At 41.4% G+C, this 144,179-nt stretch overlaps 1 protein-coding gene across 1 annotated transcript; it reads left to right on the top strand.

Annotated features, from left to right (window-relative positions):
- The first annotated feature begins 48,179 nt into the window (after nucleotides 1-48,179).
- Nucleotides 48,180-135,750, top strand: NCK2 (NCK adaptor protein 2). The gene is made up of 5 exons (XM_032997083.2): nucleotides 48,180-48,513; nucleotides 81,105-81,176; nucleotides 102,881-103,122; nucleotides 123,848-124,569; nucleotides 134,354-135,750. The coding sequence occupies exons 3-5, from the start codon at nucleotides 102,897-102,899 to the stop codon at nucleotides 134,546-134,548; spliced, it is 1,143 nt and encodes a 380-aa protein (XP_032852974.2). The 5' UTR covers nucleotides 48,180-48,513; nucleotides 81,105-81,176; nucleotides 102,881-102,896; the 3' UTR covers nucleotides 134,549-135,750.
- The last annotated feature ends 8,429 nt before the right edge of the window (nucleotides 135,751-144,179 follow it).

Raw genomic sequence — 144,179 nt, 5'->3', positions numbered from 1 at the left:
GAGTGTCTCATCATTCTGAATACGCTGCCAAAGGAACGGAAAAAAGAACACTTTTTCAATCATTTTAGTTCTTCAGGAAATCTGGAGTCGTACACAGACCTTTCAGTTTTCTCAGTATGTGTCCTGTCAGTTTGTCTCCTCTGAGAGAGTCCAATTATGTGTGTGTTGCAGTCATATTATAAAACAGCCATTTCACAAAATAACTGATTTCACAATGTGATCGCAACATATTAAAAATACCATTTGCAGTAATTACGAATACTGACTGCTAACAGGGGCACTCACGGAGCAGATGGGCATCTCTTCAACTAGTGTTTACCAATGTGGGGTACTTCACTGAAGAAGAGATTTTTGTAAAGCGATGGGTAGCTCAGTGCTGATGTTATGTAGGAGGATGGCTTTTCTTGAGTAACACAGTCAGATGTAGTCCTAATCATGACAATTAAATAGCTCATCTCCTGGCACCTAGTAGCGGTGAAAAAGTTGCAGATAATATTCATCACATCAAAGTAACTGGAACTAGTGTGGGCCGCAGATCCTGCACATGTTACATCGGCAAAATGGCAACAAAGGAAATAATAAAAATTTTGGCTGAACTGTGCCTCCTGTCATCACATGGCTTTGAAATCTGAAAATCTAAGGCTTGAGTCCAATCATTCACACTCATGCTCTGAATGGGAAAATAAATGAACATGTAAATAACGGCATCTTCTCATATAAACCCGACTTCTCTGTACATTTTGGGTTCTGTGCATTTAAACAAAAGAAAATACAAAAAACAGTCAGAGTATTACTATATCTAAGAAGCTCAAATTTTGAAAAATCATTGAAATAAGGTATTGTTATTGTTGTATTAATATCATATAACAACAGTGTTTACAACATGATGTTATTACATCATAGAACAACATAGTAACCTATATGATGTAATACATACGTAATATATATCTTATATAAATTATTTAACTTTATATTACTTCTTCTATGGCAGTTTTCACCCAGAGGTATCAACATGCTTTATAAAGAAGACCAGTATTAGTATTTCTATTATAATTACTATTATCATTAGCCAACAAGAAATGTGCATGTCTGCACAGTGCAGATGAATCCAATCAATGTATGTGTACAGAGCAGAAATGCCTATAAATATTAATCTGAAATATTATTTCACTAGCGCATTACATATCAACAAAATTGAAGCTATTTTTGTAAGGAGTGCGGGGAAAGTATTTTCTACCAGTTTATTCACTCAGTACAGATGACTCTGGAGAAAAGGACAATGACCATGAAACTAGCATTAAGCTTCACATATGATTGATCATTTAATTGTAGTAGTCTTTCATGAAGCTAAATAATCACTAGTTGATACAGAATTATACTCAAGATTTACAGGGTAAACACCCATCACATTTTAGACATCACACAATAGCCCAAGATATAATTATCAGTTCATCATTAGTATTGTTAAACATATCACGTAGACACTGGAAATAAATCCCAAAATACCAAAACCTCAAGCAGCATCCTAACTGAAATAAAACAACCTTCATATTCAGGTTACTGAGTGATTTAAAATTAGTATATTTAGCTGCAACTCTTGTTCTGCATTTAAAATAGAAGCATGATCCAACGTTTTGGGGTAAACTATTATGTTGCTGTGAAGAAAAACTGTCAAGATAATAAAACACGGGAAGCAACAGAGAGACGAACTCCAGCAGTGGTATTGCTAGACTATGTTATTAATTTTGGATTAGGTGTGAGTGATGGGTTTAACATTTACACTAGAGATCGGGGTGGAAGGGTTTCATCCAATTCTTCTTTATCAAAAAATGGCCCCCTTTATGACCTCTCTGAAGAGCAATATGTGAACAATTTATAGCTAAATTATATGATGCTGCTAAAGCTCTGGCAAATAACAAAGGTTGTTGGCAATGATAAGTTGCAGCACGCAGTAGAGAAATCTTCCTTGTCCAGAGTTTACCCCCATTTTTTAAAAAAATGGTGGGAAAAAAAACTTGAGAGAAACGGGGAATATGTTTGAGAGCAGAACAAGTGATTACCTTGTTCAGCCAAAATCTTGCCCAGAATGCTACTGGTAACCATCTGCCTTTGTACTATTTGTCTGTGGCTCTGGCTGTGCCTGACCTACATGTGACACTTCTGAGCAGATGTGCATCAGGATACAACAGATGAGAGAACGTCAGCCCCTGCCAAAAGGACGCCACACATATTGGGAAGGATGAATACCGATAAATCAGGATCAGCTGGGTTGCTTTGTATGGCTTTTTCAGAGGTGAGAAACTGTTGAATTGTTTTATCTATTAAATGAATCAATAAAGAATTTAATAGTAATATGTCTTCCTGCTTTATTTGTCTTAAGCAGTAACATAGTATTTGCATCCACCCAGGACCTTTTATTTTCAGGGCATTAGAGACTGAAACACAGGTTTGATGCCTGGAAATCGAGATCCACCAAAATGACATTAATTCCATCCTATTACCTCCCACTTACCTTCTATTCATACCTCATTTAACTTGTATGAGTGAGTGAGTGAAGCATAATATCAGAGTTCACAGGCTCAGAGTATATATTTATTACAGGAAGTGGATAAGGAAGGGGGAAGAGGATACTTGAAAGGATTAAACAGAGATGAGTTGAATGTATGTATGTTGGAAGGGGGACTGTACACGGAACCTACGTGACAGCTGAAACAGGAGAAGTGCTGTGCTGTCAACAAGCATCACATAGAAATGTAGATAACTGCATGCTCAGCTAGTATTCCATATCTGTATGATACAAAGCAGCCTGTAACTCTTCATTTAAATTGTGGGAAATGGCATTTTGTGGTAGGCACTTGTCATTTGGAAGAGGTGTTGCATTTCGTTGGCCATGGAGAGTTTTTAAGGGATAGGCTCCCTGGTGTTAAAAATAACAGTTAGGGCTATGTATGGGACTGAAACTTCAATTTCACTGACTTTCCAATATTAGCTTTACAGTTCTACAAAGTTATTCTTAATGTAGTAGGGTCTTTAGTTGCTACAACATCTTTTAATGAAGCTTCATAGAATCATAGCATGGTTTGAGCTGGAAGGGACCTTAAAGACCATGAAGATCCAGCTCCCCTGCCCCGGGCAGGGCCCCCTTCCCCCAGCCCAGGGGGCTCCCAGCCCCGTCCAACCTGGCCTTGAACCCTTCCAGGGAGGGGGCACCCACAGCTGCTCTGGGCAATCCGTGCCAGTATCTCACCACCCTCACAATAAAAAATTTCTTCTTTATATCTAATCTAAATCTACCCTTGTTCAGTTTAAAACCGTTACCCCTCATCCTACCACTACACTCCCTGATAAAGAGCCCCTCCCCAGCTTCCCTGTAGCCCCCTGTAAGTACTGGAAGGTCTCCCCGGAGCCTTCTCTTCTCCGGGCTGAACAACCCCAACTCTCTCTGCCTGCCCTCCTAAGGGAGATGCTCCAGCCCCCCATCATCTTCATGGCCTCCTCCGGCCCTGCTCGAGCAGATCCATGTCTTTCATCTGAGGATCTGTTTAAAACTGGACAATGCCTCATTAAAAGTATTTTGTATAGTGACTTCTTTATACAAAGAACTAAAATAGTTTTCTCATCTGATATCTGGGTGTCATACATCATCGGTAAATATATCACAGGCAATTCATAAACATTTGTATCAGCTGGATACACAATGCAGTTATATCATTTTTCTTAAAGAAAACAAGTGGGCAAAAAATAGAAGCAAAATTGTTGAGAAAATTGAATACATTTGATTTAATAAGGGTGCATGCATCTTTTCAAAGACAGCTGAATATATTTATAACAGAGGGATTTGCCTCATTTTTGTATATTACATTTATTAATACCAATAGTATTAATTTAGCTCAATGTTATTTTAATCCCAATATGTTTTCAGAATCAGAGATAAGTCTTTGATGTCCTTGAATGTCCGTAAAAGCTGTACATTTAGAAATAGCATGTTTTCCCTAGTATTGAGTTCCCCACTGTATTAATACGCTCTCACAGATCCCTGCAGTTCCCACTCCCAGTTCAGTTTTGCACCTATTGCAGAATTTACTGAGAGCCACAAATCTAAATGCTGTGATCTGAATGGTGACTGCTTCAGCACATTATGTTATGTTATAGTAAGCTGAATTTGGACTCTTTCCCTGGAGCACACCCTTCCCAGGGCCACCACGTTTGTGTGTGCTGTCTCGGCCCTTCTCCAGTCATGTACGGGCACCAAGGGGAGACGTCGCTCTCTACACATATGTTCAAAGAGCAGAAAAGATCTTTTTGAATCGTGCTGTTTGGATCACACCCTCTCGATCTCTCTGAGTGCTGGCTGGTCATGTGTTTCTGGTTTATCCTTTTTGTTACCAGATGATTAATACGCAGGTAAAACTTGAGTAACACCGTTGGTATCTGCCCTCAGTTGGTCAAGTGGCTATCTATCTCCCACAGGCTTAGCTCATATAAAAGGTGAGGTGGGAGGAATTACCGTGTCTCGTTCGAAATTCCCAGGCACCTTGCAGCTGAGACAGGAGCTCCCAGCAATATTTTAATCCTGCATTTTTCACGAAAGCTACAAGACCTTCTAGTTAACTTGATATTTAAAGTAAGCAGTAGCAATTTGTAGAACCCAGTAATAAAATTACATCAAAATGACAGTCTTTAAGACAGAGCAAGGAAAAATTGTAATGCTTTCTTCTGCACTAATGATTTGAGAGGTATAGCTAGACTTTCGGGAATTAGGCTACGTAAATTAATTCTTTTTTGTGTGGCTTTTATTGGCACGATCTTCTTATACATTTTCATTATAGCATTTAAGCTACAAGATTTCCTTAAAAATCACAGAACAATAGATTAATCTCCGCACTAAAGAAATAACCCTTTTTTTCCTGGAAGTTTCTTTAGTAGGCTAACTCTTCTGTCTGGAGTAGTACACACAGAGAAACCAGAGCCTTACCTTACCAGAAAAGTTTTGACAGAACCCCAGCAACCACTGCCAAACTGCCTAAATGGTTTCAGCAAAGTGGGTTGTCCTTGATATTTTATGGAATTAGTGCCGTACACGAATTCCTGACCTTTCTGACTCACCTCACCTAAACGTAGGCATCTACAAAGGAGTTGTCTCCATCAGAGCTATTCTCTCAACCACTTTCTTCTTATCAGCAGAGAGAAATGAGCCCTTCTGCCTTGTGATTCATCTTGTCCTAAGGTAATCATCCAAACCAGATCAGATGACTCACGAACTAGAAATGCATGTTTCTATCCATTAGCCTAGGAAGGGAACCCTAGTCTAGCTCAGGTGGAGACATCTACCTGGCAGATGCCTCAGGTTAGGCGAGATGAATGCTATCAAGCGTCTCTCCAGCGTTTCTGTGTCCTTGGTAGAGTAGACAGGAATAATTTGTCATAAAAGAGGAAGTCTGCATTCAAAACAGGATCTTCCCATGTAATAGCTCGCTACAGGGCTTGATCCCTTTCTTTCTAGAAGGAAGAACTGAAATAGGGCAGCTTCTCCTGCAGTGACAAAACACAAAAGACAGAAGTGGTCTCCGTAAAAAATGTAGGGATTCAGTGAAATTGCACCCAGCTGCTCTAACAGATGATCCATCTTTCTGTATTCCAGGAAGAAATTAAAGGAAACCATTGCAGCACCATTCAGAACAAAGACCCTCCGTACCCCTCGCAGCACACTGCTCATTGCAGGGAGGGGGGGCAGGTGTTGTCAGGGATTTGTGTTATCTGAGTGAGTGGGAGGAAAAGAAACAACAACAAGACATTTAAAACGGATTGATAAATTCCAGGTGTGTCTTTGAAGAATACTAAAATACTCTATTTCCTTTTGTTTACAGTATATATCCTATTCTAAAATAGATCTGATGGGAAAAACAGAGCGTACCTCCACATTTATTGCGTTTCTGGAAATGCATCTGTATTTATTACTGGCATCTGCTGTTGGTGACAGATCTTGAGTAGAATCCAAAAGTCCTGAATAACACTTGGCTTTCTTTATTATGGTAAAAAAATTGCTTTTGTAGGCTCACTGCAATTAGCAGAAAGATTGTATTTTGTTCTGCATGCCCTTTACTAGCAGTAATCCAATATTGAATTGCCTCAGAGGGTCTCAGCAATAACTGGGTCAAACTCTCTCATAACTCTTTCCGCTTGACCTGGAAAATTGACACTACCATAGGAGTGCACAGTATGTATGTATACTGTCAAAATACCGTGTGTATTTCAATCTTGCACTCAGTTCTCCATTTATTCACCTTCCTTTTATGATTTATTTGAAGTTTGTCCATATCTCAATTTTTTTCCAACCTATTTAGCCTCGAGATAAAGACCACTTAGCTGCTAGCAGAAGCAAAATTCATCTTCACGCAGCATTTATACTGAGCATGTTCTAATTAAGTCAGTTAAAGTAGCTATCTGCAATTCAGCATGTCTGAACAGCTCTCCATTCATCAGTGATCTCCTGTAAACATTTAGGACATCTTGACCTTGACTAGCTGTGAGCGTAGAAAATGCAACATGACTGAAATTCACGGGCTGCTTCTTGGCAGCAGGGTGGCAGCATTTCGAGCTGCTACTCCAAATTATTCCCAGTCACGAGTGCAAAGAGCCAAGAGGAACGGCGGCAGCTCATGGAGACCACACTGAGGTCCCACGGCAGGAACAGGGTGCCAGGAGAGGGGTGTACATACCATCAACGTTTCCTCAGTATCACAGTCTGAATGTTTCACAAATTCTATCTACAGCACCCGTAAATATTTCCCATTTTGGAAAGTCCATACATAATCCAAGGTAACGTTTTAGTAACTGTTAATATCTAGGCTTTTGAACCAGCAGAACAGGTTATACTGAAAACCAGATGGTTTGTATGCATGAAACCATGACAGAGAAGAAAGTATTGCTGCTCACGTTCCCATGTTTTGCCCAAAGTCCAGAGATTAAAGCAGTCTCTAGAATATGTGAAACCCAGTTCTTATTCCTGTCATAACCAGAGTGGATCTGAACCTCCGTTTCTTACTTCCCCAGAGTGCCTAAACACCAGGCTGTGTGATATAAGGATGCTCCTGTCAGTGCCACTCCTCTTCATACCGAAAAGGTTACTGGGGTGGGAACTGGTGCCCTGGTATTACAAGTCCCAGATGAATGCCCTGACCTTCGCTCCATCCATCTTTCTCTCCTTGTCTGCCTCTGGCTCAATTTATATTTAACCACTGAGCCTTTGTATAAAACAAGCACTACATTCTTTACTTCCTTCCCTGCGTTTTGAATGCTGTCTGTACTTTGCACTTCATTTCATGAGGGATTAAAATGCTTGAAATAGATTTGATATGTTTTCCTTCAGCCTGAAGTGATAATTGTTATCATTTGCTTCTACAAGAGAAATTTTTCAAAGTTTTAAATTTGGTTCAAGTTTCATAGCTGCTGGTTTTAAATTTTTCAGTTTGAGAGATGAACTGAAGAATTAAATTTTTCTAAAAAATTATAATTTCTCTTTGTTCTGATCATTATACTATCTGCTGTCAACTGCCTTGAGGTTTGGTAAGGTTTCAGACACTGAATGTCCTTGCCAGTGGAGACTAAGCTTAATAATTTAACAGCATTTTTAGTGTTCAAAGCCAGGAGAGTTTGAGCTGTTAAGCCTGCTAGTTGTAGTTGCACAAAGTCCTATTACACTGTATAAAATGCTCATAATTTCCAATCTATTAAAGCAGTCTCTGCATTCTGCTCACTGATGTTAAAAAAAAAAAAAAAAAAAAAGTGCTAATTAAGCAAAATTGGTTCAACTCCAGCTTTATTTAAGGGAATTTTGCTTAAATTTATCAAAAACTGCCCCAGACAAAAACTGTGGAGGTGAGGTAAAGTAAGATATATTTTAAGTCTCGAGGAATGGATAGAGATACAATCAGGAGCTTTTTATGACCTAGATATTTTTGGCATTCGTATACAGATAGAAGATAGGTTTCCTGTATGCCATCCCTCTAGCAAAAGACAGTTGAAGAGAGGTGGACTTTATAATCCCATCCTTACTCCACTCCATGAAAGCTAAGGATCACAGTGAACGAAACATATTTTTCATGCAGAGCAATCACAGTAAGATACTTCCTCTAGCAGCATGCTTTCCCTCTCCTCAATTGGCTAAGGATACCTCTGCCCCTCGAGGGGTGAAGTTAGGACACAATGGGGATCCAGAGAGAGGTAGCAGCTTCAGTCTCTTCTACAAAGAAGTCCTGATGAACATCCTGTGCTTGGCCTATTTTTATCTCCATTGTGCTCAAAAATTTCATAAAAGCCTCTATTAAACTTCAGCACAAGAGCAGCTATAGGCAGGAAATGAAGGTTTGATGACAGTTATGGCCAGTCTTGTGAGGTGTGGTGACCCAGGATGAAAAGTGAACCTTATATGCACTCATAAAATAATCACACATACATATAAAGCCCCCCAAAAAACCTCACTGACAACTATTTGCATAAGTATTTCTTTTTAACAGAAAGAAGTGATGTGATTATGCTTTTGATCTCGCTGACAAGTAAAGGCTTCAGATAGCATCCCTTAAATGCAGTAAAAAAATAGCAAAAAAACATGATGAAGGCCTTGATGAGGAAGACGTGGTGATACCCAGAAGCCTGCCACCGGTGCAGGTGGCATTTTCTGCTGCCTGGGTGGCTGACACCACATCCAGGGCATGACCAACTGGCTACTAGGGAACTGATGTCCTGGCATACATATCAGGGTCTCATGCCATCTGAGAAGCCTTGAGGTCCCTCAGCATCTCCAGCTGCTGCTTCAAAAGAGCAGAGCTCTTCTGCAGCCCAGTGTGATATCTCCCAACCCCACATTTTCTATCCATCCACATGCTTCCAACAGTATTAGGCTTCTAGAGAAGCCTAGACTACCACTGACTGCAATGGTAACTGCATGTAACCAGTCATCTACATGAAGACCTCCAAAATGTAGTGGTCTTCACCAAGAGTCCAAACCTACACCAACCCTCAAGCAATTTTTATGAAGCTAACAAAGAACAGCAAGATGTTAAGGAAGCTAATACCATTTATAAATTAAAGGGAATCCTATTTGACAACTAAATCCTATTAAAGTAAGCATGTGGATTACAAACAGCATGGTTGATAATGAAATGGGCATGTGGAAAATGTTCTGTAGGTCAAAAACAAGTGAACACAGAAGAAGTCTTAACACAAGATGAGCGTTAAGGCTTATTAACAGTTCAGTTCTGTTATTGTGGTGACTGGTACTGCACATGATCATACTGGAGAAATGACATGGCAGACAAAGCAACTAGTCCTTGTATACGTCTTATTTTCTTTGCAATGGCAGGAGCATTAGTCACCAAATGTAGGATTCATCAGATGTCCATACTGCAGCCATCTATATGTGATCTGGTCACCCTGCGTTATAAACCAACACGTCAAGTCCCCTCACTTTAGATATTGCCCCCAGGGTGGGAAAAAAGAGGCCCTGTGAGTTCCTGTTCCCCTCCAGCAGCCGTACGGGGTGGCCTGATGAGGTGGGCAGAGGGGTCCCACCCAGAGCCACCTTTGTGCTGCACAACTTGGTGCCCTCTTATACTGGCGAACACCAAATCCAGCGGGACAGTAACAACGCAGCCGGAGAATTCAACCTTAAGGCTAAAAAGGGGGATCTCACAAAACGTTGGGGTTATTGCCTGCGTATTTCGGGCTCCTGGCTCTCGAGAACTGTCTCTGCTGGGCAAGCAGATCTGCTGGGGTGCTCAGTGAACCCGCGTTGATCCAGCGAGCTCAGGCTGCGGTCCCACGGCCGTCGCACCTCACACTGCCGGGCGGGAGAGCACCCTCGCTGCGGTGCAGGGCCACGGGGCGCCGGCTGTCCTGGGCTGAGGACCTGAGCTTGTGCCACCACCCGGGGCTGCGCCGTGCGGCGTGGACACCCTGGGCTGCTCAGTGGTAGCACACTCTCACAAGCTTTACAGACACCCTCTGTCACAAATGGTGTCCCACCGACTGTGTAAAAAACAAATGCCACCTCCGAGCCATCAGAAGAAAAAAACAAACCCAAACCCCAGCAGCCTGACATTTTTACAGCATCCCCACCTAGGAGTGTGCTGCAGCAGACAAAAGGCAGGCTCAGCAACTGGTATTAAAGCAAAGGGACACTTGCAATGCTGTGGGAAAGGAAGACAGATGGGACGTCCCACTGGGAAAGTGCCCCGCTATGACAGTGCACAGCCATTTCAGCGAGACAGTCACAGACATTAGATGCCGAGGAGGAGGAGTTACAGTCAGCGAAGGGGAAGTTAGAAGATATTTGTTGTATTATTTTCTCACTCTGTATGCACAGAAAGCAATGTTATGAGAGAAACTCATTCTTGCATATTATCTACTCTCCAAACCAAGAGAGAATCAACAAAGACTGAAACAAATCCATAATGCATATACTACCTATCCACGTTCCAAATCAATATTAGAGATGGGTTACCAGTGTGAAAAGCTGGAGATCCAGACCAGAGATGCATGTAGTATTACCGGGACAGAGAGAAATCTATATGTTTAGTGTATTTATCTACATTCTAAGCCAATATTAAAGCTAGTTTACTCAGGTGAAAAATAAGTGCTACATAGTTCAGAGGGGAAGAACACATCAATAGCTGTACTGTGGAGACATGTGCTAAATAACAGAGACAGCCTTCATGCCATGTGCCTATCTAGTGCATCTGTATTGTGCAGAGAAATTCCACAGTCCCCCAAAATACTCAAGTTGAGCAGTCTTTTTTTTTTTTTTTTTTTTTTTTTTTTTTTTTTAAAGAAGGATATTTATGCTCTCTGTTAATTTTCTTCCAAACTTCATCAGGAGCTGCTAAAAGTTGCTCTCTCAGCACCCTCTCTCCACCTCGGTGCTTTCTACAGGGCTAAGCCCGAGGAGAGCAGCACTGCTGTGTCTCCACAGGGACCAGCCCTTCCCTCCACTGATTTCTTCCCCCGGGACCCGCGGTGGCTTCCTCCCTCCACGCTTCGCTGCTTGCCCTGCCTTCGCTCCATTTTACTCCTAACTGTTGAGCTTGACAGTTTTGCAGCCAGTGAAAAGGAGAGGCGGGTGAAGTCCGATCCACCGTATCCGATTTTCTGGGATTTGGTTGTTTAGCAGTAATACCTGCTTCTTTTGCCAGCAGTCACGGCAGCACAGCTGGCGCAGGGTAGGCAATAGGGGAAAAAAAAGGTCTCCTCCTTACACAAGGCTTGCCCAGTCCCAGGTTTCCCTATCACTGACCCTTGCAGCCCTCACACACATGCTGTTTTATTGTCTGCTCACACAAAGGCTGCCTCCAGCAAGCACCGGGCTTGCACAGACTGCCCTGCCCTGCTGTTCTCCTTTATCCTCCCTCTGCCTTTGCAGGCATTTTTTTCCTTTTAGCTTATCAACACCAGGAGGGGCCAATTGAGCTAAGCCCTTACACTTTTCTAGGGCTGCAGTCTCACCCCCATCAACACCTGTCTCTTTCATAAATTAATCCCAAATCAATCAATAACCCAATCAAATAAGCTATGTCCCTTGCTTTGCACACACATTTATCTTGCTCTGATTAATATCCCAACAATGAGTCACCAGCCATTTAGCCTTATTTTTGGAACTCTACAATAGACCAGCCTGTTCTAGAGCTCTCTGTTTATTTTCCATGTCAACAAAAGCACTGTTTCTTTAGGAAAGGAAAATGCCTCAATGCCCCTCTCAACATATTCAGGTGCTGATGAATAATTATTCCCAAGTAAGGCTCCTCCTTACCAAAATAATGTTTAACATAAGCATTTGAGGGCTGCTTACAAGAGTACCTTGCAATCATGTGCAATATCAGCAAAGCGCAGCAAATCTGTAAGGAAAAGGCATATACAGGCACCCCTGGGAACGTTGTATGTAAATTTTGTTGGGTATCTGATCCAGGCTTAGTCCTGAACCTGAACTTGATAAAACTGGCACTTGCTAAAGATTCAGGTACAGCTCTCTCCTCTTTGCTTCTAAAAAAAGTTCTTCTGCATATCTGCAAATGAAGGTAATCAAATCCCACTGTTTGCATGGCTCCTCTGAATCCTTTTTACAATTAATTTCTTCCCAAGAGGACTGTCAGATCTGTTGGCTGGTAACGTTGCAGCTGTGAAGCCAGGAAAACTGATGTCAAAATTCCAGGAAAACAGACTCTGTTTTTATAAGTCTGGGGAGATGTGGAGATTTTTCTCAAGAGCTGTAAGGAACGGGCAGGTAGCAGTTCGTGTTTTCTGCCACAGGCGCTGCAGGTAATGATGGAGAGAAGTGTGGTTTTGGAAAGTGCCAGACTCGTGTATGATACTATTGGAAATGTGGTGGCGAAGCAAACAGGCACCATTTACATGTGGGCAACATCTTTTTGTTCCAAGTATGTTTTCTGAGATCTACCTTATGCGGCCGTATATCTCCAAAGACGGCTCATTTTCCGTTTCTTTTAGAAAGCGTTTGATGGCTTCATGCACCGGACTGAGATCTGAGCTCCCGGAGGACAATTTCATGTCAGGTTCTCATGCTTGGTGCTTCTGTGGCTTTGGGTGCGCCCGATCCTACAAGGTGCCTGACGTTGTGCAAGACCCAGGTCCCAGTCCACTGAAGCTCTTAAACATATGATTAATTTTTAGTTCCTTTGACTTTAGTGACTAAACTGCTTAGCTGGATTCACTCCTAGGCACTTAATCTTCCTACTTGAATTTCAACATTAGCAAAATGAGGATAACTCTTTCTTTAATATAGAGGGATATAGCAAGCATTAATTAGTTAATATATGTGGAGTGCTTTGGAGATATAAAGGCTATCTGGATGTTAATTTATGCAGATAGTGGAAGAAGCAGAGGGAAATAATTGCTGTCTCTCACCTGTGCAGGGTTTCAGAACAGCATTCATTCCCTCACCCGCTGAAGAACAGAAACTAAGCGCTGAGACAAGCCCACGCTTAGGAGACACTCAGAGCACGCTTATCAGATTTAACACACTTTCCCATTTAAGGGAATGCAATCAGCTCTGTATTTGCATTTCCCTTGCAAATGAGCTTCACTGACTCCTTACAGTTGGCTTTGCACTAGCTGCTTCTCCTGCCTCAGTGCCGTGGTAGCAAACTGCCTCAGCACCGTAATGTGCTTTCATCTCCCGTGTATCTATATTTAATTATGAACCTGGCAAGGAGACTCCAGTGCTGGTGATTGTTTTGAGATGCTGAATTTGAGCCATGCGAGAGCTTGTTTTGGCCAAGTGCTTATCTTGGATCTATAGATAAATAAATAAAGCACATAAAAGGGTCTGGTTTATCTCACCTCATTTTAGAGTTGTTTGTGCAAGGTTTGTGTTCTAACAAGTACTGTAAAGTGGCTTTGGTGAAGATGCCCTTGCCATTGGCTCAGGAGCCCTGTGAATAGTATTGTTATCTCTTCAAAACTGGAAAGCTACAGCAGCCCCTAGATCCCTTTCCCACCTGACAGAAGTAATAAAACACTGTGAACCGTAGAGCCAGGCCTCTCCTCTTATCAGTCAGAGAAAAGCTGAATAACTGAGTTTCTGGAGTTTCCTTTGGGTCATGCTCCTGGGATTTCTGCCCAGAATTTCAAGCCCACCCTCTCTTGTTGTGCCACAGGTCTGGTTGTTCTGCCACTGAGAAACTATTTCCCCAGCTGAAAATGGAGAGTGAATGTAAACGCAAGGCTTTATACTCAGCAATTCACCGGCCTGCGGACCTAAGGAAAGTAGGAAGAGACCTAAACAGGGCTAAATAAAGAATAAGCTAAATAAGACTCCAGGTAAATCCCTTAGAGATCAAAATCAGGAGATGCTGTAGTACCTGCTGCGTGTCAGCTGGGGAACGGCTTGAAACGTGAGGCTGGGGGGCTGGGGCTGCCCCATTCATTCGGCGGGATCTCATTGCTGGGCAGGGGGGTGAGTGGTTGGGGGGCACGGGCTACAGCGAGAGCCCTTCATACATCTCTGGGCAATGTGACAGCTCTACTGAGTTGCAAAGATGACTATAAAAATCACCTTAAATAAGGCTACTACTGCCTGGAAAATGTTGCTGGTATGTCAGAACAATAGTGTATAAAATCTCAGCGACAACCGTATGTACCCATACAGTCTGATTTCCATCTTCTCTTTCCCTAATGAAACATCATCAAGTGAGGTTGTTGATAATGGAAAACAAACACTCTGGATGAAGATGAGGAGAATAAGTTTTTCTAATTGTTTGTCTTCCTTGTCTACCAGTGCACGTTAGGTTCTGAATTAACTTTTATTCGCTCCCGAGGTGAATGCCAGCTATCCAGAATTACATCACTAATGAAGAGAATCTATGCAGCTTCTGACTGATACGTTGCGACTTTATGGAAATTTTAATCTTGCCAAGAAGAAGGCTATCACCAATGAGGTAATTGGCACCCAGTTCATGGAGATAACAGCCACATGTCAGGGATTAGTGCTTACACTAGAATTTCACCTGTGGACAGCTCTGCTGACTGTTAGCAAAATCAAGTTTACAGTCCCTGAGCATAGAACTTTGTTCAAATATTTAAATGAAGCAGACAGAGCTTACAACTTTAAAAACATTATGTAAAAATCCATATAGTAACACCATAGGAACCTCTGAGTTAGTGTTTGCATTACAGCAAACCCATTACATTGTTACAAGCCAATCTTTCTTAAAATTTACTACTGGCTCATCAGAAGCAAAACATTTCAGAATTGATTATTTTATTTTTTAACACAGAAGCTTTCAGAAACTCAGTTGTGTCTGTTGTTTGTGTTATGGTATCACCCATAGGCTCTGCTTGAGGTTGCTGGATGCAGTACAAACAGAAACAAATCAATTCAGAGACAAATACAAACAGAGGGAAATCAGAAATCAGAGGTGGTCTGTACCTCACAGAGTTTACAGTCTTGGCGGGTGGGGCAGGCAGAGGAGAAAGGGGAGACGGAGTAGTGCTAGAAAGAGGAGGAATCCATGTAGTAGTGGAGAAGCGGTGGCACAGAGAGATGAAGTGACTTTGGCCAAGGTTATACAACAAGACTGAGGAGAGCTGGAAAATGAGGCCGGAGCTCCTGAGACCCTCAACCACAAGGCAATGCTTCCCACACTGCACATCTCCTCTCCCGTTCTCTTCCTCTCTTTTTAAGGCAGAAAATGTTTCAGCTGAACATCTGTAGTTCCCCAAATTCCTCCTATTGTTTTCTGTTCTGGGATTTTGAAGCCAAATAATCACCTCTTCATCTGGGCTCACCCTCACGTAGTCTGCCTGTGTTCGGCAGGTTTATTTTCAGACACTGTCCTGATGATAATCATCACAGTGAGCTTTTCAAAGCAGGGATGAGACAGTGACAATTGACTTGGCTCAGTTTCTCTGCCTGATCTAGTAAACAAATATTATCCTTGCAGATGTGAACAGGAACTGCGTAGTCTCCCGTTATGTAGCATGCAAGTTCCCACCATGGAGAGTCACGCCTTTTGCAGCTTTCGTGATTTCTAAAATCCGATTTAAACACCCCATCACTGGGACAGGTGACTGGGAAAAGCAGCCGGTACTTTGGGTGGTGGGGAAAATGCACCATCCAGCATGGGAGGAATATTCCCAGCTCCGCTCATCCCTGCGGTCTCGCTCTGCTCTGTGCCCAGGCAGCAGAGCGAAGGCGTCCAGCTCCGCTTGACAAGCCGAGAGGTGCCCGTGTCGTGGGGTGAATGAAGGAGGCACAGTACCTGCAGCTGGGGAGCTTGAAACTGGGGCCAGCTGAGTGAAGCTTGACAGGTCCAGAGCTGGCTGGGAGCAAGCCTGCGCCACCACCCGATGCATGGCAGCAACACGGAAGCAAGATGTCATCCAGCTCAAACCATCTTGCAGATGACTTCTAGGCTTAGCTAAGCAGTTTGGAGGGAGCAATGGGACAACGTGATTACAATGCTTCTGGGATCAAAGCTGCTTGCACCACTGAGACATACTAGCTTGTAGCCCAGAGAGCTCCAGCACGGCGCGGCATGCACTGGATAGGGCAATCCCTGTCTTGCAGAAATGCATAGGTATGCATGCATAATAGATGCTGTTATGTAGGAAAGCCTTGCAAGAACCATACAGGCAGCCAACGCAGCTCTGGATCCCAAGCCATGCGGGTGCTGCGGTCGCGTTGCAACATTCACTTTTGGGATAAATAAAGGCACTAAATGTTTCAGCATCTTGCAAGTGACTGCAGAGAAAGCCTTTAGGATTCATGTTACTCATCTATTCTAAATGGTTGTGGAGGATCAGGTCAACTAGGAAAGCAAGGCGTTCCCAAGTGGGGGGGGAGGGGAAGGCATTCAAAATAAGGCTAGCTAATATACAAGAGCAAAAAAAATAAAAAATGTTTACATGAATTAACAACTTAAAATCATGTTCAGGAGATAGGTAAGGAGAAGGGTTTACTTCTGAATGCCATATTAGCAAACCCCTGTGGGGAACGTTGTGTGCAGGTTTGTTATTGATATTTGCAGTGGGGATGCTGAAGGATGTCAATGCAAGGGCACCAACTGATTCAAGATTGAAAGCCAGTGGAAATGAGAACCAGGAGAGAGACCACAGTGCTTGGCTACAGTGACTTTTGGATTTCATCCTCTGCCAGTTAATCATTGAGGGGGTTCAGCGACCTCTGGGCCAGGCTGCATAAGTACTTATGGATGGAAAAGGTACCTCACAGGGAAGGCGTTCACTGTGGCCAATAAAAGATTTGGGACAGTGCGCTTGAACAAACTCAGCCTGAAAGAAGAATGTAATTTCTTAAGAGCGTAGCTGTTCCTTTGTCTCCTCGTAGTGTACGTGTGTGATTATAAAGATCTCTCAGTTTAGTAAACACAATGACTTGGATCCCACTTTCTCCATAACACTCTTGATAGAAAGCTGAAATCACTGGGGCCTCAAGCCCACAAAAGAAGCCCTTGCACAAAATCACGGGCAACAAGGGGAGGAAGGGAACACGACCATTACTTGAACAAGGTTGTTTGCACCCCCCCCCAGAGCACTGTCTGAGCATCTACAGCTCTGCACATGAACAGTAATGCTAATGAAATCTCACATTTCAGAAGTTCACCGGGATCCCCAGTAGACAGCAGTTATTTAACGCGTTGCTGTCAGCATTACTATCGTTTTGACTTCCCCTGAAACGTAAGAAGTTGACTTGCTAGATCATGGCAGTCGGACGAGTAAGGAGGCTGGTGAGCCCCCCACGCCGTTTCTGTGTGCGCTTGGAGACAACCAGCAGCTGTAACTCTGCAGCCTGTTCTCTGGGGCTGGCGCACGCTGCCGAGCTTTCAGAATTGCTCCTTTGCAAACGAGCTGTACGCAACTTCGCAAACACCTGCTCCGCACAGAAGGGATTATTTTTATACCAAACTTCAAGCTTCAAAAGTCAGGATGTGTCTACACAAACAGGTGCGGATGAGTGCATTTGCTTTGCATATTCTTAAATGCAGGTGGAAGAGGAGCGCACCTGCCTGCACCCAGTTGGGCTACATATTCTTAGATATGTTCAAACCATTGCCTTTCTCCTTTCCCCTCCGAAGAAGGCTGAGCAAACCACACAGTCAATGCTAGGGATGTGGTTTGCTCAGTTTATTTACTATTTCACCCTCTTTTACCTCAAAAATATCAAAATAATTTATTTCATATTTGTATCCTAAAGCCTCCCCAAAACCAAAATTCATTTTTTGGATGAGTTTTCATGCCTTGAAGGGAATATAGCTGCAGGTGTTTGTTACATGTACGAAAAAGGGAAGTTGTCTGGTGATTTTTTGGCAGCCTTAACTTTTTTGTTGTAAAACAGGGTAAATACTGAGACAGCTGGTGCACTGCGGGGAATCTGTGGCTGACAAAACTTCGGTGTAAGAAGGCTGATTAAGTGATACCCACAGTACTTCTAATCTTGATGGTGGCTGAAACACAGCAGCAGGCTCAGCTGGAGCATGAGCCTCCCTTCAGTGGCGACTGAGCAACCCTTTCTGGATCGGTTACTGTCCTGTATCACGTGAGTAACAAAGCTGCGGAATTGTGACTATTTGGTTTACTTGGTCAGATAAACTTGCAGGGAAATGATGGTCATCTTCAATTAGATAGGTATGAGGACTGCAGTATCATACACTGGCTCGATTTACCCTATCTTTCAGGCAAAGAAACTTCATGTTAGTGCTTAAAAGGCGAGACAGCCTCTATTAGCAAACCACGGTGCCTGAGAGAAAAGAGAGGGAAAGGTGGATAAAGGGAAGAGAGTGTTGCATTTCAGGCCACTGCAATAGGCTGTGCTTTTTAACAGCTTGCAGCTTTGGAGCAGGCTGTATTTTGGGGTCTTATGTTCCTACCCATAAATACAAAAGATGAAAAAGCATGACCTGCTTCAGATAGCAGGTGCAGCGACAAGTGCTGAAAATCCCAAGGGCAAGGCGTGAGTTGGCTCCTGTGTTGCTTTTAGTCTGTCATTTCACCAAAACAAGGGCAGGGTACTGAAGCGCAAGTCTTAGTGAACTCTGCCAGGACACAGCTCGGTGCACAAAAGGCTGGGTTCTCCCACTCCGCGGGCGGCAGCCTCCTTGGCTTGAAAAGTTCAGTTGTGAAATGAGAACATGGCTCGAATGAGAGAAGCAGGATCTAATCCAGAGAAAATAGTTTCTTACCTTCTCACTCTCTTTCTGAACTCCTAAAAGTAGACGGGGTTATGTCACCTCTCAGTGAGCCATCACTTCAGGGGGCCAGATGGGCTCTTCTTGAACCAAATACTACTTGGTCTCAGCAAAACGTGCAGAGTTTACACTGCCTCTTTACGTGCTGGAAAGTTTGGTACACTCCCAAAAGGTATGAAAATTATAAAATCAGTCAAATTTCATTATGAAAGGGGTTACTAATTTAGCAAACTATGGTTGAAAACTTTCCAGACTAATGTAATATCTCCTCCTTGCCAAATTCATAACTGTGTAAGAGCAGTGACTTAGAAATATATTAGTCTATTCAGCAAGAGTGCAGTCTACTGTGCTTCCAATTAGTAAAGGTAGGTAAAACACAGAAACCTTGTGAGAAAGCACTGCCTAACAAAACTATGACCAGAGAAATGCTCGTGTAGACGCGTAACAAAGCTGAGACCCTGGAGCCAGAAACTGGAGGACAAATACTGGGCTATTACCAGGCACCAGATGCCCATCTGCACCTTCACACCACTTCTGGAATCACAGCAGAGCCCTTGGGGATTAAACCAACAAATCCGACTTCGCGCTTGCAAGCTCAGCTGGCATTTTAAAGTACCTCTGCAAGCTTGCTTCCAACCCAAACTCATAGATACTGGATGCTAAAGCCTGTCACATTAAATGTGTCTCTGCATTTTCTGTCCACAGTATGACTTGAAGCATTTTCTTCCAAGAGGCTGATACATTTCAACTAGACACCGCAGCGCTAACTGCCATGCTTGATTGAATAACTTGTCTCCACTATTAAAATGCAGGAAGAACTTAGACAAGCATTTAGAAGCTTTGTCCTTAAATAGTTTTCTTGTCAATTGATCTATCTGGTGGAGGGAAGACAACTACTAGATCCATCAATTGCCAGCGAAAACTTAGGAACAGGTCTTAATCAGTTAAGTGGGCAAGTATAGCTTGACAGCTCCCTTTGGGAGGCAGCTCATTCGGGGCCTGACCATTCAGCAGGATTAGCAACTTCAAGCACCAGAAAGTTGACCTTAAGCGAAGGTGAGCTCACGTCTGCAACGTGTCAGTGGAGCTGCAGCGTGAGAAGGAGCAGCACAAACCTCTCTCTGCTCCCCCGCTGAGGTCTGTAAGACCTTTTGTTTTCTTTTTTTCCCCTGAGTATCTCACGCAGCTTTTAAGTGGCTTAATTGTTTCCGGAGACTCAGTCTTTTCTCCTTCTGTTGATTTTCTATTGTCACGCATTTCGTGACTCGTGCTGCTCAGCTCAAACCCCAGTAGCTCTTGCTGCTCCCCGGGTGCCGTGCCTTGGCCGAGCAGCAGTGCGTGTGGTTGGGGGGGGGGTCTGCGGGGGTGTGCGCTGAGATGGAGTTGGGCACCGACAGCTCACTGAGTCGAAATGGCTCTTCTTAGGGATGAACGACCAAAAATGACCACGAACACAGTGCAAGGGGATCGCCAGCTTACCCACAGCGGCATCTCATCCAGCCTGTGTCTCCGCCGTTCCCACTCCTAATACAAGTTTTAAGCTTTCACTGCACACTGGTTTTCCCAGAGCCCCCAGGTGTTACAGATGTCCCAGGACACCTCTGTGTCGGAGAAGCCTGGGGTGGCTGTCACAGGCACATCCCTGCCGCCGAAGCACCCTGCTGCTTGGGAAGCTGTTTCCATCTCCTTCAGGTTTAGAAGAGGCTTCTCCTAACCTTTTCTAACGGTCACTGCTTACAGTGCTGCTCACAACCCCTCCTCAGCACAGCCTTGTGTCTTGGGAAAGAGGCAAATATCTTTCGCTCATTTTACATATAAAACTCCCTAAAAGTTCCTCTGTCTCTTCAGGACTATGTACCAAAAGCTTGATTTCTTCGTAGGATTAGCTTGTGCAGAACGCACTCGGAAGACGCCAAGCACTGAGCAGGACTCTTTCACACACAAATATTGCCAACCCTGTCACTTCACACACCTTGACAAATTTGTTTGCTTCTACTCCATGGAAGCAGAGTAACTCTCCCTCGCTCCCTGAGCTACGTCTTAAGTGCTCTTAATACACCATAAGACTAATTATTGTGCTTATAAGTAAGGTGGCAGTCAGTCAGATGCTGTACTTTAGGTAAAGATCCCTTTGAGATTCAGCCAGTGCGTGGGAACATAGCAAAATTTTCAATGTTCCCACTTTTCCAAAGCTACAAATCAACGTGGAAACTTAGATGAAGATCACACCCACTTATAGATGCTAAAGATTGATAAATTGTATTTGTCATCCTCACAATCAGTTTGAGTTGCATTTAAGTAGAACGGAATGATCCAAGTATTCATTTCAACTACAGGTGTGTGGATTCAGACCATACAGTTTATACGTCCAGTTTTACCTTTCTTACATTCTGCACCAATTCATACTCTAGAATGATAAAAGTTACAGAAAATAGTATTTACAGAGGGTGTGCTCCAGTAAATTTGAAATTCTGATGTCCATAAATATAAGCGGATGGTTTAGAAAACAATTTTTCTATGTCCTAAATTAAAACTAGATCGGTGCCGAGAGTTCAGTTGGCTCTCACTTAATGACGTCGTCACCGACACCAAGGGATGTTCCTGGCCACTGATTACAACATTGCGTTCACAAGGAGCCTACGTGGAGCTGAGAAACACAACGGCCGCTCTGTGGAGGGAATCACTGTTGGTTGTCCCATTGCCTTTACAGAAACCGATGGCAACAAGCTAAGCAGAAATGCAGAACGCTTGACAGCAACCACCCCTTTAATTTATTGCAACAGAACTGCAGCAACCCACCTTTTGGCCAGGGTGGTGGCTTTTGATGTGTTTTTTCCTCTTGCCCAGCATGGCGTGGCTGTGCTCCAGACGGGGGGCTCCCTCGGCGCTACCTGGAAGGCTCCCTCCCCCGCCCCACGCCTGGGGTGCTGCCGGGGGGGCTCCCTCCCACCCCCCGGGGCAGGGCGGCCTCTGCCCAGCACGGAAAGTTTTGCTGGGGAGGACTGGTTTGGGGAAAACCTTTGTTTTCAGGCTTCTCATCTTTCATGAAGGTAGGACTTATGCATCTACAGAGAGATAAAATATATAAATTTTTTAAAAACATAGATATATAAAAATATATATTTTTTATTATTTTTACTTCTTAAAGATCTTTTTTTTTTTTAATAGATTAGGAAAGCTCAGCAGCACAGCAGTCCACAGGCAGGAGGTCTGCAGGATGCCATTACATCCCCTGCCCAGGTTTTGGGGGTGGCTAGCCGATGAGCCCAGCCACTCACCCCAGAGGAGGGAGAAGGTGACCAGGCTGGGCTCGGGGTCTGAAATACAGCTAATGGTGCCCCAGTTTCTTCCGTCCTGGGGCTGGGATGTGGATGAAGGGTGGCTTGCCACCTTTCCACCCACGGGAATGGAGACGTACCCGGAGTGAACCTGGGGGAGGCAGAACCCTGGTGAGACACCAGCTGCTGAACCCACATCAGCTCTCAGACCCATCTCCCAGGAGCTGCAGCTCCTGGATGTTGGTGGCACAAGACCTCCGGGGAGGCTCCGCTGCAGAAGCAGAAACGTTCCTGCTCCTCATTCAATGTAAAATAATTGCCTGAATCCATGGGAGGAAATCCTGTCCCCAGAGCAGCTTGGGGGATATGACAGAAGGCGTGCTCCACTTCTGCCAAAGATAAAGCAATTTATCCTCCTTTTTGCTATTTCTTGCAGCAGAAAGCCCTGAATTTCTTCCAAGACATGACAACACCATACATTAGGACGTGATGAGGAAAGAAATTGGCTGGGGTGGCTTAGGCTTTTTCAAGGGGGGGGACACCACGGTGCTTTTTCTAGCTGTGGAGTTGTGTCAGCAATTCTAGTGACTTTATCCCCACTCTGCTGTTGTTGACGTTGTTGGTGCTGTAAATCTGCCCGAAAGGCACTGCTTGCAGAAGTGGCGCGTAAAGCAGAAATTTGTCCATTGTATTTTGAGCAAATTGGAGACAGAAATTACATCAGCTGGCTCCCCAGCTCTGTCAAGACGGTCAGGAATCTGCTTCACTGTCTTCTCCCCTGGCAAAAGTTTTGGGGTTGGGGTGGTATTTATACACCACATATATATCCACAAGCACATATGAAAATACAGGTATATGCATATATGTGCGTGTGTGTGTGTACATTTCAGAGGTAGGACAGTGTACCTATAGTTATCATAGACTCCTTTTGTAAAAATGATTGTACACATTATAATCTGTATTACATAAAGATTATACTGACTGAAAGTACGTTTTGTTTCTTTTTTTCCCCTCTTTAATTTCTCTCATTATATTTTTGTGTTTTGTTCTTTCTTTCCCTCTCTCATTTTTTCCCCTTCCTGTTCAAATGTATTGGAAAATAAATAGAGACTAAAAATGCCTTGGCAACAGTTGTTTTGCGAGATATACTTAGGGAGGACACATCTTTTGAACGTTTGTATGTGACAGAGATACATCCGAACATGTACTCTGTATCTCTCACCAGCAATGTTCATCCCATGTCTCTACAGCTTAATGTATGGATACGGGTGTGCTAACATGACATGTTATGGCAGCATGGTATGTAAGCACACACAGAAACATGCAGTTGGAAAGATCACTGAAAATAGGTATTTGTTAGCATATTTAAAATTAATGCATATACTTCAGCACTAGCGTGTTTTCGCGTGGGTACATGTGTTTTATTTCTGTATGTATCAGCCAGCCTTACTACGAGCACATATGTGTGGGAGGAAAGGATATGATTATGGATTTGCATAACATCCTGCATGAAAGTAGACTGAAACTGAAAACATGGAGGGAATTATACAATCTATTTTTAAAGTCTACATTACTGCAAATGTTGCTTCATCAAGCTCTTATCATAGCTGATTAATTATGTAGAATGAATGATGATGAGTTCTCGCCTTATCTTCCATCTCTGCACTGTAGAAGAAATTTAAACAGGCTGTTTTGGGACACTCGTAAGGAGGTGTTTAGGCAGACAGTGGAGTGAGTACCACAACCTTATTTTTTTTATCCTCCGGACATTCTACAGATACCAGTATCTCTCCTCACACCTGACATTATTGATCTCTGTGGCAGTAATGGAAGATGAAAAGGTCAATTTTTGAATGCGAACAGTAGGAACCACTTGCTACGTCAATGGCTAATGTAGGAAATGTGTGCCCTTGCCCTTTGTGAAGATCTTAGTTATATTAACAATATTGATCTACTGTGGGAAGATCTTGTTTTCCTATCTTTTCATCTTCATACCGCTTCTGTCCGGCACTTCCAGAACAAACCCACTATTACTTTTGATAGCTCCCCACCTCCTAATTTTCTTCTTTTCCAGCGCACGAGGCACTCATACCAAGCTGCCTGACTCATACCAAACTCCAGACGGCTGTGCTGGACGTGTGTGCAGCTCCCCACTGCAGCACACCAACCTCCCCTTGCAGCCCCCAGGCAGTGTCAGAAGGTGCCAGCACAGAGGAGAACCCCTACAACTGTCATCATAGGTGTGTGGGGTGGCTGCTGGCTGCACGGGTCCCTGCTCGGCCGCTGGAGACAGAGGTGGGACAGAGGACACTAATGCAGTTGGGTGCAATCAGATAAGGAAAGGGGCAGCGGGTTATGGGGAGTTAGATTACTTTTATTAGGGAAAACAAAGAATGGGTGCAGGGGGTGCCTGGCAGAGAGGGAATCCGAGCAATCCCAGGACCGACAGCCAGGGACCACCCCGTTCCACCCTGACATCCAAAGCATGATTATTATAGCTACTGCAGACACCAAGGCATTTCGAAGTAGCAGCCACAGCTGCATCGTGATTCAAATAACAGAGTGCTTCAGAGTCGCCAGCCACTTCAGCATCATCCCTCCTGCCCTCCAGCCTTCCCTTTCTTTCTCAGTGCAGTGAAAAGTGTAAAAGGATGTCCCACAAGCTGAAAGGACTGAAACACAACCAAAACCTGATTTCCTTCCATGTTTCCTTGACCTACCGTGTTCCCTTCTATTTTTTTTTAACAGTATCACGCAACTGTAGACAGGAAGGTTGATCTGCAATTTCTGATTTTTTGGAGTTTGGCTCAGCTGGAATTCTGTCAAGGAAGATGTTAGCCTGGGGTTATTTCTGTTCAGCAAGGAGGGGAATTAGGCATGTGAGAGTAGTAGGAAAGTTTGATGCTGATCCTCACAGTGATTCAAGTTCAAGTAAGCAAACCCCAAAAAAGCATTAAACAGGAGGCTGCCACTGATAACCAGAAGTTTTGGATTAAATGTTTAATACAAGAGATAAGAGGTGTGGAAGAAAATGTGGAAGGTGTTAAAAAAACCCCGTAACTATGATGGAGTGGTGTGCATCAATGAACAGACCAACCAACATGAGTTTCTAAAGAAGCTGGAGAACTCTAAAAGAAACCACAGTCGCAGCATGTCTGTCTAAAGTTCCTCCCCTCCACCCTGAAAGAGAAAATGAAATGGAGGAAGAAGCAGTCAGTGTGCCTCTAGAAAGCCTGCTTGCCAGGCTCTGCTGAAGTCCCTGGTCCCTGGAAAAACATAAAACCATCAAGAAAACAGAAGAGGTGAAGGGAAGCCAAAGGGGCATCAGATAAGAGGAGTGCTGTGCTGAAGAGGAAGCAGACCCCTTTTTAAAGAGGGAAGTAAAATAAATTGTTACAAAATGGGAATGATGCAGAACTATATTCAAACATGGTTTTATAGAAAGAAAAATGAAGATGGAGTGCTGGCAATTAGGAAGTATTGACAGCACTTTAGCTGTTGATAAAAAAGGATGCGAGAAAATATTTGTTAAATTAACTGCCCTGACTGAATTAATCCATAATATTGAAGGGATTATTATTGAATTGCATATTAATTCTTATGTCTCAGAGAAACAGAAGAATACATTAAGACAGGGGAAAGAATATAGGGAAGACTAAACTTGCTGATTTAAGACACCCATAAACAGGGAGACATCTACACATGACAGAGGCATCAAATGTCCCATTATAATCAGTGGCAATTTAGGGCTTCTTTCAGTTGCTCACGCACAGGCATGGCCTGATGGCCCTGGGGGACAGCAGAGGTGCACTGGGGACCGACAGATATATCACAGAAACCACAGGAAACACACGTCTCCCTGGGGCACAGGGCTGGAGGCCAGGCAGGACAGAACAGGCCTTGGGCATCTCAAAAGACACAGGGCACCTGTGGTTTAACCAGCCGAATCAGGAGCTGGGAGTGGGAAGTAGATCCAAATTAAGGTTCCAAATACCCATCTCCGCATATAAGCTAGATGTTAGGTCTCCTACTGTATTCCCACTGTGGACAAACATTTCAGAATAGTTACTGGCACCTAAACATTGTGTCAAAAGTCAACTAATTGCTAATTTGAGGTATGGGCACACCTACGGCACTGAGAGAAAAAGGTGCAGCCCGGCAGTGGGGCCGTGTGAGATGCGGGGAGGCCTCCTCCCAGCCATCCTCAATACCCTGGTCTAACTTCAGACGTCTCCCTTAGAGAGACTTGTGATGGAGCAAGCTACTCCCTCCACAGCTGATGAAGAGAGACAGGCACGGAGATGCAATCCCTCTCACACCAAAGCAGACCTCTGAAATAGGAGGGATTCCCATTCTCAAGCGCTTGTTGCTCCTGCAGAGAATGATATTTCTCAGCGTTTCTGCTGGTGCGTGCAAAAGAAAAGCAGCTCTTTTTTTTTTTTTTTTTTTTTTTTTTTTTTCTCTCCAGGGTTTGGAATTGATTTTTCCTGAAGAAATGCTAGGAGGGCTAATTATACATGGAAAAATGAAAAGAACTGTAACGTGCTCCAGTTTCCTCCCCGGCACGTTGGCGACTGCACCCAGCAGTGAGCAGAGGCCTCGGCTCCCCCCCCCTGCAGAGCTGTGTCTGCCCCAGTGCCTGTCCCGGGTCCAGCTCGCCCTGAGACTGTGGGTCCCATGGGGAGAGGCACCCGTGCCCCACGGGGTGCAGCACGGGTCCCCGGCGAGGATGCGACACCCAGGGCGAGACTCGCCATCCTGAGTCACAGCAACAGGGACCGGGCTTAGGAAATGAGTCAACTGCTTGCCTTCACCCTCCGTGGCCTGTGCGGGGCTTGTTAGGTGAGGTAGCTTTATTTAAAAACAAACACCACATCGGTCTGCAAATGCATCATCACTGAAATCCATGGCACAGCAGCCCCGGCCCGTAGCTCTCTCCACTTGTTGGCTTCTTGGGGTGAGCCAAACCCCAAATCCTTCTGGGTGCGGGCTGCAGGAAGCGTGCTCACACCAACACGGTCGGATTGGCTGGTAAGCTGGGAAAATGTGGGGTGATTTTTCGGAGGGGGAGTGGAGAATACTCCCTGCTCAGAATTCTGCGGCCCGATGACATACGGCATCACATCTCTACCGCTCCCACCGCCACGGAGGTCAAATAAAATGCCAAGGAGAAGGAGGGGATCCCTCCAAGAGGTATACTGGAAGAGATTCAATTTGCAGAGATTAAGGTGAACATCAGAGCAGAAATTCCATACGGATGATGTCTATGAAATTACAGAGAGGAATTTGGAAAACTGCTTCTTAAGCACAGAGGGGAACAACAGTGCCCTGTAAGGCATGGCATCTCTTATAGGTAATAGCTGTGTTACAGTGATGCAGTGTTCATGCTATAGTTTAACATGAGTCACAGCACCGACTGATGCATAAATACCATATGATTTTATATAGGCTATATATGCATCTTGTTTATGACATTATTTTCATCTGTCCCTATAATGCAAGTTTAAAATTTCTCTGAGCTAGTCCCTAAGAGTTATGTATGGTACTTGGTAAAACACTTATGAAGTTTAACTTAACTAGTGAAGTTTAAGGAATGTGCTAATTACATTTTTTGCATTAGCAAGTAAATAAAATTCAGGAGTACCTCTTTACAGTTAACATAATTTTTTTTTCAAGTGTTTTTGGAATACAGTGCAGTACTTGTAAATGCAGCTTGGGAATGCCAGTAGTTATCTGACAAGTGACACAGACTAGGGTTAAGAATGTGACCATCCACTATGAATAGTTCCCACTTACAGCTTCAGTACATATATTTATAGAACTACTTATTTTAGCCTTAATACATTTAGTGGTGGGGTAACTGGAATTTTTTTGTTTCTGGGCCCACTTTCTTTTTAAAAAACAGCATGGACTGCTGTCTGCTTGGGGTCTGACAGGACACTGTATTTAAAATTTATCTTGCTTACACCTAAAAATGAGGAAACAGTGAGTTTGGTATCTACAGATCTAAGCATTTGCATGTAAATTTGCTAGATGAACATTCAATCACAGAAGCTGCACAAACAAATTAGGCATACAGCTATACAAACCTAGTTTAAAAAATTGGACCATGCGTGGGTGTGTGCATCTAAATATTTTACAAGCTGAACAATCACTCTGGAGTATTTTAGGTGAGCGATAAATTATATCTCCATCCAAATTTTCATGTAAACAAAGATTCAAAGGTGAATATGCATAAAATCTTTCAATTATCGTCAGGTTTGCAGGAATGGTGGGCGTCCCTCCTGCAGGGCTGTGCCAGGCCGAGCTCTGTGCTTTTGCAGTTCTGTTCTGTGACACAAAGGCAGCAATAAGGTTGCTACCGGAGTCCGGGTTACCTAAAAATATTTCTAATAATCTATTCCACTGATGCGGTATGGCAAATGTTATCGGTGACACCAGCCCAGGCAGTGGAGTGACTGAGGCAGCGGGACGCCCAGCCTGCCGCGATGGGGGAGGTCCCACTGCCAGGCTCAGGGTCTTCAGGGGGTTTCGCTGTCCCTCCACAGCGCCGCTTCAGCTCAGCCCACAGGTGCCCGTGGGGTGTCAGGGGCAGCCCGGAGCCGTGACTCCGTACCTCAAACCGAAGAAGCACCGGCGGCCTGGGAGCAGGCAGCAACACCCCCTCCGCGCAGCCGTACACCGCCCAGCGCGGCCATGCTGTGTCCCCCTCGATGGCTGCACCTCCTCCTCGCTGAGGGCACGGCTCCAGCGAGAAGGGTGACGAACCGAACCGCTGCCTTTCCTTCCTGAAGCCACCCCGCTGAACCTTTTTTTTTTTTTTTTTTTTTTTCTTGAATCTGGGGGCTTTCTTTTTATGCTTGAGGTTGTAATTACAGAAACTGAGCTACAGGCCCGGGAAATGGACTGTCAAAAGCAAGCCTAGGGCTAAGCTGTGAGGAGAATTTGTGGACTGGGGAACAGGCATTGGCTTAGACTGAAGGACATCGTTTGTCTTCCAGGTGCAGACAGGTAGCTTAGTCTCGCCGTTTGAGACCGCTCGCAGGATTTCCCGGGTGACTAACGTTACCTCCTGGCATTAAAGGCTTCCCTGCTGTACTCAGTCCTACTACAAGGCCGGTATCCCATATCCATTTAAGATAATTATTGCTCGCGTTGAAACACTCCCTTCTAATTAATGGGAGGGTTGATGATCTCATATGTTTATCTGTTAGCAGTTTTGTTAGTTTTTAATCACTAGAGGCCTAGAATGATGCAAACCCACCACATCAAACGACGTCGGCCGCCTGTCACCTCAGATGGTAGAGAGGCCCGTGGTTTGGGGAAAAAGCCCCGCCATTTGGGGCTGCACGGTGGATGATGTGCACCGCCAGCTAACACCTGCTCTGAGAGGCCCAGCAAGTCTCTTCGAAGGACACACGATGGAAGAGGAAAAAGCAAACCAACAACAATAAAGTAGCAGCCTTTTTACATGACACACCTACAGGTGAGTAGTCCTCATTCCTAAGGTGCTGGCAGATTACCACAGCGATTCTTGCAGCTGGCGTTTCCTGTCAAAAATTATGAATTTCTATGATTTTCTTTAGTGGACATCTTTTTTTTTTTTTTTTTGTCTGCTGACTTGAAGAAGCATCCCAGAAATATCTTTCCATTTCAGTTTCTGCTCCTTTTTATCAGGATGGGGATGCAAACGAGGAGAGAGGAAGGAAAAGATAAGGCAAATATCTCCCCATGTGTATTTTCCTGGTAGTGCTGCCTCAGCCAGTATACATCAAGCCCAAAAAATACAGTAGAGAGAGCACACCAGATCTGGCCTCAAACTATCAGCCTTACCATTCTTCCAACAACACTGCCAACTTGACATTTGTCTGCCCAGAAAGTCCCCAAACCACCAAGGCTGGGAGACCCTGCAGGGAAAGCAAAGCAAGCCCAAGCCGCCTTACCTGCCCTACGTGGTCCCTACGGGCAGCACCCATGTGGGTGCCTCCCCTCCACCCCTCCCTGCCCCGCCGGCACCGAGATGCTGCGGGTTGGTGTCCGTGGGGCTGTGGGGTCGAACAGGGTGGAGGGCTGCGGAGGAGGCTCAGCCTTGCTTTGGGGCGTGGGAGGAACGTGGACTGTCCGGAGAAGATCCCTCCATGTACAGATTTCGGGAAGTGTGTTTTCTTCATCAGTAAACAAACGATGAGTCACTGGCTGTCACATGGGAGAAAATTAGGTTACGAAGAATGTATAAGTAAATAAATGAGTTCCCTTTAGTCATTGCAACAACTCAGTGTTTCCACCCAAATGTTTTATTCAAATTCATCTTTCTTCCTTTATTTTTCAACATGGTTGCCCTTGTATTTTTTGGGAAAAAAAATTCTAATAGGGTTCATTCGGAAATATATTTTTTTAAAATGTGGTTCTCGTATTGGACTGCATTTGAAGAGGCAGATTTTCTGTTTTTGACATTTAGGTCCAGGGATGGAGCTACGGGGGAAGGAATGGAGCTGCAACCCCCTCTGCCCTGATGGTACTCCAGGTCTTGATGTGGCATTTGTCACTTGAGCTGCGAAAGGACCTTTTACCGTACGGACGTCTCTTGCTCAGCCCCCTGCCCCAAACGTGGGTGCATTACACTTTAGCTGTTTTACAGACGCCATCCAGAAGAAGAGCTCTGGAGGTTTGCTGACCCCTGTCCCCAAGCACTGATGCCAGAATATTGCGGTCTAAAGGGCCATGTCTCTATGGGGATATCTCTATTTAAAAACACGCTTCTGCTCCCATCCTTTCCATTACATCTGCATCTTAGAGCAGTCGAAGCAAAATCTTTTGTTTTCCCCAGATCCTGCAGAGATGGAAATCTGGCAGAAGGGCTGTGTTTCAATCCTCGGTTTAAGTTCTGTTCTTTCAAAGGCCATGTTTTGCTAATAGATAGTAAATAGCCTACAAATTATATAAGGTGCTTTAAAATTGTTTATGTGTTACAACTCCTATAGCCTCAGTCCATGCCAAAAGAGTGCTCTCCAAAGCAGGGGAAGTTGGAAATTTTTCTAATCACATCTTGATTTATATGTCTCTCAGCACAGTCTTCATCTATAGGTTGCTTACAAGTGGATGTTACCTTTTTCACTAAGAGGAGAAAAAGACTTCGGAGAGCATTCCAGAGAACTGAATTATTTAAATACTACCTTTATTCGTAGATTCCCCCAAAGCTATTTTCCTATTGGTTTTGTCCCTTTTTATGTGAGATGGAAGGAACTTAGGTAGATGGCACAAGCACCTTTTCTGGTACACTCTTCAATGTTTGCAACAAAGGAAATAACTTATTTAAAAATAGTATCAAAAAGCATTTTTCCCCTGATTACAATTATTTTTATATCTGAGTGATGTTGTTGCATATATCTGTTCTAATTGTAAAATTCACTTATGCTATTCCAAGCTATGAAGGTGATGGCATTTTCTTGGTCAGGAGAACTGCAGAAGTATGCATGCAGTCAGCATCAGCAGTATAAATCTCCTCGTATTATACATGAATTGGTTTGATTTGGTTTGAATTTTCAGGGCAGCGGACCAAAAATGTACTTTGACCTTTTGTTCTGCTGTATTTCCTGCATCTTCAATGGCAACATTTTATTGAGAATTGACTTTAGTCACTCAGCAGAGATGATGAGTGAGGGGAGCAGAGGGAGGAAAGCAGCATGGAAGGGGATTTAGCCCCCGAATGCACCATCAGGTGCTGCAGGGTTTGCAAACACAGCAGGTAGCTGGTCTGGAGCTGCCTCCTCCCTGATGTTTAGACAAGGACTCTTCTTACTCCTGGTCTTGCAAAGAACTTTAGGCCTCAGTAAATTGAAACTGCCCTGCCAAATTCTCAAGGCTCTCAAAACTTGGAGACAATGTTAGCAAAGATTTAAAATAGGGGACATCACAGATTACTCGTGCAGGCAGCTTATAAAAGGCTGTGGGATTTGTTCCAGTATAGCAGGGAAGTTTTTCATTATCGGTGGTAGCAATACTCATAAGATGAGGTCTGTGATTCAGTTTATGGTGGTCTTAAATTAAGATGGAAGACTTTATTTTTTAACAATAAAAGTGAGGGGATAGAAAAATTCTGTTAAAGGTAATTAACTCCAGGGATGCAGGACTGAAGGCCGCTCTGAGAAGTAGAAAAAAAAGATCTATATGGGTGATGGATTTTATCCTCTTTCTTCCCAGCAGGTTAACATTAAGGTATCTTTTTTTAATTGACAGTCTTGATGAAACAATTTAAATACTACAAAACTATACCTAGTTCCTGTTACAGCTGTTGTCAGGGACATTTCTACATGAAATCTGAACAAGAACAGGTCAGGCGAAGCAACGTGTAGGTGAAAGCACTTCCTCTACACAAGGTATAGTAAGACAGACTGTAAATAAACAAGTACTGATTCATGGTCTTGTCTTTGAAAGAAAAGAGCAAATTTGGTTCTAAATTCCTCATCTTTGTTTCTGAGTGAAGAACTGACTCTCCAATGCTGAACTGAATAAATCACAGCTCATGCTCTATTTGGTTTTTGCTTCTATTTCGATATTTTGGTTTGTTTTGTTTTTTTTTTTTTTTCTTTCAGGGGTGGAAAGCAGATCTTTATGAGAGTCTCATGGAGAAAAAATAAATTAATTCCTTTCAAGCCAATCCATCTGATTTGAGCTGTTCATTTAACAGAGAGGAAAGTGAGATTAAATACAAACTCTTCAAAGGCTGGCTCTGGTAGAGCAAGAAGCTAAGACTTTACCCATCTTCACCTGCCAAGAGCTGACGCTATTAGACCCTATGCTGCTATATAACATATATGTAAGGTTAGTGGTTAAGGGATGGATTTTTTCATTCATTTAGAATATAGGTAAGAAATTGAGGGCTGGGTTTATTTATTTTTTTTTTTAATACTTTTGAGACACTTGAAGCAAAAGAATTTTCTTCTTTTATGAATGTAAAAATATTTATTTTCTTGTTGAGACAGTGGGTGGGAGCAGTGGAATCAGCAGCTTTGTGCTGAATTTCGTCTCTGATAACGAATTGCTTTTTGATCAAAGACAAGTTTCCTAACTGCTGTATGATGTAATTTCTTTGTCCTAAATGTAGCTGTATATAAAACATACCTGCCTCATGGGATACTCCAGCAATAAACAGAAGTGTACATATTGAAAGTACTACATAATGCAACTACAGTTGGTATTTAGGTTGATATTTTACAGCCTAAGTGTCTGAAACACTTTTCTCATTACCTCATTCTTTTATCTTGCGCTTTTATGTGGCCTGTCCAGGCAGAATGAATTAAGCAGGGATAAGTAAAGAGGCAGAAATGTTTATGGTCAAGTCACCAAAAAGTCCAAAGATCTTGTTCTTTATATATTTAAAATCATTTGCAGCCAGAGCTGGTGTGGGGGAGGTTGGGGTTTGGTGGGGTTTTTTTGCTTTGTTATTTATTTATTTATGTATGTATGTATGTATGTATGTATGTATTTATTTATTTATTTATTTAAAGACTGAGATATTTTCAAATGTTTGGAAGGGTTTTGTGGTTCCCAACCGTTGCTATCTAAGATATAAATGTACCAGCTATTTTCCGAGATTCTTGGGCAGTCACAACAACAGGCAAAGGTTACCATCAAAGTCACACTAGAAATATAAAAACTTGTGTGTCCAAAGTATTTATTTAGGTGAGGAAAGTTTATGCAGCTTATGGAAGAATTACTCTATGAGGAAATTCAATTTCAGCAGTTTTTTCTCTCATTTCCTCAGTTCCCCTGTCATCCCCAAAGCTAGACCATTTTTTTAGGAGCCCAGAGGAAGCAGGGAAAAATGCACTGAATTTAATGGTTGACTTAGGAAAGTCTTCCCCAAAGGACTGTTTGTCCATTATAACCGGCTGTCCCCTGCATTTATTTTATTTTGTTTTACTGGCTGTGAGGACATGAGTACTTACATTTACTCCCTTTCTCAAAATATTGTGGTTCGGCTGAGTGGTTTAGACTAAACTGAAGAGTTATATCAGTACTAGAGAGGAGTGGTTTATTTTGGTCTTTTTACCTGTGTGTTTTCAAACTCCATCGGGTGCTGCGAGCATGGGGCTGCGCGTGGGAGCGGTGGGAGGATGCACAGGAGCCCTCATCGCCCGTCCCTCTGCACACACACACACAGTCGTGCTCTCCCCAGCTGCTCTGCCCTGTTGTAGAGGGAAACCCGGAGACGGGAGCGAGGCCAGGGCCCCCTGCGCAGCAGGCTCCCTGTGTTGGGGCAAGGCAGGTGGCACAGGACCTTCCCACCCCGTCCCTCGCGAGCGCTGTGCAATTTAGCCGTAGGCAAGGCAGTGTTGACCACACTGTGATTTGCATTAATCGTGCCGTTCAGACCGAGCCAGGCCGCTGGCAAGGTCAATCGGGGCTGTCCTTCCAGTCACCCCGGCCTCCCCCGCAGCGCAGGGGACCTGCACAAGCCCCTCGCCGCCCCTTCAGCTCACCTGAGGCGCGCCGCCGCTCCCCGAGGACCCCACACGCCCTTCCAGCTGCGATGCCCGGCTCTGCTGCTGTTCCGGCTGAAGAAGGGGACAACGGCGTTTCACCGGCATCTAGTCACTTCGCTAAAATGGTTTTTCAGAGGGACAGGCAAGACCCCTGAGCCCTCACAGCTTCCCCAGCGGCTTAGCCTCCCCCTCCAGGACGCGCACCCCGGCGCCCCGTCTCCCGTGGCCCCGGTGCCAGGACGCCTGCTCGCCCACAGACGGCCGGCAGCAGGCCAGGCAGCGGGGCTCGGCGCCTGGAGAGACCTGTCTGCAGTCCGGCAGGCTACTGCTTGCTCTTTCTCTGGGAAAGACTACGCTTAAGAGCCCGGCAAAGCAGCTCTGGTCACACGCCGAGAGGGGTTTGGGTTACAACTCTCCAGCTGCGCAGGCAGCCCAAGTGTCCCGGCCTGGTGCAAATGGAGTGGATTTTGCCTAGTGATCTATTTTTTCCCCTCCGAGAGGACTTTCATTCGAGGAGACGGTTGTTCAGAAATTAATTCATGCTGCACTAGTAATTGTATTATTATTGCTCCCGTGCTGCTATGGTTATAGATGACATTTTGCAGGAAATCATGAGGAAAAGACGATTGCTTTGAGTGGGGCTGTAATAAAGTTATCCAGACAACGTGACCCATGCTTGTATCCTCACCTCTACAGTGCTGCTGTGGTACAGTGCCTGTCTAGTCCAGCTGATGTTCTGACCTAAGTTTTTAACACATACATGTTTATTCTAATTGATAGGTTTAACATTTTAGATCTGGTTCACCACCGAGCTAGTAAGCACTTAAAGCTGAAGCAAAATTTCCCTGTGTATGAATAAGAGATGCAGGATTGCAGCATGTATCCTCAGTGTAGAGATGCCTTCTCTCTTTACCTGCCTGGGTGATACGAGACTTATCTGTACTTCACGGTTCTGTTTTATAGAAGGTATATGCCTCAGACTTAATGAAAATGAAGAAATCGGTAATCATATTTGATTAGTCTAAATGGTATCACTGCATCATTTACCTAGGAGGCAAAATAGCTAAAAGTGTGCCAAAGTAAATTGCTTCTTGCATACATACTATTTCTTTTAATGCTGTCTTAGTGTCACATCCCCCTTGAATTCTTTCCTGTGTTGGACATATTGATTACACCGTCTGTTTAGCAAGAATTAATGGAACTGTTATTAAAATAGCATTTGGATAGGAATACATCTGTTCCCTTGAAAAAAGAAGGCTGGGAAGAGCGTGTAGGAACAACAGCAAACACATAAATTCAGGAGGAGCAGTTTGGTCCAGGAGCCGAAGGCAGGGGCAGTGCTCCCGCGTCTGGCACTGCCTGGGCTGGCCACGGCCGCAGGGCAGGACGAGCCGCGGCTTCTACTCTGCGGGGCTGGGGGTGTTCCTGGGAGCAAAGGGAGCCGGGCGGAGGGGGTAGGGTCACCGTGTGCTGCCCCTCCTTACCAGGATTAGGGTCATCTTTGTTCCACCGATTTATTTGCAGGAGAGGAGTTAGGGGGAATTCCTTTGCTAATCCTACACCCAGCCTCCCTCTTCCCTGGCTGCAATCTTCCAATAACTTCCCAATATAGATCCTACCTCCCTCTCTGCAGCTGTCCGTTATTTGCTATTTTTAATAACAAAATCCTGTTGCTTAAGACTGATGCTCGGAGACTTTTGTTTCTTCATCAAATCCACTTCCACCTAAAGGTACATAAAGGATTTGTTCCTAATACATAAAAATCTGTAAAATAAGCCACTAGATTTTTCCTTGTCTAAATACATCTACCAATTTAATCTGAAGAAATTAGACACCTGTTCAAACAGTAAATGAAATGTTCAAGAAAATTAGGGAGAATTGGAAGGCTGATTCTCCAATCACTCATAAATCATGAACGTATACTTTACTTTTGAGTAACCATGAAATAGTTTGCAGGAATCGTTTTTAGGTGGCTAAGGATGGCTCACCACACTCCTACAGTTGTTCAGCAGGGACAGTGTGGGGGCAGTGCCTCTACGTGACATCACTTTACCTTCTCGATTGTGTGACTGCAACTTAATGAGCTGCTCAGGGCTTGACCCAGTGAAAGGTTTCAGTGACTAACAAAAGACTTCTGTATTATTAAGACGCCTGTGCTTAACATCGCAAATCCATACCTTCCTGTTTGACTTCACAAGTCTCTAAACACCGCCAACTCTGTGCCTGCATGTGCCCGGGACCGTCCCTGATGCTCTTGTTATGTCTGGACTTGACTGCAACCCAAAAATACAGCGCTCGTTTGCCTTGAGGGCCTGTCACAATGGGCTTGGCACACAACCGCAGGATGGATCCACCACAGGAGGCAGCAGCAGTTATGGAGCAGCTTTGACTACAGATACCCTCCACCTTTGTTGTTGAAAGTAAAGGTGAGATTTATGGGGCTGGGGAAACGGTGTGTAGTGTCACTGCTTAATGTGTCAGGCACTCATGTGGAAAGGAGGGAGTCAGTAAAATCCAGAGGTGTCCATCTCCTAGTCAGCAAAGCAAGTTCCAGATCCCTTTGTCCTGGCCAGAGAAGCAGGGGTGGGATCTCTAAGAGATCCCCACGTACCATGTCTCTTGGGCTGCAGGCACTCCCTGCAGAAGGTGCCGGCTGAGGGTGTTGTTACTCTGAACCCTCTTCCCCCGAGAGTTTGGTTTCCCAAGTCCTAGGGAGTCAAATAACCATTTTGTGACCCCAAAGCTGGAGGACCCAGCCATGTCTGATGCCCTTGCCACCGCACAGTCCCACCCTGTATCTCACAGTGACACTGGTACTCGCGCGTTGGCTTTGTGCTTGAACCACCTCAGTTCAGCAACCCAGAAGAAAACAAACAGCAACAAAATCTACATAGCTCTGTGCCACACTAGTGAGTCAAAGGAGAGGGTCCAGTCAGGGCCAGAGCTGGTGTAAGCGGGACACAGGATTGGAAAAGGAGGAGAGAGCCACTTGGCCTCTCCTCTTTGTCCTGAGCTGAGCATTTGAGTGTCTGCATCCACAGGCTCCATGTGTGCTCTCCAGGGAGCACCATGCCCGGCTCTGGGCTTGGGTCCTGCTTGCGTGTAATGAACACCCGAAATATTAGCAAAGATCTGAGGAATGAAGAACTTCGTCAGGAAAAGATTAATCAGTATGAACATAGGCGGCTGTCCCACTACTCACATACAGCCTAAATGGTGGCTGCTGGGGGCATGCTCGTACTAGATACATGCTCTCCCAGCTTTGAATTGATGCTTTCTCCCAGAGTATAAAAATTTATGATTTAATCTAGGAATTAGCCTTAAGGAAGCCACAAATGTCTATTTACATTTGTTTCACATAATCAACTGTTGTTGATCAGCCAATAATTCATCTGAATTAAAGAGGACTCGGGTGACACAGGTCAAACACACACACTTCTGCACTGCTGCAGGAAAAGAACTGAGACTAAAATATAGCTCTGAACAGGACAGGTTGCTTTCTTCTGGGCATTAGCTCAGCTGATGTATGTAGGCAGCAGACAACGAGCAGATTTACACTTTACCAAGACCTTTCTGCCCATCCTGCCCTTCAGAAGGCAAGGAACTGCCAGGTGAGGGCACATAAGCAGATCATAATTTGACCCAGAGACACATAAAAACAGTACATCATTTATCTAACTGAGAGAAATTAATTGGCAGATATATTCCCCAAACTTCTTTTTTCTTCTTATGCAAAATGTTACCTTTAATTCCAGGATATCTGCATGCCTGCAAGTCTATTTTTCCAATATTTAACCAGCACTGATAAAAAACATTAGCAGGAAGAGCCTGGAATATTACAGCTGAAAAGTCAAGTGGATTTGCTATAGGTCTAAATCTTAAATTATAGCAAAAAGACATACAGGCCTATTTGAGATAGAAACCATTTTCTCTATATGTTTCTGTATTAAAGAGAAAGAAAAATATATAGGAAAAGAGAGAGGGAATGAAAAAGAGAAAGAGAGAAAAGGAAAAGGAAATAAAAAAATCTTTTGAGAGTTAATTCTTCAGCCATTTTCCTCTCTTTCTGAGCTGGCACTCCATGACAACATTTCCATTATGTGCTGTCTCTGGCGTATTGCTATCAAAGCATACAGAATTTTTCCATTGAGTGGAAAATTGGCAAGGCTTTCTTGTTTACAACTGTGAAGGTAACAACTCTTGTAAAGTAATGGACATAATTATGCCACTTTTAGCCAAATTGTGGGAAAAATAACTTTCTGTTCCGTTAGCCTGTCCAGTGCACCTGAATGTGTTATTCTTAAAACCAACAGTAGCATTGCCTGTTAGCAGCATCCCCGCTCAGAGAGGGCTGTGCTCACTTAGTGACTTCCTGGCTTCAGCAAAACATAAAAGCAAAAGGGTTCTCCCTGCAAGTGTAGTTTAAGGATTTTCGCTGTAATCGGTGCTCTCAATAGGCTCAGCTTTTGCAGAAGAGTGTGAGATTGACTTTATTTCTACCCCACAGGTTTGAGGCAGCAAGGGAAGCTCTGGGCTAGAAGGGGACTGGGAGGTTGTACGCAGCTCAGCAGATTCCCTCTGCGGTCCTTTTGGGCTCCGCTGTGTGCTGCTGCTTCTTGCCAACCGCCCTTGAAAGATCAAGTCAGGTCTAAAACTGAAATAGAAATGGGTAGATGCTGCACTGCTGTAGTGATCATGCCATCCCCATTATAAAGATTCACAGGCAGAGCAGTGAAGGGCAAGCCCGGTTAAGAAAAAAACTCTGAATGAAGTTGGAAGTAGACCTAGGATATTTAGAAGCACTTAAAAAACACAGGAGTACTATTCTTTCAATGTTTTCCCTCTGTGGATATCAAAGTGCTTTACAAACATTCATCAAGTCTCACCACCGCCACGTGAGGTGTTATAACATCACTACTTTCCAAAAGGTGGGTAATGTGATTTCTGGGTGCCCACATGGAGATATGTGGAAGTTTCAGAGATCTCAAACACCCAGAACTGCCAGCTGCCGGCATGCATAACTCGTGACCCCAGTTAAACACTATTAAAAGTGCCATGGCAAGCTTATTTTTATTTACCTCTTAGTAAAAAAGAGCTTAGGAGTACACATTTTCAAGCATGTCTCCACAGCTTTGAGAGCAAGAAACTCTGTATTTTCTTTTTTTTTTTTTTTTTGCCTGAAGAAAGCTGAGAGTAGACGACCTAACTAAAAACACGAATTCAGGCAGTCTGATCTGTAAGTAAAACAGAGTACACACCATATTGGATGACTCACAGTGAAATTGCAAGAGCAGATGAAATCAGTGAGAGCCATGAGCCTTTCCATAAACAAATTCGAAGTTACAGACACCAAAGCACAAGGCAGCGCAGCGTTAGGCACCTGTTAGAGGAGGACACCATTAAAACACACCGCACTGTGAGGCAACGTACTGCACTGGGCAAAGAGCTGTGTGGGGACCAGCACAAAGCCTGGTTTGCAACGTATTTAGACCTATATGAACAATAAAATCTTGACCTAAAAGCACAATTCATTCCCTCTAGCTTGGATACTTCCCAGGAATTCCCCTCCCGAAGGTATTTCGGTGGAGAGGGCCCAGTGACTAGGAGGTTTGGGACAGGAATGGGGAGAATGCAACCACTCCCTGTTATCATTTTTCCCACCCGCCCTCCCACGGTGCAGAGATTTTCTCCCACCCCAACGCTTTTGCAGGAACTCCAAAGCCAGCAGCTGGCAAGGGGGAGGCGAGCCAGCTACCACTGCGCTGGCGGGCGCTTTGAGGGGGCTGCAGAGCCAAAGGACCTCGAGCTTGACCCTCTGCAGGGTTCCCTACAGAAACTCCCATGGTAAATGAACCTCTTTTGTGGGGTGTGGGCAGAGGAAGGGTTCTTTTCCCAGACTGATCTGCAAAAGAACCGTCAGGACCTACCAGTATCAACACAAAGTAAATGAGATGCAATTAAAGTTGCTCATACAATTTGCCCTGTCAGCTAAGGACCTCACCCACCAAATTTAAAATCTCAGGAGAGCAGCAGGATACTGCAGCGCTGAGCTCTGCAGAAAACCCTCCAGGAAACAAGGAGGAAAACACTGTGCAAAAAGTTTGAAAGAATTAAATCGCTCCACATACGTTTAAATGAAAATGTGTAGGTAATTTCAAACCCAGAATAGAGCTGGTTGTTGATATTGGGTCACATAACTCATTGCATTTGGACCACTGCATTTTCGTGCGGCAGCCGAGCAGCACGTGGCCGCCCGCTCCCCGTGCCTGGCGGCAGAGTGTGTGCTCACAGCCACGGCGAGCAACCTCCACTCAAGAGAGGGTTGGCAATGAAAGAGCTGCAATATTTTAAATTAGGAATTTGGGGTACTGTGCAGACCCTTGGACCGAAATAGCCTGTTTCTTGCCAAGAGTAGAAATTGCTCCTACTTTTGGCAGATGGCACTGACTCAGATGCTCGTCCAGAGTCCTCTGCTTCATATGCCCATGTATGTTCGCAGACTACAGATAAGCATGTCTTGACTTATGTGAGTATGACAAAGGTATTTGGCTAGTGAGCGTCAAAACTATAGACACAACGGATCCACCCAAAATTTGTTGAAAAAAAAAACCAGCACCTGATACATTTCAGCCGAGTGCTGGATTTTTCAGCTAAATCAGAACTGACTTCGCTGCTGTGAGTCATAACACCAAGATATACCACCTGTATACAACGCCCTCTGTGCTTTACATCTACAAATTAGCCCTCCATCATCCCAGTGAACTATTACTATAATAGTGTAAAAGATAAGGATGCTAAACTGCCAAAGCTTTACCGACTAAACTAAAGCTATACAGCACTTGGGTGACAGTGACAGATAGAAAACAAAGGCTGGGAACACTGATTTTTGAATTATTTTTCTTGTCTCTAGACAATATCTGTATGTAATAGAGATCAGCTAAAAGAATGGTAGTGGAGCAGATCTGAGGTTAGATATACTCAGTCATTTGCTATTGCCAGGTTGCTGTCTTTGTAATAGCTGCTTAAAAATGGATTGCTTTAAAGCTAAAAAAACCCACCCAATACCAAGAAACCTGTAACTGTATTTTGCAACCTGATTAGTTTTTCCGAGCTCTTTTGTCACAACTAAAAAGTAAGTTTGTTCCTTAAATAGATAACTGTACAGAACATGAGTCCTGTTTAAAATACAATCAATATTTAAAACAAGTTTTACTTTATCTTGATTTCTGTTAATGACCCATATTTATAAGTTTCTATAGTTAAAATTTTCTCCATCTCTGATTCAACAATTCAGTGTTTCCAGATTCTTTATGTAATATTTGTATTTGACCAGTGATTTTTACACTGCTGTCTTGTATTCAGTTTTTCTATTCTGTATAACTGTTCAGCAATTTCAATTATAACCGATGGAGTCACAGGACAATTTCTCTTTCAATCATGTTAGTTCTTAATACTATTTTTCTTTCAGCTAATTCTAATTTTAATTAGTTAGAGCAGCAATTGATTGTACTGATGTACTATTCAATTAATTCCACAGTGGTGACTGAGGTTACTTGCTGAGTGACAGCAAAATACGAGAGTATGCCATATTTCATAATAATTACATACCAGTTCTACTGGAAACAGTGGTCCTTCATCTTGTATATACAAATGCCAGTTTTAAAGTCACACCTGTTTACATCTTTTTAAATCTATTTCCCATTAGAAAACAAGGATGACTTCACTTGTCGAGTGTAGAGATCATAAGCTCTGTAACATTAAGCAGGAATTTTAAAAACTGACTGTAAAAAACATCTTGAAGTTTTTAATCAGAAGCAGGTGGGGTCTTGGTTTATTACTGTACGTCCATTGTGTTTTACCCCCTGTTACTGTAGATCACGTAGATGCAGGGAAAACCAGCTAGTGATCGCCCTGCTGTTATGGTCTTTTTTGTCTTTTAATTCCAGATTGAGAGGTAAAACAGAGACTACCTCTGAACCAGACAAAGCAGATTTGGTTGTGACCTGTGCAGATTGTAGATGATGTTTGGTCTGTGTGGACTGTACATCTGTGTAGACTGTAGACTAAAACCTTGTGTACTGATCGGTAACAGTCTGCATTACCTATTCAAATAGGAAATGTTGCATGAAGGTAAACTTCATGCCAGAATACAATAGCAGAAAACTACGTACAGTATCTGACCTAATTCAGAATCACCAACCTCAAACATTCAAAAATTCAATCAGGACACCAACCATGAAACTAATGTAAAATCCCAATTTAAAAGCACACCGATTTTCCTTTTATCTACAGGTTTCGAAGTTCACAGGGATCAGGCTTCCAGACTTCCCCTGGCAGTCATGAAGGATGAAAACATTGTTTGAAGGTTGAGCTTCTCGCATAGCCTTACACTTCTTGGAATCAGTACCAAATATTTTGTATATCAATGACAATACCATAATTGGCAATATAGTTTTCAAAGGCAGGGCCTATAATTACTCATCAGTTACAAGAAAATAAATGGGAGGGCTAATAAGAAGCATTTGTTTCCTTCTCTGCAGTCAACTGCAGTATTGTTAGCTTGTGGAACTCTGACACCAGCTAGAGCTCTGAAGGGTGAAGTCACCGCTTGTGTATTTGATAATTGATTGCGTAGTTGATAATTAAGGCTGTAGACTCACAGTACAGAGCCGAGTAGGAACTTAAACCCAAGTCAGCGTCATGTTTACAGGATTTTCCTGTTGCCTTCATTCACAACATGCAGCTGCTTTCCCAGCCTCTTGGCCCGAAACAGTGCCACCGTCTCTCTACTCCGTTTGCCCAAGGTCTTGGGTTGACAGGATCCATCAGCGTAACTATGGATCTGCAGCAAGTCCCTTTGCCCCCACCTCCCCAGACCATGCTGAGCTGGGATGGGCCAGAGAAGAAGTCCTGCCCCATGCACACAGATGCTGCAAGGTTGCGGCTGGTGGGTCCCCGAGGAAGCTGCCATGGAGGTTGACCAAGCGGGTTGAGCTCCCCCCACCATCAGCAGAGTAAAAAAATACCATATAGACTAAAAAAATGCTCCTTCCAAGCAAAGAAGGCACTGGTCCCCGTGCTTACGCAATCTATAAACTGGTCATACAGACTACTGGATCTCCAGATAAGAGAAAACCTTCTCTGTTTCGCTTCTGTTGCCTCTCCCTGCATGTTCTTCCCCCTGAGAGGGGAGTATCAGCTTGCAGTCCTGAGCAAAGTCCAGCGTGGGTAATTACATTTTGCTGACACAAGCGACCTCGGCAGTGGGACGCTCTATCCCACGCCGCTCGCTCTGCACTCTGGCAGGGCCCTGCCACGTGTCTGGGGGTTGTGCTCCTCTCTTGAGGCAGCTGCACCTCATGGCTGGAAGACACAACGCCCGAGCCTCTGCAGTGTGCAGAAAGGCCAGCTCTGGACAGAATTTGGTATTTAAACGCAAAATAAGAGATTACGCTGCAGGGTCAAGCCATTTAGCAGCAATATTTGGAATTTCAAAACTGTACAAAAGATCAGTTGTAACCTTTCAAGAGAGTTCAAAAGATGTCCCTCAGCACACTTTCACTTTTAAATAAACAGGAGAACCAAGGGCCCTGACATTTCTAAAGCCCAAAACACCCGTTTGTTTTCCTTACATAAATACTTTGAATCTTAGCAACTGTCTACAAAAGATAACGATAGAATTTGTCATAATAAAATGCGATCTGCTGATAGATTTAGCTTGCAGTTTTACAGCACCTTTGGGTAGCTTTGGCCCATTGAAGAGAAGAATTTGGATGTATTTTGAGCTCTAAGGACACGTTCTTCCCCCTCAACATTTTTCGGAAATGTCATTGAAGATGCAGCAGCCATGCAGCAAGTGGGAAAAGCAGCTGTGTTACCATCAGGCTGAATTAGAATCATTGTGCAAATACACTTATGTGACTCAGCAGTAACTAATTGAGTATTTGGGTTCTATTCTCCCCTGGTAGTGGTCATGTAATTCCCTTTCATCTACATGGGAATAGCGTATATGCTTTAAGCAGAAACTAGATGATGTGTAGTGATGTAAACCCTTTAAGAAAGAGATTTTTTTTGAGAGAGAAAAGACACCAACAGTGGTTTCAATGTTTTAAAATTAATGGATTCGCAAGCTGGGAAGTTTTCTGAAAGGTGTTATTAAAATGAACATTTTTTTTCAGATTAGAGAGAATTAAAAATCACCTTTTTTTTTTTTTTTTTCCAGAGTACCAGTGTTTCTTTACCTCTCCATCTGTTAGTGACACTGTATTACAACCCCATGTGTATAAATGGAGCTTATTACAACGATGCCTTTAAAAGGCCGTTCTGAAAAGCAGGAGTAGTGATTTTTTAAACAGGTTAATTTAGATTTAGGTATATTTTCTCCCCAATGAACTAACACTGAGTGGTGAAACACCTTTGCTGTCCACCTCTGAACGGGACAATGCCGTTTTCCAGATTTTCAACCAACTTCACAGTCCCTTCTTCTCCCATTCCCGCTACAATGTCTCCCAGTGGTCTGTGGGAGTAGGTAAGAGCTCATACTCTAGAGCCGCTGGTGAGACGACCTGATGCACCTGGCAAAAAGATGAGGTATTTTTGCGGAAGGTGGAAGGAGCCCATCTAGGAGGTGGCAGTCCTCTCCTTGCCACAGTGGGGTGTAAATACCTTAGCGTGGTTTGGATCCGTACGGCTGGGATCCGTGGAAGAGATTACAGCCGCGTGTCCGTCTGGAGGAAGCCACCGCTTCTCCGGGCGGGTGGTAAGGCACAAGCAGCATCACACAGGGGACAGAAAATGGGTGGTCACAAAAAAAGAAAGGTGAAGGAAAGCACGTAAATACAAACCGTAAGACACGACACGATCTTTTAGCCTCTTGGGCAAGGTACAAATGTCAAGTGGAATTGACAGCCACCATGCAACTGCGATGTAAGTCCGTCACAAAACCTCTGCGTTTGTTTGCGTGTAACTCTGTTCGAGGTAGCAGCACGAGGCAGGCTGTTTCTCTAACAAAGACAGAGAGGCATCTTTCTATTGCTTAACCATTTCTCCTTTTATTTTTACTATACAGTTACAGCCTTTGGCTGGCAGCAATATTCATGCTCTTCTCTCCTGTGTATATATTTTCTAAGGACTGCATCGCTCTTATGCATATGTAAAAGCGCACGCTTTGCATATTTACTTTCTTTATACAGCGTGCCTGCCACATCATGTACCGCTTTCACTTCTGTGCAGATTCCCCCAAATTTGTTTTCTCATATTTAGAATTTAATTCTCACTCAAATCACAAGCAGTCAGCTTTTCTTAATAACAGTTATTCCAGAGATAACAGCTAATTATGACATTTCAAAAAGCATACATTAATATTTCAGTAGGCTCAACGTTTTGCAATACTACTCAGGGCAGCATCTTGGTCTTTTTTGCTGGTGAAACATAAGGATCCACTCAGCAGACAGGCAGTTAAAACACCCTTCAACATATCCTTGAAAACCCCTTCTACAGTGTCTTCTGTTCATCATAAGCCACAGTTTGGAAAAAAACATCTTTAATGGATCATTTCTTAATGTAATTAAATATATTTAGTAACAGTATGCTTCAGAGTCCTTAAATTAGTCCTTTGCTTGAAGACAATGTATTTATCCAAATCCCTCCCTAAAACATTCTTCTTCCATAAATCCTATTAACATTAATCTGCTAAAGCTAGGCGCTTTATCATTTTTTTCCAGATACCTGCAAGGCTTTGAGATCTACCACTCACGCAGCATCTTATGGTGTCGTAACACTTCTGGAGTTCTAATTCAGCCTGGAAATGTTGCAGGGCCATGTCATCTTTGCCTGGACACCCTCAACTCCACAGCATTGCAGGGAAAACAACAAAACGAAAGGTTTCTGTAGGATGGCATTAGCAAGGGTATGGTAAGAAGGGACAAAACTGAGACTGAAACCTAACCGTGTATTATAAATGCAGAGGAGAGCAGGGATAATTCACCTCTCCTTTATCGCTCCCATGGTGCATTTTGTTCCAGGAACAACAGAGACTTCTATCTGAAAGTCCTTGGATGACCGATCCGATTTAAATTCAGCCTAAGCCTCTGCAGGCCAAAGCGGGGCCTGACCACACACGGTGAGGCAGGGGCGGCGGGGACCCCGAATGTTTTCCAGCTCTAAAAAAACACGGTCAGATTATTATTATTTCTAAAGGAAGATTGTTAACACCTCTCTGAATGAAAGTCAAATACGTGCACAAAAAGCCTGGAATGGAAAGGGACTTTGTGTTCCTCCCTGAGGTGCATGCAAAGTCTTGAAAGAAGGAAGAAGCTGCCTTTTGCTTCCAGGTTTCTCTCACAGGCACGTGAAAGGTGCATGGGGCTTCCCAAACCATCAATTAAAATGCTGCAAGAATTAGTAAAAGTTAACAAGGGGATGAGGGTGTCATTTGAGGATTTCTAAACTATTTTAAGCGGGTGCATGGAAAGATCTCCAAGTACGCACTTTTTAATCATTGTATTTAGAGTTGAAAATCTTTGTCCTAAGTTCTCCCTGCTACTTTTACCTTGGCCAGAGAAAACAAGACAGCGGGGCCGCGGCTTTTATTTCGGATTTATTCGGGAGAGGTGGCGCGGCACAGCCTCACCTCCCAACCCGGGAAACGCGCCCTGAGGGGCGGCTGCGCCAGGACGGGTAACGCCGGCCCCCGCCCGTTGGAAGCCGCCATGTTGGGAAGGGTTAATGGTTTTACGACGTTTCAGGGCGGCTTCCCCCCCGCAGCGGGGAGTTTTCTCTCAGAACGCTGCGGGTTTCTCCGGGGAGGGGACGGTCTCTCCGTCTCCCCACAGCCCGGGGAAGGACCCGCGCCGCGGAGCCGGCGGGACGGTGGCCGCCCGTGGCCGGTGAGCAGGCCACGAGAAATCCCGGCCCCCGCGGGGCAGCTCCTGCCCGCCGTCTGTAGTCCCTCGTGGGGAAGCCCGCCTTTCCTACGACCGGCGGGGCGGCCCGGCCCGGTCACGCACCCGGGGACAGGGCTCTTATTTCGGAAGAGATGGGCGGCTCGGGGTGGCTTCCGCGCCCCTCCTCAAGGAACGCCACTCGGGCGGGTACACACCGAGCCCCCGTGATAAATAAAAACAACCCCCCCCCAAAAAAACTACCGCCCAACCCGGTCGGCGCCCGGGGCGCCGAGGGTGAAACTTTTCACTTTTCCCCCCGGGACGGGAGCGGGGAGACGCGGGGCGGCCCCGCGCGCCCCGGCGTGACGTCACGCCCCGCGGCCAATGGGCGGCGGAGGCGCCCTGATGCCACGGCTGGAAGTTCCCCCGTGGCGGCGGCTCCCCCGCCGCGGCCCCGCGCCCCCCGCCGCGGGGCTCTCCCCCTCCCTCCACACCCCCCCACCGCCGCTTCTTTAAACCCCCGCCACTACTTTCCCCGGCCGGTTCCGGCAGCTTCTCCGGGAGCGCCCGGGTCTCCCGGGGGCTGAGGGGAGGGCGCTCCCGCCGGACAGAGCCCGCAGCCCCGGCGGCGCGGAGGGGAGGAGAGAGAGAGAGGGAGCGGCCCGGCCCGGCCCGGCCTCCCTGCGCTGGGGCGGGGAGCGGCGGCCCTCAGCGGGCGAAGGGGGGAGTCCGGGGAGCTCCTCCCGCCCCTGCGATCCCGGCAGCGGCAGCGGCAGGAAGGGCAGGGCGGGGGCGGGGGCTGTGACTGTGCCGGGGGGGGCGGGCGGTTGGCGGGGGAGGGGCCGCCGCCGCCGCCGCCGCCGCCGCCGGGCGCAGCAGGCTGAGGGCAGGCAGGGAGCGGAGCCGCCGCCGCCGCTGAGGGCCGGGGCCTTGGACGCGTCCGGAGCGGAGGAGGAAGAGGAGGAGGAAGCGGGGGGGAAGCCGGCCGGCCCCTCTCGGAGGACGCGGCCCGCATCCGCCCGGGGAAGGGCAGAGGGAAGCGGAGGGGGGAGCGAGCGGGCGCCGCTGCCGCCGCCGAGGAGACAAAGAAGCGGAGCCCGCCCGGGCTGGGAGCCTCCCCGCCGCCGCCCGCCCCGCTCCCCGCCGGCCGGAGGTAAGCGCGGCCGCGGGGGGGCCGGGGCCGGGGTGGGGGCCGGGGCCTGCCCTAAACTTGTGGCGGTCGTGGGGGGGGGGGAAGGGCCGCCGCGAGTGGGGGGGTGGGGGGAAGGGCAGGGGTCACCTGGGCGGTGGAGGCCCCGTCGCCGCCCCGGGGTGTGCGTGTGTGTGTGTGTGGGGGAAGGTGTTTGTGTGCCACGTCCAGCTGCGGGGGGGGGGGTGTGTGGGGGGGGTGTCGGGGGCGGCTCCTCCTCGTCCTCCGAGTTGCTGGTGGTGAGTGTGTCTGCGTGTGACAGCCGCCGCTTTGTGCCGCCCGCCGTTCCGCCGGCGGGCCGGGACACCCCCAAAAACACACGCTCCCCCCCCCCCGCGGGGCTCCGCGCCCGTCCCGGCGGGAGAATGGGGGGGGGGGGGGGGGGCGGGGGGCAGCGCCTCCCGGCCGGAGCGCGGCACAACCGGAAAGTTTCCCGGGTGGGAGCGCCCGCGGTGCGGAACGCCGCCGCCCCACGCGGGGACCGGCGGGGCTGCGGCCGAGGGCACGGCCGCCCGCGATCCCCCCTCCTGCCACACTTTCTTTCTGTTCCCGGATTTGGGCTTTTACGAGAGCTGAAACCGGGGTGGGGGTGGGGGTGGGGGGTTTCTTGAGGAGCGCGGTGCAGTGTGTGCCCGGTGGATGCCGATGTAGGTAAAGGACGTGAGGCCAAAAAAAAAAAAAAAAAAAAAAAAAAAAAATTATACCTCGTGTAGTGACTGTTCAGAAAAGCGCATCCCTGGGTGTTGTGGGAGGAAAACTACTTCAGTTTGTAAGTGTTTTCACCCGGTTTTTAGTGAAAAATATGCCGACGTTAACGCATACCCGTTGCTGGCCGGCTGGACGCTGTGGCCCACCTCTGCTAAAGTTGTTGGATCAGAATTCAGGTTTGTAATTCAGGTCTGCCCGGTGACGGGCTAATGGTGTGTGCCTCTCAACTCTAGTGCCGACGTTAACATCTCCCACGGCTGCTTTTTTTCACAGTGCATGCGGTCCTCTGCATGTATCGGGGTTATTCGGTGATTTCCATGTAGCATTTAACTTGGAACTGTCTTGTTCTTTTGTTACTTAAAAACTTGAATGCTGACTGAACCTCAGCAAGAATTTCAAGCGTTCTTTAGCTGAGCCGGGTTTCTTCCCCTTGCTGCAAAGCAGTGTTTGTTTCTGAGGAACGTACTGCTACTGTTGTAGCAGCTCAACGTAGGAGATTTAGGTTTCTCTTAGTGAAAAGCTGTAGTGGCCTTTGTAAAAACAAATTTTCATGGCCTAACCACGCGTAGTTTGTATCGTCCGGAGTTTGGACTGGTAACTTAATATGGAGGAATTTGAAAGGGCTCACTGGGTAGGAGCTTATGAAGAATTTCTGTTTGGAAGTAGTTGTTTTGCCACTGCTTTTTAGGAATCTGAAGCAGTCAGCACCATGTAGATGATGTTAATGGTACTGTGTTTTCCTTTTTAGGATTACAACGTCTGAAGTAAAATATTGTTACTTGTTAAAAATACTGATTTCACAACTCTGGAAATCAGAATCCTGTGTCTGACCCAAGTCAGTTTAAGCAGTTAGGCAGATTGCTTTGTCTTTGTAGCTGCCTTGCTTCTTAAGATTTTGACAGAAGATGTCACTTTTGGGAACAGTCAGTAAATGTAAAGGTAGACGGCACTAGTACCAGAAAGATCAAGACTGTAATTTGCAAAAATTTTTATATAGGCCATGAAACAGATACAGACTCGTTACGGTATTAGTTCTTGTTGCCCTCGTTCTGTCATTGCAACACTGGCTATTGTATTGGTCTTTTACTTCTACCAGGTGACATTTCTGATTGCTGTTGTGATATAATGGTATACAAAATCTGTTTTGCTTTGTTTTTCCCAAACCAACAGCAGAGGTAGGCCTTGATGGTCTGGATGACCCTTTATATTACGTCCTTGCTACTGAATATATAAATTAAAAACTTCGGCTGTTGGCTTGTGACTGCAGTAGGAAAGGGAAGTTATTATCTCCCCTTCCTCTCTTTTCTTCTATAGTTTCCTGGCTAGCTGGGTAGGAGCATAAGTAAAGGGATTTGCTCTCTTATGTGTCACCTCGCGTCTGCTGTCAGCTAAGGAAGAAGGATAAGGTCAGCGGCATCTGCTGCTTTTCCAACCTTTTTTTTTTTTGTACCTTGTGTTGCTTTTGGTACGTTACTCCTTTTGCAGTCCTCATGTGTTTCCTCGGTAGAAACTATAACAATAGCAACTCAAAAAGCGATGCCCACATATCTTTGTTTGCTGTTCACGGTCTTGAGCAGCAGCAAAACTACCCGGAGTATCTGTGTTTTTCATGCTCCTTGAGCATAAAAGCGACTTCCAGGCTCATGGAGACAGGTGCTGTATCAATTTACTAGCTGCAGGTTTGAAATCAAAACCAAGGCATCTTTGAATCCGAAGCGTATGTTCTGGAAAGTTTTTCCTCTTTGCATCGAGGGACTGATGGCTTCTAAGCCATGGGTATTTCCCACACCCCCTGCTCTGCATTTTGAGGAAGAGGGATTGTCGGTGGGGATTTATTAGAGCTGGCTGTGAAACCAGATGCTACTGTGTTTCGGTTACTTTAGTCAGACCCAGGGTAAGGTGCTGGGTGCTTGTCGCTGGACACCCTGCTCCTCTGAAGTAGGTCGTCCGGCGTGTTGAAGAGGCAAAGAGTTGAGGTGCTCTGCAGGAAAGCTGCTTTCTACTTTGGCTGAAATAACAAAGTTAAACGCAATACGCTTTATCTTTGTATTTTCTAGGTATACAGAAATGTTGCAGAACAGTAGTTTCCACAGAGTGAAAGTCAGGAATCCTTATTAGTTCCTGGAGTGGAAGACCTTCAGAGAGAACTGGGCGGGTGTTTGTAACATGGGAAATAGTGTTGTTCCTCCTAAAGCGTGTAAGGGAGGCCTGTACTGTGCATTTAACCAGAGCACCCTTGTCCAGTCTTCTGAAAAATGTACTAGATGAGATCCTGGTGATTTACACCTTCTGAAAATGACTTTTCTGTTTATTTTGCTTTGCAAATTCATGAATGTTGGCCCAGGTATCCTAAGCTCATTTCTGTTTTAGGTAGTTCCATTTAAATTTTTCTTGCAGATTCAATTAGGCCCGTAAGTTTCCTCATAATAATGTAGTTGTCTGTGTTCTGCCCAATTAAACCGTTGCTCTGTTCAGTGGTGGGTAAAATAATTCTTTCAAGTGTTAAGTTGTTTTTTTCTCGGAGTAATCTTTTTTCCCCCATCATAAGGATTCTTAATTGTTTCATAAATGCTAATGAAATGAGTAAATTGGAAGTGCATTGAAATACATATTTTTATATTCCATTAGATATATGTGGCACAACAAATGAATTTGTTTCTCACCATTAATGAAGTGAGTTCATATTTTAAACCCAGCATAAATAACTTTGTGTGCTATGAGGTGGCCTGGCAGTGTATGTTTTTAAGCTTTAATAGAGTATTGTAAATTTTAAGAATTCAGGTGCAGAGGAATAAATCTTGATTAGAGAATAGCAACGTACTGCATTTTAAATTGTTGCAGCTATGTACAGTAACCCGGTGAAGTTTTGGAAATACTTGTGCTGAGAAAAACATGTGTGAGAATGGAAGCTCAGATGTCCTGGTATAGCCAGTATTTGTTCCAAGTCATAGAAGCAAAGTTTGTGGCTTACAGGCTTTTTTTTTTTTCTCTCTAGGTTTTTTGTGCTGTTTTTGGTCCTGATCTTGTTAACAAGTATCAGTATGGTAACATGTAACTAATATTGATTATTCTGTGAGGCGGTGGGGCGAGCATGATGGGACTCTCTAGATACCTAAATTCTCAAAAATGCTGCTTCTCTCCTACAGTCATGACAAAATACAGATGCAAAATAAAATGCACTATAGGTGTGTCTTTAAGCTGAAGAAACTTGATCCATTTTTCCTCAGTTTATCTATGTTATTGACTGTAGAGTACACACAACTGCATAAATAGATGTGAAAACAGTGAGATACACCACAGGTAGAGTAGAGCTGAACCTTTGTTAGACAAAACCTGGTATATTTAGTATGTTTGCAAAATCAGGTAGTAACCTTCTTGGGCAACAACCTACTTTTTTTTTTTTTTTTTAAATAAATCAAGTGGGAAGAAAATTTGTTTCAAAGAAGATATTTAATTAAAAAATAAAAAAACAAGCCAGGCTAGTTAGATGGTAACTCATTACTGTTATGTTTCAGCAGGTTGTGCTGTTCTGATAGGTAGAGCTCTTTCTTCAGTCGCTGCAGCAGGTGTCTGATGTGTGGCGTGGTCCTGGGGAGCGGTGTGGGTGTGGGTGGTGTTTGCTGCGCCAGGGCTGGGCTGTTTAGCCAAAGTGGATCAATAACCAAAAATAAATGAGCAGGCCTTCAGATCATTACTACTTTTGTAGAAAGGCAGTGTTTAGCCTTCTGAGCCATTTAAAGTTTTGGATTTCTAGAAACGATCAGAGTATTTGTGAGGGCCTGAATAAGGAGTAGTGACAGGGGTGTGAAAGCAGATACTGAAGTTTATCGAGAGGCTGGAGGCTGCAGATGCTCTTCCTGATGCAGGGGCACGTCCTCCCGTGGTGCGAGAAGCTGCTTTTAGCTGAGTGCTGTCTCTCAGCTGTCTTTCCCTACAGGTTACACTGAATCAGCTCCATGCCAACACAGAGGAGCTCTCAGACCCTGCAGGAGAATGGGAGGAGGGTTAGCAAAAGCAGGTGCTTTCTGCTTGTGCTGAGGTGAGATTCTGGGTTCTGCTGGCATTGCAGCATTTAAAAAAAAAAAAAAACAAAACCAAAACAAAACCAAAAACACCTATGCTTTTTATTCTTAAGAAAGTAAAAGTAAGCTGTTTAAAAAGAATTAGTCCATTTCTCTTATATCTATACTGTCCTTATTTATGTTATTTTTAAAAAGTCATTAAACACTGTTTTAAAACCTTTCCTTCAAAATGAGAATAGATCCTTGCAGGGTGAGAAGGTTTAGAAAGGAGTGGTGGTGTTCATTAAGCATACAAACTACCAATTAAATATATTGGGATTTTTCTAACTTGTTATTCTTGTCAAATTTAAGATAGCTTAAATAGCCCTTTTAGTATACCGATCAAGTTTGTAGTTAACTATATAGTAAAATAGAGCAGTTCATGAGCAGTCCCTTCACAGGTTTAGGAGAGAAGAAGAAAACTAGATCCTGTTAAAACTTACTCGGTATATGGAGAGTTAAATTGGTGTATTACTCTGAATTTCTTTAGGGCTTTCTGGGCTAATAAAACATTTCAAGGAACAGCAATAAATTAAGCCTCCTGTTTAGCAAACCCTGGCACTGATACCGGCGGAGAGGAGCCCCAAGCATCGATCTGACTGATCTCTTGGTTTTAATGCAGTAGGAGCCCCCCCAGCATAGCGTGCCTGCGAGGTTTTTCCTTCCTGTTCTTACAATAGCAGTGTATTCATCACACTTGTTTTCTCCCACATCCTTTGTGTGTTGGACTTGGCTCCCAGTGCTATCCTGGGCTACCACCGTTCCAAGGGAATTGACTTCTTAGTTGACATCCTAATGATGTTTCGGATGATGACAAGGAAAGTATTTTTCAACCTTTCAGTGCAGAAGGAGAGGTACGTGGCTGCGTGATGTGTTCTCGGGTTGAATTTTGATAGCTGTCATGACAACAAATCACACGTTCATTCCCCTGAATGGATGGTGTCCCTCCAGACACACACAGAGCGTTATCAAATTTGACAGATCTTGAATGATGACATGTCAAGGATTCTGGATTCCATCCACCACAGGAGACTCGGGCTGCTGCAAATGCATGCTGCCACCTGGCTTAGTTACTGTAGGCTTATTCTTGGTTTTGAGTTCAGGTAGAAAAACAAGTGTCCTTTGGGGTTTTGTTTATTTTGTTTTAAATAGATGTAGTGTTTACTGAAACTTTAATTGGTAATTTTAGATTGGAAGTTTGTTTGCTAGGTTAGTGGAAGAAAAAAAGAAAAAGGTAGTTGGACTTCATCCAGTCACTGTAAAGCTGCGTATGTCTTAGATCCTTTCAGTGTTTTTAGTAGGAACTTCAGCAAAACCACAAGGACAAGTGTTGAGTATTTTTTAGGTCGGAAGTGGGCACTTTATTCACTGATTTTTTTTCGTTTTGTGTTAATGCTATCAGTTAGTGATGATACAGACACCCCGTGCTCGTTCTGCTGCGGAGTGCAGGGATGGGAGCTGGCACCTGTGGAGATGGGCTGGGAGCAGGGGCAGTGGCACAGATGGTTTGTTTGGCTTATTTTTAGCCTTGGCTGTTGTTTATTCGTCAAGTTGCAATTTCAGTTGGACAGCTGCTTCTGGTTTAACCAGACTTCAGAAGTCTCGTAGAGTTGGATAAAAACCTGTAAATACTGATTTTTGCGTGTTTTGTATGGGAATGTTAGGCTGGGTTACGGTCCTTCAGTATCTAGTGCTCTGGTAACTAACTTAGATGATCTGCAAACAGCAGTTTTACATGAGTGGTGCAGTATTTATTTGAGTTGTGAATTATTTTTGTTAGCAATGTTGTCTGGCTATACCTGTAACATAAGTGAATTAAAAATTGGTACCCTTTAGCTGCTGGAAAAAAGATTCCAAGTTTGTATCTTTAATTAGTCCTTCCTACCAGAACTTCTTGAAATCCTGTGGATGTAGCAACTTTGGAAATCTGAGTTAAGACTTGGCGCTTTTACTGGCAAGTACTGACATTTTGTAAAAGTCCCTGCTATTTTTGCAGCTTTGTGGTTTTAATTAAGAATGGTTTTGTTCCATTTGTAAAAGAAACTGGCTATGGTATATCTTGCATAAACGTGTTTTCCTTTAATCATTACATCTTGAATACAAAAATATGTAGATGGAATTTATAGGTATAAAGGCATATATTTTTATATCAGAAAAGAGTGTAAGCTATTTAGAGTATAAACATATTGAGCTTCACCTTTTCTGTCTTTCAGAAAAAAGATTAAAAGAAAAATTGATGATCAATCTGCTTCCTTTGCGTTTTCAGGTCTGTAGGCAGTCTTTCTGCTAGTGCTGCAGGGGTAATATAGAAATAATTATATTGTGGACTATTCATAAATTCACACTGTTTTGAATTCCATTTAATTCAAATAGAGAAAGAAATTAATGCTAATATCCCAAATAATTAATGCTATAATAAAGGATCTGCCTTCCACTTGACACTGAATGACTTATGTTCCATTACATCAAAAGACTTAAATCATTTTGAGCATTCAATATTAAAAATCAAGTTCATGAATATTAGAAATTTAATCAGCTACCTCAGCAAGGACTGTGTGGATTGTATTGGGTTTAAACACTGGTAATAATAAAGCTTGTGTTTAGCACAAGTATCAAAATATGACACATCATTTTTATGAGCTCAGAGGCTCTTAAGAGATGCATGGGGAATTGTAACAAACTGAAATGTTATAGACCTCCTATGACAGAAAACTATTAAGCTCCGTGTAATGTTGTTACTGCAGTGATGTGTGTCTTCTGCCGTTAGTCCTGTCTTGTAATACTGATGGTTGTATTCCTTTAGGATCTTTGCTGGTTTTGCCAACTAGAGATCCTGGATGTTTATGTTGTTCAGATATTCCTTTCATCTCTCTGGAAAGTCAGGAAGATACAGTGTTCGTTGTTTTGTATCGTCACTTTTTCCACCGTTGCCATGGCCCGGTGAAAAATTCAAGCGTGTGCTTAGTACCACGAGTGGTCCTGTTGGAATGAAGGTCTTTTATTTACAAAACACGAAGCTGAGCCATAAGTACATCTTTTCAAGATAACAACTACAATTACATTGCAGGTCAACTCTTTTGTAGTTATACATTCTTTAACTTGTCATGACGTGCATGTTAAATTACATGTTGAACTTCTGCCTACAGTGTCACATAGCCAGCTTGTTTTTACAGACAGGCTTTACACCTATGCGTTGTGTATTACGCTACTCCGTCAGCAGTCCCAGAAAGCCAGTGGGCCTGCTCGAGGTTTAGCGTTGTTTAATGACTGGTAATACTGAGATGTTAAAGAACAAAGGGATGGATCAGGCAGTGCTTGATAAAACGGCTGCTGAAGTTGATAGAAAAAGGAAGTTAGTTCCTCATGGGGAAAACAAGGAATGGTTTAGTTTGGTGTTTAATTTTAAAATATGGAAACCTCGTATTTAAAACAAAAACCCGATTGTGTGAAAGCAGAAAAAAGGAAAAACGAAAATGTGATGCAAGAAAAGCCCTTAAATGCATTTAGGGTTATAATACCTGTTTTGGAGGAATCAAGATTTGAAGATAACTATATTAATGCAGATTAGTGAAATAAACAATTTTAAAAACTCTTTCTCCCCCATGTTTTTAGCTATAATACACTGTTTAACGATGCAGCTAGACTTAGTTTCGGTCTTCTACAATAAAAGTTTTCAGCTTGCCCTTGTGATTTATCTGTTCTGTTATTTGATTATTTTTTTTTTCTTCTTTCTGAATGGATAATTTTAGCGGTTGAGTAGTTGGTCATTTGGATTCCTTTGAGATAATATAAGTGACATACTTGTGGTTAAAAGAAGATACCACACATAACTGCAGTCTGCATTAATGGACATTGCTTTACTCTGCAGCAATGGCATCTGTACCATTACTAAGTGTACACAGCATTAGAAGCAGCTTGGTATTCAGTAGATTATACTGTGCTTGCTAAGCAGGTAGTGAATTTTTAAATGTTTAATTCTTCAAAGATAACAATCCTGAGTCTGATGTCAGCAAATCATCAGTGCCGGTGAGTCAAGGTGGAGTTACATTAGAGACTGACTGGCAGTAGCCCTTGGCTCTTGTTTCTGCCCTGTTTTCCTGGGACTGGCGTTTTAAATGTAAGGGATGTGCCCAGCTTGCAAAATGCTCTGCCTGGTATGAAGGAGCTGCATTTCAATGGGTTGTTTAAATTGATGACTGTCCTTCTAGAACTGTCGTAAGAAGACCCCAACAGACCCAACCCCCAAAAACTCAACAATAATCAAAATCCCCAAAGCCAGTAAGAATACTTGTATCAGGTACCAATATAAATCATAGTTTTGATGATAGTGTAGATGCACCTTTAGATTTTCTTACAAAAATGCCATTTTATTTTACAAAGTCTGTAAATATTTGATTTTCATTCTAGAAAAATTTTAATTTAGTTGGTGCCTACCTTGATTGTTGTGTTACCTAAAGAGATGCCGATCACCTCTGCTTTGTGTCTTTGTTAGTCTTTTCCTTCCTCCGTTTCCATTTTGCAGTGTTTTGTACATAGTTAGGATTGGGAATAGCCTTGGTTGTGACTGGATGTGTTTCTGGGTTCTCTGGAATCCATTTGCATGACAGGAACATTTCAGCAAATAAAACCCCCAAATCGTTAGATAAAACTACAAAGCCCTGTATCCTGCCTGGCACGATTACACTCATTTGGGAATGAAACGAGCAAGATTGGACTGAAATAGGGCAGTTAAAAATGATTGTTCAAAAGTACGGAAATACTGATGATGAGGTTTCTGACACGAGGACAGATTATTCACACTTTTGAACCCTCTTCAAACAAGTTTGTGTCATTGTTTTAAGCTTTCTTCCATGAATATGTTCTGGCATTGCATTAGGATATTGGGGGTGGGCTGCCATACATTTCAGGCAATAAATGTTTTTCGCTAAATCAAAAGAAGCATTTTCACATTGAGAAAAGTAGTGAGTGAATGTTTTGCATTGTTTTTGTATAATTTTCAGTGCAATTGTTTTAAAATACTGTAAATTTACGGCAGGCTAAAATGAACGTGTGTAACCAACCTGTGAGAAGTCTGTACATTCCTGCAGCTGCTGTGTGACAATGATCGTTGTCCTGAATCCCTCAGCTCCTTGCTGGAATCCCTCTCTCGAAGCATCTAAATCCGCATCCTTCCCCCCACCTTCTTTCTCCCTTTGCAGTACCAGGGGGACGCTGGTCACAGGAGGACACGTGGCCTTAGAAATACACATCTTCTGATCAATTCACTTCTTCCAAGTGACTTAGAGGCTGCCAGGTAGCTGAACAGCACCCAGCTGCTGTGCTGTGAAGCCCCTTCTCTAAGTTGCTGTGGAGGCTGTCACGCGTGTATTCTTCATGTCGAAAGAGTCTTCTCATGAAATTAACAGCTGTGAGTAGGATTGGGATGAAGATGTTTTTGTTCTCCTTTTGTTGGGTCACTATTCTAAGCGTGTCTGCTTAAGCTGGGAGTGAGCCTTACAGGTTATTCTGCCGAATATCACGTTTGCGTTTTCTACCCTACATATGTGTGTGGCTGCAACCTGGTATTTGGGAATGATCCGTTAAATGTGAACTGAATTTATGAATACCACTGTGGTCCAAACTGGGATAGGCTTTACAGGTGTGGACTAGCTTTGAACTAAAATGAATTGTATAAAAAGAACACCGTACTTTCCTTCCCTATGCAGTGTCCTCCTCCTGCTTGTCTGCTCTTTATCGTGGGAGAGGGAGAGCTGCTGTAGTGAGAAATGTGTGATGAGGTCCAGTGCTGGATCTCAGTGTGATAGGGAGTTGGGGGAACAGCAGAAGCAATCTTCCATAAGTTTTTCTGTTTTCCAGTAGCTGGATATTCTCTTTTTAGTAATATTTCTCCAGAGCATTGCTGTTACGAAAAGTGTCTGTTGTTCTGTACTGAAATGTAGCCCAGGGTTTTCAGCTTGTAAATGTGTGTGTCATATAATCTGTGACAATCACTATTTGGCTTTTATATGCAACAGCAATCTGAAACTTGTAAATTTCTAAGGGTAGGTAAAGGAAAGTGAGTTGGAGAATAGAGATCCTGAGTTTCAGGAGAGTTAAGACAAGGGATGCATGATTTATAGTTAGTAGTATTGAATGTGTATGTAGCTTTTTCAAAAGAAGGAAGTTTCATTTGAGCATACTTCTAAGATTGTTTTTTTAAAGTTGATTCTTTGTGCCTAGCAGCTTTTGCTGCAAAGTGGACATAATGCAGGTTGCTGAGTCATTGACCCTTGTAATCAACAATTTATATATCTTCAGCTTGTTTAGCTTCATACCAAGAAGAAGCAGTAGGAAAGTGATGATTTTTTTTTTTTTTTTTTTTTTTTTTTTTTTTTTTTTTTTTTTAAAATCACTAGGTGAATAAACTTGTTCACGAAGGAAGGGCTTTAATTTTTCTCTGGTACGTCTAATTTTTTATCATTATGTGTGGACTTACAGAATGTGCTCCACTGAGATTGATCACTGGTGTGTGAAATGACCAAATTATAACAATGGAGAGTTTTCTGAGGTGGGTAATATATTTTCATATGTAGCTCCCAGCAATGAGTTTAATACACTGAAGGCCACATTTTCAACACTTCTGTTATTGAAATGTAGTGCTCTGATCATTTTTCTGCTGAACTTCAATTTAGAGCTTCATCTGGAAAACATCCAAGGGAAAAAAGCATCAAAGCAAAATAATAAGAATTGTCTCGGAATGCAGGAAGATCTTTAAGTATAAAATTAAAATATGCAGCGAGAGCTTGAAAAAGTGCATAGAACACCTTAAAGGCTAAATCTGTAAGTAAGAAAGCAAAATAGCTTTACTGGCACATACCTTAAAGTTGTAAAAGTTTGCTAACCTTGGCTACAGGAAGTAAACTTTGGCGTTCTTGCTCTCTATAGCTTCATTTCCCATCTTCAATCTTTTGGCCTTGCTTCAGCTAAAGGATTGTTACCATTTTATTGATAGGTCCCGAAGGAGTATATTACCACCTGCAGAGCTCTGGTTTGGTCCTCTGCTCCACTTCCAAGCCACCAGGTGAACTCTTCCTAATATTTAATCAACTGAGTCATTATACTCAAGCCACTTATGAATACGTTTAGTTAACTTTTCTGAAGCTTAGGTTGTGGACTTTGGCGAGAAAAACACATATGTGAAGAAGAAAACCATGATTAAAAGAAGTGTGTGCATAGTTGAGAATTGGTTCTTCTGTCTCGTTAGCATTTTAGTTGTACACAGTGTGAGAATCGCTATTCTTGAAACTTTTGTCCATCTAAGATAGTTTGTTAGGATGTAGGCAAATCCATGATTGCTATCTTAGATCTGGCTACTCTAGAATCCTGTCATTGGCAGTGCTTGCTCACTTTTACTTCAAAGGGAGGAAATCCTACAGACTAAAACCCCATTGTAACAGGAAGACGGCAGTCCACCTCCTGTGCCAGTCATATAGTAATATGACTGTATTCATTAAATGTTAATACTACAATCAAAACTTTTTAAGCATAATTTCTTAAAACTTTGCCTTGCTAACCTTATGTTGTCACTTCAGAGAGCGTGACGGCGGGTGTAAAACACGGGCTCCCAGCTCCATGGATGTTCCTATGCGGGCACCTCCAGTGACAGCTATTACTGTTGCCAGTGTCATAATAGCAGTGGGAGGATGGTAGAGTGTGTGCAACTTCAATAGCTGACTGTTTTCCTGTTTTCTAGACCTAGATTCAAGAATATGATAAAAATTGAATTTCGAACTGATGGCCAGTATATTTTCTTGTAAGAATAATTAAAGGAGTTTCTTCTGAATCACCCAGGAACATCTCCATCTATCGCACTGATGTCATTCTCTTGGGCTTCACGTTTGAGATTTTTCTTTCTTTGCAGTAGGTCTGGACCTGTCAAGCACAGACTTGGGTTCTTCTTGAATTGTTCTGGCAGCATCAGCAGGTGGCTTCCATGCAACCTGGAAAAGATATAAAAAGTTCTGTAAAGCGCAGATATTCTGGGGTTATTGTTTGGTTTTATTCTGCCTTGCAGTGAATATTAACATGTTCAGGAAATTCAGCATGCTTTATTTGTCTGCTGGGCACAGTAGAATTTTTCTGTAGCAGGTGAAAGCAGCTTTTCATCCGCCCCCCAAGCTCAGAACACCTAAAAAGCCCAGGTACTGGCTGCAAGGGGTGATGTGCTCATCAGTCTAAATCTTAGCAGACACGGGGATTTTCTTCACCTCTTTTGTTACATGGGACTCTTCTGCTTGCTTTAGTTTCTACATTGTCTTTCCAGCTCAGCCCACACATTTTTCTTGCTTTTCTAGGGATGCCTTCCCTAGACGGTAGCACCAGTGGCTGGCAGCTCTGTGCTTGTTACGCCTGCGGAAAAAGCCCTGGCTTGCTCAAAGCCCACTGCCTCCAGCAGCAACGAGCAGATCCGCTGTCATCATTAGGAGATGTGAGTGGCAGATGTGCGCTAGTCTTGTCTCTGGATGGCTGAAACGCTCATCAGCTGGAGCAGCTGAATGGATCCCGGTCTTGGAGGAACATGATTGATTAGTGTAGTGGAACAACGTCTGTGCTATGTTAAATATTCCAGTGTCTGCTGCCGTGTGGGTTATTCTCTGCCAGTTAGGGTGGGAATGCTCTTGATTTTCTTCCTTATACATAGAAACCTTGCAGTAGGTCTGGATTAGACTCTGATTACAGAATCACCTGTATTTTCCTGCAGTCTTTCCAGTCCCCTCCCCGTTCTGGATAAAGTGTATACATACACTGTCTTGAAAACAAATTTTGCTATGGAATATGCACACGGGAAATTCATCAGATTCTCTAGGATACACCCCCTCTGGAGTAAGATTTTTCTTTATTTCTGCGTGTGTTTCAAAACAAAGTACAGCCCCCAAAGCACGTCTTGTCAACAGAGTTACTACTCGCAGTTTATTTTCATCCTTGGGGTAAAAAGATGTGTGCCAGGAGAACTTAGTTTCAGGAGGCAACATGAGGAGAAAAGAGAGGAAGGTAAAACTGAGTGCGCCAGCAAAAAGGTGAATGATTCTCTGTTTCTCTTTCCCTGTATCTGTGTCAGAAAATACTATGATCTGCTATTCAAGCCTTGAAAAGAAAAAAGCAAGGAGGAAAGTTGTTCTGGTCATGTAATGTCATTTGATTGCAGCTTGCTGTTTTCTTTCTTACAAAAAGGATCATTTCATCACAGATTGCGAATAGCAAGAAGTACATGTCTTTGGAAAGCAGAAATTGTAGTAGAAGGATGAATTAGTTGCCTTCTGCCTACAGCACACGACTTGCTCATTTAGCCAACAGCAAGGTGTTTAGCTCAGCTCTGCTATTTTTTTTTTTTAATCTCACTAATATTCTGAGTTTGGAGACTGTGTGTTTATTTCAGCCAGCAGGAGAGACTTACTTCTTTTTCAGGTTTTTTAAAAAAATAAGTCTGTTTGATAATTGTTTTGGGTTTTTTTTTTTTTTTGAATGTTACTTCACAATGTGGACCATTAAACTTTGAATGCAGGAAAGGGAAGAAGTAATTATTTCTTCTTCAGTTAGTTCACACTGAAATAGCCATAAAACTCTTGATCATGATTCTCCACTGTTTTGCAGTTTGTAAATCATTTATTTTGTGCTCCAAGTGCACCATGTTTGTATAATTCTCGTATTGATGTTGATGTATTATTTCTACTTCAGTCTCACTTAAGGCAATTGTAAATAACTTTACAGAGTTGCAAAACAGTAGGGAAATGAGCCTCCACAAGCTAAGGCATCAAATTATTTTCTGGAGCAAATGAAGAGGTTCTTTGAAGCCTGATCAAAGCCCGGGCTCTCCAGTTGCGCGTAGTATAAAGTTGGTGGCGTTTGAGCAGAATCTGTTGGCTTTGGGAGGTTGGTTTTTTTTTTTATTGGTGCTTTACATCTCTGGAACCCATATTCAACATATTTCTGGAAATGACAAATGTGCTGCCATATGGCACGCCAGATTTCAAGCCACTCTGAGGTGCGTGTGTGAATTTTAGAGTGCCTGGAAGAAATGAATGAAAACCACATTCTCAATTTTATCTATTGCTGAGCTCTGTAGGCAGAGGAGGGGGAAAAGCTTTGAAGTAAATTCTGCTGGAGGGATTGCATGCTTATTTCTGAGCCGCTGTCCTAATGCAGCAAGGTGTAGACGTTATTTATGCTTCAAAATACACACTAATTTCAGCAAGACTGGCAGTTTATGTGCTGTTGTGTTTATTCTGGGAGATGCTAAGAAATACTGAGCATCCTTTTGCTACTGGCAACTCTGTTACCGTTTTCAGTCCTTCATTTCCAACCTTTTTTGTGCCTAAACCTCTCTTTCAGACTTTAATGCCTGAACTTAATTCTTCCGTATTGTTGAACTGTTATTTTTATATATGCTGTGTCTCCTTAAAAGGTTCTGTATCGATTGTACTTCACGAGTAGATTTCTTAAGCTGTTGTTGGTTAGTAAAAGCTGAGGAAGCATTACTGGAGATATTCGTACTAGGGTTATTTTTAATCCTGGAGACTCTGAAAACTTTTTAAATGCAGAAAAGATGTTTGGGGAATTTGTGTCAGATTTTGGTTAGAAAAAAACTTTCCTCCTTGCGAAGGGCAAACTAGTAAGCTAGTTCCTTATTAAGATTAGTTGTGTACATGTAAACTTAATTCTGTGAATTTTCTTCAGAATCAAAGACAATGAATATTGAATTTTTCTTTATATTGACAGTGGGGGAAAAGACTTACTTGTGAGATAATTTGAATGATTAATATATTGCCACAGTAGTTGCTTAGCTAGTAGAATTTGATAAAATTAATTCTGTCTTCCTGTAGCAATAAGAGAGAGTTCACAGGGGAAATCATGTTCCTCTACTAAATCTTTTCCCCAAACTTTTCTTTTAAAAAGTGTTGGACCTTGATACAGTAATTGTTCCTAACCTCTTCCAACCCACAGCCCCTTACGCTCTTCGATTTGTATGAAACCCGAAGGCTTTGGATGAGATTGTGGGTTTCCTCCATGTCAGATGGTCTCCGTGGTTCAGTTCAAATTGCTGTGTGCCAGTTAATTGCCGTTTGTGACCTTGAATGAAAGCGTGTGCTGTGCGCTCCAGTTGCAATAAAAACGTGACGGCGAAGGGATGGTATTCAGTGATGTAAAGCAGCAGCTTTACACATGTTTATAATTACCAACAATTCTGATGTTCTTAGTCACACAGCCTTCTGGTGGAAAGATGTTTTCCTTCCTCCTGGAAAATACCGATTCATTAGGCCTATGGTAATTCATAAATCAGTTTGACGAGGATGGATCTTCTTTCTGGTGAGAGTCAAGAAGCAGGAAGCCGTGCTTCTCGCCGGCAGCGAGCGGGAGGGCAGGAGCTGTGCTTGGGCTCAGGGTGGGCAGGGTCCCGCTTTGGGCCACAGGGCATCCCTCCCCGGGTAGCGGTCGTGGTCAGGAGCGTGAACAGACACAGGATGGGGGGGTTCCTCATGCTGAGAGAATGTTCTTTTGTGGGGAACAACGGGGAACTCTGAAAATTCAGGGAGATTTCTAGGAGGGGAAGACTATATCCTTCCTTTCTCTTTGAATGGGCTGCTTTTTTTTTTTTTTTTTTTTTTTGTGTAAAATCCATCTTCAAATGATCTTTCTGAGATGAAAGATTTTTTTTTTTTTTTTTTCCCTAATTTAAGAAAACTTTAATACAGACTCTCAGTTCATATCTGTACTCCACTAAAAGACGTCTGGAGTATAAATAAAAATCCCCAACAGTAAGACATTGTACTTTGCTCTTGAATATCTGTAACACCACATGTAGCATTAAGCATGTACTCAATGTAACGTTTATTTGTGATCAAGAATTTGGCACTTCTGAAACATATCTTCTGGTTTTTTTTTTTTTTTTTTGGTAGAAATAAGTTTAGATTTTTTGGGTTTACCTGTTGTATACACAAAATAATTTTTAAGCACAGAGGTCTGTGTCAGAATGGTAATACATGTCTCAAATTTTCATCCAAAGAGAAACTGGTTTTGAAATGGTTTAAGAGGGGAGTATTAGTACATTGTGGAATTGTTAGGCTTCTTTCTCCATACTTTCACTTGAAAACTCTTCTCCCACTTTTTCTACAAATGCTGTGTGTATTTGCTTCTTTAAAGAAACTTTGGAAAGAAACTTGGAAAAATCACGAACATGAAGTCAGAGGTTTTGAAGAATCCCTGTATGCTGAACCTTTTCATCTTGTTTTTTTGACTTGGATCAGAATTAACAACAAAAACCTTGCAGTTCTTCCCCTTCGGAAAGACTGGCTTGAATTCATTTGTACTTTATTTTATATTTCAGGATTAGAGTTTAAGCTGTCAGTTACAAAGCCCTGACTAAAACCTGAGATCTTGTGGTGTAATACTCCGTGTAGATGGTCTGTATTTCCTTTAATGTTTATAGATTTCCTTAAATTTACTATCTCTAAAATTTCAGTGTGTCAAAAAGGATGTCTGCACCTAGGCTGTTAACAGCCAACCCTTTTTTTCTGTCAAATTGATCCAAATACTTTAAAAAATCTGTTATAATTAATGGTTGTTTGTCATCAGCTTAGTTAAGAAAACTAAACTCTGCATAGCTCTTCTCTGTGTGTTTTTCCTTCCCTGGGTATTGCTAATCGCGTAAAATCTTTATGCATCTCTTTCAGTGTTGTTCCTCTTAACGTTTTGTCTGCTCTTGTACTGTTTCTTCATCTGTTTTTGCACTGGTCGACCTTCTCATGTGAGTTATCACACCAGCCTCCCACTCCGTATTGTATATGCAAGATGTGGAGTCTTTACCAGCCACTTACTGAAAGACTACATCTGCTATCCAAGCTCTCATTTTGAAGACACCAGTGGGGAGCAATTTGGCAGATCTCTCTGCAGTAAAATTAAGTTGTGATTGCATACCCATCCGAGCTTTAATCTAGATATTGCAGGTAATGGCACTCATGAAGATGTGATAGCATGGTCTAGCAACCAGGATATATCCCTGGTAGAATTGTACTTTCATTTACACGTTGGTGCTGTTTGGAGAAGCTCTGTAGACCTGCAGCAGAATTCGTGCTACCCTCAGGCCACGAATTTACACGTACTTTTAGTTCTGCAAGTTTTCTTTGAAACCATAGATGAATGGGGGTTTTGTTTTGTTTTGTTTTTTTCTTTTTTTTTTAGTGAAGAATTGTGTCTTAATGTTTGGTGGTTGTGAGCGAAATTCTGCCCTGCTGAGAGTTACAGAAGTCCTGTGGGTGCTTTTTGAGGACCCCACAGTCTCATTCCATTTCTCAGTAAAGCTTTTGTATAGATACATGAGATGCCTTCGGAGTTTGTGGACGTTTATGTATTAGTCTGATGGCTCATTCTTTAATTTGACATCATAAATTTGAGTAACACCTGCCAAGAACTTCTTAAAGCTGGTGTTTATGTGGGATTACCTACTCTTCTGCTTGCCAGCGTAACTCTTCTTCACGTAGCAGGTCTGGGCAGTCCTCCTGCCTCTCAGCTCTGCGGAGAGCATTGATAGGAAAGAACATTTTGCCTGTGGGTGTATTAAAAGGCTGGAAGAAACAATACCCACCCTCCTTTGAGGTGAACCTTCTTTCAATAATCTGAAGCTTTATTCAAACAGGAGGTATTTTCTCTCCGTGACAGCTTTGGGTTTGGTTCTCAGACCCAGTGTGCATATCTGAAGTTCACATCAGGTTGTATTCTTCAGAAAACAGGAGTCATGTTTCTGTGGTGAAGCTGGGCAGCTGTTTTAGGTGGCAAAGTTAAAATTGGCTTCTGAAACATAAGTTATGCAAAGTATGGTGTAGCACTGTCTTCAAAACTTCGTTACTGATCAATAATGGGCCCAGAACCCCATTCCAGGGAATTTTGGTGAATGTGTGTTGCTTTTTTTCCTGCCTTCTGTTTCCTTTGCATCTCACAAAGTGAAATAGTAATCTGTCTCTAATAAAAATAAGTAGGCCTGAGTTGCTTTGTTCTGTGTATATTTTGAAATGCTGAATATTGATCGACCCTTCTTGAGATCATTAATGCCTGTCATCAGCAGAAAGGGTAAGGTAATTCTAGTTGAACAAGTAAGATGGCACATGTAAAGTTACCACAAGTTAGTAAAATGTAATGTGAGAGTAACTTTTGAGCTAAGGAATGAATTAATGTTGTACCCCATAAGGGGGCAGAACCAGTACTGGATGATGCATCGTGCTTTTTGTCCTTGGTATTGCTTCAGTGTGTTATGTTTATTTCTGACTGTTGGACCGTCACCAGAATTCTGAATCCTGTTCGCACAGGATGTCTGTTCCTGGATTGATTTTTAATTTTTTTTTAATATCTTTTTTTTTTTGCTACCATATGTCAAATGTGCTAAGAACTTGAAGCTTGTTGTACTGCTTTCTTAAGGTACCTAGTGCTTCTAAAAATACAATAGCTAAAATTTAAGCACTTGATATGTTCATAGTCTGTATTTAGGCTCTAGTTTTGAAAATTCCTGATTTTTACTGGGAACTGTTACTTTATATTTGTCAAGAAGAAAGCACTCATGGCATCTGTGATATTGCTGATTTAAATGGAAGGTTGCTATAGCTGATTTTTCAAAGCAAATTTATGTGTATGGTTTTAGCAGTCGGCAGTGGGTTTCTGAGACTGTTAGTCTTAACGTTTCATGGCAATAGGCTTTGTGTTCTGAAGCATGTGGGTTGTTGTGCTCTTTTGCAGCTCGAGAGGTAGAACTTTCCTAGAGGATAAGTTCTTGTTATAGGATCTGTATTTTCCATCATAGTCTACTGAAAAGAATGATAAAATACAATGAAAGCAAATATAGTTGAAATCCTGTAGAAAGGAGGGAAATCGTTCCGCCTCCCTGACAGTAAACCAGAATTTTATTTAAGTATACAAGTACAGTTTAGTGTTTTCAGTTCTTCATTCGCTTTAAAAACAAAGAGGTGATACTCTTAGCTTCATTTTCAGGCAAAGACATTTGGATCATGAAGCTGGCATCTTCACATTTTTGTAAGTGAAGCTTATGTTCCTAAAGATGTGTTATATTGCTCAAAGTTACAGGCAGAGTTAATGCAGGGTCTGTGGTCTTTGGCTTTAGTTCTTCCCTAATGGGGCCTGCCCATAATTTTAGTTATGAGATGAAGATAAATGGGAAGGACTTAGATTGCAGCACAAGATACGCAAAGCAGTGGGGAAGGCATTTTAAGGAACATGCGGAAAAATCCCGTGGAAATACACTAGAAAACACCATGTGATTGAGTAATATGCATGGAAAAATGCCTCTGCCTCTTGTTTCCTTTTCTAGCAAAAAGAAAAAAAAAATCAAGAATGTTGCTGTCTTTATAATCTCCTCCACACAGAGAAAAGTCTGGCCCAGATCTTCCTATGCTAATTAGAGAAATGGAGCACAAACCTTGCAAATAATTAATTACCCTCCCTTCCCCCATCATCATCCTCTCTCCCTCCACCTGGAACTTACCTGTTTCTCATGGTTTTACTGACTATAGGCAGTAGGCATGTAAAGGACAAAATTTAATAAAATTATAACTAAAATTGTTTAATGGAATGGCTGAAACATTTAAAAGTCAGTTCTTGAAACTTTGAATCTTTCTGTCCTAGCAACAAAGTTTATGGGTAATGTTTGAAACTGGACAGCATATGTTTTCCTGGCTTTTGTTTTTTAACAGATCATGTGCTTAAATGTCAGCATGACATTTTGATTTCTAGTCTGCACGAGGAAGATGATTTAGTCAGGTCAGCTACTGAGAAACCACTGTTCAACAAGGCTCTTATGCATCCTTCAGAGAGAGCTTTGACTGGTTACTGCTTACTACAGATGAAGGATTTTTTTGTTTCTTTTCTTGGTGGTGTTTTGCATTCCCAAAAGAAAGGGCAGACCTGGACACATCTACACAGTAGTTGCTGGGTAGTGAGACAAATTTGTGAAATAGCGTAATGAAGGTAGAGGGGCACATGATTATAATATATCCATAAATTAACTGCACTGGAGTGGTGAAGTATTCAGAGCTTCTGAAAGTTGTGCAAAGTTACATTGCAGAATTTAGCAAAGATTTTTTTTTTTTACATCCAGATAGGGTAAGAGCTTACTTAAAAATACCATCATCTTTTCAGTACCCTTCAGATTGGTGGGGGTTTTGTTTTGCTCTCCCCTTGCTGCTTCCCAGCCTGACATTACCCTGTGTCAGAGGGTTCCTCACCCAGGAAATCTTTGGGGGGTGGTGGTGGGGGAAGAAAACATGACACCTTTGGATTAAATGTTGAATTTCCTAGGTGTTGGTTGGTAGGGTTTGTGTGTGTTTTAAGCCCAGAGCACCAGGACAAACTTCTGTGCCACAAGCAGAAGGCTCAGGTGTTTGAGAAGCATGAAATAGTGATGGCCAACTGGCTTCTTCAAGGGATGGTTGGATGAAGCAGCATTTCCCAAGTCTCCCTGAAATGCCTGGCAGAGAGAAAATTCAGAACTACCTTCCTTGTAAATGAAATTTTATTAAGATGTGATTGCCATCTATGTCATACTGTAAAGATGGTTGAAAAACATGCTGATGCTCATTTTGTTCAGTTTATTGCCATACCGTATGGGATTTAAATGAGACCTAATAGAGTAGTAATTGGATTTGCAGTGCCTGCGTGACACAAAGGAGGATTCATGGTACTGTGCTCAGTGTGTTCTGGACAGCAAATGCAAAAACGAAATCTCTTGTAATAAAGAACTGGCAACAAATGGATTCTGTGTGTAGATTCTTTAAAAAAAAAAAAATTAAAATTTTAAGCTGAAGAATTTTGCTCTAGGCTTTGCCAGAAAGTTTTTGACAGCATCATTGGCTACATGGTTCAACTGGAAGCTATTTTAAATAAATTATATTTTTTCATGATAGGAAAATACTCACAGTACAGTATATTATTAAGAAGTTTAGTGAAAATTATTGTGTCTGATATTCTAAATTATGCTTTGACAGTAACATGCATTACTGATTTGAATTTGGTCCAAACTGGTAATACCCAAAATTGCTGGCTTGCAAAGGCATCTCTGTGCATGCCTCTCAAAATTATTTTGAGATTAAATGCCCTGAGCGGGTGAAGATGGTAGCTGGTCTTCATTGACACTGCTTTGAATTAAGTCTGTCTCGAGTTGTGGAGTGCAAAGTGTGCATTTGTGTGTTACCCATTAATTTGAATTTCTTTTTGAATTAGCTGTACACTCTAGAACTTACTTGATTTTGACCAAAAAACCTTTGTATTTTCAGACTTTTTTGAATCTCCCTAGTGACTGTGCTCAGGAAGACCAACAACCCAACAGAAATAAAAAAAACCCACCTCAAACTCTGTGAGTCTTTGTGTAAGAAGCACAACCTGGAATGTGCAATCCTAAATATAGGCCCATTCATAATGAAGGCTTTACTCTGCTGAATTTGGTATTGTGTTGATTGTTGATAGCAGAAGCATTTGCAATATATGTACAGTGAGTTCTGTCCTTCCCTTTGAAAGTGTTCTCTCCAATATATGGACAGATCGGGATTAGAAACTTTGTCTAAATCAGAGTATGCTAATTTTCATCATCATTCTCTTATATTTATTTAAGGATTTATTTAACTATTCATAACAGAGGTAAATGTTTCTTATTATAACGTAATTACTAACCAATATATATTGCATCAGTTATTTGGCGTGTGCAGCTTTTTCTTTATTTTCATAGCCGTCCCTTGAATAGTTTCATTTAAAAACAAGCTAAAATGATATTTATCTGTAGTTTCAAAAGCAGTTATTTTAATATGCCTGCAGAGAAAGAAAACACAAATCTTTATATTTTTTCCTTTGTTGAATGAAAAGGCTATTTTTCCCCCCGCCTTGATCGTTGTCTATTTTAGAAACCACAAATAAACAGAATCCTGTAGCAAGGTTCAGCGAACTGAATTTGCCATGTAATTAAGCAGTAACATAGACACTTCCAAGGCAAAAGGGAAATTGGTGGTTACAGTGGTTTAAGGAAAGCAGCAAAAGCAGAAAGAAATCATACTTCTGAATTAAAAGCCCTGAATGCTATTTGTCACCGATGCCTAATATTTAAGTGAGGGAGAATATTACATTCTTTTATGGAGGTTTTAGATAAACTTAGTTTGTGTTTCTGGGAAGTTGACATGTTCTACTACTGCTGTTAGTATTTTGTTAGGAAAAATAAGTTTTGGAAAAAACAAAGTGGCAGTGGAGGATGTAGAGGTAAGTAGAAATCTTTTTAATTACTGGAGTCAATCCATGTTTTTTTGAAGAAGTGAACCTGGAAGCTATTCTCTTGGACAAGGTAATTGACTTTGACCTTTTGCCAGATGTCTAACCGTTCTTTTTCCCCTCTCCCTTGTGTCCAGATAAATGTCATGCCTTGAGGTTTTTGTTCCCTTGTTCTGGTTTCAAGTGTGGAGCTGCTTATGTAGCTAATCTGCGCTTAAAATTATTTCCACTTCTAACCCCAGTAGGACTCTCTTTTGGGGTATTCAGACAGAATTGACATAATTGGATTCCTGCCCAGATACTGTATTTAGATAGCTTTGGAGATGTCATTAATTTGACAGCTGCTGTAGGAAATCTTTGTTTTGACTATTGTTACAGGGCCTGCAATGTTTCTATTACATTTTCATTTGTAGTCTGCCACTGAATTGGCGTGATTAACAGGAGTAAAATAAGACACCATCAAACGTGTACGAGACATGAAAGGGAGAAAATCGGTGCTGAAAACCTCAGAAGGCTGGCTGTTGCCAAATTTTATTTGGGTATTACGAGATTTTGGAATATCTAGTTATCTTTCAAACAGCAATAATAGCAGCGCCTGCAGCTAGGGCTGCTGTATGCTGTGGTGAAACCAAAACTGCGTTAACGTTTCTCTTCTTGTTGTCAACCCGAAGCAGATTTTCTGGGGCAGTTCAGACAAAAACTACTTCAGCAGTTTCTGATGATTAACTTGGGGAAAAAAATAATCAGGTGTTTTGGGGGACTGTGTTCTTGGGAGGTAGCAATCCTAGCAACTCGGGCCTACTTTCCTTTTCATGGATCTGAGGAAGCTAGCGGTTTTGTTCTGACCTGCACACTGAAGGTGCAGACCCTGGGGACAGCCACTGTGCCATGTCCAAAGAGGATGGTTGCAGTGCCACCTTACCAAGTCATGTAGGAACCTAAGCCACTTTGAAATTCCAAGTGTTTGTCTTACACTTACCTTTGGCTCGTAGTTGTGAACCCCTAGTTATGGTAGTTTTGTGCTTGTGCCGTGTGAATTTTATTATTTTTTTTCAGCTGGGTCATCAGAGGAGACTCAGAAAAACTTTAAATATGGAATGCCAGTTTTTCCCAACCTTTGGTCTACAAATATATTAGGACAAAAAAGTCTTGCCTGTCCCAAGAAAGATCATTTTCATCAGTGCATTAATGAATTCTAACATCAGGTACTATTTAAGCATATTCCAGTTTCAATATGGGATTTTGTGTTTGGGTTTTGTTATTTTTTGTTGTTTGTTTTTTTTTTTTTTTTTTCCCCCCGCCTCCTTCAATTTTACTAATGTGTTCCAGTTTAGTATCTGTTTACATGAATTCTGCAGCCTTGTCCTTTTCAACATTGTAAATGAAATACTGAGTTTGTGTAAACAATAAATCTCTCTGGTCTTTCTGCGGGTGGTGGTTGAGAGGGATTTCTTCAACTTGCTCCCTCAGCTGAAGCCATTATAGATTTCTTTCTGCCATCCCTTCAAAGTGAAATTTTATGCTGACAGTACTTCGTATGTAGTTTCCCTGAACAGAACAGGACGGAGTTTGCGTGCTCTTCGGAAAAAGATACTCTGCTTGGACAGTAGTGCCTGCAGCATCATTGTGCAGAGGGCTGGTGGCCGTGCACCTGGAGGAAGGGGAAAAACCAAACACCCTCAGCAAACCCAGGTTCAGGCGCAGGGAGCGGTGGGTGCGGCTGTTGGGGAGGACAGCAGTTACAGCAGCTGGGGCGTGCCCAGCCCAGGCCTTGTTCTGTCATAGCATGAATGTTCTATCTACCACAACGTGTTGAGTTGCCATTTTGCAGTTTGAGAGCTGTCAAGAAGTTTCTGGTAATGTTTTCCTTGAAGACATCAATCAGGGCCTGCTCTGTGAATTTCCTCTAATGCCCTGTATCTGCCTGGTGGTTTCAAAGACAACTACTGATCCTGACCTATCCCTCTTAACATCACCTTATCCATATATTTTAGCACCAAGACGGTAGCGATGCTATTATTTCAAATTCAGACAGTGCTGTGTTGAATGTACACATACGAAAGATCTTCTTTGGACTAGGAAAGAATAAATAATTTACCAGAAGAGGAGCTCTAATAAGGGTTGCAGGCAGCCTTTAACTGTGAATTGCCAGTGGGCTAAGTCTGCCTTATTTCACTCTACTGAATTAGTGATCTGTGGTCTCTCTGTAGCCCCTGTTACGGTACATTTTCTGTAACGTGTCACCCCAAAGCAAAGCTTCTCTAACTGTGTAGATGTGAGATTTATTTGCTTGTTTTAAACATTTGTCTCCCCAGCCAGCAGTGGTAACCAGGAGTCTCTGTTTAGTGTTTCTCTGATAGTGAGTTAGCATTGCATCCTTCAATGGTTTACTAATTCATCGGAATCTGTGGTTTTCACTTCTCCAAAAGGCATCTGTGAATGTCTTGTTTTCCAGTGGAGGTGTGCGTTTTCAGTAATTTGCATGTGCAGATTACTAGATTACTGTAAAGAGTATATTAATATGCTGTTTGTAGTCATTTTCACAGCCCTGAGATCCACAAGAATTGAAATAAAAGCTGTGACTCTAGTAGTGATGTTTGGAAGAACTGATATGATTCAGTGGGTCGTATATGTCTTAATGTAAATCATTTTAATGGCAGAGGTGCAATAGGAAAAACAGATTTGTGAAGGAACTGTTTGGGCAGATGAGTTGTTAACCATTCAGGTCCTCAAAGATTCTCAGCCGATTTTACTTAATGGAAGAAGCTGACATCGTACAGTTTTTTACAAACAAAAGATTAGAAGTATCAATCAGAAAAAGTCCGAGGTTCAACTGGAACACATTATTATAGTCTGTGTACAGAATACTGCTTTGTAGAGTGCTGAAGAAAGTTACCTATATGTGCTAAGATGTTTCTAAAAATCAAATCTGTAATTTGAATGATAAGGTATCCTATTAAGGAAACCAAAATAATTCTCTTGTGTTCAAACCATGGCCTGAGAAGCTGGCTTAGTTAAGTACTACATGAGGGTGAAGTCTAATCCTTTCCTTTCCTTAAAGATCCTGTGAGACAAAGTTTAAGAAACAGTCTTGGTAGGTATAGTTTAGTTTCTGCTTATGTATCTGTAATTATAATTGGTAATTCTGGTCTTTCAGCATACATTTGTAAGGGTTCTTGAGGTACCTAGAGCTGTCCTAAGCATAAATCAAGACCTTTTTTGCTTCTTCTGTGTGGGCTTTAGTCATGTTTATACATGAGCTTAGAAAGTCAGGTAGTAAATGCTTAAATAAGGAAAATCAGAAAAATTGTAAGTTCCTGTTGTAAATAGAAAAGAAAAAAATAGGGCAATTGAGATAAAAATGGAGTTTGAATACTTCACGTTTCACAAATTGCTCTTGAATAAGGAATGCTTAAAAAACCTGGGGCTATTTTGGTAGCTCAGTACCGTTGTTGTGAGCCTCCTTCAGCTTGCAGAGTGACTGGACATGGCTTGCATTTATTTTGATACTTGATTATCAGTCTGAAAGACAGGTGTGTGGGGGTTTTTGTTGGTCGTGGGTGTTTTTTTTTTGTTTTGTTTTGTTTTTTTTTTTTGGGGGGGGACGGGACTGCAGTATTACATGTTGTCTCACAGAGTTTCTAGCCTTGCTGTGGGGAGGCTTCCTGGCATCCCATTCGTGGTTCCTCCACTCTGCTGTTGGGGTTTTTTCTTCTCATGCAGGGACTGCCCTGGAAGTTTGAAGCTCAGCATAATAAAATTTGAATTAGGTCAGTATCAGTAAGTGTCAAGATGGAAAATGCTGCTTAAGCCAGGAATTTGAAAATTTGCATATTACAGTGAGTTTAGTGGTAATTTGGTATCAGCGTTAGGTTTTTTTTAATAGATCAGACTTTTGGGGGAAACTTCTAGCTGAGAGAATGTAAGAAGCCTGTGATTCTTCTTAATAAAATAATGTGAATCTGTACAATACATATTGTAGAATTCTTGGCAGATGCAGTCACTAACAGCTGTAAGCCTCCTCATTTCTTTCCAGCTTAAAAAGATGCTCATCATGCATGTACTTGGATTTTAACTACAGGGGAAGCTGGTAATGGAAGTTGGTTTTTGAAACACAGTACTTATTTTAAATATTGGTGTTGTTTAGACAATTAACTACTTGTGTTTCATGAGTAGACTGGGAGTTGGTAGTTGTTCAGGTAGATGTAGAAAATGTTTTTGTTTTTTGAAAATGTATACCAGAGTCTGCAGAGGATATGCATTTGACTGACTGCAGGAGTTAAATGAGAATATAGGTCAGTGTAGCCTCTTTGATTGCATGTGGTTAAAGTGTGAGCCATTGCACGCTTTCTCTAGCTGCCTTCCTCTCCCTACCCTTCCCAAGTATATGTTTATTTAAAAAAAAAAAAAACCTAAATAAAATTGTTTGAGTGACCAATGATACGTGTCTAATCACTTCTTTGATACAGACAGCATTGCCAGGAGGTATACTACAGCTCCTGCACTCCAGTTAGGAGCACAGACAAGATACACAACCTCCTGCCCGTGCACTGTTCAGAAGAGACCCAAATTTCTTAGGCTAACCCTTACAGCCTCCAGTGATGGCTCTAAACCGGGACCACTTAAAAAAACCTATTTAAACTCAGAAGTTTGTCTTTGCTACGAGGGCTAGTCTCATTTTCACAGCTGGTGTACAGGCTTAAATCTTTTCCAGTGTTTTAAGTATCTGGCAGTCTTTTCTGCATGCAAGGCAGTGAACCTGTTCTTGTGCCCCATTTCACTTGCTTCCTTGATGTTAAGGAACCACAATCTGAAGAGAATAAAAGCTTAATGTACAGTATATAGCATGAAATAATTTTATTCTTTTGTTTGTTTTCAGGGTGTAATACACATTGTAATGCAACATTGCAATTTGCTGCCTTTTTGAAACCTTAAATACAATGTGAATCCAGCCTTGCTTTCTGTTTTCTCCCTTTGTTTCGTATTTAGTTTTAAAATGTAGTATTCAGTGAATGCCTTAACATATCAGAGGTAAAGAATAGTTATTCATTTTAACATTACTGTTTTCTTAGCTTTAAGTGAGTTTTGTGAGGATATATATGACTAGGAAATTAAAACACTAAATGTACACTAGAGTCTTGAATAAACTTGGTGGGTTTCTTTTCCCTTTAAGCAAATTCAGGCATTGAGCTTTTGAGTGTTTAGGCTGATCTGTCTGCTGCTCTGTGGGACTGGATTGTGCTTGCCCAATTGCCTGCATAGTTAAAATATTTTGAACACAGCCCGTTTTGATGTAACTTCATTTGAAATACCTGCCTAATGGACAAGTCTTAATGGAATATTTTAATAGCCCAAAGTGGTTACCTCCAATTGCTCCAGCGTATTTCAGTCAATTACAAAGGAAGGCAATATTTAATGTTGGAGTGGAGCTGGATGGTGTAATGAACTGGCAGATTGCCAGCTTGATCTTCTCCACAGGAGACTTTGTATTAATGTGATGCTTTTCATTTGTTCTCCAGAAGGTCACCAGTAATACGTCAATTGTTGAATTTTATTCTAGTTATTGGAGTCACTTGAATGCCTTGCCACTGGAGTTAAAATTCTCGCTCTGTGCAGTACAGGTTTATGGTCAGATCATTCTTGTCTATTAGCATATTAAGTATCAAAGAGATTATTTTAGCTATTTCACGTCAGAATTTAAATAGGAGGTGGTCAGGTATTGGGAAGAAAGCCTGAGAGAATTGTCAGTGAAACAGTCATTGTAAGGCTGAATCTGGCTTTTAGCCATGGGAATAAAGAAAAATGGGGCACTTCAGAGCTATCAGTGAAAGGAAAAGTGTTTAATAACTTTGGATGTTACTTGTAATATAATCATTACAAGAGCACTAATTTAATCTTTAGGATGTAGTCTTTAAAGATTACATGGTGAAATATAAAGCGCTTAATATATTAGATGTTACTGATATTTATCTTCTTATGCTTGTTTGCAAGCACGAAGTTCAAACTTTTATTTCTGACTCCTCAAAAGTGCATTTTACTGTGGGACTTGTATACTCCTTGTGTTTGGAATACCTCAGTCTAGGAAACAAATGAGAGTGACTGAGGTTGCTGTTCAAATGTAGACAAATTTGTCTTTCTACCTTGTATGTTTGTAATCACGTGTTCATCCAATTCCTTGTTGTTGTCTTCTGTTCCTCTGCTTTGGGCCTCTCAGTGAGCATAGGATATGAAAGCAGTCACGAGCGGTAAGGAACTGCGGCGTTTTGCATGCAGCAGGGCTGAATTTACTTCAGTAGTATTGGTGTTAGGATTGAGACAGGATGAATGGATGTGACACTAGATGGTACAGAAGTGATGGGCACGGATACCATAGGACGTGACTGCCCAGCCCTGTGCCTCTGTTTGCCTTGCTGCCTTTCAAAAAAGTTGTTGACTTAATTTCCCAAGTTTTCTAATGTTGTGCCAATTTGGTTTTTTGAGTGGACAGTAAGCATCTGTTGTGTGCGTTCCAGGGCTTTTGAAGGTTGATGGAGATTATTTTGTATTCTCAAAGTTTTAACTATTCATTCTCCCAGCCTGGCTTTGCTATCAAATACAGCTGTCTTGGGTCCTGCCTGGCAGGACACAGCAACAGAACCAGAAAACCCCACCTTCAGTACAAACCCTCTGCCTGGGGACAGATAGTCCCAAACCCCGATGACAGTTTCCATTTACTGCCCTTTGAGAAGAAAGAAGTTGAACTTCTATAACTGAAAGATTGTTTCAAGGAACATATTTAAAGTATAAGCGAATTATTTGCGGTCCAGGTTTCCATCCTGAGTTTGAGTCACTCTCCAAGTCACGGCGTTGCAGGCAAAGCTTTGGGCTGTGGGGGTGTGTGATGGAAATTGGTTACTCTTCTAGGGAAGTGACTCTTAGTGTGACTTGTAGCAGAAAACTTCCTCTGGCTCCTTACATAGCAAAGTGAAGACTTTTACCAGGAGAAAAATAGAAAAAGAGGTCACAGTGCAACAGAATTGAGCCCAGAGAGGACAGAAACCAGTCTGCATCTTGTGCTCCTGTGTCTGTTAGATTAACAGAGTTTTATTTCAATCAAAGTGTTGGTAGGAATGAGGTTTTCTTGTGCATGTTCTTCCTCTGACTCTTTGCACCATCGCTGGTAACATTCTGGGCTACATTTGAGCTGTGAAAATAAAACCATTCTTGCTGTATAGAAGGAAGTTTAGCATTGTTATATTGAGATAAACACGTGACTCATTCTTTTCTCATGTGTTTAGATGGAATTTGGACTCTTATTTTCCCCAACTGTACTTCCTTTCCAGTTGACAAATACAAGGTTAGTTTTTCAGGTATTGATGATTAACAGTACTGTTTCTCACCTCACTTTCAAATGCAAGTTCTATATGCAAATGTGTGTTAATTGAGGTGGAAGCAATAATTGAGAGAGGTGTTGGGTTTTTCTTTAAGGAACGAAACAAAATCTCCAAATGAAATCAGAAGCTTGGTACAGTACTTCAGTGGTGGACGGTAATGGGCAGTAAATGATTCGTGAGATAGGAAGGGGATGGATAGTACTGTTCAGAAGATCTTGTAACAAAAAATGAAGTGACGTTTATTTTCTCACTTTTTTCCCCTTAATATTAAAAATGTTCTTGAATTATTGACAGGAGAAAAACATGTGCTACAACACATTTAGCCAGCAGGAAGATAGATCTGCCCTACCTCATGGTTTTAATGTTGCTTCCTTTATTAAAATATCTTTCCCATTTACTTGATATTTGCCATATGATTTCAAATATGGAGCAGTTTTCAGTGAGAATACACTTAAGGTCTGTAACTGGGTAGGAAAATTGGTATAGCAAAGTGTGGTTGTCTGTGGTCTGTGTCTGCAGAAGGCTCAAAACCCCAGTTGGGTGTCGGGGCAGCAAACCTTCCAGCCAGCAGCCAGGCAGAGGAGAAGGGGGTCGGTCACTCTGCAGTCCCATCTGCTGTCACTGGCATATCTTCATTCAGGCACTGTGCTGGATCAGGAGGCTCCTCTGTTTGAATAACACTTCCTCACATTTGCCCGTCTCTGTTTTGGTTTGGTTTGTTTATTTTTTTCCCTTGTGTGTTTTTTGGGAGGGCTAGCAATGCTCTGGTTCCCCTTGCAGCTGCCAGGCAGGGACTCTCTTGTGCTTTACCCCCTAACAACATGTTTATGCTTAAATGTTTGTCAAACTGTGGTTTTAGTAGTTCTGTTACTCCACTTATTAATGGATTGAAGTCTAAATCTCACTTTTAAACATCTGTGTAAGATATTTATAATACCTTTGTCAATACTTCCCCCCCCCCCCCCCCTTTCATTATGATGCACAGGATCATTGGATGAATTGCTCTTTTTAATTGAATTTCTTCATAGGACGTTTGTGTAGAGTGGCAACTGGTTGGAATCTGTTCAGAGAAGACTTGGAAGAGAAACATTTGTGTGTGAGTGGCGTCAGGTTGAGTAGGAGTTGTAATATATCGTCCTTATGAGCGAGGGGCTGCAGCACAGGAAGACGCTCAGAATTTTTTCCTTTTCTTTGACTCGGATCTTAATGGGTTTACGCTGCTTGACTTTGTCAGACATCCTGTGGAGTTAGAAGCCTCATTACAAAACAGAAATGTTTAAATACTTCAAAGTCCCTTCTGAAAGGTTACTTCTGTGGCTAGGAATGGAGGAACGGGAGGGGCCTCTGGAGGCTTGTGCCGCCCGGCTCCCGGCAGGGCTGAGGCCGCGGCTGGGGCCTCGTCCAGGAGAATTAGAGACGCTCCCAAGAAGAAGGTCCATCACTTCTCAGGGGGCACGTGGCTGTGCTCGGCCACCCTCGTGGCTTCTTCACCTCTAGCCAGCAGTTCCCTTAACAGAGTTCTCCAGCCCTACGGCCAGCTTCACCGCCTCGGTCAGGCCTCGCTCGTGTTGGGCCGGTATCTCGTGTGGCAGAGGGCCCCGAAGCACAAGCGGCAGTAATCCAGTGGGATTACACATCCAGATGTGTGAGTGCCTCCTGGGTGGAAACAGCTGTTGGCCCACAGAACTGCTGGCTGTGCTTGTGCTCAGGTATCTCAGTTTTCCATGTGTAGCAGCGTTCCCCTTTTCTTAGGAGGTACAGTCTCTAAACTGAAGGAAACGGTAAATAATGGTGCTTTAAGAAATGTAATCTTTCAAAAGCTGGGCTGAGTTTTTAATTCCATTTCTTGACTGATTTTTTTCTGTATTGTGATGGCTGGGTTTGTAGTTGCTTTCTTTCCTAGATGGTTTGGATTGTCTGTGGTTAAACTGCCCTTGTATTCACCGAGAAAGGTTAAATATGAAGACAGATTCTGTTTAGGCTAAACAGGTGGATCAAGTTAGAGCCATTCTGCCTGCTCTTCAACATCTCAGGATATTTTGATAGTATGAAAACTAAATTACCTAGCTAAAGGTCTTCCAAGTTTGGTGCTAAAAACTAAAATATGTGTTGTTTTTTGTTTCAGATAGTGGTGTAGATAACTTTGTTGGAGAGTCCTGCCTTTCACTGCCTGGATCCTTTTAACAGTGTGCCAAAGGTGAGTGGTTCAAGTTTAGCAGTTATTTTTGTAACTAAAGCTAACCAGTGAACTGGAGATACTGCTTGGTTTTTGCTATTACGTAGTGTAGTACTTGTGATATTTTTTTTTTAAGCTACTAGATGGATGATTAAACAGTAAGTCTTTTTCCTGAAGTGATCTGAGACAACTCCATCTTAGCTCTTTCAAAATAAGACAAGAAAAAAGGTGGGCTCAGACTATTAATGAACCATTAGATAGTACTACCACTGTTTTTTGGCTGCTGTCTTCTGTTACCTACTGCTTTGTCTTGGGACGTTTTCCCCTGAAGGCGTTGTAGGCAGGGTGGTGGTATGGGAGGTATGGAGGGGTAGCTGCCATCCGTAGCCTGAGGTGGAGCAGGCTTAATACTATTCTTTGACTGAATTCTAAAAACTAAGTACAGGCTTGTAAATTATTGAGAGGAAAGAAGGTTTGGGGGTTTTCTGTGAGAAGAGAACAGAATTGTATTCCATATATATGGAGTATCTTCCTGAAGTAACCTAATGAAGCTGATGTTTTCCATAGGATTAATTTTGTTGTGGTAGAGTCTCGCTTTCTTCTTTTTGTTAATTCATGGACCCTGTTGTCTGTTTCTAGTAACTGTAGTTGATCTCGGTGGCTTAGTAGAGATTTATTAACAGAAACTTTTAATAAAATGAAACCTAATTACAACTGTACCAAAAAAAATAAAAGCAAAAAGGCAGAACACTGAATGAATTTCTGGCATTGTAGTGGCTGCAGCATGGAACAGAAAACTAGGAATCTTAGTTTCATTCATTACTTTTCCAGGTGGATTTATTATTTCTTACTCAAATTCTCTGTTTATAAAATAAAAATAATGTTACCTTCTTCAGAAGGAGGCTATGAAGACTAATTATCGATATTTTGGAGCCTTCAAACTGAAAGCAATCTATAAAGTCCTTGTGTGCCTTGATGTTTGTTGTGAGTTCTGTTAAATACTTGTTCAATGAAGTGTTATCAGATGTTAAAATTAAGCTTAATTTGTTTATTAAAGTGCAGGTGAACCAGTTAGAATTGAAAATGCGATCCAGTCTTAAGTATAACATCTACATGTGTGTTTGCAAATGATTCAGTTTCCTTCCAACAGAAGAGGAAATTCTGAAGTACTGGGGTAGAAATTCTGAGATGCTACAGTTGGCTTTTGAACTAATTTTCAAATTATCTGATGTATGTCTTTTAAATGTAATGGACAAATGCATAACCCCAGCCTTTCCAGCAGGTCAGAATATAACCTTGAACATTTTGTACTTGTGTTTAAAGACTAATAGTGAGAAATCTTTTGCAGTAATTTTCTGGAGTAGAAACTAGTAAACTTTTCTTGATAATTTTTGTGTGTCATGTAGGTAGCAAAATTATAATCTTGAAAGGGCTGCTAATGTAAAGCCAAAACAAACACACAGTACTGAAGCCAATGATTCATCAAACTGTAGATTTAATCATAGTAAAATTATTCTAATTTTTCTGCTAAAATTTCTACTAAAAATTGAGCTTGTATTGTAATGACTATGGCCCAAATTTTGTATTTATTTCAAATGTGTAATATAAAACTCCTTTGAGTTTTCTCTTTGGAATCTCTTTCTTCTCCTTCTTTATAATAGTTTTCAGTTGAATGTTCAGCGAAAATAATTTTTAAAAAAATTCACTACTTTGTTGAAGGAAATAGGTGTTTGGAATCTGGATTTAGAGTCATCTTCATTAGTTTAACTTATTTCTGTGATACTTGGCTTATTGAGTAATTTTTTTCTTCTACCCTTTAAAACAAGAAGAGGGAAGGGGAACCAAACATGCCCGAAGTGAAACTGTTTACAGCAGGTGAAGGTTCCATATATTTTCCAAAATAAATAAATAATAGCTCACTGAAAGGAGGAGAGGAAGAACTATTTGGACATTACAGTTGTTGGGGAGTGGTAAGGGTGTGGGGGATTTTTGTTTTAGTTTGTTTTTTTTTTTTATTTTCCCCTGAAGCATGGGGATTCAGAGTGCTTGCTGTGTCCAATTGGGCAGCACAATTTCAGTAACAAAGTTAAAACTGTATTAACTTTTGTGTCAAATATCAATATAACTTCTGTATTATTTTTTTGTGTCTTTTCCCATTCTTTGTGTGCATGTTTCTGGTAAGACTAAATTCAACTTGGTAAAGATGTTTTTCTGCAAAACATTGAACATTCTAATGCTTTTCCTAAAAGGAAATGAATACATAGGTGTAGGTTCAGTAAAGCCTATGCTTGAAATGCATTGTTGAACCTGAACATAGTAAATCTTTTGCTCTTTGAAGAGGAAATGCAACTGGCCACTGAGTAAATATTCACAAATTACACTCAAAATGTTTTTAAACTTCACTGAACTGCAGACAATAATGTGTCCTTACAGGATTTTGTTGAGTTGAAACTACAGTGTAATTAGTATGTGGTTGTCAAGATCTGCCAGCTCATCTTTTATCTAGCTGGGCAAGCTGGCTTTTTTCAGTTGTTTGGTTTTAGTTTGGTGGTTTTTTTTTCCTCTCTCTTTTTTTCTTTTTTTTTTTTTTTTTTTTTTTTATTTTAAGAAAGAGAACTACATGGAAAGCACCCTTTTAAAAAATAGAAATCTGTAACTTCTGCAGTTAAATTAGTATGAAGTTATAGATGAAGTTTAATGTTCTGGCCATTTATTTCAGTTATTGCAAACCTGAAACTACCTGAAGAGTATTTAACCTATTTTAGAACATTGTATTGTATGTAGTGGTATTCTGTACTCGTTTCTCATTCACTTACAGTCTTTGAATAAAAAAATAAATTGCATCTTGTATTTTCACACTAGAATATTTTGAAAAGTAGTTGCTCAAGGCAAATATTACTATTTCAATCCTTTTTTTTGTATTTTAGATAAAATCTTCTGGGAAGTGTTCTTTAATTATATTATTTTTTGAGACTTCATACACCTCTATGGAATGTACTATTTGGTTCTTCAGGGATTTCTCTGTACTCAGGAGAGAGATTGATGAGATCAGAAGCAAACAGGTACAAGCAAAGCTATCAGTGTCTTAGTGCTCAGCAGATTTGCCAAACTGTGATCAGATGTCAGTGGCTACAGTACCACAAGATTTGGTGGAAAGCCTAGTCTGTAAAGGTACTCAGAACAATCATGACACAAATGTGCTCCTCACACTGTGAGACTGAGGACCTGCTTGCAGCTTTTGGAAGACTGACCCTCCTCCTCATTTAAAGAGCACCACAGACATTTCAACTTCATGGAACTGTCTGTGATGCTGCATCAGAATATTTTGTGGTGTTTTTCTGAGATTCAGCATGGTTATAGTTGTTGACTTTTTGAGTTTAAACCTAAGGAAAACTATGTATATTCTTAGCATTTCATATGAGGTAGTTATGGGAAATTCTGGTTCTGACAGTAATTAAGAAAATGAAAGGTAAGTATTGAGTGGATGTCTGGATTCCTTTTCCTGAAAAAAAAAAAAAAAGTTTCCTGTAATTATGTCAATTATCCCAGGTGCTTAAAGTGTTGATTTCAAACCTCTGAATGCAACTTCAGCATTACTTAAATATACTTACACACATTTAGTATAATAAATGAACTTACAGGATACTGCCTATTAGGTTATGGTAGTGTCGTAATACATTATAACTCATAATTTTGGACAGTAGGGAAGAACGCTTTCATCCCACTCCTGTGCCCCCATAGCTGCAGGTATACCCCCCAAATAAATTAATCTTCCTTGTATTATGTAATTTTAGTTCTTTTAAAAGGCTTTTTGTATTAATTGTAGTTCTTGGCACGAAAATACAGGCATGCTTTTATTTACTAATAGTATCAAAATAGATTATTAAGAATCACTTGTCTATAATTTTGTTCAGGTTTGATAGCTTCAGGTGTGACTCATGTTTGTAAATACTGACGGTACCTGTTATGGCCCACAAATGGCCTTTGCAGTATACTTTAACTGCAATCTGTATGGATTCCTCATCAGAGAACACTGTACAGGTTTCATCAATGCATGAAAATTCAGTTCGGTTAAACTAAAACGATGAGCATGTTTTTCCTGGTGGAGTAGTTTTGTGGTTTGATAGCCAGTATGGGCTTTGGCTGTTTTCTTTACTCAGCTTGTCAGTTTTTCTAAGCTAAAAAAAGCTTTGCCTGCTGAAAAGAATCTAGCACGTTGCTCATTAATACAGCTATGAGTTGAGCTATCTATATGAAATAGATATCTACGAGTAAGCTAAGGTTAAGCTTGTGCCTGAGTTTATTTGTGAACTAAGCACAAAACCCTCAGTGACCAACCTGAGCGTCTTGACCGGCGTTCAGAGGAATGCCATTGAAGAACCTGGTTACTGAGCCCCTATTTCTGTTGTTTTTTAAATAAACATGACCCCGCGTTACACCAGGTTCAGTTAGAAGATTTGAATATGCCCTGCACTTTTGAGAGTCAACTGATGTAGCTTTGAAATAGGATCTTGAGAAACTCTTCGGGATAGCTTATGAAGTTAAGCTGCATCCCGGGGGGTGTATCCTGAGATGCTGAAAGCATGATTTAGGTGAGTGTTGTACCTAGAGGCGTACATAGGGGAAAGTCAGCTTGAGGCTTTTGGGGTGCAGGGGCTGGGAGCAGGTCTTGTGCCAGCACTGCGTAGTGCGGCAGGGCTGTATCGGTGATCCCAAACCCTCCTGGAGGAGGAAGCAGGGAGGAAGCAGATTAGCAGCTGAGGCCCATGTCACTGAGTTACTTCAAGATCTAATTACCCCAGCTGTTGTAACCTCCTGCTCGCGAATGCCTCCTGGAGATCCCCTCCCCTCAGGTTTCTGGAGGGTGCTGTGCCTGTTTTGTAGCTCTTTAGGGCTGACTGCTTGAGCTGGTGGTTTGCAGAAGCGGTTGTGCAGCCAGCACTGGTGTAAGTCACTTATAGAATCAGTTGAAGGCTTGTTCCTCCATTTGATAATGGCTGGAAGGCAGTTCTTCTGGTGAGGAGGTTTTGCGGGAACTTTTAAATGATTCATTGTTTGTGTTAGAATTGGTATGTAGTAGAAATACAGCTAAAACTATAAAAGTGTGTATTTTTCAGTAGGGCTCTTTTATGTATTCCATATAACATCATGTTCAAATGCAGTGCATTACATGAAATGTAATATGATATTAAGAAACAATTCAGCTTGCTGAAATACTGCCTTTTAATGAATAGGAAGGAACTGTACACACAGTCCATCTCGTTTCATATCTGGCAAATGGTTTTGTGTGTGATACCCAGGGGTACTCTGGATAGCTGCTGAAATTGGTGAATTTCACAGAACAGTAAATATTTAAAGGTTAGTGTGGTATGTTTGCTGTGGAATTCTGTTTCTAATAACTTGGTTAATTAGTCTTGGATTACAATTACTGCTTGCACTATTGCAACAAAGCTGGGGTTGTTCTAAGCAGAGAGGACTGAGAAAATGAGCTTGTCCTGTTTATTTTTTAAGCCAGTGGTAACACAAAACATAGAATACCATGAATACAGATACAAACCTTTTACAGTCTGTTTTTCTTTCCCTGATTTTGAGAGTCTCATTTTAGGACATCACAGGCTCCTTGCAGTCTCCTGGGTTTAACTCCCGCTTTCCTTTGTGTTCTCTCTTCACACCCTTTTGTTTCAGGGATCCCCTGAAGCTCTCATCCCTCCTTATTTTGGAGGCTGTTGTCTGTGTCAGCTGCTCTTAGTTGTTCCCCATAATGCATCCTCTGTCCAGCTTATTTTCTACCTTCTCTGTCACCCTCTTTTTTTCCTTCCTCTTTTCTTTTAAATGATCCTACTCCTGCTTTTTGATTCACCAGCTGTATGCATAATCCTTCCAGAAGGTCCCTTGCTACTGTCATTGCTACTCACACTGTTTTTTTTTTTTTTTCCTCACTAGTTTCAGTCCTTACATTTCTTTTCAGCATGTCTTTTCCTTGCGACGGCTTGTTCCACCTCTTTCTACTAACCTTTAAAATTTACCCGTAGCCTGATATTTTTTTTTTAATGTGAAATATAGACATCTTAATAGATGTGTTCCTGTGTGCAAGTTAAATATCTGCATCTCATGCAAGCAGACTATGGCAGGTGCTGTCAGAGAGATCCTTTCCCTGAAGCAGCAGGTAGCTGCGGGATCTGGATTTTCTCAAGAGGCTTATTTTGAATTCTCTGTCTTGCAACAAAATCACTAGCTCTTTGTCCATCGCTTAGCCTGTTTCCTGATAAGCTGGGTTGTCTCATACCATTAGTTCTCAAGTTATCACATACTAGCCCCAAAAATGCTGTTGAATGAGAGTTAGACCTCTCTTTATATTTGATCTCTGAATTTGTTTTTTTAAGATTAAACAGTCAGAGTATTCGTTTTCCTTTCTTAGTTCTCCCTGAAGATTATTGAATGGCATTTTCTGCCAGCCCTGGATTTGTATAGGATCTGGAAAAGTCTGTTCCATTATTGCTAGAGAGGGTGCTGGTTTATGATGATGAAGATCAGGGTGCTTGGTAAGCTAAGGCATTTATCTCAAAAGAAAAGGGTGTGACATCCTTGAGTTTACTTAAATGTTTTGACTAGAACTACAAACCACCTATATGTGTGTGTACATATGTGTGTTTATAAAACTGGTTTTGAAACTAGCTCGTAAGCAAGGTTTTGACAGTTGTGCTCCTTAGAAAATGAATTTACTGTCAGAGGGATAATGGAAACTTGCATTCTCAACTGCTGACTTGTGCTTCAGGCACTCTTTGGATGCATGGCTTCTATAATATACTTTCTGACTGCAGTAAGTTACTGAAACTTCAAGAAGTCTTGACCTGTGAGCTTTCTCCTGTGCTACTGGTAACACATCATCATGTGGCCAAAATGTGGGTATCCCATATGTCTGCTGGGCTTATGTCCAGTTGTGTGAGGAGCAGTTGCTGATGTGCGTTCTTCAGGAGAAAAAGGAGGTGGCAGAGAGATCAGTGGGTGGTTGTGACCTGTTCCCTGTCTGGGGTTTAGGAGAAGTGGAGGACAACGATGGCACAAACTGGGCCACTGGTCAGACTGAGGATTCTGGCCTATAAGTGGTGGCTGGACATCTCTGCATCATGAGTCAATACCCTGACTAATCCTGCAGAATCCATAAAAATAAAACAAACAAAAACTGAGAGCAGCATTTGATGCAATGACACCGTGCTGTTTACCTTTATGGAACTAAAGTTGGTTTCAGGGTTGAGTTTTTGAACCTAAATGTATTGCACACTAGAGGAGCAAGAACAGGGCATCAAATAACACTTCAATCCAAGACCTGTTCCTCAAGCTTCATTTTCAACAAGAAGCTTAAGAACAAGAACAAATAAAATAAAAATGCTTGGTATTAGTCACTTGAAGCATTCAGAGGTTCTGTGGTTTAGGAAAGGTGAAGGGATCTCTCCTGTTCTTCCTGAGATCCAAGGGGAAGGGGGATGCATGTGACTTCCCCTTTCTCCCTATTCTCTTCCCTACCTTGAGGTAATTTGAATTTTTATATACTTGCTCCTGCTTTTGATGTGTCAAGGGATTGTAACTTGCCGTTCCTTTCATACACTATTCCACAGCTCCCAATATCTCTGTGTTAATTTTCTTTAAAAAGCCTTTTTCGTTGAGGCCTGGTGCAGATCCAGTAACACTATTGGATTTTTTTAGTAGGATCTGATTTAGATAATGAAGAAATTGTCTGCTTCTCTTGTATTACTACTTACAACAGAGTTGTGGTGTGTTACTTTTGAATTTTGACTACAAGCAGTACTAAGGTAGTACAAGAAGCTCTCAGGTACTAAATATTTTGTGTGGCTCTCAGCTAAACTTGTGTATTAAATGATGGCGTAGTTACTTTTATGGAAACTCATTAATAATATAAATTTTAAAATTTGTATTAATCTAGAAGAAATGAGAACTCTGGCTAAACTTCCAAATTTCAGACCTGTGGTTTTGAGCCCGTTTTTCCTTTATTTAATCTTGGTTCTAGTACAAATGCTAATCACTACAGTCTTTCTCCATGTTTGGAACTTATTTGGCTACTATTATTTCCCTTTCACATTTCTTGATGCGTTTTATTGTTATCTGGCGGGAGTAAGAAGGAAAATGTGTCTATGTGCATGTGAGGATAGAACGTCTCATCAGTGTAAGAGTACATAACACTTCTGGATGAAAGGGAATGTGATGTAGCAGCCAAAGCCAAATGTTTAATTTTTAATCGATTTGTTTATTGCAGGGAGATTTTATTCAGAAAAGTGAGCTGTGGAGAAATTTCTGGCAGAAGATAGAACAGTAGGAGGAGATTTGGAGGAGTTTTGGAAAGATTCAGTTTTGTTCAAGCACTGGAGCCGAGAGTAGGAATAAAGGAGGATGAGAGCCTGGTGTCGCCAGGCAATGTTGGTCTCCATTGGATGTATATTTTGATCATATAAAGGTAGACTCTTCTAATTGCTTATTCTTGCTTTTGGATAACTATTTCTATGGAAGAAGTCAGATATTCCTAGTCTTATCTGGTAAAAGTTTACTTTCAGAAGCTTATCTTTTGGAGCAGCAGTTCGAGCGCACTGGAAAATCATGTTCAGGTAATAGTAGCAGAGCAACTTCTTAGGTTGTGTTAGCTGTCTTAGAGCAGCTGACGTGAACTGCAAGGTAAGAGTTTAGAATAAGGAGCATCTTTCTAACATGCTTACAGCAGCCTGCATTCTCTGGAGCATGCCTGGAAAGAGGGTTTTCGTGAATCCCCTTCCATCCTTTTCCCCCTTCGGTGAATGGTGTTTCTCTCTTGGTTTTGTGTCTCTCCCCTTCAACTGAGGAATTAACAGTGGCTCGCTGCTGTAAGTGTGTGGCAGAGCACTCAAGTACTATTTTTTTGGAAGAGGGCCTCATTTGAACTGGAGGAAGGTATGTAAGAAGTAATTTCGTTGAAATAAATGAATGCTGCCTACATTCCAGACCAAAAATTCAGTCTTGACTTTCAATTTAAAGCATTTTTAAGAGCTATAGGACAAGTTGTTTTGAAAACTGTTATATTTGGAAAAGTGTGAAGGATAGCATCTCTTCTGCACTTGTGTTTTGGGAGTGGTAAGAGAGGATTCCTGTCTTGACTCTGAAGAGCTGTTAGATGGAAGAACCACCGATAACTTTAGGGGGAGACCGGGATAGCCCTTTCTTGCCTGGGCTGGTATTTTCCCAGTTGTGTAGCATTCACACAGCAGGCAATCTGATCAACAGGAGACCTGTGAGGCTGCAGCATTCGCTCACATCTCGTACCAGATCCAAGGGTGTCTCTTCATTTAAATTGTGCTTTCTCTTGCTGTGTGTCCTATCGGGAAATTAGAAGGATAGCTTTCTGACTGTCTCATGGTCCAGTCTTCTTCAGGAAGATGTTCAGATTTATACAGGAATAAATTTAATGGTATTACCTGTTTCCTAATGGCATCTAACACTCTTTCAATCTACCTGTTTGGTTATGTACATAAGCACAGAATCAAGAATGATACCTTGCATCCAGTGGTTATTTTTACCTGTACTATTCAAAGACCATCCTTCTAGAAGATAACTTTTTACTTGAAAAACTCTCCTAGCTATGAGAAACGGGTGTTCAGTAACCCCAAATTCAGGTAAAAATCTGTGGAATTTTGCCTTGAGAGTTAAATTGAGAAGTATGTTAATATCCTTTTTTGCTGCTATATGCAACTTTTTATATTGTATAAAAGTTCTGGTCTAGATGACCTGGTTTAAAAAAAAAAAATAAATCCAGAAGTCTAAGAATTTATTCAGTATTAGAAGTGGCAGTAAACTGAAAAGCTCATGGGAACAGTATCTGAACAGGGCCCTTAAATCACTTAGTGCTCTGTGAACTAGAAAATTAAAAATTGTTTTAATATATGTATTTTTCACATTTTTCCTACTGTCATAAGTTAGATTGAATGTTTTTTTTTTTTTGTAAAGCAGTTGATAAATTGCTTAAAACTATAAAGTGAACACTGTCCATTTCTAGACAATGTACTCTTTTCAAATTTTTTTTTTTTTACCCTCCTTAAACAGCTTTGGTTGGGAATAAATGCATTTTTTCAACTGAACAAACATCTCTTCCTCTTTCTAGTTAAAAAGTGAATATATGATTTTTCTATTGGGGAACAGAAGGTTAGCAGTTCAATTTTATTTTCAGCATTTTATAGACAGTTTAAAGTGAAATCCCTTGAAAAGTAGGTAGCAGTGTTTCAAGGGATTAGCAGTAAAATGTAGGAATCCACAGTGATTCTGAGCTTTGTCCTTCTGTGTGAGATCAAGGTTAAACTTCTTATGTTTGAGGACTGTTCTTTGTTTATACAATACATAAATGTAGTAGCACTTCCAGTGAAGTATAATTCCTGCAGACCACTGAATGTTTGAGCTAGGGGAAAAGAAGCAGCAATGGAAGCAAATCATTCAAATGCTTTTTTTTTTTAATGAATTTTGAAAGAAATTCAGGATTGTCTCTTTTATTAAATTTCACGGTGTCCACCATATCCTGAGTGGTTGGTTGTTTTAATTTCAAGGTGAGAAGGAAGGTTTATTGACAGTGAGGATGAAAGTGCATAAGCAATATACTTAATCTGTACTTCCTCAGAGCATGTTTCACCAGTCTGTCATAGAGGTAATACCACCTAGATGTCCTCTCAGCAGAGTGCCTTTTTTGTTTGCTTTGTGTTTTTGTTTTTGTTTTTTTTTTTTTTTCCTCCCATGATCTTGTGTGCTTAGCTCCCTCCTACCCCCTTTTTGCAAGGGACTGTAGAGAGGTTGGTAGGTATAAAGTGATTTGTAATTTTGTCTTGTGTAGACACTTACTGGACACTGTATTCTTCCTGGACTTTCCACTCTCTTCTATCTTGTTGTTTTTTGTTTTAATGTATTTCCAAATGTATAGGTAAGCTTAAATATTGTCTGCTGGGAGGAATGGAGAGATAACAGTCCAGAGCAACACCAACAAACATTAAGCTTATCTGTGTCTCTGACTTAGCAGAAACACCCATAAAGCAATGCGGGGTTGTGGCCATTAATCACTGCTGCTGTTTTAGAGGCGAGATGAAGTCTCTTTTCCCAAAAGTTTCCTTTAGTGCAGTTGAGCTGTTTATTACCTACGTGGCTTTTCTGAAACTACTTTTAAAAGAATTCAGGGAAAAGTGAGCCGATGCTCTTTTCTGACCCTCTCTCTCTGTACTCATCTAAATGTGAGGCAGTGTTCGGGGTTCTGTTGCGTTTGCTCTGCAGCCAAGGAGCATAGGCCAAAAAAGCTGCCTCCTCCCCGTTCTTCTCACACCGTTCTCAGCCGCAGGGTCTGAAGATGTCCTCTCTGGGTTTTACCATCGCCACCTAGAAATGTGGGAAACCATCGCTCCCGATGGCAGTGCCTCCAGAAAAAAGCAAGAAGCAGCTTTCTGGGCTAACGGTGGAAGGAGTCACCTCAGACGGGGTCGTGCGCAGCAGTTGCGTCTGTGCAGGCCGCCAATGGAGGCCTAATAAAAAAGTGTGAAAAGATGCAATTTTGTGTGCTCTTCGAGATATGGGGAGATACTGTCTTCCAAAAATACCACCTGGGCTGGTTGAAGCACTAATAAAACCATTTAATTGCAGAGATCCTTCTTTCTCATAGTGGTTTTTTTTTTTGGCCTGGTCTCTAGAAGGTTGCTAGTACTGTCTGTTAATCTTTGTCCTGCTTTCTGAATGAAATAAAAATACGAATTTCTTAAAAACATCCCACACACACACACACACACACACACCCCTCACTCCCCAACCCTCCCAAACAAGCTGAAATATGTTTGTTTGGGTTTCTTTAATCCCTTAAAGTTGTCCTTAGCCATTTTCTTAATAGGCATCCCATATTTATAGAAAGACTTGAGCCAGGTTTTTATTATAAGCCCTTTGCTCTGTGTGGTAGTGATCATAATCAGTTTCAGTTTAGTTGAAAATCTAATTATTAGAGTGTATTCTCTGTGACTTCTATTACTATCATTATCTGTCTTTTAAGCATGGGTAAGTTATAAGGCTCCAAACTAGTATAGTGAAACTTTAACATATGTTGCTACAATACCAGCTTGTTCCTGTAGAATACCAGCTTTTTGTCCTTTGAAATAGAATTTTAAATTTAAATCATCTGTCAGAAGCTAAAAATGAACACTGTCTACTTTATAATAGGCATGCTGTTCCAAAAAGGGTATAGAAATATCCTTTTCTTTTTAAGTAAGACATCAAAAGGTTTTTAAAAACTTAGCTTCCTGAAACAGTGTAGTGCTTATCACATAAATAAGGAACATAGTACTTAGTATTATGTGTTTTAAAGATTGTCACATTGACTGAGCATTTGTATCTTGAACTGCCCCAGACCAGGAAATTTTGTGACATAGCAGTATTACTAATGAAATGAAAAATATATGGAATTGGGAAGGTTAGCTTGTATAAAGGTCACAACATGAAACGTATTGAACATCAGCTTCATCAGCCTGGCTTGTAACAGCCCAGATGGCTTTCTCTTTCAACCGCTAGAGAGGTAGCAGGCTAAAGTACCTGTTCCTTTCCTATGTAAATGTTAGCAATTTTATTCATATAATATTTTCCAGAGTCTTACTGTCATGACAGCATTATGTCCTATTTTTGCAACTCCAACTTTTTCTGAGACTGTAAGCATCTAATTATGGAGCTGTATTAGTCTGAATAATGGGCAGACATGGCTGAGGTGACCTTGGCTTATGAGAAAGGAGGAAAGCTGGGGGCTTGGCCTCACTGTGATCGTTGTGTTTGGTAGTCTCTGCCTTCAAGGGCATCCCTGCTGTTCTTGCCTGGTAGATGCTGGTGCTACACCTTCCTGCTGGAATGGGGCTTGGAGAGCTGGAAAGGGCCCAGGCATCACCTACAGCCATCGCTAAGACTCTGGGCTGAATGCAAAACATAGGTGGGTCTTGCCAAGGAGATGCAGACTTTATGATTAAAACTATTCCTTTTCCTTAAATGGTGAGTTTTCATTTTAAAAGATCATTTGAAGCAGGCCCTGCTTATTTCATCTAGGCAGACTGATTTGTATTGTAGGCTTTGTAAAAATATTGGGTGTGGAATTTTTTTAAAAATCATCCCTTCGTATGTTTATATAATAACATATATAAAGTGAGATTTCTTTTTCGTTGAATGGTAAAGTGCTGTACTGACTTCTTAGCAGGAAGGATGTATTTCTGGGTGTTTCTAATGGTATTCTTTATTCTTTGTGTGTCTTTTAAAAGACTTCTAAGCCACTTACAAGACAAAAAGCAAGCTTAACTTTTGTGCTTTATTGGAGCTGTGCAGAAATTCGTTACCACTGAACTAATCTTGAGGTTTCCTGTTTGCAGTTGTTCTGTAACACAAGATACAAGGCACCGGAGTGGAGATGCAGTTGTATTAGAGATTGGGATATCAGATAAGTTGTGGGGCTGAGAGAAGCAAACACTGCTTAGAAGCTGTCAGAGGCATCCGGTTGAAGAAACAAAACCCCAAACCTTTCAGCACTGTGCCCTGAAACAGTGGCAGATGATATAGAGGGGAGAAGAGGGTTTGAGGTGCACAGGGGCAGGCTCTTAGGTAGCATCAAGATGAAGTTACTTGGTATAGTTCTAAATTACCGGTTAATTAAGACTGATCCTTCACTTTTTTTAGAAGATATACAGCCCACTTATATTTTAGCAAGAAGTATCATCTAAAAAAACCACACTTGCGGCTCTTGTAGAAGAGGGCTGTGCAGGGCAGTCCTGACTGTGGAGCGTGGGCTGCAGCACCTTTGACGTGATTAACTGTTCCTCTGGGCTGCATTGCCTTCACAGTTTTATCTATAATTTTTTTTTTTTTTTTTTTTTTTTTCCCCCTAAGTGGCTCATAAGGAAACCAAGTACTTTTGCGCCTAAGAACAAACATCTTGGGACCTGCCAGAAAGGCTCATGGTGTCTGCTGAGCCTTGCCTTTGATGTTACCCCTGCGGCTGGGGCTGTTCCTTGGCTGGTTGGTAATCTGTCCAGCATGGGTACAGGCTTGGGTAGATGGGTAGACCTAAATCAGGAGCTCAAACAAAGTGAGAAGCGCAGAGGAAAAATAGTCCATTTTAATAAGTACCAATTGCACATCCATAATCTGCTGGTATGCTGTGTGGGGTTTTGGGGTGGTCCTTTGGCTTTCCTTTATTTTTCTTTAGGATTAGAGTTCATCTGACTACTTGGTGGTGTTACCAAGGATCATCCAATTCATGCTTTCAAATCAGTGGCAAAACTAACTCTCCAGAACTACTTCTTTGCTCCAGATTTTCCTCAGAGTTAATGCTGAAGCTGTAAAAGCTTTGTGAACAGTTCTACTGTCTTGGGGTGCATTCAAAGATTAAAAGTGTTTAATTTTTTCTTATTATTTTTATACCCTAGTTAATGACAGAGAAGAAAATGGTTGTCACTGTAAAATAGTCCCATAATGTAGAAATAAGTATTAAACATGTTTTTCTACATCATGTGCAGGAAACTTAATGTTCTGCCTAATTCTGTACTAATTCTGTTGCTAATATTTAGTTTATTCCAGACTCAGTTGAGTAACTTTTTATAGTTCTTAATGAGGTGAACTGCACATTTTTTGATACCTTCAGTTTGCCTTTCCTGACTTGAGCTTGTTGCTATCAGTTTTTCAAAGAAAGGACCAGGGAGGAAGAACAGAGAAAACCTCTAGAGCTTTTTATCTCACTTTTAAAACTGGTTATTCTTTTAACCATATAATACTACTTTCATAAAGGCTAAATGGTGAGAGTAGGTTGGGGAATGTAATAAGACATTCCTCCATCAGAATGGATCTATTTATTTGCATCTTTGTTGACGTTTGTTCTTTACAGCTTCTGCTCATTCTTGCTTTCAGCTTTGGAAAACTGACCCTCCTGAAGTACCCACAGCGGCTTCTATTGATTATGACCGTTTCTTCAGTTTGCACATCAGAGTAAATTAGATAATAATCACTTGCACTTACTCAGCTATCACTTTTAGTTCAGTAGTCAACGCATCTTAATGAGACCTAACAGTGAAATACCCCAGATTAATTGACAAGCTTGTGTTAAAACAGTCAGCAATTTTAGGCAGCCCGGGTATGTGGGGGGGGTTTCCTGCTCAGGTATCAGTTTGACACCTCAGAACTGCATAGCTGGATGATGAATGTTTGGCCACTACAGCTCCTTAGTTAACTTTCTTTAAAAGAGGGGGGAGTATTACAATAATTTTTTGGTGCAGTGACCTCTTTCCAAAGAAATGTGTCCCTTGGGGTGTATTGACACACATTATATGCAGTATTAAAGTGTTAAACTGCGGAAGCAGTTAGACAAGGTGGCCTTTATGTGATCCATCTCCTTTTGTCTAAGCACCAGAGAATAGCCCATGTAACAAAGCATGGAAAGGGTTTTACTGGTTTTAACAAAGGGCTGTGGTTTGCCATAATTTAGGTCAGTTTCCTTACTCTTTTTAAATCTCTGTGCTGTGAGATTTTCTAAGTGATCATTAGAAATGTATTTTGCTTGCTTTAGGTTAACTTTGGCCTTTGCATGAAGGAGATGATATTTTCCTGTTTTTTTCAAACATACATACTTTAAGTATCAAAAATGCAGTGTTCTCCTGGAAATAGCTAAAAGTATGTCCGAAAGGTGTAATTTTTTTCAGAAGTTTTCATTTGAATTCACATTTCTTTTCTTTTTAATGGCGCCTTATTTCTATCTTTGAGTTTGGTGCTTTACTGATCCCCATGACCCAAGTGAAACAATCTCAAATGTAGAGATGCACCTCTTTGAAATCTTTCTATATGTCAAAACTATTCATCCAGGTTGATTTAAAAACAAAACAAAAAAAAACAACCTAACCACATACCCACACACGCAACAAAGAAAATAACCGTAAGTGAAAACAAAGCTTTAAATTTCCTGAAACAGCAGTCAGGCTAACCAAAGATTGCATCTTCAGAAATAAGAAAGACTTAGAGAGTGCTTCCGGTGAAGTGATCTAATACAAATTATTTTATTAATTACAGAATAGAGTAAGCACACCCGCTTGCTATGAAAGAGGCCTTGATGGAAAGAGACTTTATTTTTGTTTTCCAAAACTGTGTTACCTTAGAGGACCAAATATTGCCTATTTGCTATAGCTTATAAAAGATTAACCAAGGGGACACCAGATAGCTGGCCCCTCAGCAACACATGCTGAAGGGTTCAAAACCCGTTTCGATTTTTGGAGTCTAGGGGCAGGAGAAGGAGAGACTGTTCAGCTTTAAATCTTGGGGAAGAACGTGATATATCATTAGTTAGCTTTTCATTCTCCGAAGACAATTAACTAAATATTGTATAGTAATTATGCCTTATGTAATACTGTATAGCAATTATGTGTTTTATGTACATCAGTGTCATGTAAAAGCCTCCATGTCAATTTAGTGCTTTTCTTTCAGTGTGTCTTAGGAGGACATCCAATTCCAGAACAGTCTGTTATATCAATTGTCACTTCCTATTAATAGGATTTTTGCTTGTTCCCTTGGTGAAGGATTAAATTTCAAGCATTGCTGTCAGTCATTTTTCAGCCATGTTCCTTTTTGCAAAATAAATTGGGAGCGAGGAGAGCAACTGCTTATTTTCTCACTGCATCTTTAAAGCTCAACCATATCTCCTGTTGGCACTATCCTAACTAACCGTACTATCCCTGACGGAACCCTGAGCCTTCTTCCTGAAGGTAAGAGAAGACGCTGCTTTTCTGCCCATTGGGCCAGGGCATTAAACTAGTGGGAGTGTTAACTTGTGTCAGTCTATAGGAGAAGATTCTAGTTCAGGTGGCCTTCTGGAATGGATCCTTTCTTATTTATCGTTGTGGGAGAAACACATTAGCCCTATATGGTGGTGGGGGGCGGAAAATCCAGGCCTGGTAAAAGATAATGAGATCTTTGTAAAAGTTATATATACTTTGATATTTACAATAACAGCAACTGAGCAAATCTTTCACATGAAAAATCACTAGCAGATTAACAGTTTGTGGGAGCAGATTCGCTTAAATTCCTCTACGTTTAAGTTTCCGTAATCTCAAATATTGCTTGCATGGCTCAGTTTTAAGCATTGATTCAAAATGGTGTAGGTGGTTGGTTGTCTTTTGGATTTTACCTGAAATTGCTAAATTCTTGAATCATTGATAGTTTATTGAACCTAACCTCCTTTCTGGACTTTCTTCTGATAAAGTCTGTACAGGAGCTACAGTACTTGATATTCCACTGACGTCTGCCTTTTCTCTGCCTTAGGGTTAGCTAATGTTCCTCACCTGTCTGAGCAGGCTTTCAGTACAGTCATCTTATAACTGACTTTACCTTGGCTGGGTTTTTGTTCACTACTTCCTAGCCTGGCAGATTTTTCAGTTTTTCCCCTTTCTCCCAAGGGTGTTTTTAGGTAGGAAAGTTTTCAGGCGGGCTTCTGTAGTAGGGCAGCTGCCACTGAAGACAGGACTCCTAACAAAACCTGAACTAGAGGGAAAAAACAAAGTGGCTGAAAATACCTGAGATCAATCTGAACTAATTAGTTGTAACATTTCAGCAAATCCAATGTTCATAAAATAAACTAGTTTCCTACTACTGCTAGCAGTGAAGGTAGTGCTGGGTTAAAAGGGGTTGGAAGCATGGGTCAGTCACATAACTAACGTAAGAATTAGCTGTAGAAGGTCTGGGCTGTGGAGTTTTGTTTTCTCATTTAGTGTGATATCTTCATTTTGTGGTCTTTTGGTTTTGTTTTAAAAACTTCAGTTGGAAGTTGGATTGCCATAAAAGTAAAGCAAATGACCACTTGATATAGTAAGCTAAAAACCAAGGCCGTACGTATACTTTTTAAAGTGTAACAATCTCGTCCCGAGAAATCACTGTGCTATATTTCATATATTTACAGTTCCTTGCAAGGGCATTTCAAATTCCAAAGCTTTGCACTCGTGCTTTTTAAATTGGGGGGTGTTATCCTATCGAGTATGAGGAGAAGACTCTGTATTTCAGTGCTAGGACTTCTGAGCCTTTTGAGGAGGAACATTCTAGAAGGTTGTACACTGTTAGCAGTAGTGGATTTTCATTTTCTTGATGTGAAGGAATCTCATGATAACATTAGAATCTGTGGAGACTGCAGTATTTTTTTTTGTTGTGCAGTCTATAAGCAGTATACTGAAGAAATTTCATGTTTTGAGTGCATGTCAAGTTTTTATGGGACACTCAGATGCTTTGGAAGGCTGTATTATTGGTTTTTCCTTATGTTTTTCCCCAAATCTAGTGATGTCATTTGCATCTAATCTTTTGTTTGGCACACAGCTCTGTTGCAGAAGCATTTCAAAACTATCAATTCTACAGCCCCCTGTCTGAGGAACAAATTTGTCCTTATTCACATACAAGGAAATCTTAGCTCTGCAGATGCCACAGGAAGAACTTACTGTCCTTGATGGAGCCAGTCTAATGATGTAACAATAAGAAAGTACTTTTAAAAACTTTAATACTAGTTCCCCACACATTAAAAACAAAAAAACAAACAAACAAACCTGCAAAACTAAACATCCCCCCCCCAAAAAACAAACCAAAACAAAAAAACCAAACCAAACAAAAAAAAAAAAAACAACAAACAAACAAATCCTCAAACAAACAAACAAACAAAAACCAACACAAACCCCACCAAACAAAAAAAGACCAAAATCAAACACACCCCACAGAAAATCAGCACAACCAAACTCCTGCACACACATGCATAGAGCTTTAGATGGACAAATACTTAACTGCAATTATATGATGCTTTTTTAGTCCTTATAAATCTTGCCACCGCTTGGGTACGAGTACTTGTGCCATCAAACATTCAGCAGAACCTTGGAGTACTTTACTGACATGGGTTCTGTGTGAGCACGCTGGTTGAGGAATTTGGATTCTTTACACTTCTGCCAAAATCGTGTCATGCGAGGGATCTGCTTGTGAAAGGACGTTGTTTCTCAGGCAGACTGGCAGTTTTACACATCGACAGTAACTAGAATTGTAGAAGCCAGGTAGCACGGGATTCCCTGTCCCGAGTGAATTTCGGAGAACTGTATACTTGACATCGTCAGCCCTGATGTGTGGTCTCTTCCTGTGCTTCTGTCCTTGCCCAGCACCCTGGGGAAACACTTGATGTCTCATACAACAGGGGCCAATTCATTTTTTTTTTTTTTTTTCTTCAGAGGGATAGGAAGAGTTTAATAGTTTTCCATCAGTCACTAGTCAAATATTATGCCTAATGTGTTGGGTTTTTTTTTTAAATTATTAATATAGTGTAATATTGATAATTTTAACTTGCCTCTGTTGTGAAAATAATCTTTTTTAGCAGTTGAGCCTGTGTGGTGGCAACATCAGCCAATTGTATTGATGATGTCCTATTTCTTCATGTTCTCCATCTCCCCAGGAATAGTAAGAATTGACCATTTTACAATTGCTGAGATAAAATAAACAGATCTAAATTAGAGAGAGAGATTATATTGACAATGCTGGCCTCCAGAACATGCTTGATTGCAGTCCCCCTGAGGCTTTATCAGTTTATCGACCTGAAGACTATCTGTCCATTTTATGTGAGTTAGAAATCAGGGAAGTTTATTGGAGGCTCTGGTCCAGAGCTCAGGCTCTCCTATGTCATTGTCAGATGGGATTATGACTTTTAGGCAAAAAATTGTTGAAGGGTATAGTGACTGACTTCTTGTAATATTATCAGTTCCACCTGCCTAAGTCACAGTCTGAGTTGCAAGGGCTCCGTTTCTTCTCAGTTGTTCAAAACATCATAACTTCTTTTTGAATTCATCTTGGTGCTCTCAGGTATGCAAACACACATTTGAATATTATTTTAATTGTTGTATGTTCCTTTGTGTTTTCTATTTGGAAAATGAGAACTTAAGCCCGTTGATTTAAGCATGAGATTTTCAAAAATGTTGTCATACCTTGGCCATAAGGGGGGACGTTGCTGGTGCTTCTGAGAGCTTTGCTGTCAAATGGTTTAGCAACCATAGCTCAACTGTATATGATGCTCTCCTGGAAACAAAAATAATGATAAGAGGAGGTTATTAAATTATAATAGAGTCCTCTATTGTGTCTTATGATTATAGGCTAACTTTAAACAAGGAAAACACTTATTTTTCTTGGGAGGAGTAAACTGCTGGGCTGTCTGGCATGTAGTCTTCACAGCTTGTACTGTAGCTAAAGGGAGAAGGGGTTCACACCTGTTTACAGACTGCAGAAGGAACACTTTCTGACTATAGATGATGTAACTTGCATGCTGAACAGAATTTCTGAATGAGGTTTGGGGGTTTTTTAAATTACCTTTCGGTCATTTAAACTATTAGGTATCAGAGTTTATAGGGTTGTGGACTTCTAAGAACTAGGCAACAAAGTCAAATCATGTTAAAAAGATCCTTGGAGATGAATAGTTTGAAGTACTCTCGGACCTGTTTCTACTGATCTGCAATTTAAAAGCAAATCTGCAGCTTTTACATTAAAAAAAAAATAAAAATCTGCAACATTGATTTTCAAATATATTCTCACCTCCCACCCTCTCCCGTCCTCCTCCACTTCCCTCTCCTCCAAAAACCACCGGCAGTGATTAGAAAATATTAGGTAACTTCTCAGAATTTAGCGAATAAACCCATCATGTTTTGGTTGATGTTATAATGTGTTTGAATGTCACTGGTACTGGCATGGGACTTTTCTCTTCCTTGCACACTATTGTGCTCCCTCACGTTGTTCCTGATAATTACTGGGATGCGTAGGAAAACGTGGAGGCATGCAGCTGTCTTTATGCAGCTGACAAATAGCTTTGGAAAAGGTCGTTCTTGTTACAGGTGAGTAAAAAAAGACAACTCCTTCAGTCTTAACAGAACTCCAGTTAAGTTTCAGGAAGGGAAGAAATGAAATGCAGTCGTGGGAAACGCAGAGGGTACCCTTCACCCCACTGACTCGTGCCTGACACGGGACCATGGTGAGCTGGGATCTTCCCGGGAGCGAAGGGGGAGCAAAGGCTTCTCCTGAAATACGGCCTTGTGCTGCCTGCACAAAACATTGTGAACAAAGGTTTACTGAAGACAGTACCCTCTTCTTGATGGCAGGTTTCCCTGCTGAGTTATATTACTACTTGAAGTATTTCTAACTTCCTACTAAAAAAAAGATGGATAACTTTGTTTAATTGCAGAAAACTTATAAATGATATATTAACATGAGGATGAGGAACTAGGGCAAGAGAAAAAGATATTTTTGGAATGTTGCTTTTTTTTTTTTTTTTTTTTTTCCAGATCAGAACTGTGAATGCTAGGTGTGGGATAGCTTTATAATGCAATGTGTGAAAACTTAAATGGATTTTATAAATTAGCCTGTGTTAATGTATACCTGAATAATTTTTTATATACATTCAGAGGAAGTGAATGTAATACTTTAGGACTAGAATTTCCTATCAAGGTGTTGTCATATTTTAGGGGCAGAAAAAGCAAGGAAGGTCAACATTACTTCCCTTATTTTTTAAGAGAGGAGTTTCAATCTATGAGGTCATTCTCTATATAGCTTTCTCATTTTTCCCTACCCTTTTTTTATTTCAAAAGAGCTTGAAGAAAAAACTTGAGTAATAATTAGGTGGTATAATTTACTGATGAGCATGTTTTAATATTTTGTTGCAGAAGGACTCCATGAAAGATGACAGAAGAAGTTATTGTTATTGCAAAGTGGGATTACACTGCACAGCAGGACCAAGAACTTGACATCAAGAAAAATGAGCGTCTTTGGCTATTAGATGATTCCAAGACATGGTGGAGGGTAAGAAACGCGGCCAACAAAACGGGATATGTGCCATCAAATTACGTGGAGCGAAAAAACAGCTTGAAGAAAGGTTCTCTGGTTAAAAATCTAAAAGACACATTGGGTAAGTCCTTTTGTATCTTGGAAGAAGTTTAATAGACTTGATGGGTTTTGGATTGGGAATATAATGTGCATATAAATATTTTTTAACGTGCTTGTTTGGATTTTCCTAATGCTTAGTTTGAGGTGACGTGGTGGATGATTGAGGGAGGGAGGGAGAGAGTAGGAGTCAGGGGAGAACAGCAAAAAAATCTGTAACAGGTTTTCTCAAATCACATCCAGGAGAATAAGATGTTATTTTCGTTCCAGTTTGTCAGAGGTGTATTTTCAGTGGCTGAAGAACTGTGTCATTGAGATATAAACTACTGTATCTTCTCCTCTCATGCCTAGTTCTCTCACACAGAAATAGAAGGATGTAAACTGGGTTGTTATAGCTATCATAGCAAAGCTAAATCACTTCATGAATGGGATTACATGGTGTGGCTATGTGCAGTGTCAGGGGTTAAGTTTCTGTGGTCCGAAATGTTCCTTCTCCTTCCAAGTCCTTAATATGTACTCTGTTTTATAGTTGCACATAAATTCTTCACAACAGTGTGTCATACATATAAAATAATATACCTTTGAAAAATTTCAAGTGTATTTTGAAGAAATATGCTTGGAGGTCAGGTGAAATGAATTATTTTTCTTTATTTTTACAATGATTTTTAATGACTGATTAAATTACTAAAAAAATAAACGGCTTTGCATATGGCTAGAAAAGGTTAAACATAGCGATATGCAATCATTTTACATATATAGGCCAAAAAAACCCTACTAGTGGTATTTTAGGATGTAATGAATAAAACAGAAACAGATATGCACCTGGAGGTGTTTTGAAGTTATTTTTGCTTGTGTTTTTTATTTTTTGCCTGTGTTCTGCAGTGTCTTACATAGGGAACACTTACTCTGTTGCAGTTTGCTGTAGAAAATACTGACTCTTCAACAGAAAAATTAGAATTTGGGATTGGACTTGTTAAAAAGCAAAAAGGTTCACTTTAAAAATAATATGACAATAGTTTGCGTAGGTTCATCACAGTTGTTCTGTGCTAGTGTTGTGTCTAGCAGGTTAGATTTCTTGGTCACTTCTTTGTTAGCATGTCCCTCATTGCTGGGCTGCCAGAAAGTAGGTGGAAATCGAGGACTACAGGACAGGTGGCAGGCAAGCAAGGTTATCAGAAGATTTACTGTGGTGATATTTAAAACCATAGGCCTTTCTACAGATACTCTTGGAATGTACTCATTACAGTGCCAGCAAATGTGATTATGCCTTTTCAAAGATTTCTATAAAGAATAAACTCCGGCATCAATTAACTAGTTAAAATCAAAATCCCAGATGTGACTTTAAGCACCTTTTATATGTATTTATGTTGTTTAAAAAATATATATTTTGTCTAAGAGCTACTTTACGAAAAGATTGCGTTTCTGTTGTGATAATGTATCAAGTGTTTGTGTAAAATGTGGACAGTATTTGCTTGCTGTAAACACATTTTTATTTATATCCAACAGAAATGTGTTTAAGCGGAGGAGGAACAGAGACGTGTCCCAGCATATATACATGTTTACCTCCTTGATCTTAACAAAGTTATGTGCTGCAGGGTGCTTTGCTTCACTATGGTGGGGACTGATGAAACCGTGTGAGAACAAGGCTTGGTGGTTTCATGGCTGAGCCTTCGCTGGGGTCGCATTTTCCAAACCTCAGCCCTTTGCATGCACATAAATGGGGTTTTAAGTTCTGAAGGACCATTATTACAATCTACCGATTGCCCTGTACCTTTTCTACTAGTTTTCTCTGTGTGTCGTTGGTTCGGCTGAGGCATAAAATACCTTGTGGCAGAGCCTATAGCTTTATCTTCTGTAGTGACCACGTGTACCTGCTAAGCATACATCCTGTGACAGTAAGAAGCTGCCTAAGCCTTGTCTAACCCACAGATTGGCTCAAGATATTCTTAACACCCCCACAAAAAAAAGCTTCTGCTTAAGAGTATTCTTTTTTTATAGTTTAAGGGCTGTAAACTCCTTAGCGTAATGAAACTTATGTCTGTGCTGTGCACCACATAGCTCTACAATTTTCTTCTTACCTTTCCTGAATCACAGTCCTCAACTAAACTATAGTCTTTAAGTCTTGCTTGTCTTGCTGTCCAGTAATTTTCCATTCAGAACAAGGAGAGCATGTGTCCTCCCTTAGAGGATCCTTTGCTCTGAGCGGCCATCAAGAATGCACTTTTTTTTTTTTTTAAACAAAGACTTGAAAATTGCAAGGCTGATGATCAAGTGAAACAGCTTTGGAAGTTTTGCTGCACCCGGTGAAACAAGTTCTTAAGTTCTCCTTATAGAAATATGTCTAATGTCTCATCAGACATGCCTCTCCTAAGATCACAAGAAAATTCACAGTAAAATACCTGCTAACTCAGCACAGATGGGAATGGCAGTCATGAGTGTTAGTCCTCAAACCAAATCTGGTTCCAACTTTGGTCTTGGAGCTATTACCAAAATATCAGGTACTGCACTGATTAAAAAAAAAAATAGTCATTTAATAATCAGTCAGTAATTAGTCATAAATCCTGTGAAATCTCAGGACAGAAACAGCAGGTTCTTAACTGCTTCTAGTGAGAAGGCTAGCGGGCTTTAAAGAGCGGGGCCCTCTGATGTACCTGGACCCACCTTTCCTACTTGCACAGCTTCAGCAAATCGTTGCTCCTGTGGAGACGCACTTTTCCCTACCTTTTCCTTAATCAATTATATTTCCTTATGTTCAAACATATTTCATCTGCAAGCATTGTTATCACACAAACGATGAAATGTTTCTATGTGATTGCCCGGAGCTATCTGCCACTCTTAGGCTTATCCACAGTAATTACTGGTGGTTGATTTATACTTACCTCCAGATATTCAATAAATATGAAGAGTGCCAGCCATAGTTCAAATTGTGGCAGACCCCATAAGAGCTATTACTATTTAATTAATAGTCCCTATAGTTCGCTGTTGGAGATGCATCATTTAAATAGTTCTTAATCCAAGTAGTCTGCATTCTAATGAAAGTTTATGGCACCAGTTAATACATCAGTGTCTGATACATAAAAAGCCAAATACACTGCTAAAGTTTACTACCTGTAAAAAGTTGCCTTTGTCAGGAGAACTTTAAATCTCATCAGTGAATGAAGTCATGCCTGTTTGAAGCTGAAAACTAATTTTCCTGGAACTATGTTGGCTGTCATTAATTGAATCTCAGTCGTTGAATACTTTATTAATAGAATCCTATCACCTTTACTGTTGTTTGGCTTGGGGTTGGTGGGAGGTTAATAGGCATGTGGGCACCTAGAAATATGCAACTTGGTGATTTAAAACATCAGCCTTTTTTCAGCAATGTCTTAAGGCTTCTGGAATTTTCATTGTATTTTCATTTTTAGAAAAGAGCATCAGCAAATAAAATGTGTTCAGGGCCAGCTCTTTCAAATGTGTTGGATGCATATTAAAATGCTGATTAACACTTGTTTAGCATATGTTCATTAAATCAGTTACTGGTGGACTGAAAGCCAGCTCATCTCGAATCTCAGATGAACCCCCAGTAATTTCTGAAGAGATACTTTTGGATCATTTTTACAATTTAATTTTGACAAAACAATAGCCTTTTCTGCACCATCCACTCTGTCTTTCTCCTTCTGAGGGCTTATTCTCTTACACTGTGTCTTCTTTTAGTCCTGTCGTCAGAGAATTTTTTCCAAAACTTTTAGCTTTCCTTAAGTGACTTGGAGACATTTTAAGACTTACAATTTTTCTGTTGATGACTGTCTGTTTTTATAATTTTTCTGTTTGATACACTTCAGTGTTCTTAAATATCTTTCTTGAGTGAACTCTAATGGATACTTAGCTACAATGGCCCAGTTTTAATTATGGAAGTGTGGCGCATAGGCCACCTATTAAGTATTTTAAATGATTCATCTTCTCATTCCCTTTTTTGTCTTAACTGAGTGATATTGCAAGTAAAAAGTTAATGGCAATTTAGCCATTTCAAATGACTGTCTTCTGTTTGCTCCTATTGAATGAAATCTAGTAATTATTACTATTCTGAAGGCAAAAGCCAGCTTCCATGCCTGTGATTAAAATTTCATCTTCATTCATTATAATGAAGTTTAAAATAGTTTCTTTGGACAGTATTGCTTTTGTGGGGAGGGTGTGTTTTATACATTTCGATTAAGCCTTACTAAGCAAGATAACTCCAGCATGCATCTTCCAAACTGCAATTTTCTGTGTTGTTATAATTCCTCCAGTGCACTGGGGGTGGGAAGGAATTCCCATACCCCACTTGGATGGGGCGGGTGTTTGCCAGCACCACCCCCAGAGCTGCTTCTGTGCGCAGCTCGACGGGTTTCACCTTCTGCAGCAAAGACAATCTATGCTTGCTGGCTCATCTCTGTCACAATAAACAGAAACTTTACCTGAAGGAGGCAAAAATAATTAAGAGTCAGTTGTTTGGGTAAGCAAAATAACACTTCTGCATTTTTTCCATCCTTTTGCAAGTCATTTTCCTGGCACCAGCACATCTGGGCAGGCAGCAGCATGCCACAGGTGACTGATGCGTGTGATCCAGCAGCAGGGTGCCATTTTCATGGGAATCCATGATTTCTGAGTGTTACTGCTTTTGCTTCACAACCAGCACTGCATAATAGGGACACAAAGGGGCATAAATTGTTAAAGGTGTCCAGTCTTGCTCACTTTAGTGAGCAACCACATAAGAAACCTTGAAGACATTTCCGCTCAGTTCTCGGTGTACGTTTGTTTGCATTTTGTTGCCCAGCAAAAGAAGGAAGGTGTACTAAAAAGGTGTTGAAAGAGAGATAGGACATCAAGAATACAGGAGATGTGTTTGCAAAATACACTGGAACAAGAGAAACACTAGAGATGAGTATTAGCAATGATGGCAAATAACAGTAATCTCCATAACATTTCACAGAGATGTTTAAGTTGCACAAGAGACTCTTCAAATGACTTCTTTATTAAGCTGCTGTAAGTCAGCAAAACATTTCAGTAACTCCTTAGTTTTAATTCATTCAACGTGACAAATTTTCAAGTGGAAAGCAAAAATTGCCAAGTAAGATATAAAGTACAGAAACCAGTCCTTACTTGCATCACTGTTCCTAGTACGGTATTTCAGAAGTGTTGTGAATGTCCAGGAGTATCTCCTGTGTTTGTCAGCCTCCACGGTGTCTACCTGGCTCAATCTGTAGACCTGTGCAACAGTTCCTGGGTGTTCTGTATACTGTCGTATCCAGGAAACAACAGTTTTACTTAAGTAAAAGTAAAAATTAAGTAAAAATAAGTTTCTCTTTGTTCATATTAAAAGTGTTTTTTTCACATTTATAATTTAACGTTTTCCTATTTGAGAACTACTTAATACCATCTTCACTGTGCCTTTTTGGAAATTGCTGAGGGGGAAGTGAGATCTTTTTTCTTTAGACAGTCACTGCTTAGTAACAAGCAGAAATGAGGAATAGGTCATTTTTTTATTGCAATGTTTTCTTTAACGCTAGCAGACTTGGTTAAGAGATTTGGTGTACTTCCTTTTAGATACAAATATTTCAACTCAAATTTAAACTGTTACCATCATAGTTCTGCATAACAGGGTCATGAAATCTCGTTCTCCAGATAAGTCATCAACCTTTAACTTCTGGTGTGTGGGTTAGTGGTCTTTATTTTCTGTTTGGGTTTAAGGATTTTTTTTTTTTTTTTTTTTTAAATATCTTAGTGGCCCAATTTTGGTAGTTCTGTTATGGTATGTCTAGTAGATTTAATTGTACAAGGTCGTATTTTGACATTCATCAAGTCACTTCTAATCTTGTCTTGTGTGCTGAAATTTGGTTACTACTGAAGTCTTTCACTGGTGAAAGTTACTTATGTGACTCTAATTGTTGTGTTTTTTAACTGAACTTTTTCCAGTCCTTCAGCGCTAGTTTTTTAAAGTGTAATCATGAGAAGCTACACAGTATTTCTGGCACAGTTGTAGCTATAAATTGAGTCTTCCATACTCTTTGCTTGATGAATTTATTTATCCGCTAACTGCCTTAGCCGTATTAGCTGGAAGATCACAGAAAACACATTAAATCAGTGATATGACCAAGTACTACTTTGAAAATATTTCTATTAGTTCTTAATTAGTTGTCTTCAATTTTAGTGTTTTCTGGACACCATGTGGGTGTAAAATTTACTATGGAGTGAAAGAACAGTGGAAATAAGAGTAACTATGGTATGTTATAGTAAGTACACTGTTGTATAGCACAGCCTTTTAAGCCTTGTAGAGCTCATGTTAATAAAAGGCGAGCTGCCTGATAAGACAAACAGAAGTTACTTTAATCTTTTTAGAACTTTGACTTCCCAAAGTTGTTTGGTCTTCCTTATCACAGACCTGTAAGAAATGCTGATCTTTCCACTCAAGAGCAGGCATTTAATAAATTTGATTTAAAAAAAAATTAGGTAACCAGCCAACCTTCAGAACTTTATACAGTATGTAGCTACTTGTCAAATTATTTACCATATATAAAGATGTTTAAGAAGGAATGATAACCAAACTTCTCTAGTTGAAATTAACAGTAAAATCCCCTTGTAGGAATTCAACACAAAATGTATTTTGCCTGTGTCACTTTGTCACTTTGAAGCTTTCTAGCTTGTCAGAAAATGTGGGCATGACCGTAGTGGCATGTCTGTCATGTCTCTTGGAGGACTAGATGAGGGTAAGTCATCTGTATTTGCACTTTTAAGCAGTTGATATATAGGAATTTAAGCTCATTTTTGCAGAGAGGAAGTAGTGGAAATTTTTATATTCAGCACAAATTCTTGCTCCGTTTCCTAGAATCTGTATGTTGAAATAGCTTATTCCATGGTTCAGTTTGTTCAGAAAAAGCGCTTTCTCTGCTGCGCTTCATCCTGCTTTTCAGCTGTGTTCCTCAAAGTAAGCATGTTTGTGCGGCAGGGTGGCAACGGCGGTGACTCCTCCCCAGTGATGAAATTGAGGAACATGGTTTTGTGGTAGTGAGAGAAGCTGATGGGAATTCAGTTTAGGTGTGGTGTCTTTGGTGGTGTGAAAAAAAAAAAAAAAAAAAAAGCTGGAACAATTGCATTTCTTTCATCTTCACTGTAATAACAGATCGGTCTGGTTGCTGATCATTAGATTATTGTCATTAGATGCTGAGAAATGAGAAACAGGAGATGCTCACAATGATTTCGAAACACAGGGAAGAGATTTCTTCCATTCCCATCTAAAGCATATGGAGCTAGGACCAGACAGTGCTGATACCACTGGGGCGGTAGCAGATGATTTGTATAATAAGGAATTCAGATGCTTTGCTACTTTCTGGAAACATACCTGCCTCATGATCATCATCAAAACCTAGGTGTAGCTTAAGCGGCTATTTCAGTTCATTGATGACCTTTAAAGATCCAGAGACATATTCAACAGCACTAGCTCTGCATATGGAAAAGGATACAAGAAGGTATCACTGACGCTGTAGGGTCTGCTGTCTCACTATTGGTTTGATATATACATAATGGCAGAAGAGTATATTCATTTTGAATTAGCGTTACTATTATGCATGTTAAAATACTTACCCAGAATGCAAACAAACTTGCAAATTTATGGTTGTGGACCTATTGTAGACCTGTAAAAATGTAAATAACTTTATGCATATCAACTATGTCTAGTGAAAGTAGCATTAAAGGAATTTACCACAAAGTCTCTGTGGAACTAAAATCAGACTTTCTAAAAAATACCATGTTAAAATTTTTAAAGGAACATGTGGTTAATAACGAAAAAAATCTGAAATTGCAGAGCAGGCTAATGCAAAAAAAAAAAAAACCCAAACCCTAGAACAAAATAAAAAACAAACTTCACGCTTTTTTGCTACCTGCAGCAAGAAAACTTGAAAGCAAGGAAAATTGATAAATATTCTGGAGAACTCAAGTTACACAGTAATGTTTTTACTGCTTAATAAAAGACTTTCTCTGCCGGATGTCTGCATCAGGCCCTTTATCTGATCTGAGATGAAAAGCCAAAAGCAGCAGCGAAAGCAGAACCTGCAGCTTGTTGCAGTGTCCCCGAGCTCCAGTGCTAGCTGGTGGTGGGAGCAGAAGTTTGCTCTTTTTCAGCTCACAATTGCATGTATTGTGTTCTGATGAAAGTTTGTCTTACGTGAATTATTTATTGGGGGAGATTACTTAAAGGATTTGCTGCTTCAAGCGTTTGAAACAAACATGTGATGGAAACCATGATGTGTCATACCTTTCAGCAGATCTTTCTAAATATGATGGTTACAGTAAGATGTTGCAGGGCTGACAGCGTAAAGAAATCTTGCTGGTTTTAGTCCACACTGAGTGAATAAATTTGTTCTTTGCATTGTATTAGAGGTTTTGTGTAATAGATACTTTTCTTCCCCCTCCCCATGCAGAGTGTGTTTGTGCTTGGAGGTACAATTTGACATTTACAGAGTGCAGAACGAGCCTTTATTTTAGTCATAATTATGTTCTGAAAAGATAAAAGGGTTGCCTTAACTCAATGTGGCTGCGTGTACTGGTGTCTTTGGTATTACTTCCCTCAACTGTCGCCTCGAGGACCCTTGGTTTTGCTCCTCTCTGAGCCAGTTATGTTTCTACATGTAATCATGTTTGGCCTTAGAGCAAGCCCCAAAATTAGCTCCCAAGGTAGTTTCATTGTTCCCTATTAAAGAGTCACCCCATTGCCAGCAGCTCTTCCCATACCCTGTTCCAGCCATGGAGGCAGAGCCTTTTGCTCTCTTAGCGTTAAAAGTTTGTGCCTGAGCCCTCAACTCTTTTGAAGTTTCATTTTTTTCCATAGAATAAAACCCTTTAAGCAATCTGCTAATTATGTCTCTTCTGAGACAGCGAAAACAGTGTGTGTTTTTTTTCCAAGTAGTGTCTTGTACTGGATTTCTTGCGCTGTGTTCCCTTCTGTCCTCCTTTCCCTCAGGTGCCTGGGAGGACTGACATCCACTGAAGCAGCAGAACTGGGGCCGCAGCGTGGGTCCCCCCGTTACACCCCGCTGCCTGCGTTGGACCCTGCCCATAAGCATGTGCTTAGGAGGGCACGCAGTGAGCACAGTTTTTCAGAAAGTGTGATCTCTGTGCTCTCCGCCTGCCGTCCTCTCCTTTAGCGTCACGTCCTGGCACGTGAAGGTGGTAGCAGAGAAGAAAGGGTTGATGCTATGTGGTTCTGAGGTCTTGGGTATGCCTTGCTTGGTGTGTGCAGCTGGGTCACCCTTCTAAAGACCATACGAGGATGGCTGGCAAAATCAGTAGCCTGTGTATGCACTTTGGGGGACACCATTTTCCAAAGAATTCCAGCGACTCAAAGGACGAGCAATTTTTCTACTCTGAAGTGGCAGCAGCTGCTCTTTCTACCATCTTAGCATCATCGGGGCATTCTTCTCATTTAGATGTGGGTATTTTCTCCAATATGTGTCCCTAAATAATTCTGTCAGTATTACTGGAGATCTCTTTTTTTTGAGGCCATGGACTGTCTTGACATTTAATCTTCCAGGGTCTGTCGGAGTATTAATTTGTTTCTTTTTCTCTACATGGTCCCACTCAGGTTCCATTGGTTTCTGTTTTTCAGGTTTTTTTGAAAAGCTTAACAACAGGTGGCCATTCTGTGACCTTTTCAAACCATGCAAACAAAATTTCTATATTATCATTCACACCAGAAAAATTTGGACTTTCTCTTAGAATGTACAACAGAAGATTTCCTTCCTTTTTCTGAGTCTCAAAAATGTTTCCTGTGGGGTGCATCCATAAAGCAGGAATCAAATGTGTGCAGTGTATGCAGACACCCAGCATAAACCTGTTATGTGAGAGAAAATGCCCACCACTTGTTGTTAAGGAGGGTTCCAGTGGCAGAGAGGGATTTTTGTGAGAGTCACTTCAATGGTAAACATGATTGTTTACTAACAAGCAGGTTTTGTGGTCTCAGCAAATAGATGTGGCCAGACACCACTCTTCAAGTGAATGGGTGGTCAGGGTGGCCAGATGGACGTTCAGGGGTGCTGTTTCTACTGGGTGACTATTTGTAGCTGTACCTTGCACCAGAAAACTGATTTAGGGCTTTGCACGTAGGCTGTCTAAACTGTATGTTATCATTGCCGTCACTCTTGTTTAGCAGTCTTTGGGACCTTGTAAATGAAAGAAAATGGAAAGTAAAAGAAAAAAAAAAAAAAAAAAGGAAAATGTATTTTGATGAAGTAAAAACAACATTGTTCCTGTACATGGGCTCTACCAGTTTACAAGCCTGTAAGGTATTTTTTTTAATTGTTCCTTCAGGAAGTTGTTCTCCAGAACAGGAGCTAAATTTATTACTATATTACTTACTAATTCATTCTTGAGATTCACAGAAGAAATTGGCTTGGTTTAATTTGTGTGTGAGTTGTAGGGTTTTGTGTTTTGCCTGTGAGGGCCAAAACTCAGAGGAGATGGGCTGTTGAGCAAGCTATTTTCTCCTGTTACTTCCCTTCCAGTGGCAGGGAGGTCTCGTTTAGAGTATGTAGTTGTAAATAAATAACCTGAGAGCCCTTAATTAATGAAGCTGTGGGCATTGCAGTTCAGAGAGGAAGTTAGTAAAGGGTGGTATTTACTTTGCTTTCCCTTCCTAAAAGGAGTTTCGAATAAAATTTCAGTATCCTTGACAGGCTTCTAAGGAGTTCTGAGGTTTCCAAAGAAAAAAGTAATAAATGCCTTGAATTTTCTTGTAACATTGTACTTAATGTTTGAAAACATTAGTATGGTATAGCATTGTCGTTCTGATCTAACGGTAGAATTCCTAAGGCTTTATATCGTGCTTGGTATTGGTATGGGCCAACTGGAATAAAACCTATAACCTTAGAGAGTTGCTGATCATATTACATTTAGAAGGGACTATCTCGAGCTTTTTGATGCTGAGAGGTTGTCCTTTGGTCAGTATTTGCATCATTGTCCTCTAATGCATTTCTTTGAGTTGAAGGGCTGTATAATTACTACTTTGCAATTTATCTGTTCAGGTTTAGTCTTGACGATCTGAACTTCAATCAGTATTTGTAACACCTGTTAAGCTTTTCATTTTCATGTACAGAATTGAGAGCAAATTTGAGCAAACTAGAAGTGAAAAGACCAACTTAGTACTGTAATTGCCCGTATCCAAAATAGAATGATTCTCAGTTATCTGGAAGAGTCTTTAAATAGGAGGGTCATCCTCTTACATTCAGAGTAGTCTACTTTGTACTTGCTCTGTTTATTTAAAGAACCAAAACCACCAACCAAAAAAAAACCCAACAAAAAACCGAAGTGTGTTCATATTAGCAAGCTGGATTTGTATTCTGAGCTGTCCATGCACCTCTTTTACGTCATGTAAGTGTGAGATAGCTAAATATAAATCACCTTTCCATCAGATGCTGGAGGAGGAGGGGGAACATAAGCTGTTACATACTTACTGAGAGATAGGAGCATGTATTGGGGTAGACAGTTTGGAACACCTCATGCCTATCAGGGATTTCTTTGTCAATAGTCTGCTAGTATTTGTGGAGGAGAGGCAAAATGGTGTCTCTTGCCTTTCTACATCAGGGGAACGGGAAGCACTGGCAAGTCCTACAGGGCTACTGTGCCTTCTCGCCATAACCTGTAAGTCCGTTCTTAGAATGATAGGGCTGCCTTAGGTTTAAGGTAGTCCTGATTATTTTTTTTTCTTATCAGGGCATCCTACAACATCAAGAGAACATCATTAATCAGATTACAAAGTAGGGTGGAAATATCTTTATATGATCTCGATTTGAAAGCAAAGACTGTGTTTAAAGCAAGATGTCTTCAGTTTGAATTTGTAGACAAAATGAAACCACACCTCTTGAGAAACGCCATTCATTTTACGTGCCTTCTATTTGAGACCGAGACAGCCATTTTCCTCTTCCACGTGGGATTTAAAATCCCAAGGCCATTTTGAATTTGCCCAGTAAGACTTCATCCACTTCGCTTTTCCACTGGGGTAAAAAAATACATGAGGCAGTTGATGGAAGCCTTCGGAACATGTGTTTGATGCCTTTGGAAAACTGTCCACATACGTCACTGTATTGCATCCTTCATTTTAACCTCTTTGTATAAAATGCTCTGGGGACAGGAAACTCATTGTCTGGAACTGGAATTTGAGTGTACCTTTCCTGGTAACAGATAAGCGTGCTTAACACAGTCTAAATTACAGGAATTACTGCAGTAGTTGTTTTTAGTATGGTTGTTGAGTTGGTTTCTTTATGGAAGCCTCCATACCAAATAGTGTTTGATGTACGGGAAAGTTTGACACTAATTTTTCCTGTATTTGAAAAACATAGTAATAAAGCAGCTTGACTGTCAAAATGTCAGAATTTCACTCTGACATTTAAAGAAGAGTTTCCATTTTCTGCTTTGTTCTAGTGTGGTTTTTTGATATTGAGCTTCTTAAAGGAGATACAAAAACTCATTAATAGAGATTGTAAGGCTTCATTTCTGTATCACAAGTGCAGTCGAAGATTTCTGGAATTTGTAGCAGTGTCCTTTAATGAGTGCTGTTGGTGGAGATGTTGCTTCTAAAATACTGGCTATCCCATACAGATCTTGGCCTTTGATTGTTCGCTTGGAAACTGGACTTGTAGGTGGAGGAGGAGAAGAAGGGGTGGGAGGTTGCAGACTGAAAATGTGCAGAAATATTTCTTTTTCTGTCTATGTAACTGTAGAAACTTTTAGTCTTGTTAATTCCTTTTTAATAAAGAAGCAAAGACAAGTTAATTTAAAATTATAAAAATAATAATAATAATAAATAATGTAAAGCTAAATGAATGTTTGATCTGGATATTCCAGCTGTCAGGAAGTTATGTGTTTATCTCTACTGGGTGAATGAATTACTTAATTTACATTGGTTTATGATTTTTCATTTTTTCATTGGTTTAAGAATTTTCCTGAAAAGTTAATTACTTATTTCTTAACACATTTTTTTTTTTTCATTTAAAAAAGTCACTGTGCACTCTGCATGCTTATTAACTGTATGCATTAATATGCAGTATAATTCAGAGCCTTAGTATTAGGAGATGAATAACTTGGTAAACAGAAAAGGATCATTTTTTTTTTAAACTGCGTATGTGTGAGGCTAGATAGAATTGAAATTCTATTAAAATGCACGAGAAAAATAATGATTTTAAGTAACCTAAATAAAAATTGGCCAAAATGTTGAATGAATGTTACCTCAATAAAAATGGGGTTTGAGGAACTTGCTTATTTGTGCTACATCTAACACAAAATACTTGATTAGTAAATTGAATGAGAATTTCTGGTTACCTTGTCTTTGAAGTTTTTTAGAACTAGGAGAGCTGTTCTGTAAAATTTGGTTTTATATTTGGAGAAACTAAAACATATTTCCATCAAAGCTGAAATTGATTTCTTTTTATGTAAGTCACTAAAGAGAAATTATGAAAAAAATTTTTTTTCTAACTCTCTCAGAGATGACTATTATTATTCAGGATTTGGAAAAGCTCTTGCTCTAGGTATTCGTACTGGGAGTATCTAGCTCATTTGTTTGACTTCCTTAAACTTATCGGCCTCAAACTTGTTTTCCTTGAATGTTTCAGCTGTTTAATGGAAGTTGTCTTAATATATTACAATAATGTTATTTTTTTCAGCTCTGGAGTGTCTTGTTTCAATTTTAATTGTAATGGGTTTATTTTTAAAGAAGAAAAATATTTTAAAAATATTATTACAATTAAAATATTTTCATAAGAATAACATACTGTACTTACAGTCTTTGTGGTGGCTTCTATGATCTATTATTTTTTACCATAAAGCAAGGAGTATTGTTTAAAGCATTTTACTTTAGAAGGAGGGTACACAAATTGAGATGCATTAAAATTTTTCTGAAAAAATTTTACAAGTAACTGCTTTGTTTTGTTTTTTTTTTTTTTTTTTTTTTTAATTCAGAGAAGAATGACCAATAACGTAGAGAAATGTCAGTTACTGGGAAATTAGTAGTGATAATAAAAGATCCTCTCAAATTATTTTTTCCCGTAAATAAATTTTCAGATACTCATTCATGTAATGTTTAAAACACATGCTTTGACAACCTGCCTGGGAGTTGTGGCAGCGTGGGGAAGAGTTCAGGCAGGAGCTGAAGGAACCATCTCCCGGATTTTTCTTCCTTTTTCCTTCTCTTGTCAGTACCTTGGCTTTTACACAGTACTCAGTTTGATCCCGACTGGCTGCGGGCTCAGGTGCTGGGGGCGAGCACAGTGCTGAGCTGGGATGTTGGGCCGGGACGCAGGGAGGGAGGTGCTCAGTCCCCCAGACCACAACCCCAGCACCACACCGCTCCTGCTGACCCATCAAAATCATCTGTTTCGCTCCGGTCGTGCCGGTTAGTCAGCTTTTGATGGAACAGTGCACCCTGGGTTGATTTTTTTTTTTGGGTGCTAACCTGATTGCAGAGCAAGTCGCTTTGGGGAAAGCGTGTCTGGTTGGGGGCTGGTGAGAAGACGGGGATCCTCACTAGCCCTGACTGCCTCTCCGAGTGGGCAGAGCATCACATTTCTGTTTCGGGAGGATTTAAAAAATAAACACATCTACAGAATTTAGTTTAGAGACATAAAAATGAAATATACCCACCTTTGTTTTTGACTGTACATAAGTGTGCTTTTAATTCAGTATTAGTATCAGTTCCTGTGTTTTGACTAGGTGATACCTCATAATTTATTTTTTTTTTAATTAAGAAAAAACTTGTTGTATTTGTAAATAGACTATGAAAGAAAGTAGCTGGCACTATCTGATATCCTGTTAATTCAAGATATCTATTTGATGGCCTTTATCATACTCGAGTTATTCTTTTTAATTAATTTACAGCTTTGTAATAATATATAATAACTGATGGAAAACTAATTTCAAACATAAAAGGTTGATTATATGATTACATCATAACAGTTCTGACTTGTTATGAAAACATCTATTAAGACGTGTAAATATAACAATAACAGAAAATATATAAAAAGTTGATTTTCTAATTGCCATGGGGAAATGGAAGGTAACAGCATTACTCAGCAGCATTTCTTTCTATATTTCCAGCTGTGTATTTAGAATTAAAACTAGCTACTCCAAAAGTGATACAGGATATCTGAGGGATACCATTTAGTAGAAACCTTTTCCCTTAAAGAGGAAGTCGTTTCCAAGAACTCAGTTGTATTGAGACACTTCTGCTGTTGGTTTTGCAGTGGTTTTCATAGTTTAAAGGTCATTTACTTTGGTGGGGGGAGGGTGTCCTTCCTTAATTGCTCTTGATATTTAAAAACAAGTTGTTGGAGGCTTCTTAAGCAATTGTATCTGGCATATTTAGTGGCATGGTCTCTTTCACTGAGTTCTGAATGTAGGAATTCTGTTTTGGAAATTTAGTGTTGCCTTTATGATTTCTCAAAGCAATATAGTTTTGCATTGCACCTTTTGTTTGAAGGGCCTTTTTTTTTTTTTTTCCCCTGTGAATTTGATTTGTTGCACAGGTAAGCTACAGAAAATAGTTTTGCTCATAGTTTATGTGTTAAAATCAGAGAAGGTTTTAGAAAAGAGGTTGGGAGAATTCAGATGACACTAGTTTCACCTGCCAACTATTTTTCAGAAATTGGGTATTGACTGACCTTTTTATATACAGAGGTTGGGAGAATAGAACAGTCGGTAATCTGAGGTATCAAAATTTCTTTGGAAAATAAATGCAACTATTTAGTCTATTTAACGTTAAGCTACGTATGAGACGTAATAAATTGAGGAACTGTCTTGGGAGGGGGATGCTAGACAATCTGACTGCAAATATCTTCAATGTTTAGTGCATATCATTCTTAAATAGAACTTAATAAAATACATGTGAGTACAGATAAGCCTGCAGAGATGCATTATACAGCCATGTCAGTGAATCTGTTCTTTTACCTCTGGGGATGAGCAAAAGCAGTTACAATACAAAATGTGGTCACTCATCAGATTCAGGCAAGGACACCAACTTGCAGAAGCATGGAAAGACTCATAAAATAACTCTTCCTAAACTTAGGAGAAGGTATCTGTTTTGTTAATGGGCTTTTTCTAGTAAAGATGGTATACAATACAAACCATAATTAGCAACTGGAGTACAGATTTTTACTAGTGGCAGAGAAATGCCTTTTGATACAAGTGTTATGTATGTACTTGATAAAGTATGTATCAAGATAAAGTTTTAAAGATAATTACGCTTGTTTATTCTAAGCCCCAATTTTCATAAAGACTGTAGCTGTTTCAGAGCCTTTGCTGACGGCAGTAGGAGAGAGAAATCCTTCTTTTGGTTTTAGCAGGAGAAGGCTGGGCAGTCGGGACATCTGTGCTGTCTGACAGGCAGCCAAGCTTTGGGCCAGGAGCACGGCCACCGTGGCAGAAGACGTAGGTAGGGGTAGGGGAAGGGGAGTGACCAGAAGGAAATTCCACCACTTTGAAATTTGGAGTTGGGGGAAGCTCCTGGGGGAGCTTGAAGGAGCCCAAAGTGGGAAGGCTGGAAGTGCTGCAGGGAGAGGGCGTTGGAGGCATGAGCTGAAGCACCTGTGGGGACAGTGGGAGCGCTGTCAGGCGGGCAGGCTGGATACGAAAGGGTGCAAAGCTGGGGTTTGCACAATGGGGACTTAAGAGACAGGAAGCAAATTCATAGGAAACTCGTCTTCCTTCGGTCTGCTGCTCGCAAAACAAGCTATTCTTTAGAGCTGCAGCTGAGCGAGGAAAGGAACAGGGCACAAAATAATGGGGGCGGCACTTTTCTGAGCCTCCCTGAGACTAACCTCGGGGCCAGAGGATTTCTTTCACTTCAGAGAGGACGATTTGCAGTGGACGCCTGCTCTGGAAATGATGCTAACCAGTTGTGTTTTTTTTTTTTCTCAGCAATATATCCACCTAAAAAATTAAACCTACTCACATCACTTGGCAACTCGTTTTCAAGAATGAAAATTAAGTAGTTTAGTGTGGGTCACCTTTAGACTGTGAACAATGTTACTTCCTATGAAACACCATAACAGAAAACAGGCTTTCTGCTGCTTTGCAGTGGTTTTGCTTCCACTCTTTCCCCTCACTTGAAAGCTAATCCGTTGCTTTAGGTTTCTGCTTATGACAGCTGCTTGTCATATAAAGGATTACAGCTTCAGGTGAACTGTAACCAATGAGTCCGAATAGGAAAATACAGTTATATTTCCCTAGTAGGTAAGTTTTCATTAAAACAAAGACAGTAAAATTCCCAAAATCATGACTGCAGCCACTAAGCATATTTGACTCTTCCAAATATGACTCCCAAAGTGCTTGCATGTTTTGTTTTCCATGCAGTTCCTTACATGTGTTTCATTCCATTCGGACTTAAGAATGGGGATACCCTTACAAATAGTAGTAAGTAAACGTTTCTGTTCCTTGTGAGTAATGGCAGTGTTTACTTTTCCAGAGATGACTCATGTAGATTGTAGGGGTTTTTTAAAATTGAGTTGTGATTTTTGTCATAGATGCATATGAAGTTTATAATTGTCCTAACTTTATTTTTGCTTAGCTATGACCAACCATCCTACTAAATTATATTTTTAGACTTGCTTCCTAAGGAAATGAAGCTTACACTAGCCATGCTGTTGGAGTCAGCTGTCATCGTCCATCCATCTGTCCACCCTTGATAACTCAGCCAATTTTAAGCAAACTTGACAGACCGGCAGAGCTAAACTAACTAGTTTTCTCCAACTCGGTGCCGGGGAGGCTCATTGCTGGTGTCCCTCACCGGAGGAGAAGCCAGAGCAGTCCCAGCTCTTTGCTCAGACCGGGCAGGGCCGAAAGGCAGCGGGGTGCCAGGCACGGCGCTTGGCTGGCCAGCCCAGCGAAGGTAGGGAAGGCGACCCCGGGGGAGGTGGAGTATACTTTGAGGGCAGTTTGGAGGTTGCAGTGGGGAGCTGGAGGTATGAGAAGGACCTGAGGATGCGAAGGCAGTCATATGGGAAGAGGGCTTACTGTGGATCCTGCAGGAGATGGAGGAGGCAGAGGAGGAGTAGTGTGGCGGGAGGCATAAGGAGAAAAACAGGAACAGATTTCCTTTGCTCTGCTCATGGGACAACTTGTTTCTTCTTCTGTCATAGATGTGGTTATGAATGTTGTAACCTCCCAGAAAAATGAGCGCTAGATAATGTTGTGCATGCCCTTCGCTCTGCTTGGCTGCAGAATGGTCTCGGCAAAGTTACCTTGATCAAACCAGCTGGAAACACAAACTTTGGTGCACATCGCTGCTGTTGCAAAAGGCTAATCGTTACCGTGCTGTCAGCCTTAAAGTTTGGATACATTAAATATTAAGCTTAAACTGAAGAGCTCCGAGTGCCTCTACTGATAAAGAAAAAAAGTGAAGTTTCTGATTCCCCCCCCCCCCCCCCCCCCCTATTTTTTTATGGTTTTATGTTGAATGGGGAGGATAGAAGGGAACATTTAAAATGTCAGATGCAGCATCGGAAGGTTTGTAGAAAAAGATGCAGCTTGTGAAACTCCAAGTGAAAGAAAGTGCTTGGATGATAACCTTTTGCTAAATGTTTAGACACTGTTATCAGATTTCAGCAATTTTTTTGAGATATTTGTTTCTTTCACCTGTTTCTCAACATTTTTTTTCTCTAGATACTTCAGTTGTGGCATTCTCTTAGCACACTACATCCCCATATCTCACAGTTACCTCTGTGCTCAGATTTTCAACTAGTTTTCTTGTGGCCAGCTACTTCATCATCTGCTGGCTTTTTTATTTTATTAGATCTTCTGCTGTAACTCCAAGAAGTGATGCTGCATATCTCCATTACAAAGCACATACACGTTTAATCTGGAAGGTTCAATCTCAGTGGAGTGAGAGTGAATCTATTGAAATACAGTTGCTTGTTTTCCATGAAGTTATAACAAGTAATTTCCCCCTTTCATAACAGAATGACCCTTAAGCTGTGTTTGTTTATACCACGCTATTTTAATGCTCCGTAGTTCTGATACATCCTTGTCTTTTGGTTGAAACTGATCTCTAAACTGATGAAAATTTCCAGTCTTGGCAGAGATGGGAGCCCGGCTAGCTTCTGATTAGCACTTGCTTGGACACTCTTTTCCTGTGATTGTCTCCCCTAGTACAATAAGCTGCTCTCCTTCATGTTGCCTGAAAGTTCAGCTACTGGCTCTTGGCTGAAATTCTGTGGTTGGAATGACATTAGGATATAAGCAGGCTCCAGCAGGAAGCAAGGAGCTGCTGGGGAAGGTCAGGAAACACTTTAAGGTCATTGGAATTTTCTGCTGTCTCCTGAGACCTTAAGACTGTATTAATTAATGTATTTAACCCTTCTAGTTAGCAATCCCTCTGTGGTGGGGTGTGCTCTGTTTGCTTGTGCTGTACAGCTAACCCTGTAAAATAAACCCGGTAGTTTTGCACTGAACAAACAGCTTTGCTGAATATATTCATTGTATATGCATGTACGTAGCTATTAAAAAAATGAACACGCTTTCAGCAGTAGAGTGGCCAGATTAAATAGTCCTGAGTTGTTAAAAATTAAATGACATGCATCTCCTTTTATCAGATTATTCGAAGAAGCGAAAGCAAAGTCCTATTTAGTATTTTTTTCTATTCAATCTGCCATAATCAGTTTGTATTCATTGTGTCTCAAGTGAATCTCTCACCCGCCAGCAAGGCTCTAGGAGCGTGGAGAAGAGTACAAAACCTGCTATTTCTGTGTTGGTTTTTGCTTTCTGTCCACTGTGTGACATTTTGGGTGTTGCTTGGTTTGTGCTATACTGAGACTTCATCTTTTGTGTTCTCTTTGGAACTTTTGTAAGTGAATTTCCCAAGGGGGACCACTTGTTCGCTTTATCTTTCTGTTTATATATAAGCTTAAGGAGTTGCTTGCTGCAAAAGTTTGAAAAGTACATGAAGTGCGTTGTGCAGTTTTTCTTCTGTATTTAAACAGACATTAGCATGGTTCCTCTAATTAAGGAAAAAAAAAAAAAAAAAAAAAAAAAGAAGGTAGGCATTAAATGTTATTGTTGTTTCTTCTGTACATTGTATTTCCTGCTATAATTAAAGCCACAACAGTACCTCAGAATTTAGAGATTACAGGGGAACGTATGCAAATGGTCTTCCTCGCTGTCAGGTTTACGCCTTTCTAGTACGTGATGAAATGTAGATGAAAGAGGTGTGGGTTTCAGAAGGGGGGGTTGCAGTTGGAAGGAGTTGCATCTGTAGCTGCCTGGGGACTGACTGAAGAATGAAGAGAGCAAAATGTAATCAGTAGGGAAACTTAAGCTTGTATTGCTGTGCTAGTTTATTTTTGTAGATTTTTCTTTCATGTTTTTCTTGAGCTAAATTCAAGTCATCACTGAAATTAAAAGGCATGATCATTTGGCTGGATTTTTAAGAGACGTAACAGCAAGCTGTGCAACCGTTCCAATGGTTAGCTGTTCTTCCAGTGAAGAAACCACTGTTTTTAAGTGTGTTAAAACTCTGGTACTTCTGGGAAGGGAAGAGAGCCATTAAGATGCAAATTGCTCCTTACCTAATGGCGCATCAGCTGGCTGTTAAAGATAATCTCTTAAAGATATTATGTTTCCTGACTGCGTAGTGTTACAGGAGAGATCTCCCTTTAGCGGTGCCGTTAAAGCGGCGGAGGAGCCCGTCACCAAATCCGGTGTTTGCAGTCTGGGGACAAGCATTCCGAGTGACCACTTCACGTTTCTCTCTTTAACAGGCTTGGGGAAAACCAAGAGAAAGACGAGCGCGAGAGACGCCTCACCCACTCCTAGCACAGACGCAGAGTACCCGTCCAACGGCAGCAGCGCCGACCGGATTTATGATCTTAACATTCCAGCCTACGTGAAGTTTGCCTACGTCGCGGAGAGGGAGGATGAGCTGTCCCTCGTTAAAGGGTCCCGAGTAATTGTCATGGAGAAGTGCAGTGACGGCTGGTGGAGAGGCAGCTACAATGGACAGATTGGCTGGTTCCCTTCGAACTATGTGGTAGAGGAGGTGGAGGAGGCGACTGCCGATTCGCCCAGCTTTCTCAGTTTAAGGAAAGGCGCTTCCATGAGTAATGGCCAGGGCACCAAAGTATTCCACGTTGTTCAGACACTGTACCCATTCAGCTCCGTCACAGAAGAAGAGCTCAATTTTGAAAAAGGGGAGACGATGGAAGTCATCGAAAAGCCAGAGAATGACCCAGAATGGTGGAAATGTAAAAATTCCAGAGGGCAAATTGGCCTTGTTCCTAAAAACTATGTAGTAATCATTAGCGATGGTCCTACCATTAACACTTCCCATCCACCTCAGATAAGCTACACGGGACCATCTTCTACCGGACGGTTTGCTGGAAGAGAGTGGTATTACGGGAATGTTACCCGACACCAAGCAGAGTGTGCCCTGAACGAAAGGGGAGTGGAAGGAGACTTCCTTGTTAGAGATAGTGAATCCTCGGTAAGTGGTTCGCAGCCCGGCAGGCTTTGTAATTCCCGATGCTTGGGTTAGCAAGCATGACAGTTAATAGCTTCCCTCTCTGTAGTAAAGGGCTTTTCACCCTCAAAGAAGCAAGGCGCGCTTCGGCATTACTGCGTGTGTGAATCGGTCTGTTACTGAACTGCAGTGACATTTACACTGAAATTTAACAGCTGCGGTCTGTATTAGCCAGGGCTTTTTAATTAGCAGGCAAGCAAGTAAATACTTCCGGCTTCGATTTGATTTTCCATGTGTTCCTCGTACGCACTCCTCCTCAAATTTACAGCGCTACAAGATAAAATAATTCTTGCGAATTTCAAATTTGGTAGTTAATTTGGTTTTAAAGCTGGTTTCAAATGGGATCTTTGCATTGGTCGGTTCAGTTCTGCTTTTAATTGGATGATAACATAAATTCTTTAAACTGTTGGTTAAAATCCCATTTTAATGTATTTTTGCTCTACTTGGATTATTAAGGTTGACAGAGAGGGTCAAGTCAGCAGCTCATGTGCTTTGTAAATTGAGCCTTGATGACATCAGAGGGATGCGAGTAATGCTGATTAGGGATCATTGTAATTCTGAAGTTCAAATTTAAAATTACACTGAAAGGCTTTTCATGTACGCTGAGGCCAGAGAATTCATAGTGAAAGCACTCAAAATTTAATTATCCCTTGACTGTGATTTTTGAAAAGGTGGCATATTTTAATAAATCCCTAATACATCATTGAAAAGCTACCATAAAGAAAAAAAAAAATCTGAATTTGTGATTTTTGTGACTAGGACTTTTCTGCATTTATTGTTTCAGTTGTAGAGTTATTTCATGAAGATAAATTGGATAAATTGTTGTTTGGTAGATGTCTCTTCGTATTTTGTTGCTTCACACATAAAAATTCAAAATTAATACAGTTACATTAGCTCAGTCTCCTGGGTGTATGGTGCTACTAAAATAAGTATACCTTATACAGCTGCAGACATCTATCTCTATGCCATATTTGCATCAGGTTTCCCTGTGCCCATTTTGTGGACTATCCTGGTTTACAATGTAGATTGCAAATGAAAACTAAAGCAGAATCAACTGCATATAGGTTGAGCCATAATACCGTTTTTAAAAGATTTCTTGGCTCTGATGTCTTCAGAAGGCTGTACTGATCGCATATATCACTTCTGGTTAGAACTTGTCATATTCATTATCATAGTTGTCTACAAACTGGGGGAAAACTTTTCCCGTATACTATTCCTTATGTAAGTGATTTCAGTAACTAGTCAGTAGTAGGTGTTGACGTGACTGCATGCTGGAAAACAAAGAATTTGCTTTAAGGAGGAAAATTAAGCTTGAGCTCAAATCTGGAAGTAAGATCCTTCTAGCTCCCAATGCCTTTTTGGAAGTATGTTTCACATTTTGTGTGCAGATTCTGTTCTTCCTAAGTTACAGTTTCAGCTACTTGGAAGAGGTTCCAGAATGAAGTCAAAATCTCAAGTAGTATTGAGGCACATCAGTTAGGTAGTGCATACTAAAGGATACTCTTTAGTGGACAAGCACTAAATATTTCGGGCATCGATTTGACTTTTCATGTGTTCCTCCTACTAAAACTGGAGATTGGCCGGCGTGTTGCCTTTTGGTGAGGGATGTGAACAGAGGCTTCTGGTGACAGCAGAACAGCTGAAAGGCAAGGAAATTGCTAATTCTGTAGGATTTTCTAAATCCAAATAAAAATTTGCATTCTAATTCTTTAAAACGTTAGTTAACTTATTATTATTATTGAAGTTAGGACTTTCACTATTCCCTGAAATTTTTTCATCACGTCTAACATTATTGACAAAGTACAATTCTGTAATAGTCCCAAACATTTTTTTTCTGGATACAATATTATCTAATTAAATTTCAGGCATCTTTCCTTTCTGCTCTACAGAAGACACGATAGCTAACTACCCTTTCTTTGAAGCTTTATGCAATCTTTGCTCTTAGTTAACTGTGATCATTAAACAAAGGCAAATGCAAATAAACCATAGGAGAACGGGAAGAAAAACAGAAATTTAGAAAACTTGACTGACTTACAGAGGCTGGGAGGAATCAAGTTTGTTTAGTCAACAGAAGAAAAGACTGAGGGTGGGGCATACAGTCTTCTAAGATGTAGAAAGCCACTAGAGGATTACAGTAATCATTAAATTATGGTAGCTGAGCTGTCTCATCAAGCTGGTGTTCTGTCTGATGGGCAGGCGGGCATACTGCATGCAGCGTACTCCTGGTGTGTTCCTTCAGCAGGTAGAAGCTCACTTCAGAGCCAGATGCTGCATTTTGGGTTATCTCGAGACAGTAGCTATCAATTTTCTCCTGTCTTTCAAGAGAGTCCCAGAAGAAAAAGTTTGAAAATTAACGCATTACTTAAAATACAAAACCGCGCAGCCATTTCTCAGCACACACCATGTCACAGTGACCACTGTGCTACTGCTCATTTCTGTGGTCTTAAGAATGTACCTCTGGAGTAAACGACTTGCCTTTAAAGCACACAGTAACCTTTTAATTTAATAAGGCATTGTAACACTAAACACACTTGTATTCAAAGCAGTTTCAAATTTGCTGCCTGCATTGTTGCTGGTGAAATTGTTGCTTGTGAAGCACAAAAAGATTCATTCAGAATGTGGTCTTTAAGTTGTTTCCAGCATCTAACATTTGCTGGAATCCCAGAAAATTTACTCAATTAATTTTGCAGCAAGCTTTCTGCACACATTAAAAAAAAAAAAAAAAAAAAAAAGTGCTGAATTGAGGAGCTCTTTTTTTTTTTTTTTTTCCCTTCCTTCTAATCTTCATCTGGTTTTGCAAATCCTGCATTTGGGGTTTTTTTGAGCAATGAGGAAAAACTGTAGTTAAGCATGCAGATGCCTCCTTTGTCTCCTTTGTCTTAGTACTACTTGAGAGTTTTAGTTTTTATTAGGTTTAAGGCAATATTTTACTACATCCCAAACTTTTGTCTGCCCTAATCTTTATATATCATGCCATCATATAATTTGTTTATGTATGTGAATTATAAAAGTGTTGGAGATTGCTAGTTTGGTTTGTTATTTTGCTTTGGTTTGGTTTCTTTTTTTCTGAAGTGCCAGGAGTGATATAATAAGCGAATGGGCATACTTGATAGCATTGGGAAAAAGATCATAACAGATCTATTTCAAGCTTACTGCGTATGGAACAAAGAAAGCTTTTAGAAATATCTTAAATTCTTGACAGTTGCTGTATTTCACATGCGTGACTACAGAGGCTGTTGATGCTGTGGCTAAAAGTCACCAGGAGTGTCCACACGAACAGAGCAAAATATGTTGGTTAGAGACCAGGCTGAACAGAGTGAAGGTTGTCAGCTCTCCAGTTTGCTCATCTTTCCACCAGACCAGCAATTCCCCATTACATCGTGTTATGAACCCACCTACTAAAGCTGTGGACGTAGAAGTTATTCCTTTCTGAAAAGGCCTGTAGGTAAAACTGTGAGTCAACCTGCTAATCCCGTGCCTGATTTTTGACCTCGTTTAGGATTTTCTGTAGCATTCCATCACTATAGTTATGAAAACTCATCTGTATAAAAGTTCTCCTTAGGTTTCTTTGAGTTTTGCTCTTGTTACTGAGAAATGCAAAGCTCTTCTTGGATAGATGAATGTTTCTATTATTCTGTATTCACTTGATGAGTCTGTCTTGTTTTTCTATTTCAAATTTTAGCAGTTGCAAGATTTTGCAATGTTTCTCTAGATGTAATTTACCGGATGTTTGTCTCATGGCTAGATTTCTTTAGCCAAAAATATTCTCTTCAGTTACACTTACATCTAAGGGATGCTGCTGTAGTGGAGAATATCCTGAGATGAGCTCCGACAGGTAGCTGGAAGCCTGATTATCTTCAGTAATTATGAAATACTGTTACTAGAACCATAAACTCGTTTGAATAACTTAAGCCCATAGTTTATGTAACAGGCACAGTTGCCTATTGATAACATTTTTGCCAACTCTGTTTTACCTAGGTAATGTCACCTTAGTTTTGGAGATGTAAAAGGGGAGACTGAAGTGGAGCATAGCTAGTTAGAAATACTGCTTGATTTGTTCTTTCTATTGCAGGCTGCTCGGTTTATAAAAACTGAAGTTTGTTGCCTTGTTTAAGTAGCACTCCTGAACAAATAATGCAGATTTAATCTATGCAGTCTTTACAGCCACTTCTTACCCTTTTTGAGTTGCGGGCTCTTCAGCAGTCAGGTTCTTGTTCTCTCTGTGTAGTATGTAACACAAGACAAGCAAGTCTTGGCTGACACTGTTGGCCTGGATTGTTTAGGGATGATCGCCATGCTTTGAAGATCTAAGATTCCACTGGGGAGAGAAGCAAAGCTGGAAGGAAGAGGGGACTTTGTTCATATTCACCCCGGGAAACAAGTGTGCTTGCTAGTGCTGTAGCTAACAGAAAGCAGTAATAGGTTATGGCCGGTGCCGAGGGAGAGCAACACCACCGCAGCTCCAGCTTCTGAGCAGATCCTCTGCTGCAGACACCCTTGGACTTCAAAGGGAACTTCTGTCAGGGCTTGCAGTCCCCTTGCACTTAGCTGCAAGTGGGTGCGAAACTGTTGATGAGACAAACGCCACTGCTTCACAGCTCCATGGTGTCTTCCCACGAAGGAGAGGTGTTACTTCTCTCAGACCAATTCTGTTTATTAGCATGAGCGAGCTGTGCAATTTTTTGGACAATTTCAGAAGCAGTTACTCATTAGGAAGTAACGTCTACCTTCTGCCAATAGTGTCACAGCTATCAAATTATAGGAACCGATCCTAAATGGGGTTGCAGGGCGTAGTACTAAGACGATAATGATGACTGTAGATGTATTAAGATGATACTGAGGATTGTAGGTGTGACTGGATTTATGTCAGTCCTTTGAGATTGTATTTAGCATCTGTGTTCTTTGTCCAGCAGTAGTGACAGCAGAGGGAGGATGCACAGACTGAGAGTTTGTATGGTTTTTGTGGTCCTAATTCTGTACCACTCAGGGTGTCCCATATTTTCCTGGGGTTTTAATCCTGCGCTTGATAGAAGCAATTAAACGTGGCAACTGTTCAAAAACTAAAGCATTTGTCATGTTCTATGACATGCTGTGATTGATGAGTACAGTGAAGAGGAGGAGAAAGTTTATCTTTAAAAACAGGCTTAAGGAAATATCCTGGTGGTTTATTTTAAATGGAAGATGAGAAATCTTTAGAGCTGTATTTGGAGATCAGTGGAGCCAATTCATGTTTCTGCCCTGTGTAGCGTTGATTTTGGAACGTGATGAACATTACATAGAGAGGAAGGGTATTTGTTTATATCCAAATGAGGTGGAAGGGGTAGAAAAAGGAATTTTTAACCCTCCCAGATGGTTCTGTCCAGCCTGACCTTAGACCTCTGAGATATGACTTGTTTTTTGGCTGGGTGACCGAGTAGGAGGAGTGAGGGAAAACCTGGGTATGGAAGTGGAAGGAGTTGGGGAGCTCCAGGGCAGGCTCACAGATGGGAGCTTGAAGAGTCTAGAATGGTCTGAAGAACGAGTGCATGAGAATATCATCTACGGAGGAAGGGCATTGCCAGATGGAATTGGATTGAAGGGAAAAAAACTTAAGTTACGGTATTAGCTAAAAGGCTTTCAGAGGGAGTTATTTTTCCCAACATTGCCATTTATAATAAAATTGTCTTAATTAATTCTCAAATGGAGATTGTGAAGAGGGAACCTTCTTTCCCGGTTTCACCTGTTTTCCCTCATATCTCTTTAACTTGTCTTCATGATGAAGTTTTCCATCTTTTTTGAAAAGACAGTGAAGTTCCTTACCAAAGAAGTGAAATTAAAGGAACTTCTTCCTACCTTCCTTCCACATGCTGTAGGCATCAGCTAGCCTGTGGTCATCTTAGTCATAAGTAGCAGTTAAAATAAAGAAGTCTGAAACAATTCATAGTACTACACAAGGATTGAAGACTTGCAGGTGCATAGCAGCTAATCTTCCAATTTTCTGTTTTAGGAATTAATTTAACTTCAGGTTTAGGTCTTCTCAATTATGACAGGAGATAAATATTCACAGGTTCCCTGTCACGAAGCTATGCTCTGAAATTCTGTTGCAGAATCATGAACTCCTCTATGGATTTCAGGGATTAAAGCTTATTTCTGATGTGCCTTTATTTGGTGTATGTCAGGCTTTTGTTCCTGGAAAAGTTAAGTGTGCAAACATCCAAATGTAGCAATTAATTTAAGAGGGAGAAGGGAGAAAAATTGGCCAGCAGTTGAAACAAAATAGCTTAAACAGTAAATAAAATAAACAGACTTGGAACAAATCCAAGGAGGACAGCAGGGAACCAATTCAAGCTGCATTGAACCAGCATACTTTGAAATGGTAATGTTAAGAGCAGTAGTTTATCTAGAGGTTTTTGGTTAAACAGCCCTTTTAACCATTGTGTGTGTTTGTTAGAGTGGGAAAGAACCAAAATAAAAACAAACGCAAGTCCAGTTGCTTCTGTTATTTGTTCCTGAATCCTGTAGAAGTTACTACGCTGAGGCCAATAAAGGGTTTCAGGATTTTTGCAACAGCTGTTCGAGCTCTTCCATCTCTTTGCACTGGATGATGGCTCTCAAAAGAGTTAGATCAGCCTTTCCACTATTTTTTTTTTTTTTAATTAAATCAGATCACAAAGAGAATAAACTTTGTAACATATTCTGGAGAAAAGAAATGGTAATGTCTTCTATTTATGCACCGATCTAATTAGCAGCTCTGAGGCTGGGAAGAATGGGCAATAGTTCAGGAGAATGTTCATTCATTAAAGTTATAATTAAAACGGCAGGAAGAGTATTTATTTGTAGATACTGTGTAGATCACCTCACAAAGATCTAAGTCTGGCCAGTGCTTGGGACACAGGGCAGTAGATCAAAGGTCTAAGACCCATCCCAGTGCCTCTCTGTGTGTCATTAGCACATCCTTTCTGGGCTAAAGATAATGGTTCTTAGCAGTTACAAGGAGCTTTGAAAACAAGGAACTTTGAGAAATTTTGACATGCTGAAGACAACTGTTCTTCATCAGAAAACATTAAAACTTTGCCGAGCGCCAAGTAATTATTCCACTTATTTTTAAACCTTTGTCATAACGTCTTTTCCTGTTCCTAAACCAGAAAAATACTGTGTTTGGTTCAGATTATGAACTTCCCGTTGGTAAGCTTTTCTCTTTTAAACGAGGGCCTTTTGGTGACTGCTTTTTTGTTTGGCATAAGCATTGCCCGTGGAAGCAACAGAACTTAGTCAGCAAGACTTGATCTGTGTGGTTTTGAACCCTAAGCAGCTGGCCCGTACGCGCTCCCCTCGGTGCCGCCCCCGAAGAGACCCTGCAGACCCGCGTTTCGAGCACGGCGATCGGTGTTCTGCCCAGAGCCCCTGCCCTGAATTTCTGCTCCACGAGGCCGGGGTCGTCGGCGCGGGCCTGCGCTTCCTTCCCCGTTAGTGGCTGCCTTGCCTGGGGCTGCGGAGGTGTGTCCGCCGAAGCACGTCCCGCTCGGCCTGCCTGCTTACGGCTGCCGGAAGGTTTGCCCGCCCTGCGTTCGGGCCCTTAGCCGCAGCGCGGAAGGGTGGCTGTGGAGAGCAGGTCAGTCTTGGCCTGAGCTCCGTGCGGCCTGCTTGCGATGCTCCTGAGGCAGGGGTTTAATACCACGGCTAGCTGGCTTAAAATAGCCGTTTTCAAACTTGGAGCTAAGGATGGATGACGGAGCACAAAATGTGTCTTGGGTGTGGAGCACTGGAAACCCCCAAGATAGGCTCTTACGCACATTTCTTTCCATCCCTTTCCCCCCCCCGCCCTCGGCCCTCTCCTTGGCAGTCATGGCGGGGGTGCTGCGTGTGTTTTGAGCTGGCGGCTTTGGGGCTGCTCGATGCCTGAGGGAGGCGGCCCTCCTAATGGAGCCTGCACTGACCCAGCCAAGGCCCGGTGACACCGGATTACAGGCGGAAGAAGTAATTCTCCTATGGGTGTTACAGAATATCGTTTTTACAGAAGTGATGCTTGTGGATCTGGAAGGTAGTGGCTCGAGGTAGAAGAGGGTTAGTCCAGACGTGTGGGGAGCTAGGTGCTGGCTGGTGGGGAAGAGCTGCTGCCCGAAGCGGAGGCGCGAGCCTGGGGAGCTGGGCCAGAACGGGATCAACAAGCACGGCAGGAGCTCTGTTTGCTCTGGGCCGGGCAGATGGAGTCGGAAGGGAAGGCAGAGAAGGCATCCGTACTGAAACAGGTGAGGGGGGAGATGCAAGGGATGAGATTTTGAGATAGGCAGAACGTGGGGGTTGTGTGGGTCAGAGTCCCACATCGTTGCGTGAAAAAAAAGAGAGCATGCCAGAGAAAACGCTGCACTTCAGCTTCCTTGGGTGTGTAGTCAGTGTGTATCTGGCCCCCCCCACCGCAGTGTAGAGCACTCCGGAGGCTGTGGTTTCATAAACCGAAGCCTGGTGACAGCAGTAACGTCTGAGAGCTCCCGTTCCCCGCTGCTGGGTCCTCTGCTGTGCCGCAGCTGTGCTCGGGGTTGTTTGTAAGGTGATGCTGTGAACCAGATAGTCCCTTGTGGGTTTGCTTCGCCCGTACGAGTTCAGGTTCGTGGTGGGGGAGGATCGAGGCACCGCGGGGAGGCTGCCACTGAGGTCTGGCACGTGCCTTCAGCGGTCTCGGCCTGAAGCCGTGCCTTCAGTGGGCAGAGTCCTTGCAGCAGCACCCCCAGAGTCACATCAGGTTTTGCTTACCGCCGTTAAGTGCTTGCTACAAAATCTGGTGTGTGCTTTTTATCTTTTTATTTAAAAAAAAAAAAAATAAAAAATAGACCCCAGTTTCCCTGCTGTCTGGTGACACCCCACCTCCAGCCACCTCTCGCAGGGCAAAGCCCGTTACTCCCTGCAGGCAGCCAGCAGCCGCCGATGGCTAGAGATGGAGTTTAGCTGGAAGCAAGGGACAGTGTGTCCTTTCTACCCTCCTACGGCAGGTGGCATGTGGTGTAGAAAGTGGAATCATCAGGTCTCATCCTGGCTGTTTGGACAACACCACTCTCTTCATTAAAGCAACGATTGTCAAAATGAAGAGATTTATCGTGTGAAATTTTTCTGTCCTGAACAACTTAATTAGTGCTTACATTTTGTCCTTTGTGGGCGGTGGTTTGATAGTGAGATTTGTACTGCGTTTTTATTCTAGAGCTTTATCTTTCTTACAAAAAAGGTATACTCAGTAGGAGAAATTATTCCCCATACATGCAGTAGTGAAGATAAAAGGTGAATGTGTTTTTGTCTTTTGCAATGCAAAGCAAGAACGGCCCTCTAGTGGTCACGGCTCTAAAAAAAGGCAATACAGGGAATTTTCTTCATCTCTCACCCAAGCAATATTGCAATATTTGCTTTCTCCAGGGCTCTAGCAAGGGAACTATACATGATGAAAGTTTTTCCCTTCTCCTTGACATTCTCGTGCTTCTAGATTGAGTAACTAAGATAATATTTGCAATTTAGTCATGTAATTGGCAACTTCAGACTGCGCGTCTGGGGAGCTTTCACTTAACTGACTTAACTGTGCACGTTAATAATGACGGCAATTATTTATTGAATAGTAGACTATTGGGTTTCTTAAGTAGCTAAAGCACTGAGCTGTAGAACAAAGACTAGCATAAATTACCATCATCTATATGACATGGCTTGTTCCTGAAACCACAAAATTATGCCTTCATTGTGTTCACTTCTATGTAATTCTTTTCTTCTCTTTTTGAATTTTTCTCAACAGCCCAGTGACTTCTCGGTATCTCTAAAGGCATCGGGGAAGAACAAACATTTCAAGGTGCAGCTCGTGGACAATGTCTATTGTATTGGGCAGCGTCGCTTTAATACTATGGATGAGTTGGTGGAACACTACAAAAAGGCTCCCATCTTCACCAGTGAACACGGGGAAAAGCTATATCTTGTGAAAGCACTTCAGTGACGTTGAAGATGGACTTGGCCACCTGGGCCTCTTATAACTTACAAGCCTTAGGTCCTAAATTCACTTTTATAGAGCAGAGCAATATCTGAAGCAGGCTTAAGGAATAGGCTCTTTCTAAAGTGTTTGCTCTGTTGGTTGCTGTTTGTCCTTTTTTTTTTTTTTTTTTTTTTTGTTTGCCTCTTTTTGTGTTCCAGTTCTGTTAATCTCCGACCACCTCTCTTCAGGTTGAGAGTTTCCCTTGGGTGGCCGTGGCGAGCACTCACCTTCCCAGCTGAGTTCAAAACTCCCCTCTCCTGTGTACGTTTACATAGTTAGCTCAGATCAAGGAGGGGCGTTTTCAATTCAAACCAGTGTTAACCTGTTCAGATTGCTCACGCAGGCAGAACTCTCCGTTCAGAGACATCGGGCACAGTTTGAATGCACTGAAGCTGCAGCTGCTTAAGTGAGAGAGAGTAGACATAACAGTTGTGGCTGTGAGTTCTGTAGCTATATCGCTTACCGAGTAGTATATTACAAAAACTCCTAGTTCCTAGAAGCACTCTTTACACTGTACTCTGCTATTACATTGCCTCTATGACTCTTTGTAAAGAGTACACTAATTAAAAGCATTTTGTAATAGTACTTCTTAAACTACTATGGTAAGATTGTAGTAAAAGAAAACTATCTAGTGTATTTTGGTCTGTAATTGCAACAAAGAGAAATTTTATTTGAAAGTTGATTACTAGAGAAAGAATCATTGAATTGTAAAGGCTGAATGTTTTGGTAATCTACAACCAAATGTGCCATCCACATAATGCTTTTTCCTCTTGCCCTTCTGCTTGTTTGAATTAAACGATTATGTATTTAATTCTCAAAGTAATATGTATCTGTAGCTGATTGTTGACACTAATACAGAAGATTAATAAAAACTGATCTTGGGATGGGGTGGGGCGGGCTACCAACACTATATATATATTTGCTTTACGGAAAGAAATCTTCGGGTTTTACAGAGGATGGCGTGGTTGGTAGGAAGAGTCACACAGAATGTTTATGAAGAAAATGTGTTTTTTTTTTTTTTTCTTTTCTTTACATTTAAACTCCTTTATGGTTTAAATATACAGTCTTTAGATGGCACATTCCTGAGATTGAAGAAGGGATCATGAGATCTCAAAATCTTGCATACTCGGTTTTTTGGATATTGTAATAAAAAAGGTATTATGTCATGATGGAGTACTGGATTTATCCTTGGGTGGTAGTCCTGGTGTTGCTTTAGCAAGGTGAAATAGAGTGAATAATTCATTTGTTTGTCTTGGAATTTGTTTGGCCTAAAAAGAAAACTTGTTCAACTGCAGAGGTCGGTTTGATATGAAGCAGTGTCTAATGAGCTCCATGTTGTTTCTGTGATAAGTAAGTGCATTCATAGCTTTAATGAAAACTGCAAGGTGGAGCTGTTCCCTGGTACCCTTTTGCTTTTAAAACATGTTCTTTACCTGCCCTGTATTCCAGCCAGTGGTAGTACAACTGCCTCTGTGCATAACTCCAGTGTAGATTAAGCAGACACAGCAGTGCTGCCTGACTTGCTTTGGTGTAAATCATACCACTGCCAGGAGACTGCACTGGTATGTCTGTGAAAGAATACTTGAGAGGCAAGTACAATTTTTTAAGTTCTACACACGTACTGTTTTTCCACCGCTCTTGAAATCTGATTTCTGTAAGGTTATCTGAATTGACAACTGTATTTGAATTAACAGATGTATTTTTTTTCTGTGTTCATTAACTAAAAATTGGGCAGTGACCCTTCTGTTTGGTCCAGCTTAATGAAGGAAAGCAGTGATTCGGAGCACTCCAAAGTGGTCATGCATTATCCTGAAGAGCACCTACCCATGACTATCTTCTAAGAATATAGAAGCTTTCCCTAGGAAGTTGGTGAGAACTACCGCTTGTGTACAATCTCCCTACAGAAGTATTCCACAGTGGGCTGCTGCTTAAACTTCATAAGTGAATTCTGCAGAGGGTGTAGGGTTTTGCCTTCTAATACCAAGTTCTTTCTAAGCATGTACCGAGTATGACAATGATGTTAAGAAAGTCGAGTATATGTTGTATGAGCATTTTCAGGTTTCAGTGAATTGCTTTTCAGTCTCATTGACTCTTTGTAGCATTTGGAAAAACGATACATGGGAATGGTTTTCCTTTTCAGTAAACTGATTACTGCAATTACTCTTTCATGCCCCTTATTCATTTTTCTGAAATGTTCCCCACGTTTCCTGTTCCAGGAGCCTTTGTATGCCTCTTGTGATCCTTTTTTTTTTTTTTTTTTTTCCCAATTTTTTTTTTAATAGTCCCTCTTTACAAACTCTGTTAGTTCCTAACCCCTTTCTACTCTTAGTAGCTTAGAACTAAATCAAACAGACATACAAGTGTTTTTACCATATGCTTATTTTTTAATGGGTTTATCAAATTTTTTTTTTTTTTTTTTTTTTTTTTTGGTGTTACATCATCCTCTGTAAACAGCTTCTGTGTATTGAGGTGTGAATTGTCAAAGTATTTTGGTTTGGAAGCGGTTAGTTAATTTACAACACAGCAGTGTGAATGACTAGCTCAAGTTATTTTTGGGGAAACAAGCCTCATCTTGGTTTTGCCCACGCTGTATTTAATCAGCATGCTCTCCATTCAACAGGCTCATTAATAGTTCTTCGGTTCTTCCCGTCTTTACTAATTAAGATAAGTTTCTGCAAGTTTTGTTGCCTTTTTGACCTCATTTACTGGATTTGGCCTAAGCGTTAACAATCTTCAGTACTAACTGCTTAATAAAGGGGCGATAGACACATTTTATTTTTATTTTCCTATTTCATACATACCTTTCTATTGTTTGACCAAACCACACCCTTATTTTTTGACTACTTAAAGCCTTTTTGTCAAAGTTTGGGTTTGGGGGGGAGGGTTTTAAGATGAGAGGAATTGTGGTGACCCAAGTTTCTTCACCTGCACTTTTCGGTAAAGACTCAAATAATTTCTGATGGAGATGAAGTGGTGATTTTTCTTTATGGTTTTCAGTCTGCCTTTTCCCATCATACCTGGTTTGTAGAGGTGCATAAGTTGCACTTTCAGTATTATTCCTGTACAGGTGTTCATGTTTTCTGGCCTTGCAGGTGTTTACATAGGAACGTGAATGCGTTGTCTGAATCCATAGCAGTTGCTGTACTTCCCATGCAGTGGCAGGAATTTGAGATCCGTGTTTTCACTTTTAGCTCCGGGAGCTTGGTGACGAGCTCCCTCTTCCAGTTATCTTGGCCGTTTGTGGCATCCCCGAATAGCCCTGCCTTGAGCAGGCACAAAAAGACAGTCAGAATCCTGTCGCTTCTGAACTTACACATCATGGCCCATCTGATATGTAGCACTCCTCTTCTGAGGATGCTTTAAAGGATGCGGTGGTAGCTGTTCTTCATAGATATCTACAGTTTAGTCCCAGCTTTTACGCTGTTCAGTCTTAGGAAAGTATGAGTGTGTTGAGACATTTTCCAAGGGGTGGGGAGACTAGTGTTACGCCAGCCATTCCGGAGTGGCGTATAGCCCCACGCCAACTGGGAGCTGCTGCTCTTTGCACAACCACCATGCTGCTATTACTGGTGGTGGTATTTGGCCAGAATCCTTGGAGAGCTTCAAGGTTTCCACTGGTTTGCAGATACATGCAGAGGTCCCGAGCCAGGGGACTGCTAGCCAGATCCAAATTGGAAGAAGCGTGAACCCATGGAATGGTGCGGAGTCTCAGCCTGAGAGTCTTGCAGAGAAGTACAGCAGAAGCACTTAATACAGCTGGTGCAGTGCTCAGCTGGCTTGGAGCATCTGTCAGCAAAATGCTGCACAGTTGGGTACCAGGTAGCCACGGCTGACCCGATTCTAGTATCGAGGGTAGTCATGTATTGGGTGGGCGCAAATTGTTAAAGGATTAATCTGAGAGTGAGCCGAGAGCACGCCAGGGAAACTCACAGGGATCTGCTGTATTACAAAAGCCAAGGGGTTTTTTTGTCTTTGCTTTTGGGGAGAGGAGAGAAGAGGCAAGAAACGCATGCGGTTGGGTAGTGAACGTGAATACGGACTAGATGAATGGACAGTAGAGTTCCACTCCTGAATGATTCTGTTTAGTGTTCTTTATTCAGAGACTTCTGTCTTATAATTTTATATTAAATCCTTAAAGTTTACAGCTGTTCTTCCAAGCCTTTATTGCAGCTTTTCTATGCTATAGAGTTTGCTGCCTGGTTTAATGGTTTCACCAAGGGGAAATAGATATCTTCCACACTTAGAATGATAACTTTTGTTATAACACAAAGTTGAAGCACTTTTAAAATGCCACTATACAATTTTACTTCCAAAAATGAATCCGATCTTGACTTAATTATAAATCAAAACTAGAAAAGGGATCACACTTCTTTTGGATCAGGTTTGGCAATTTACTTGGCAAAATAACTGTAAATAGCTGTAAGGGCTTACGTTCCTTCTTGGTCTTAAACTGGTTTAATCCACTGATTTAGAGGTAAATGAAACCTGTGCAATCTCCAGAATCTAAACTTGACGAGTTCTGTTTTCTTACTCCAGTGGGATGGTATGACTCATTTTTAAATGGAAACTTGCTAACATATTTATACTGATAAACTATGAAAGGTGTATTGCTAAAGTAACTCTCACCTCTTAAAATGCACTAGGAACTGTGAATCTCTGTTCCTTTCTCTCAGTACATCCAAAGTTTGGTGCCTTTTTTAAGAAATGGAAGAGTTTTAACTGGCAAGGGTACAGGGTGCATAGTCCCGAATAGTGTTAGAGGTCACCTGGACCACTTGAATGAAAGATTTCAGAGTAAAAGGAGGATGCAGGTAAATACTGCTGTTTATCCACTAGTTGCTCCTAGGTGGAATAGGCTTTTAAGTAACAAGTAAATCAGTTGTGCAATGCTATTCTAGAAAGCATACTGCAATTGCAACCCAAACGTGCACCAACTTTAGAATACAGTAACAGTGCTTAATATGTGTATGTCTTGTGCTGGTGTCTTTCAAGGGCAATAGTTTATTGTCTTTTTCACTATTGTAGATGCGTATTCATATCTATAGCTGTTGGATGTAGTTATAGTTTGTTGGAAAATCTAACACACAGAATATTTTTTGACCTAAATTGACTCGACATGAAATATAACCTGTATATAGTACACTTAAAACTATAATAGTTTCTGGTCCTTTGCATGCCTCTGGAACCCTGTGCTACTTTTGTATTCTAAAATGCAAGTTTCTCTGGCATATTCTTCATGTTTCTTTTCTTGTTATAAAACAGATTGCCTCCCTTGTTATTTGAAATATCTACCCAAGCTCATATAGAAGCTGACTAACAGAAATGGCATGTAACCACTGACAGATTAGATGAGTTTTTTCTTGCATTTTCTTTCATATGTGGTAATATTAGGAGTGGGAGGTTAAAAAAAAAAAAAAAAAAGAAAGAAGATGACTCCTTAACTTGACAGTTTATCTTCAGCAGTGGGAGTCCACAGTTATGAGGAAAGAGTAACAGGTAAGAAATGTTCTTTTTTCTTAAGTGAATTTAGTTTGGAGTTTAGCTTGACATATGGCACTAGTGCGTAAAGAGTTACAAATTAATGCTGACTTGGTCCATCTTAATGAAATAATGGACAGATAAAATTGTTAATGTTCTACTCCAGAAAATTGTAGTAATGTTTAAAAGGGGAGGACTGATTTGGGGGACTTTGGTGGTGGGGTTGTTTTGATTTTTTGAGGCAAGACTTCAAAGAGGCGTCTTGCTCCAGTTTTCAAGCCAGATTTTGCTTCAGAGCTTCTTCCTGAGAAGCACCTCTTTGGGTGTGAGCCAGGCCACAGGGAACGTGTTAACTGGAATTATTCTCCCAGCTGTAATTGAAATTGTGGTGGTGAATAATGGGTTACTTTTTTTTTTTTTTTTTTTCTTTTCAATTTTGATCTCCATTAGATTGGATGCATACATCTATATAGTAATTAATTAGTGGGTTCTGTGGGTTACTGACTTAGCTTTTCATCTGAGTTCAACTCTGTCAGGTTAAAATGAGCTGGAAGATTTTTTTTGTTGTTGTTCCTTTTCATGTCACAGAACCAGTAGTGCATTCAATGCAATTAGAATTTGTAATGCAAAGAAGCCCTTCAGTTGTGGGCAGCTGGTATGTTTGGAATACTAAGTCCATAGATGATGATGATGATGATGATGATGATGATAATACAGCCATCAGGTATCGTGGGTAAGGGCAGCAGCGGACAGGAAGAGAGAACAGACCCCTGGGATCGTGAAGCAAGTATCTGATGGTTCCTCTTTGGAGAATTAGGATGTTTATTTTCCTTTGAATATGCATAGCTGATTTGTAAAAGTGAAACTTAACCCTTTTTTGGTGTACAGTCTGTTTATTCAGAAATAAATTCCAGGAATTAGCACTGCAGGAGGGAAAGTGGATCTTGAGGCCCTAAGAAAAGTGAAGGGCTCTAGAGTTTGTGGCAACTTTCCTACAGAAATTCCTTCCAGGTTTATATCCCAGTGAAAAGTGGGATATTCCTCTGTGTTACTTGGTTTTTCACCGGTCTCAGCCTGTCTTTAATGCTGGCACAGCCTGTCTCCACTGAAGACAAGGTAACTGTGATCATGTTAGAAGAGATTCCCATAACGTAGTCACGGCCCTTGTGCAGCTGGCTTGGGCTAAGCACACAGCTGATAAGCAGTTAGGCTGACATAGTAGAGGTGTTATGCTGGCATATAACTATAACACTGCGTTATAGCTGTAAATGACAGTTTGTACTGTTTATTTGGAGTGTTACGATTATGGGGTCTGCTATGAATCTTCATTCAGAAACCTGATACTGCAAACAAAGCCCTTTAAGAAAAAAAAAAAAAAAAACAAAAACACAAAAACAGAAAACCCCACAGCCCATGTACAAAAGGAAGGAACAGCTCAAACTGAAGAGAGCAGCCAGAATAATTGCTGTGTGCTACTGTACAATGGTGATGGAGAGCAAAGAGCATACACCGAGGAGCAGTGGAAATGAAGCATCATAAAAGGACTGGTGACAGATCCCACTATTAGGAGCGTGCTCACCCACGCGAATGCCATGATGCATATGTTGGCACCAGTGAGCAGGAGGGGAGCTCCAAACGGTTGCACAAGGCGTTTGCTAAGGGGCCGGGCTCGGCAGGCCCAGGCCAGAGGAACTTCAGTGTCGTTCTGAAACAGTTCTTGCTTTTTTTCTCTGGAGCTGCAGAGACCAAGTATAAACAGCAGCGGGCTCGAATAAGCAGTCAGCCTCTGCTTCTGTGGCAGGAAATGAAGACATCTAAGAAATCCCCTTTGTCCCAGACAGATGTGTGTGCACATATTTACTTTCCCTTCATTTAAAAGATTTCTTCAAACTTGATTTGTTCCAGAACTCACTCACTCACCCTTTCAGAAATGGTGCACACCTTTCCATAGCAGGGTGATCACTGGGGAAAGGTTTGGTTACATTTGAACACGAGTGCAGACTTGCCCTAGACTGCACATGGGTGACTAATCCTTGATGATCTCAGTCCTCTCTGAAAGGAGAGCCAGTGTTTGGACAATTTTAGTTTTGCCCATGATTGCATTAAAAGTCCTCCATCACCTTCCCCACCACAGTGATTGCTTGGGGAAACCATATGCCTTTGGCTTCTGTGATCTGTTTTGCAGCCCTGATACTTGTTCAAATTTATTCCAACTTTAAGTCCAATACTTGGGGGAAAAAACCCCTTGAGCCTGCTTCTCCTCACACCAGCCTTTCCCATTGAATATGAAAAATGTCTGCACTTGTGTAGTCGTACACATGCCAGTCAGGGAACCTGGCTGTCCGCTGCCATAACCAGATGAACGTGTTGCCTGCCATCGCCATCCAGAAAATAAAGGATTGCTCCATCACCAAGTGGAAGAGCGGTACAAGGCTCTCTGTTGAGCCTGTCATTCCACATCCACACGGATGTGAGTTGGGTCAGGAGCTGATGATGTGTAAAACTTGATGAAGAGAGGTAAAATACGGCGCGTGTCAGTTCTGAATTGGCTCTTTTCGGTGCAGAGGTCTTCATGGCTGTGCTGGCCCTCCTATTCACATTCATACGTGCAGTTGTAATGGTAGACTTACCAGTACACGCACGTTCGGATGATGCAAGGCCTGAAAAGCACTGAAATTCACTGTGGCGCTCCAGTTTCTAAAGCAGGAGAACATAATTGTTGCAAAAGCAGTGAATCTGGACTAAAATACACCTTTCTTGTTAGTGGTATTGACTGACCCAATCTCTTTGCTGGTTCCCCATCAGGTATTGAGGGGACCCAGCAAGACTTTTGGGAGAGACCCATCTCCTCCCAGGCAGGATGGGTAGAAGTGAGTTACGAACTTTTAGCGTGGTGCTCTGAACTAATCCGTCCCTGGGCTTTGGACTGCTGTGCTTCCCGGTGGTGAAAACCACATCCATCATTTACTGGCCTGAAAAACAAAGCAGAGATATTTTCCCAAAAGTTTGGATCTGTGTCAGCAGAAACTAGGAAGAAGTATTTTGAAATTAAGCTGTGATAAGTTGTGATTTAGACAGTTAGAGAAATTCATGCTCATCGAAGATGACAGATAACCAGGTACTGCAAAAGTAGGCAGAGTTAATGAAGATGCTTCTTTCTCTGAATGTCGTTCACCCTTCCTGTAAGCCGTGGCCTTTCCAGCTGATAGGAGAGTTTGACAGTGCTTCCTCCCCCTCCTAATTTCTTGCCCTAGAACCCAGGAAACTGGCCAGTCTCGGTACTGTCTTCTGGTAAATGCTTACAGTTTATACTCGCCACATGTGTTGAATATACAGACTTGTTAATGTACTTCAGCAAGATTCTCATGTAATTATGCAAGCGCAGACACAAAATCGCTGACCTTCAGTGATGCAACCTATGCTGGTAAGCACACAAGTGCTACTGCACATATATGCATTCTTTAACATTTTTCTTTTAGGTTTTAGAACATGATGGTGCTTACTTAATTTTTTACATGTTTTTGTAGACTTCTAGCTCATCCTTTGTGTACATGGCTGCTTTCCATAACTAGATACAGCATGGAGATTAATTTCCTTTATCTGGCACCCCGATTGTTACTTTGAGGGTGCTTCAGGTTTTAATGGGCAGTGGCCATGAATTGAGGTGCAGAAGGAGAAGATCATTTGCAGAGAGCCTTGCAACATTACACAATAACCACAAAGGGCATCAACACTTACTCTGCATGTTTTCTAACCAAGGCAGGCTGAAATTTAATGGAGAGATCAAAGTGACTAGACTTGGCTTTGGATCAAACTAATACAATTTATTTCTTACTGATTTTTGTTTGATATCCCTAAGTATTAAGGCACTTATCCTTATGGTTTTAAGAGGCCTAATTTTAGAGGATAGAGGGGATCGGGAATGTTAACTTCTCTTGCAGAGCAGCTGAATGAATTATACATCTGTGTTTTCTAAACTATCATAGGCAAAGCACATTTACTTTACCAATCTTGCAAAAAAGAATAAAAAATGGAAATGGTGCCAAATCTGCAAAGAAACTGTCATATGAAAGAAGATTTCATGCTTACTTTAGTATCAACTATTGAATTGTTCTTT

Source organism: Tyto alba, unplaced genomic scaffold, assembly GCF_018691265.1.
Source record: "Tyto alba isolate M040663 unplaced genomic scaffold, T.alba_DEE_v4.0 Super-Scaffold_45, whole genome shotgun sequence".
Classification (NCBI taxonomy): Eukaryota; Metazoa; Chordata; class Aves; order Strigiformes; family Tytonidae; genus Tyto; species Tyto alba.
Note: the sequence above shows the minus strand (reverse complement) of the source record. Positions and strands in the feature narration are given on the sequence as shown.

What these genes read in the sequence shown, in the direction of transcription:
- NCK2 (XM_032997083.2), top strand. Translation starts at nt 102,897, where the DNA reads ATGACAGAAGAAGTTATTGTTATTGCAAAGTGGGATTACACTGCACAG. An exon ending in AAATCTAAAAGACACATTGG is followed by an intron (nt 103,123 to 123,847) that starts GTAAGTCCTTTT and finishes TCTCTTTAACAG; the next exon opens with GCTTGGGGAAAACCAAGAGA. An exon ending in TTAGAGATAGTGAATCCTCG is followed by an intron (nt 124,570 to 134,353) that starts GTAAGTGGTTCG and finishes TTTTCTCAACAG; the next exon opens with CCCAGTGACTTCTCGGTATC.